At 35.7% G+C, this 144,179-nt stretch overlaps 5 protein-coding genes across 5 annotated transcripts; 4 read left to right on the top strand and 1 right to left on the bottom strand.

The window, feature by feature from the left end:
* Nucleotides 1-5,045: 5,045 nt before the first annotated feature.
* LOC130235363 (sorting nexin-16-like) lies at nt 5,046-19,904 on the bottom strand. The gene is made up of 4 exons (XM_056465940.1): nt 19,764-19,904; nt 13,486-13,555; nt 9,648-9,787; nt 5,046-5,408 (listed from the first exon to the last, which is right to left on the bottom strand). The coding sequence occupies exons 1-4, from the start codon at nt 19,898-19,900 to the stop codon at nt 5,315-5,317; spliced, it is 441 nt and encodes a 146-aa protein (XP_056321915.1). The 5' UTR covers nt 19,901-19,904; the 3' UTR covers nt 5,046-5,314.
* Nucleotides 19,905-28,608: 8,704 nt separating this feature from the next.
* Nucleotides 28,609-47,651, top strand: LOC130234518 (adhesion G protein-coupled receptor E3-like). The gene is made up of 14 exons (XM_056464743.1): nt 28,609-28,630; nt 29,311-29,349; nt 33,448-33,479; nt 33,660-33,737; nt 35,381-35,570; nt 36,703-36,819; nt 37,163-37,344; nt 40,431-40,595; nt 40,672-40,878; nt 43,943-44,175; nt 44,261-44,327; nt 44,411-44,502; nt 44,576-44,738; nt 47,568-47,651. The coding sequence occupies exons 1-14, from the start codon at nt 28,609-28,611 to the stop codon at nt 47,649-47,651; spliced, it is 1,671 nt and encodes a 556-aa protein (XP_056320718.1).
* A 7,811-nt stretch (nt 47,652-55,462) lies between these two features.
* Nucleotides 55,463-79,396, top strand: LOC130240541 (receptor-interacting serine/threonine-protein kinase 2-like). Its single transcript, XM_056472112.1, has 11 exons — nt 55,463-56,071; nt 58,758-58,911; nt 59,053-59,208; nt 62,278-62,435; nt 63,424-63,473; nt 66,202-66,363; nt 67,930-68,015; nt 70,408-70,500; nt 70,587-70,680; nt 73,403-73,618; nt 76,671-79,396. The coding sequence occupies exons 1-11, from the start codon at nt 55,869-55,871 to the stop codon at nt 77,051-77,053; spliced, it is 1,755 nt and encodes a 584-aa protein (XP_056328087.1). The 5' UTR covers nt 55,463-55,868; the 3' UTR covers nt 77,054-79,396.
* Nucleotides 79,397-86,990: 7,594 nt separating this feature from the next.
* Nucleotides 86,991-120,179, top strand: LOC130240533 (Y+L amino acid transporter 2). Its single transcript, XM_056472099.1, has 10 exons — nt 86,991-87,228; nt 89,228-89,748; nt 101,372-101,497; nt 102,308-102,452; nt 105,188-105,311; nt 105,420-105,523; nt 105,608-105,704; nt 110,176-110,325; nt 110,736-110,919; nt 119,544-120,179. The coding sequence occupies exons 2-10, from the start codon at nt 89,229-89,231 to the stop codon at nt 119,636-119,638; spliced, it is 1,545 nt and encodes a 514-aa protein (XP_056328074.1). The 5' UTR covers nt 86,991-87,228; nt 89,228; the 3' UTR covers nt 119,639-120,179.
* A 10,646-nt stretch (nt 120,180-130,825) lies between these two features.
* On the top strand, nt 130,826-140,963 carry wu:fc46h12 (uncharacterized protein LOC568958 homolog). The gene is made up of 5 exons (XM_056465929.1): nt 130,826-130,966; nt 137,436-137,544; nt 138,919-139,035; nt 140,254-140,332; nt 140,444-140,963. Exons 1-5 carry the CDS (start codon nt 130,869-130,871, stop codon nt 140,533-140,535), a joined length of 495 nt encoding a protein of 164 aa, XP_056321904.1. The 5' UTR covers nt 130,826-130,868; the 3' UTR covers nt 140,536-140,963.
* The last annotated feature ends 3,216 nt before the right edge of the window (nt 140,964-144,179 follow it).

Below are 144,179 nucleotides of genomic sequence, written 5' to 3'. Positions count from 1 at the left end.
TCCACCTGGATGACACGACGGCAGCCATATTGCACCAGACCACACACCAGCTGATTGATGAAGAGGTCAGGCTGGAAAATGACCAGCTAAAACCAGCTTGAGCAGCCTAAATTAAGCTGGACATAGCTGGTTTTGGCTGGGCTCCCAGCCTGGCTAGGCTGGTCAAGCTGGTCATCTCCCAGCCTGACCAGCTAAGACCAGGCTGGAAATGGCTGGAAACCAGCCTGAAACTGGCCAAAACCCCTCTAAAACCAGCCTGGTTGACCAGCTAAAACCAGCCAACCAGCCTAGGCTGGTTTAAGCTGTTTTTTTCAGTAGGGATACCAGATTCAAATCCTCACAAAACCAACCCAACCAATCTAAATGAATGCTTTTTTCATAAATACAGCTATCAAGCCATCTGGTGAAATTGTATTCATATCACAATATATATCGCAGCAAAACAAAATATCACAATGTCAGATGTCTTGATTACATCACAGGTGGCTGGCAAATCACACATACAAGACATTTTTCTTCACTGCTTTTCAAGCATACACAACATCATTAGTCTGCCCTCTACAGGTCATCACATCAAACCCATCTGACTATACAACAGTTTTGGTTAAACCATCAGCACAATCTTCATTCTAAGAAAGCAATAAGCAACTGGTTACAACAATGTGACATTAATCTTTCTCTTCAATCATCAGAACTTGTAAAAGTTCATGTATTTACAAGTTTATTTCAACAAATCATAAAATAAATTAGAAATACAGTTTCCATAATTTTGTGATTCACAAATGTTTTCTGTTTATTCACGGTTGGGAATTGCATTATGGGATGTTGATCTCTGCTCTGATATTGAAAATTCAACTCTACAGTTGAACAAAGTGACTTTTATTGACATTTTGAAATAATATAGAGTGAAATAAGTCTGTAAAATAACAGAAAATGTACAGGCAGTTCACTTTATAATAATTTTCCACGGTTAAAAGTTGTTGGAAGATCGATCAAGGTCTCATAATGCATTTCAAAAGCATAAATAAATGAGGGAAAACATAATAAAACGTGAATCACAAAATACAGAAGTTATTTTTTTTACAGTGAAGTAATGTTTTTATTATGTATCATTGACTAAATCAACAAAATGTCCTTTACCAGTGAGTGACAACATTTGAAAGTGCTTATTTGCCATCATTTAGACCGGTAACAAATTGTACTCTTTTAGAAACATTCCAGTGAGATCAGATGTGACTGTTGTAACTGCATATAATCAGGGAAACACGCTAGGAATGAATACAAAGTCTTTAATTTAACTCATTAAAAAAGCACTACAAGAAAAATAGAGAAACACATAAAACGAGAGCAGAGCTGAGGGGCTTCAAGTACATGAGGGAACAATCAGGGAGAAACGGAGCAGGTGTGCAAACTAATCAAATCATTAGATGGAAAGAAAACAGAACACTCACTCATTTTCCACTGAAACAGAACAAAAGAGGAAGAAAAAAACTGGGCAGACACGTGAAAACAAACATAAAGAAACGTGAGGATTTGGGACGAAAAACAAAAGATTTTTAGTGCACGCTAAGAATTATTCAAGAGTTCACACTTAGCTCACAATTTATACATAGCTTGTTTGGCGTGCTGTCCCGGGAGAGAGCCCTGGGCTCAAGGGATTCTTGGGCCCAGGGCTCCCCCCTCTCTCAGGGCTCAGGTCAATCTCAAACTCCCCCGCTGCTGAGGCTAAGGCGAACTTCCTGAGAGTAAGACATTAGAAAAAAAGATTAAGGCTTATTTTATCTATGATATAGAGCACATTTGGATGGTGGGAGGAAACTGGGGAACCCGGGAGGAAACCCACGCAGACATGGGGAGAACATGCAAACTCCGCACAGAAAGACCAGATGGTCCAGCGAGGACCCAACGCCATTGGTATTCTTTGTTTGGCGGCAACAGTGCTAGTCACTGGGCCACTGTGCTGCCCATTCTGGGTAAAGTGGAAGAAGGGGAGGAGGGTGGTTTCTTCCAGATGAAGATAGTTGTAGAAAGGAACTGAGGATATGTATATAGTGACTTGGGACCTTTTGATTGGACGATTATGATTAGCTAATGCGGGCCAGCTGGGTCAATCATGAGCACGTGCTCCTCTCGAAATTAGTTTAAAATTAAACTTCACTTCATGGACTATATTGCAAATCACACTGTAAAAAATGTAATGACAAAAAGTCAAGACAACACATATTTTTATGTCGCTTTAACTTATTTTAATAAGTTAATCAGGCTTCAACTATTTTTTGAAGGCCACCTATTTTACAAGATTTTCAAGATTTAAGAAAAGTCTTTTGTGTCTCCAGAATGTGTCCGTAAAGTTTCAGCTCAAAACACCCATCAGATTATTTATTATACCTTTCAGAAGTTTGTAACTTTCAGCTCTGAGCATCTTGTAGCTGTTTTTATTGCCTGTGCCTTTAATGCTAGTTCTCCCCACCTACTGTTCCCACGTGTCTGTCAGAGTGTGACTCAAGGGTGTCACACACCAGAAGCGCCGATCGGCGGCACGCCACGTAGTGCTATACATTTCAGAATTCTATTCCCAGAATTCCCTGACCTGGACTGTTCCTCCCTGGTCTTGCCCTTCCATCCCTCCCTTGTTCGTCTTGTTGGGTCTGGCTTGGCTCCCCTCCCTTCCCCCCTTCATGTTGTCTTGCCTGTTCACTTCCTTGTCTTGTGTTTGTTGATGTTGCCTGTTTTGTTGTCTTGTGGTGTTTCTTGTCTGTCTTGTACCTTGTTGGATGTTCCCTTTAGGGACGCCAGGTGGCGTCCCTTTTGGGGGAGGCTAGTGTCAGGGTTCTGCCACTCTGGTCTTGTAAATTCTTGTTTTGGTGGCAGAGTCCGGACACTAGCTCTGTCTTGTCCTGTCCTGTAGTGCTCGGCTCGAGTTTTCTTGGGTCGAGCACTTGTTTTGTCATTGTCAAGGTGCGCATTGTCATAGGTGCGTGCGGACGTGCGCGCTCCCGCTCTTGTACTCGAGTTTGTGTTTTGTTTCGTCAGCATCGCAGCATCGTTTCATTCTCAGTGTCTCCGTCTAGTTGGTTTCTGTTTTGGTTGGCGCTGAGATGAAACATGCGCATTGCATTTGTGTGAGCGCACGGTAAGGTGTTTTCACTTATCGTGTGCTTGTGTCTTGCGTCTGTTGTCAAAGCACGTGGCTCTGTGTTTACATTGTGGTCGCGTGCTTTTGTTGTGTGCTTCAGTGTTGTGTTTGTCTTGTCATACGAACACGCGGTTAATGAGTTCTCATATGGCTGCGTGTTCTAGTCTGGTTTTATGTGAGCACATGGCTTGTATTGTCTCTTTGTGTCATGTGCTCTCCCGTCTATCGTCTAGTCCCACCCTCCTTGTTAACCCATTATTAGTTTATTAGATTCACATGTTTAACACCTGTCTGTTCACCTGTGTGTTAATTTACTACTGCTTATATTCTCCTCATGTCTGCTGTCCTGTGCCAGTTCGTCATCGATATTTTCCAGTCCTGTGTGTTCCAGCCCTGATCCCTGCCAGCCTGCCCAGTCTTGTTTGTTTATTGATTTCATTGGTGTTTTCCCCCTCGGGGTAGTTTATTTTACTGTTTATTTTTGTTTTATTTTATTAAAACCCATTTAGTTAGATGAGTCCTCGCCCCTTTTTCCCCTTACCGAACCATGACAGGAATTTGCCAAAAGTTCGTTATTTCTAATGTAAGAATATATGCCAATATGCGTGCGCAAGCAGAGCGATGCGCCTTCCAGACCCACCAAGTTGAAAACATCTCACATCGTGGCGGTGAGAGTTGTGCGTGGCTTTCAGTGCAATGTAAACAAAAGATATGTTAGAAGAATTATTAAAATGATTATGTATGTATGAATGCAGATGATAACAACAGTTCATTTAAATACTTACCTAATATAAAGCTTAAATTTACGTTAGACATGATAACCGTGAAACCATGATTATTATTAACTAAAATCTATAATTGGTGCATCCACAATTGTTATGCAGTTCAAAACATAACATATGAATGTGTCTGAATGTAGAAGAAGCCTACTGAAGCATTGTACTGCTTTTGTTGTGCTTTGAAATACAACATTTGAATGTTTGTAAAAAAGAAAAAGACACATTGTACAATGCACTGATATTATGTAGTTACAAAATACAATACTGTATATTAACTTTTTAATGTAGAAAAATACAACGTGGGTGTCTTAAGGAGCAAAAATACAGCATATGGGCTCTTATATGCTGTTCTGTCATCACTCATATTGCAAGTCATATCTCTCCGGCTCCTCATTTGGGATGCTTTTCATGAACTGGCCAATATGACAAACTAATTGAATTGCCCTGCCATAGAGCAAAACAGACGGCAAATGGGATAATGCAAGTTTGCGCACTCCTGGTTGGAGAAAGACGAGTTTAAACAGTGGCTGAAACCTGTCGCTAAAAAACAGCCATGTAATTTATTCTTTCATTCTGTGTATTAGCAACTGTTTATTAAGTTAAAGGTTTGATACTGATTAGAACTTGAAGAGCCGATGAAATATTCTGAGAAGGTCTTTAAAAAGTTTTAAAAAGGTATTGAAATTTCCTTTAGGATTCCTGCATATATCCTGATGTAGAAATCAAGCTCAGAGAAATGAGTTTTCTGCTCCACCAAGTGGGCAACTACAGATATTTATCATAGAAGCAACTTTTATAATATTCAATCCAAAATAAATTAACAACCAATTACAATGCATGTTTATCTCCAAGCTTTATGGTGAATGGTATCCCTACCAGCCAATTATTTATTTTTTATTTTTTTGGAAACTTGAAATTTTCTACCTTATGTGGACTGGCATACCAGTGTAATCCAGAGCAGGTGTTAAAAGCTAGGTCAATTAAATTGTCATTATTAGGGTTTTAAAATCTCTGCCACAATGACTACAATCCAAAACAACGAGATTATTTATTAAGTAAATAGTTTATCGATTAACAAAGTCAACTCTTAAATGTTCAAAATAACAGTAATCCAAAACAGAAGTCAAGTTACACACTTAAAACAGAGAATGTAAACAAGAGTTTACAGAGTTGGCGTTATGTGTTTGGCTCCTATAGTGTGAGTTTGACACAGATGTTCTATAAAATCTCTAGAAAGCAAAACTGACAGGATCACAAATGCACTCACACCTTATTAAACCTTTTAAACCACATCTCTTAGTTGTACAAATCATTTCCTGGCGCAGATTAACTTTAATTTAATCCAAGACAAACAGCTTTTTTTCCGTCTTCTTTTTAAGAAAGGGTCTTTTCCCCTTTCTTATTCCATTTGATGAATTTTTTGGACTGGTCCTCCGCAACTGTGTTTTTCTGGGCTGTCAGTCGCTGATCCACACCAGCACGCTCCGTGGCCCCTTATGAACCGCAATTTAATATCAAAAAAGAAACAAGCATTTTAGTAAGACAAAATGTTCCCCCATCTTTCCAAGACACATCCTTTTTCTTAGTACATTAATGAGATGTTTACAGAAATAATAACTCTCAGCTAGAATTTATTGCAAGGGAGTAAATGGAAATAAATTAGATCTATTAAAAAGTCTCTGTTCGGCCCTCTTGGGTTCTGTACATGCCACTGTAAACTGTTAAACAGAATACAATTGAACAGATATGCTAGTCTGGTACACTGTAAAAAAGCTGTAGAAATGCTACAGTAAAAGTTTCCTTTATATATGGCAAGTAACCATAAATTTTCACTTTATTTTTTATGCTTTTTTTGTTTATTTCTTTGGTTCTTTATAGGTTTTTATCATTAGTTATGTACTGATGGAGTTTTATGTTACATGTAGTGTTGACATATGTTTATGTTAGTGTCATGTGTGTTACCATGATGGTGTTTAGTAGTTTAGTAGTATTCCTCAGCGCTTGTGGGAAAAGTTGTTTGTGATGAGCTTTGGTTCAATGTACTGTATGAGTTTTCACATGCTCATGGTTGTGTTTATATCTATAACAAAGCTATGTTATGTAAATGTTAGCACTTCAAAGCACCGGTGTATGACTATAAATGCATAAAATACGGTAAATTACTGTAAAATGTATTTTTAAATTATAAAATTTTCCTATACTGTGTTTTTAACACTAAAATTCTGGCAACCACAGCTGCTGTTTTTTACCATAAACAGGGCTCTAGACCAGTGATTCCCAAAGTGGGGGTCGAGGGACAATTAGGGGGGGATGGCGGTTGGTCGCTTGGCAATTTCCAAAAATTTAATTAATTTTATTAAACTATTAGAATGACTATATTTTATCCATAACCTACTGAAGAACAAAAAAGTTTTTATTAGTAACATTGTTAACATGTTAATGATTAAAAAAAACTAAATTAAAAAACAACATACAAATAAAAAGCCATCAGCCTTTCGATTTTTTTTTTTTTTTTTTTTTTCGACCCCTGGGTTGATTACATTATATTACAGACACAGCATTAGCGTCAGATGCAGCACATTGATTTTATAGCACCAGGTCAAACTATCCGACACCTTTATAGCACTCACATACATTAAAAATAAATACAACTGAACATGGAGGATGGTCTCCGAGTGGCGTTCTCCAAGATTAAACAATAAAAAGACTTTTGGTCGATAAAAAAGACTTTTTGGGCCTATTGGTATGTGTGCGCCGTTGTGTGCAAGGTTGTTGCACTAGTGGGCCTAACTTTTTCCTTAGGTGCACCAGCACAAAAGTTAGCTGCAACCAAATTTTCAACTACGTCGCATTTAAAACCCCTGTTGTACAAGTTAAATTTTTCTTTATCCATATGGGCAATATTGACTTGTAAATGACTACCTAAAAATCTGCTCAACATAAAGTTGTTTATTTAAAGCATAAAGGTAACTTACTACTGGCCTTCCAGCCTGATCTTAAAAGGAAACGTAACTATTTTACATTTTGTTAGTTTAGTAGTACAAATTCGAAGTCGAGTTCAGTCGTACAAAACGTGCAACTTTTTAAAAATGGGGCGTGGCACCCAACCCCACCCCTAAACCCAACTGTCATTGGGTGATAAGTAAATCGTAGTAAATTGTATGAATGAGATTGTACAAATTTATATGAATTAGCCACTAAATCAAAAAGTTGAATTGCCGTGAGATGTGAATTTATAAGAGCTAATGGGGTTTTAGGCACATCATACCTAACAACACACCATTAGCACCATGGTGCACATTATGTTTGTAAAACAGTTATTTCATATACAGTTTTGAATTATTAGCCCCCCTGTTTATTTTTTTCCCCAATTTCTGTTTAACGAAGAGAAGATTTTTTTCAACATTTCTAAACATAATAGTTTTAATAACTCATTTCTAATAACTGATTTATTTTATCTTTATTATGATGACAGTAAAAAATATTTGACAAGATATTTTTCAAGACACTTCTATACAGCTTAAAGTGACATTTAAAGGCTTAACTAGGCTAATTAGATTAACTGGGAAGGTTAGGGTAATTAGGCAAGTTATTGTATAATGATGGTTTGTTCTGTAGACTATCCGAAAAATATATAGCTTAAAGAGGCTAATAATTTTGACCTTAAAATGACTTATACAAATTAAAAACTGCATTTAATTTGGCTAAAATAAAACAAATAAGACTTTCTCCAGAAGAAAAAAGTATTATCAGACATGCTGTGAAAATTTCCTTGCTCTGTTTAACATCATTTGGGAAATATTTAAAAAAGAAAAAAAATTCAGAGGGGGGCGAATAATTCTGACTTCCACTGTATGTAGCGAGGTTTCAAAAGATGAATGTAACAGGTAACAGGTGTATGTTTGTAAATTACAACATTGTCGATCAGAAGCTTTCCATTTTAGAATGATTTATACGAATGTTATGCAGTATAAGTCATCTGTTATACTGTAAAATAAATGATTTTAATAGCTATTTTTTAAAATAAATATTAGCAACTGCATAATTCATATATTGTTTTTCCAATCTATATTGAGCTTCAGTTCAAATGTATGGCATATATGAGCCTGATGTATCAAATATGATACTAACAACTTTTTTTAAATCTCAAAGTTAAAGATAAACCTTTGGGTTGAATTGTATTTAAACTGTAACACTATTTTATACATCAGGCTTTACAGATCTTACCATTTTTAAAGGGGTGGTTCACTACATTATCATATTTCAAACATAAACAACATTGCTGAATGTTATACGCTCAAAGTTCAAGGGAAACATTGGCTTTTAACTGAGTTCACTTAGCAAACCCTATAACGAACTAAGTTTGGGGAATACAAAAAAATACATCCGGGTTAGTAAGATCACAAACGCTTCAGGTTACATCCATACACCCCGCGCAGCGAAGGCGCGGTAATGTTATAGCAAATAAAACTAAAATGCCGTACAAATGCTGCTATTTTCACAGAGCTTCTTCTGTTTCTGTATTTGGGCATCCAAACGACAAGGCACAAAGATAGAAGTGCTTACAATTTAATTTTAATTACGTTCCAGAGAATTATTTTAAAAATATATAGCTAGCATTTGACAAAGGAGAACTTCCAGAATCTCTCCCAGTTCAGTGCTGGTCCGCGAATCACAACACATTGTGTTAGTTGACCAATCAGAGCCTCTTAATGGGGGGGGTTCAGAGGAAGTAAGAAATATGATAGTCGTTTTCATATTACTACCAGTTGTTAGTTTAGTGGTACAAATTTGTAGTTGAGTTCAGTCGTACGAAAACGTGCAATTTTTAAAAGGAGGCGTGGATCCCAACCCCACCCCTAAACCCAACTGTCATTGGGGATAAGTAAATTGTATGAATGAGATTGTACAAATTTATATGAAGTAGCCACTAAATCAAAAAGTTCCATGAGATAGTGATTGGTTGCACCATGGTTTACAGTGAATTTGTAAGAGCTAATGGGGTTTTAGGAACATCATACCAAACAACACACCATTAGCTCTTATAAATTCACTGTAAACCATGGTGCAAATTATGCTTATAAAACAGTCGTTTCATATTTGTAGCAAGAAGTGTTTACAGTTTAGTTTTAATTATGTTCCAGAGAATTATAAAATAATATATAGCTACCATTTGACAAAGGAGAACTTCCAGAATCTCTCCCAGTTCAGTGCTGGTCCGCGAATCACAGCACATTATGTTAGCTGACCAATCAGAGCCTCTTAAGGGGGGGTTTCAGAGGAAGTAGGAAATCTGATAGTCGTTTTCATGTTAGCTGAGTAGCTTTATATAATCAAAGTAAGATTTATAAAAAAATAACATGATTTTTTACAAATGAAGCACACATTGCATTGCATCCCATAAACACAACCAAGCCTTAAAAATACACTGTGGACCACCCCTTTAAGATACTATTATCTTTCGAACATTTGATTATAAATATAATGCAAAGACAACAAAATGCATTAAAAATGCAAATGGCCATGAAACTTATTGTTTTGCTTAAAGCAATTAGCGTTGTCGCTATAGGCTGTGGGCTCAGAGCAATTAGTGCAGCACTTGAACCAATTAGATCGAATTTCCTTGAACATATTAACCATCATGGAATCACCGGTTTCAGCCAGAAGACAAAATCCACCTGCTTATCCCTGTTTCCTAAGCAACGCACAAATAGGTCATGTTGTTACATTACTTCTTTGTTCTCTCAGGATGGCTAATTTGGAGCTCTTTGTGCAGCAGGATGGTTCTCATGGACTCATTTCTCTCTCTCTCGTCAACCATGAAATCTCTCTGAAGGCAGCGGTCAGTCCCTTCCACTGTCTCACAGAAGGCCTTCAATAGGACAGCAGAAGAATTGGATTATAGCAGAGCTTCTTAACCATTTTTTTACTACAAGCTTCCAACTGTGTAATTAATTTACAGAAATCAAGATTTTCTATAGAATAAAATAAATAACTAAAGTTATAATTAAAGTTACATTTATTGAAATGTAGAATTAAAGAAGCACAATGGAGCTCATAAATAGACAACAACCTACATTTTTCTACATTTGAAGTCATCCTAACCAGAGTAAAAGAGCAGAATTTAAAAGGGGACCTATTATGCCCCTTTTTACAAGATGTAAAACAAGCCTCTGATGTCTCTAGAATGTGTATGTGAAGTTTCAGATCAAAATATCCCACAAATAATACTTTATAACTCTTTGAAACTGCCTCATTTAGGCTTTGATGCTAATTGTGCTGTTTTGGTGTCTGTCGCTTTAAATTCAAATGAGATTGTGCCCTTTTCAAAAGAAGGCGGAGCTACAGATGCCTATGTGTCAGCATAGTGGCAGATTAAAAAACAAGACTAATGTCCTGTGCTAATGAGGTAGAGATTGTCACTAATGGGCGGGGTTTCCCCCTCTGACGACATGTACAAAGGGAGAATGTCAATCAAACTGTTTCTGTAGACTGCTTTTATGAAGTGTAATTATAAAAAATTAAATTAAGAAATGTTTACCATTAGAAGCTGGTTATATTCACAGACTTTGGCCACACAACTGTGCTTAAACCCCTTATAAAAGTCATTTTTGCATAATAGATCCCCTTTATGCATAATTCATTATTAAAAAATAAACAAAAAATATATTTGAAAAAAACAAAACAAACAATGATCAAATGTAAAGCCTGTGTAAACCGGAAGTTGTTGAGAGTTTTCTTTCAGTATGTTGGTGTACTTTCAACTAAAATGGATTATTGAGTAGGAGGCGGGGCTTTCTTTTTGCGCATCATTCCATCGTAGCAAACTACTGGAAAAAGGGGTGTGGTTAAGCATATTGTGACTGAAGCCACCCAACCAAGAAAAACAACCACTCCAAATTTTTGTACTCCAACCACTCCAAAAAGATTAAAGATTACCAAAACAAACTTTTTTTTTTCCAGTGGATTAATTGTTCACCTAAATATTAACAAATTGAGCAATCGTGAGCTGTTCTGAAGTGACAGAAACTATCCAACAGCAGATCTCACGATAAAATTTAACTGTTTTTTGTACAGTACTGGCAAAAAATTGGCTGATTAAAAAAAAAAATGGCTGTGAATTCCAGTGGTGTAAAGTAACTAATTACAAAGTACATTTTTAGTGCAGTATCAGTACTTTTACTACACTACTTTCCCTTAAACTGCAGTCACTATTTTTGTCTTGTCTATGGGGATTAGAAAAATTAGTCCTGTCCAATCAAATCGCACATAGAAGGTACATCGCCTCATAATGAACTACCTCAAGACATGGGCGATTTATTCGCAGCAAACTGTTTGGAAGCATTAAAAATGTCCAAGAAGACGTCCAAAATCTTTAAACACATTGACCCAGAGACTGTTTAGATGCATGTCGGTGATGAGAAGATGACGTATGTTTACTGTATGATGACCAAAATGGTCTTAAACACCCAGCAGGCACAAGAGGTCAACATGATGTCAGATTGACGCTGTACCTCAATGTTGTGGGGACGTTGCATTTTGTTTGGAAATGAAAATCACGTTGACATCAGAAACCAACGTCAGGCCGACATCAATGTCCAACGTCCAACCTAAAATCAACCAAGTAGCAACATCTAATGATGTTACAGCTTGACGTTGTGTGGATGTTACCACTATGATGTCTATCAGATGTTGGATTTTGGTTGCCATACCTGATGAATAAATGTCAGTATTTGAGGTCAACATGACATTTGTTTAAGATCTTGGCTCGACATTGGATTTTGGTCATTTTTGGTCACCTGACATTACAACCTAAATGTAACCTAATATTAGGGCAATAACTAAATGCACTACAGAATGTTACGTTTACACACACATCCACAAATTAAATGTACATACATCAGCTTTTAACAGTGTAATACTCACTACTCACTACTCTAGAGTACTTTTGAAAGGGCTACTTTTTACTCATATTTTGAGTAATATTCACAACAGATACTTTTACTCTACTTGTACTACATTTTTAGGCACGTAATGGTACTTTTACTTGAGTATGATTTTTCAGTACTCTTTCCACCACTGGTGCATTCATACGATTTAAAACGCACAATTTTAAAAAGATGCATACCCTGAAACCCCACTACTAAACCCAACTGTTAATGGCAGATTTGCAATTTGTAAAGTAAGATTTACAAATGAGAATAGAAAAATTCATGTGAATTAGCTGTTAAAGGGCACCTATGATGAAAATCATCTTTTGTAAGCTGTTTGGACAGAATTGTGTGTGTAGGTATAGTGTGTCCACAGTCATATTGGAGTAATATAAACACAATAAGCCTCTTTTTTTATTTCCTGAAGTAAAAATAGGATCCAAATACCTCCCATTTTGAGGCCCACCGCAACATGATGTATGAGTGCGGTTTCCCCGCCCACCAAATTGATTGACAGCCTCGTATTAACTTGCCTCCGTTGTAATGCATATAATCATATCAACAAGACAGGACGTGCGCAAAGCAACTGGGATTAAAAGATCTGTTCAGCGCTCTGTAATCATCAATCATCATCAAATGTGATCAAGAATGAGTTTTACAAGTTTAAAATGTTTTTAAAATAGTGCATGTTTGTTATGAATTACATCATTTTTTTTACCGTCTTTATCACCATAGCCGTGTGTCAGTACAGTTATAAAAGAAGGCGCTGACTTCAATGACCAGGTGTGTGTTTGTGTGTGTGTGTGTGTGTGTGCTTGAACTTTGTAACGACATTGTGTGTGACTCATCATTGCAACTCCACAACAAATACATCAAATAATCATTGGGAAAGTTCCTACTGTAACATTTCTCACAAACATTCCATGAGATCTGTGTCCTTCTTGTCTGTCACTGTGCTGTTTATCTGATGCAGCCTAGGCAGAGATTGAGGAACACTCTGACAGGCACATGGGAACGGTGGGTGGGGAGAACCAGCGTTAAAGACATAGGCAACAAAAACAGCTACATTGTGTTCAGAGCAGAATATCCATTATTCTGAAAGCTATAATAAATAATCTGATGGGTGTTTTGAGCTGAAACTTTACAGACACATTCTGGAGACACAAAAGACTTATATTTAATCTGGAAAAAAGGGGTAAAATAGATGCCCTTTAAATCTGAATACGATTTGTCGTGAGATTGTCTTAACCAGATTAAGGACAAAAGGGTGATCCTTTCAGTCATATTAAGAGAAGACGGTCATTCCAAATCTGTGATTTCTGCAATATTGAATCTTTACAATGTCCAAAATTGCTTGAATGGTTGGTTACACCTTGTTTTGATGGTCCATTTGTTGAATTTAAATTGCATTGCAACTACATGCCAACTAATTGTCAATAGATTATAAGTAGACTGTTAGGTTGGGGTAAGGGTTAGTGTAAATGGATGTACTTGCAAAGTTTCTTATAGTCAGTTAACTGTCTGTTGAAGGAGCAGTTTCAGCAGATATTAAGCAGACAGTCTACTAATACTCAAATGGACCCTCAAACTAAAGTGTTACCGAATGGATTTGAATGCAAAATAATTAAATTGAGCTTACCTGTCTTTCTCTAAGAGCATCAAAAGCCGTTGGTGGATCATCCAGACATAAGAATTCTCTGACTGCCATGCTTCAGTAGAGAGAGAAAGCAATAATGTTACTGTTACTATGTTGTTATTAAACTACAAAACAATCTATCTTTCTATCTATCTATCTATCTATCTATCTATCTATCTATCTATCTATCTATCTATCTATCTATCTATCTATCCATCTATCTATCTCTCTGTCTGTCTGTCTGTCTGTCTACAATGTAAGACAGCCTCCCAACCCCCCCACTCCCTTGTAATTATTTTTCAATTATTTTCAAGTGGGGCCAACACGGTGGCACAGTGGTTAGCACTGTCGCTTCACAGTAAAAAGATTGCTGATTCGAGTCCCTGCTGGGTCAGTTGGCATTTCTGTGTGGAGTTTACATGTTCTCCCTGTGTTTGCGTGGGGTTGCCTCCGGGTGCTCCACTTTCCCCCAAAAGCCCAAAGTCATGTGCTATAGGTGAATAGAGTAAGCTAAATTGGCCTTATGTGTGTGGATGAGTGTGTATGGGTGTTTCACAGTACTGGGTTGCAGCCAGAAGGGCATCTACTGTGTAAAACATATGCGTGATAAGTCGGCAGTTTATTGTGCTGTGGCGACTACTGATGAATAAAGGGACTAAGCCGAAGGAAAATGAATGAATATTTTCAAGTAAAGTTTAAAAGATCAAATTTTCAGGTCAAAGGTTTTTTCTATTTTTATCATATTTATCTCATTTTTTCTTTTGCTTAAGGCCTAATTTCTTTTAATAGACTGTAATAAATAAATGTTGGAAAAAATATTAGCCCCTCCTTTTTTTGATTGACTACAGAACAATATACTGTTAATGCTTTAAATTTTGAAAAAGCCTTAAACATGCAAGAAAACTAGTCAAATATTATGTACTGTCATCATGGCAAAGACAAAAGAAACTAGTTATTAGAAATCATTTATTTAAATTATTATGTTTAAAAATGTGTTGAGAAAATCTCTGTAAAACAGCAATTGGGAAATATTCGAAAAAGTATACAAATTTCACAGAAGAGCTAATTATTTTGTCTTTGGTTGTATATAAACAATATAATAAGGGATATAAATAACCCCTGGGAGACATTATTAGAAGACATGTGATCAGCTTTCACTGCTATGCAGATGATACTCAATTGTATATTTCAACTAAACCTGATGTCTGAACTGTTTAAGCTAACTGATTGTATTAAAGATGTTAAAGACTGGATGACCAACAGTTTTCTTCTCTTAAACTCAGACAAAACAGAATTATTACTTATTGGGCCTAAATCCTATACACAGCAGATCTCACAACTCGACCTACAATTAGAGGGATACAAAGTTAGCGTTAGCTCTACTATAAAAGATCTGGGTGTCATATTAGACATCAATTTAACTGTTGAATATCATATATCCCATGTCATAAAAACTGCCTTTTTTTATTTGAGAAATATCGCTAAGTTACGAAGTATGCTATCCATCTCAGATGCAGAAAACCTAGTCCATGCTTTTATGACTTCAAGGCTGGATTACTGTAATGCTCTGTTTGCTGGCTGCCCACCATACTCTATTAATAAACTTCAGCTAGTACAAAATGCTGCTGCCAGAGTTCTTACAAGTTCTAGAAAATTTGATGACATCACCCCAATTTTATCCTTCACTGGCTACCTGTTAAGTTTCATATTGAATTTAAAATATTGCTTCTTACAAATAAAGCTTTAAATAATCTAGCTCCTGTTTATCTAACCAATCTTCTGTCTCGCTACAATCCAACTCGCTCTTTAAGATCTCAAAACTCAGGGCTTCTGGTAGTGCCTAGAACAGCAAAGTTGAGTAAAGGAGGTCAAGCCTTCTCATTTATGGCTCCGAAACTCTGGAATAGCCTTCTTGATAATGTCCGAGGCTCAGACACACTCTTGCAGTTCAAAACTAGATTAAAGACCTATCTCTTTAGTAAAGCATACACTCAGTGCATCACTTAGCGGTTTTGAATGTGCTCCACACAGGTTTCTGCATCTCGTTTATATACACTATGAACAGCAGCTGCGCTAATTATTCTCTTTATTCTCTATTTCCATCTGGGGATACTCATTCTGAGGCCCTCAGACTATGCAGCGCCGCTGATTCGATCCAAGACCAGCGACGAGATGATCCCAAGGTTTCCATATCCTAGACCAGGTCGTATCCTGAGCAGCTACTGTGGTGGTCATGGAGGAGTGGAGAGCATGAAGCTGATTCATGTGACGCTCCAGGGACAGACAAGTCTTCGCTGAGGTTCAGCCTCTGGCGCCTTGACTGCAGCTCTGCCAAGACGTTTGGCGAGTGGAGAAATGGCCATGCCCAACTGAGCCTGGTTTCTCTCGAGGTTTTTTAATTCTTCACTTTCGCCAATTGGTGAAGTTTTTCTTCGCCGCTGTCGCCACTAGCTTGCAGAGTTTGGGATCTGTAAAGCTGCGCATTGATGGATTTGCCCTTCAGTATTTGGAATCTCCGTCGTGATTATTAAACCACACTGAACTGAGCTAAACTGAACTGATCTTAAACACTGAAAACTGAACTGACACGAATTCAATTTACTATGATCTTTCATGTGAAACTGCTTTGACACAATCTACATTATAAACGCGCTATACAAATAAAGGTGAATTGAATTGAATAAATCTCAGCCAAATACAGTGGAGCCAAACCATAAAAAGCCGTGTATGCAAGCATGAGAATCTTAAAATCAACACGAAACCTGGCAGGAAGCCAGTCTAAAGACTACAAAATTGCAGTGTTCTGTGTTTTTCATTCATTTTCCTTCAGCTTAGTCTCTATTTCAGAGGTCGCCACAGCGGAATGAACCACCAAGTATTGGCATATGTTTTACGCAGCGGATGCCATTCCAGCCGCAATCCAGCACTGAGAAACACTCATACACACACACACTCATACACTTTGGCCAATTTCATTCATTTATTCATTCTCCTTCAGCTCAGTCCCTTTGTTCATCAGGGGTCACCACAGTGGAACGAACTGCCAACTTATCCAGCATATGGATATAGATTTATTAATCATTATGAACGCAAACTGTCATAGTTTATTAACGACGCAAACCCCTCACTGCACGTCAGCTGCACCTTCACCAAACCTCGTAATACTGTAGCAAGAGAACTTCTATGATCATTTATGAGCGTCAAAATATTTGACTGTGTGTCACTGCATCTCAAACGACTAAAATGTTGAACGAGTTCAAATGAACAGTCTCATCATCGATTACACAAGCGTACTCAGGTTCGGAAGGCAAAAGACAGTATGAGTGCAGGCCGTCAGCAGAGTGGGGGGGGGGGGGTGCAATTGCACTTTGGCCTAGTTCAAGGCAACTGTATCTAGTGTGAGCACGCCCTTAGTGCTGCTTAAGGAGTGACGTACAGTTGAAGTCAGAATTATTAGCCCCGCTTTGAATTTTTTTTTATTTTTTTAAAATTTCCTAAATGAACTAAGCAAAGAAATTTTTACAGTATGTCTGATAATATTTGTTCTTCTGGAGAAAGTCTTATTATTTTTATTTCGGCTAGAATAAAAGCCATTTTTAATTTTTTAAAAGCCATTTTAAGGTCTTTAAATTATAGGCCCATTTTTTTTTGATAGTCTACAGAACAAACCATCATTATACAATAACTTGCCAAACTACCCTAACCTGCCCAGTTAACCTAATTAACCTAGTTAAGCCTTTAAATGTCACTTTAAGCTGTATAGAAGTGTCTTGAAAAATATGTAGTTAAATATTATTTACTGTCATTATTCATTCATTTTCTTTTTGGCTTAGTACCTTTATTAATCCGGGATTGCCACAGTGGAATGAACCGGCAACTTATCCAGCACATGTTTTATGCAGCGGATGCCCTTCCAGCTGCAACCTATCTCTGGGAAACATCAATACACACTCATTCACACTCATACACTACGGACAATTTAGCCTACCCAATTCACCTGTATCACATGTCTTTGAACTGTGGGGGAAACCGGAGCACCCGGAGGAAATCCACACGAATGCAGGGAGAACATAACAAATTAAAAGGTGGGGGGGGGGGGGGGGGGGGGTTGGGGGGGGGGGCTAATAATTCTGACTTCAACTGTATTTTTAAAGGTGCTATATGTAAGTTTTTGACTCTTCAAAGTCATAGAAATACTATAATATGTTTGCAGATATTAAAGAAACATGCTAAGTCAATAACTCTATAACCCGCCCACTGCCAGTTTACTCACTTATATTTCAACACCCCAGGTTGCCTTGGTGGAAAACAGTGTATTACATTTAAGTCTTGAAGTTAGGATAATGTGGGCTTGATGGTTAGGCACGCTCGCTCCTGTTGTCAATTTGGCAACCAGGATTTGCGGGGAGTTGTTGGAGGAAAAGCTGGGTGAAACGTGTTTTGAATTAGGAGTGCAATACCTAGTTCAACCACTGGGTGTCAATCTTACATACTGCACCTTTAAACCTTTAAATCACAATATGAAGCTATCACATGGTTGCAGACTAAAAAGAAGCTTCGTGTGTCACTAATCGTGTGGTTATTGCAAAACAAATCAAGCATTGGTACACAACTTCACTGCGAGATGTTTTGTTTTGTTAAAAGATTTCAAAAGCTTGGCAGCCTCAGCGCAGAACGTCACATCACTGATCAATCAATCAGTTTTCGATTCTTGCTTCTAGTCTTTATTTTGCCCCAAAAAGCTGCATGTGGATCTCCAACTAAAATGTTACCAGCTTTTAAACCAATACATTTATAGAGGTACATTTGAGTATGAAAAACTATAGGTAATTGTTTTAATTTTGAGCAATGGCTTGAAAAAGAAGAGCAATGACCTGGATAAAAAAAGAGATTTACACTTTCGAAGCCGTTGCGTATTTGTTTAAGTCAGGAAGATGTCATCTTCTGATATATGAACACTGGGAAAAATATGTGAAATAAATTGCCTGTGACTTTAATGGAGCAAAAGAAACAAAACACTATTTCACAAATTCTGTTGTCAAGATGATATAAGGTAGAAAAACACAGACAAGGAAGAACCAATAAAGTAAGTGAAATGAGGCAGATCAATAGATTATTATTATTAACAAAGCCAGAAGAGAAAATCTTTATAAGAGGTACACATTTTTTGTATGTATTTAAGGCTTGGTGGTCAGAATGCCTAAATGAATATAGGAAAAACTAGATATAAAAGAACCAATAGCCTTAATGAGGTCTAACCTTTGTTGAACAAACAAAAAATTGGGATTTATCAAATGATTCATTCATTAAATTTATTTTTCTAAGCATAAGTTCTACACCCTTTCAGCCGCAAACCATCACTGGGAAACTCCCACACACTCATTCACACACACATGCACTACGGATACTTCAGCTTACCTAATTTATAAAATATATCACATTTTACTCTTGAGTATGGTTCAACACTATAATATTTACAAAACAAATTACTATAGGATTTTTTCAACATAGGCTCATTCTGAAAACGTTTCTGGAGATCGTAAATTATGTAGCCAGAAGTACGTATGGCTGCATTTCGTCTTAAAAACGAATGCTACGGGGTGGTATGATACAGTTTCTTTTCGCAGTTGCCAGCTGACCGCTTACCTCTGTATGGACGGCTTTCCCGCTGTTACCGTTTTGTCCAGTAGCTCGCCGCATATACGTCGGTGGACTTGAGACCCAGAGGAGTTGACAAAAGTAAGACAAAAACAAAAACCAAAACATTAAGTAAACAAATAAATAACAGAGTGAGAATGTGGTAAAATCTGAAAATGTGGTAAAAATCAGGCAACCGTGAGGGCTTTTCTTTTTCTGAATTGCTTTTAAAAACACTGTCAGTTGGGTTTAGGGAAGGGGTGATCAAGTCAATCTGTGTTTTTGAAAACGCTATTGGTTGGGTTTAGGAAAGGAGGAGGGTGGGTCAGTCGATCAGTCAGTTGACAGCGGCCTCTAGTGGATTTATGAAAGAACACCAGGCACAAATGGCACTCACGAGAGAAATTTGAGATCTCAAAAAGCGTACACAGTGGCCTCCGATGGATTCGCGAAAACAAAAACTGCAAAAAACATACCTCCTGTGACGTATTTGGCACTCTCCAGAAATGTATATAGTGGTACATTTTCAGAATGAGCCTGGGTTGATTTTCTTTCATGTGAGAATGATACGAGGATGGGTAATTATTATTTGATTGATTAATTGATTGATTGACTTGCTGTTTAAGCCGTAATGTTGCAAGTACCTATTTATCACATCTTTCTCATCAACCAGCTTCTGCAGAAAATCTTGTAAACCCGATTGTCGTTCTTCTAGAAATTCTGCGCTGAAGTTGTTGAACCAGCGCTTGGGTGGAAGGACGAATCCAAATGCAGGAAACATCTCCTTCAGCTGCAGACACAATATTCACACAACTTAAAGACTCACTTACAGATACAGGAAGGAAATAAAGAAAAAAAAAATCTCCAAGTCTTCATTACCGCACTGTCAGCTGACATGAGTCATCTGTGCCTGACCTTGTCATGAAGTCGAGAGAAGTCTGTGTATCGTCTAAAAATATGCCAGCTCTCGTCTGGTGCACGGCTCACTAGGATCTCGTAGACCTAAAGAGTGCAGAAAGAGAACATTGTGTCCTCTAAAAATGTCTTTGAATCATCACAGAGGGTGATTGCATTTCAGACTGTTTCCTTATAAGCAACTGTGACTCTTTGAACACCTTGTGACTCTGAAACCCAAACATTAAAATTCAGTTTTTACTCAACCGACTCAGAATTTTGCTGATCCTTAAACATGAAAATATGTAAAGAAATGTCACGTTCACTCAAAAAAATAAATAAAATAAAAAAAATTCAGGCCTAACAAATAAGATTTATGTTTTCTGATTGCAAATCAAATTTCCATCTATTTGGATTACACACTTTTAACACAACTGAACTAATAAATTTATTTGATTGATATTTGTTAAACATAAATGAAACAAACAAGATTTATGTAATATATTCTTAAATCCAATGTGTTTTAAATGCTCCTCATTAATTTAAAACACATTATATTTAATCTATTGCGTGGAGTATGAAGCTGCATCAATTTTGCCCCCGAATATTAAAGGTGCTGTATATAGATATTTAGATAAACATCTGTATTTGCAGTTATTTAAGAAACATGCTAAGTGAACATTCTTGTTTACATGAAAAACAATGCTGAAGTCAAGTGTTCTGCTTTGAAAATATCCGTTACGTGCCAGAACGTCTGTCTTTGTTATGGTCATTTAACCCACTCAATGCAAGTTTAGCCAATTATATTTCAGCACCCCAGGATGCCTAAATGTAAAACAATGTATTTAATTTATTCAGGAAGGATCTCAAAGCATGTGCCCTCGACTAAAAGTGTGACTTCTGGTGGACAATAACAGATTTTGAAATGGCGGATTCAGAGTTCCACATGAGGTGGTTAATAGTAGAAAATATAAATATTATGTAAACATTAGGTGAGCAGGTTATGTTGTCCGTGTCCTAACAACATGCTACGTAAGGAGATTTGCAGTGATAAGCAAATTGGCTGTTTGCACCAGACGAAACACGACAGAAATTAAAATACAGCCATTCAGAAGCAGAAGTGCACTCACTGCACTCCAACGAAATAGTAAGGTTTATACACAATATAATACATATTAAATCTCTTTAACATCATTAAATCTACATGCTGAATCACTGATATGTGTTGGCTTGCACTGAGTCACAGTTCTAAAGTTCAGTTTCAAACGGTTTACATTATTTTCGAGATCTGAGGTGAACTATCTGCTGCTGCTTTCAGTGGTATGGCAATAAATGTCACGTAAAATAGTATTCAAACATAATTAGCATTTAACACTGAATAAAGCACATGACCTGTACCTGAGGTGATCATTGTCAGTTTATCCTGTTGTTCAGTTGTGAGAAATAGAAACTGTTTCTAAAATAGAAATTTCAGGTGTTGGTTTGGACAATAACTCCTTTCAGTAAGAAAAATATTCCTTTAATAGTTACTTTAAGTTAGAAAACAAATCAGCCTTTAAACTTTAAATCAACCTGCGCTTGCATGAACTCGTCAGAGGAGGAGCCGAGTGAAAATGTGCAATACCTAGTTTAACCACTGGGTGTCACATTTACATACTGCACCTTTAAGTAAACCAATCACATATAATTTAACTAATTGGATCTGGCTTTTTCCATATTTATATCATATTTCTATTTTAACATACACATTTCAATATTTTTACATTTACATTATTAAATTTTGACAGATTTAGATTGATTCTAAGCAGCCTGTAGTGGATTCGTAAAAACCTCATTCCGCTGTCTCCAGAAAAGTATAGAGGGGTACATATTCATAATGAGTATGGTTTGTTTAAATAAATAATTACAGTTGTGCTGTATTTTTATATTAAAATTGTAATTATTAATATACAGTGCGCTTGTAAAGTTACAGTCCAAAATGGCTAGTAAGTTACTGTAAATTTTACAATAAATTCAAATTATTAACTGTGCGCTTGTAAATTTACCGTCTTTCATGCAACCAAAATCGCAAGTAAGTTACTCTGAATTTTACAGTACATTTTAATAGTGTTTTAACAGCATATTTTAACAGCATTTTTCTACAGCGTAGACTTTCATTGGAGAGATAATGATCAAATGATGACTTTTCATCAATTATATCTTAATTTGAGCTTTAAAATGATGAGTTTGGGTTTGTTGGGTTTGTGTGTGTAAGGCTGGGGAAGGCTTAGCCTCCCCCTGGCCAGAGTCCACTGAGATAGCAGCAAAGAAAAAAAATGCATTGAAAACATGTAACGGGTGTAAGGCGTAATATGAAGGTAATTTAATGTTGATGATTAACACAACACTTTAGCTATTGTAAGTTTGTCAATCAAATTTAAAGTCCCCCTCCTCACAAAAATGAAACTGCCCAACCCCGCACGTTGCACTCATGAGCGCTGTTTATTACTGATGTTTGCAGCTGCTCTGAAAACCAAACCAAAACTGTTGGCCAGCGGACTATTCTGATTTGCTGGTCAAGGACATAAGTAATAAAACAACAAATGAGTATTACGAGAGGGGTATAATAATATATTATTCTGGTTTAACTTGTTTTCAGCATTAAATTGGTAGTTTTATTGTAATGTAGTCTAGCCTATAGTGTAGTAATCTTGTTTAGGCAATTGACCCCAAACATTTGACCAGTAGTGTAGATCAGTTGGAGAGTTTAATAAGATAATTTAATGTGCGTGTTGAATATAATAGACGTTTGTTGATAGGCGGTGCTTTTGTTAAAACCTCTTCTTGGTCGGTCGCAAATCTTTTTTTTAAACGCATTAAGGGGCAGCACATATATTAGTCTTACCCTGGAGTTAGTTCACCCTCTGCCTGTGAACACGAAGATAAACTATTTAATGAACTACATACAGAAAGTTACTGTAAATTTTACAGTACATTTTTGTTTTACAGCGTAGACTTTCATCAAATATATCTTAATTTGAGTTTCAAAATGATGAGTTTGGGTTTGCAAGCAAGATAAATTAACAGCAAATTGACAGCAAGATAAATTAATTAATGAACTACATCTTAAATTAAGTACTTTTTTCACAAACAGCCATCTTAGCTTATGTAGAAATCTAGGTAATGCTTTAGTCTACATTTATTACCTGACTATTATTAAGATATGAACGGTTTATTATATAGCATTTAAAAAGTCTGATCTGTTTTACATTCATATTCCTACCCAATACCAAAACCCAACGATTATCTAACTAATAATAAGCAACTAATTTTAGGGGTTTATTGATCTGAAAGTCTTAGTTAATGGTTTATTAATGGTCTGATAAATGAAAATATATGCAAATGACATATATGCAGGTTTTTATTAGGATTTCACTTGCTATTTAATATTGCAAAAAATGCTCTTTATATATATTTTTTTTCAACCATTGGGATTACAAATGTGACCCTGGACTACAAAACCAGGGTTTGTAACTGAAAACAAATAGCACATGGTTCAGATTTTGACCTTTTGTTAATTAACAGAAGGAACAAAAAGTGGTTTTGAAAGGACACAAGTGTAAGAAAATGATTGCAGCACTTTCTATTTTGGGTTAAAAATATCCATTTGAACGTGTAACACAATCAAAAAAAACAACAACTGACAATCTGACACACATTGTTCACTACAAAGTAAAAAAGATAATTCATGAGTAAATTCTTACTGTGAACTTTGTCTTTTCCTCCATGACTTTATAACCAAGCAAGGTGACCTTGAGTGCTTTATCTTCATTGTTCCTACTGTAAAGTCCATTGCTGTAATACTGCACCCCGTTCCCTCTCCTTACAACATCTGGACTGCAGTTCTGGTAAAACATCTTCTTCTGGATCTGGAACAGGTTGTAAAGGATTATAAACAATCAAACAGAAAAAAACATATACAACACCTATAAATAAAACACTATTAAAAATAAAAGGAGTAGTTTACTAGATTTTCTTTCTCTTACAAAAGGAAGTAGCTTGAGAATCTCATTGGGTATCCTTACTTTTAATAGATGTGAATCAGTATGTTTGTCATAAATGAGACACATCCAAACCCCACCTCCTTCCTGCATGTTCAAATGTATTCCTATATATATATATATATATATACAGTGTGTTAAACTGGACATTATTCACTGTTATTTTGCATATGTGTTGTCAGGAGAGGTTTTTTTCACTATAAATACAAATGTCTGTATAAAATGTTAAATTTCAGTTAAATTAACCCAATTATTTTAACCTAAACACATAGTCTACTCCCTTTGCAAAATAATTGTACTAGAACATCGGTAACACTTTACAATAACATTCATTCATTCATTCATTCATTTATTCATTCACTTTCCTTCGGTTTAGTCTCAGAGGTCGCAACAGCGGAATGAACCGCCAATTATTCCAGCATATGTTTTACACAGCGGATGCCCTTCCAGCCACTTTACAACAACAGTACATGAATACAGATGTACTAATATGAAAACTTGAACTCCTTCTCCAGGTTGGAGGAGAGTCCTTACCCCAGGTGGGTTGGGGTTTTGTTCACAAGTGAGGGATGGATGGAACGTGAGATTGACAGGTGGATTGGTGCAGCGGTAGCAGTAATGCGGTCGATGTACCGGTCCGTTGTGGTCATGAGCTTCGGGTCATGACCGAAAGGACAAGATCTCAGATACAAGCGGCTGAAATGAGTTTCCCTTGCAGAGTGGCAGCTCCTCCACATTGAGAGAAGTCAGCTAAGGTGGCTTGGGTATCTGTTTCGGATGCCTTCTGGACGCCTACCTAGGGAGGTGTTCCAGGTATGTCCCACTGGAAGAGGCCTCCTGAAAGACCCAGGACACGCTGGAAGCTGGTGTATGTCTCTCGGCTGGCTTGGGAACGCCTCTGGATCTCCCAGGAGGAGCTGGAAGAAGTGTCTGAGGAGTGGCAAGTCTGGGAAGTCTGGAAAGACTGCTGCCCCCATGACCCGGCCCCGAAAAAGCGGTTGAAAATTAATGAATAAATAAATAATATGTAAACTAAACATTACTGTTTTGTTAACTAATGATGAGTTAAGGCATGTGCTAATCAAGAACCAACTGTAACTACAACACGAGTCACTTGAGTTCATGTGTGAATAATGACTTACTTGTTAGTACATGTTTGTGAATTAATGTATTTAGTTTAAATTCCAAAACAAAAAATGTAGCTCCTGGGAAATATTTGGAGCTCTCCAGAAATGTATATAGCGGTACGTTTTCAGAATGAGCCTGGCTTATATTATTCACAGATGAACTCATGTGACTCATGTAGTTAAAATTAGTTCTTGAATAGCGCCTGCCTTAACTCATTATTAGTATTGTTTAGCTTACATATTAGTACACCACATGTTATTGTATATGTATCTAAAGCACTTTGAGGTGCTACTTTTAAAGTTGCAAGTAGAAGTATAAAAAGACTGGTGTTGTATTAAGGTGATTAAAAGATAAAACTGGGTCAAAAACTCTCCAGAGCATATGAATTTACTGTTAAAATAAGGCTTGCAACATATTATCATACAGTATTCACTTTAGATTAAAAACAATTCAATCATTGACAGTTCAATTCATTTGTTGCAAGTAAATTGTAAACTTGTTTGTCCAAGCAAAATTTCCCAACACCCAAAATCGTAAAACATGTAAATAATAGATTCTTGTGAATGTCTTCAGCTCAGGAATAAATATTTGTCTTCTGTTTATGAATAGCACCTGTCGATATTGTAGCCCGTTGTTAGATGTGTGACCTTTGAAGTTTCAAATCAATGATTATCTCAGCATTGTGTATTAATTTGAATATGAATTTGAATTTGAGATCATAAAATGTGTTACCTCTGGGATATAGCCATCATTTAATCTTTAACACATTTAGATGTGGACATGTAAAGATCATTTAAAGATCATTTAAAGACCCAGAGCAGGTAAGACACTCTTCAAATACTTGAATATGAAGGTTTATGTTGTTGTTCAGCCACAACGTTGCAAAAATAGAGACTGTTTCTGAAATATACTTTGCGGATGGTTTGCGAACATTTTCTAATTGGTGCTATCTTTATAAATAAACTGCATATTTGCATATCTAAACAACTACATTCTCTCTTTAATAAAGTATAAATAATACAATATGTTGTTCAACAGCCAAAGTATTTGTCAAACTGCACTCATAAAATAAAATAAAATGACTTTTGATGCTTGTTGAAACTACTTATTTAAAATGACTTGAAATGACACAATTCTTCAGGCTTTTTTGGGATGACTTAATTGTTTTATGTTCAACCCACTTAAATTTGTAAAAATGATTAAATTAACTTCAATTTGTGCTGGGACAAAATGAATGAATTTTGAGGAACCCAGCAGTGGTGTTTACAGTGAGTTTCTAGAAATAAAATAAGCCACAGTAGAACTGTGACTCATTGTATTTCCATTGGAGTGCATTGAGTGCGCTATTCTGCGCTTGTGGCTGTATTTAAATTTCTGTGGTGTTTCGTCTGGTGCAAACTGCAAAATTGCTTATCACTGCAAATCTCGTCACATAGCATGTTGTTAGGACACAGGGTTACAATGTAACCTGCTCACCTAATGTTTACGTTCGTAATATTTATATTATTTGCTAACTAATAGCCACCTCATGTGAAACTCTGAATATGCGTCTCATTTTCAAATCTGCTACTGTCCAGCAAAGGTCTCATTTTGTTCGCGGGCACATGCTTTTAGATCCTTCCTGACTGAAAGAATGAAATACGTTGTTTTCCATTTAGGCAATCCAGGGTGCTGAAATATAATTGGCTACACTGACATTGAGCGGGTTAAATGACCAAAACAAAGACAGCCATTCTGGCACGAAACGCACATTTTCAAAGCAGAATTTCTGACTACAGCACTGTTTTTCAGATAAACATGTTCACTTAGCATCTTAAATATCTGCAAATATACCATGGTGTTTTTATGCTTTGAAAGTGTCAAAAACTTACATACAGCACTTTTAATGATCATTGCAAATTCTAAGGTTTCTACCGAATTTTTCCTTAATTTGGGTAGAAATATAAATATTGAATTTTTACTTTTCAAAAAGTTTTTGTCACTTTGATAATAATTCTTGCTTTAAAATGTAACAATTTCATATAGGTAACAAAAATAAACTTTTAGAGAGCGATGCTTCATATAATTGACTATTTGTCCACAAAATCTGACATATCGTTAATACCTGACCAAGATATAGATCAATAATTATTTAATTGTGAATATTACAACTTAATATACACTCACCGGCCACTGTATTAGGTACACCTGTCCAACCTCTCGTTAACGCAAGTTTTTAATCAGCCAGTCACATAGCAGCAACTCAAACTGACTTTGAAAGGGGCATGATTGTTTGAGCCAGACGGGCTGGTCTGAGTATTTAAGAAACTGCTGATCTACTGGGATTATCATGCACAACCATCTTTAGGGTTTACAGAGAATGGTCTGAAAAAAAGAAAATATCCAGTGAGCGGCAGTTCTGTGGGCGCAAATGCCTTGTTGATGCCTGAGATCAGAGGAAAATGGCCAGACTGGTTCCAGCTGATAGAAAGGCAACAGTAACTCAAATAACCACTGGTTACAACCGAGGCATGCAGAAGAGCCTTTCTGAACGCACAACATGTCGAATCTTGAGGCAGATGGACTACAGCAGCAGAAGACCACCACTTCTGTCAGCTAAGAACAGGAAACTGAGGCTACTATCCACACAGGTTCACACAGCTGCTGCAGATTTGTTCTCTGCACATCCATGATGCGAATCCCTCATTCCACCACATCCCAAAGGTGCTCTATTGGATTGAGCTCTGGTGAGTGTGGAGGCCATTTGAGTACAGTGAACTCATTGTCATGTTCAAGAAACCAGAGATGACTTGCGCATTATGACATGGCACGTTATCCTGCTGGAAGTAGCCATCAGGAGATGGCTACACTGTCGTCAAAAAGGGATAGACATGGTCAGCAACAATACTCAGGTAGGCTGTGGCGTTGACACAATGCTCAATTAGTACTAATGGGCCCAAAGTGTGCCAGGAAAATATCTCCCACACCATTACACCACCAGCCAGAACCGTTGATACAAGGCAGGATGGATCCATCCTTTCATGTTGTTGATGCCAAATTCTGATATTTTCTCTTTTTCTGACCATTCCCTGTAAACCCTAGAGATAGTTGTGCGTGAAAATCCCAGTAGATCATCAGTTTCTGAAATACTCAGACCAGCTCGTCTGGCACCATTTCTTCCCCATTCTCATGCTCTGTTTGAACTGCAGCAGATTGTCTTCATCATGTCTACATGTCTAAATGCATTGAGTTACTGCCATGTGATTGGCTGATTGGAAATTTGCGTTAATGAGCAAATGGACAGGTGTACCTAATACAGTGGCCGGTGAGTGTACATTTTGGACACATATGTACCACACAGCTCATTTGTTTCCCCTTCCCTCTGAACTGTAATGTCCCCTGAATCACTTTAGGTAAGGAGAAATACACTGGAATTTTAAAACCGACAATGGCTTTCTGTCTTCATGAAGGTAAGTATAAAGGTTGCTTCACATTCTGTTCAATGCATTTTAACACTAGAACCACCGGAGGTCGCTGTATACCTAAAATCGCCAGTGCTGGTAAATTTTACCCAGCACAAATTTTGTTTAGAAATTGCTAAAAACACACACACACACACACACACACACACACACACACACACATACTATTTCACTGTTTTTCGCCACTGCTAAATGTTAGGTAGGTTAAAATATCTCAATTTGAGCAATCATATTCTGATGCATAAATTATTTCTCCAGACTCTTCAACATTGATTGTATTTTGTTTTTAATAGCTCTACAAATCACCTTCTTTTAGTCGTTGTGACTTTATTAGTTTATTATAACCACTATTTCAGTGAGTGAAATTGAAAGTAAAAGTCATTGGTAAGTCATTTCAAACATAAGCAGTGCGTAAATACATGCATTTTTTTATATTGGGTAAATTTGACCCACGCTGGCACTTATGGGTATAAATGTCCCACTTTTAAAACTATTTTTATCTAAACACTTTTTAATATCTGGGAATTGTAAATATAGTCAATGACTAGGAGGCTTGAATGTTTGATTGAAGGTCTGTTATGTACATTTGAATAACAGCGATGGGTAAAATTGACCTCATGGTGGTTCTAGTGTTAGGCTGATTTAATTTTTCTTTTTATATTTCACAGGTTTTTTCAAAGTTCAGACTATCATCTCTGTTGTGCTGTGTAAGTCAATAAACTCAACAATTCACTTTGGCATTAAAGTTCACCCCAAAAATGAAATTTTACTTATTTTTTACTCACCCTCACGAGTTTCTTTCTTCTGTAGAACACTAAAGAAGCTATTTTGAAGAAAGGTATGAACCTAAAACCCCTGATTTCCATAGTAGGAAAAACAATGACTATGAAAGTCAATGGTTTTCAGGTTTCCTCAAAGTATATTCTTTTGTGTTCAACAGAAGAAAGAAACTCAAACAGGTTTGGAACAAGTAAAGGGCGATTGATTATAACTGAATTTTAACTTTTGCGTAAACTTCCCCTTTAATTTGGTTATTAGCTGAGAATTTATTTATATTCAGACAATGCATGTTTTGTATTTTGGTAATTAATCTGTATTAGTTATTTTTTTCTCAGTTGTCTTGACATCTGTAACTGTCACACAAGAGACGATCAAAGGGGGTAAGTTTTGGGCTGCAATGGCCTGTTTTTTTAAGGTGGCCCAGTAGTGCACAACACAATGACATTTCAAAAAACAAATATTAAACTCAAAAAGCACAAGGCATGTCTGAATCCACTTCTGCTATTTTAAGGACCAAAAAATACACTCTGCGCCGCGTTACATGATCTAACAGGGTTGTGCTTATTCTCTTAATGAGTTATGAGTGTGCTTTGAGCATAACTTGCAGTAAACCAATCAGAGTCTCATCTCCTATTCCCTTTAAGATTCAGTTGCATCACGCCATGGCGCATTTGCTGTTTACATGGTGGACTTTGTAAGTGAAAAAACTGCTTCACTGGTGGAAAAGAGTTAAACAGACCATCTGCAGCGCAAGGATAAAGAACGAGCCTTCTCCATTCTGCCTCTTTACTCTCTTTACTTTACTTTTACTCTTTACTCCTTTACTTTCATGGATAAGGAAACGGTGTTGTACGCACTCCACTGAAGACTATTAGCCTATATTTTTAATTTTGTTTGTTAAGCGCAAAGATTTGTTTCAAAACTATTTCTAAGTTCAGTTCTAATTTCCACCAAACAATAATAATGAAGTGTGGTCAAAAACTTAGTTATATCCAAACACACGTCCTAATCTTATGTCCCATATGGTGAGGCATATGTCTCAAAAACCCGACAGGTGGAACTTGTTTTTATTAAAACAAATATATATATATATATACACTGTAAAATATTTTACCTTAAATTTACAGCAAATTGCTGGTTAATAATTGCATTACTTTCACAGTAAGGAATTGTATGTATATTCACAGTAAATTACTGTGAGATAGTTCATAACAACAATAATTCTGTAAATATTTCTAAACATCATTAAAAATCCTGTACTAGCATAAAAGTTAATGTGTATTAATTTCTATATTGAATAAAATAGTAATAGTGTTTGAATTTCTAACTAACCTTCAAAAGATATAGCCATTTTTACAGTAATTTGCTGTAATTATGTTGCCTGCCTTAATTTCACAATAAAATTCTGAAAATGTAAAATTAAACAGTTAAATCCTGTAAAGTGACACTAAAGTAATCTACTGTGAAAAATTACTGTAACGTTGTGAAATTTATTACAGTGTATGCATATATTAAATAATACTGCTAATAATAATAACATTACACAAATGCAAATTGTCATGAATAAACTGAAAAAGCCCCCCATGGCATGGAGGCAGTGGTTTTAATGTAGAAAATATTAATTTTGTAACATTTTAATCCTTGTTTTTTTTTTATAAGATATTTGGGTATTGCCGTACATCCTGTGTGTATTAAGCAATGTGTACGCATTTGAGCGCACATAGGCGCGTAACTAACGCACTCTGTGCTGGACTTTAGGCCTGCTTTTAGATGGTCAATGGCGCAGTCTATTTCAATTTTTCAAAATAGCAACGTGCCAACAATGCACCTTAACACACCTCCTTTCTAGACCAGCACACCCATGAGTCCACAAAGTGACGCAAATGAATTTTCCATGTAAACAACATGGCCCAAAATGTAAAAATTAAAGTTGCGTTGTTCTGAAAATAGCAACAAATCGCGTTAAACACATTTTGCACATAATTGCGCCGAGTGTATGCAGGGCCCGATGTTTGCTTTCTAAAATGTCGTTGTTTTGTCAACAACTACCAATAATGTTCATTTATATTGCATCCTCAAGATTCTGCTTCCCATTTACGGTATAATGTTTTATTAATGCTGTTAAATACATAAAAAGTATGATTTAAAGTAATAATGAAGTTATGATTTTCTGAAATATTTTAAACAGTTAATCCGACTGATCCCTGCTACACATATACTGAACTAGATGATCCATGGAGAAACATCAGTGATACACAATCCTCCCAAACATGTGGCACATGGAGCGGCTGGTATCGGCTTTTGATTAATGGTCTGAGTGCTTATATCCCAGACATGTGTGTTGAGGACTTCATTTGTGGCTCAGATGTCCCATTGTGGATTCGGGGTGGACACCCAACAGTAGAGGATGGAGTTGTCGCTCGAAATGTCTGCACTCATTGGAATGATTCCTGTTGCTGTTACCGGTTTCCCATTACAGTCAAAGCCTGTCCAGGCAATTATTTTGTCTATGAGCTGAATGAACCGATTTTTTGCTCCGCCCACTGTACAGGTAATTACATTTGCATTACGCTTATTTAAGTCTTAAGTGTAGCACACACATAAATGAAGTCTAATTTAACATGCATAAAAGCAAAGCCAAATGGGTGATAATAGTGAAAGTCCCTTTATGGCAGGGATGTGAAACTTAATTCCTGGAGGGCCGCAGCCTTGCACATTTTAGTTCCAACCCTAATTAAACACAGCTGATCAAACTAATTAAGTCTTTCAGTCTTGTTTGAAACCTACAGGTAAGTGTGTTGAAGCAGGGCTGGAACTAAACTGTGCAGGTCTGCGGCCCTCCAGGAATTGAGTTTGAAATCCGTGCTTTAAGGCAAATCATTTCACTTGGTGGCCATCTTTAAAAACTCTTGCTCAGGCATTCTATCTTAATGCGTAAACATTAAATTCTCTAAAACTGTTAGCCAAGCTGGTCCGTGTATCATCCGTTCATTCGATTGTTTAACTTATTCTGGAAAACGAAACACCAGAAAAACAGGCAATATTTGGTTTTTCTGTTTAATCTGTATAGGCACACAAAAAAAGCTCATCTGTTATCCTGTTTTTAACTCAATTCAAGAGTTCACACTTAGCTTATGATTTATTCATAGCTCGTTTAGCGTGCTGTCCCGGGAGAGAGCCCTAAGTTTAAGGGATCCTCGGGGCCCAGGGCTCCCTCCCTTTCACAGGGCAAAGGGAGATTGAGCTCAAGTCGATCAAAAAAGTCCCCCGCTGCTAAGGCTAAGGTGAACTTCCTGAGAGTAAGATATTAGAGAAAAGATTTAGGCATATTTTTTATAGAGCATATTTGGATGCTGGGAGGAAACCGGGGAACCAGCTGTCAGCTGGCCCGGCAGGGACCGGCTCCATTGGTATTCTTGCTGTGAGGCAAAAGTGCTAGTCACTGGGCCACCGTACCGCCCATTCTGGATAAAGCTGGAAGAAGGGGAGCAGGGGGGTTTCTTCCAGATGAAGATAGTTGTGGAAAGGAAATGAGGATGTATAGTGACTTGGGATCCTTTGATTGGAGGACCGTGATTGGGTCTGCTGGGTCAATCATGCGCATGTGCTCCTCTCAAAATTAGTTATTATTCGCTTGATCAAAAAAACGAGCAACAAAAAAATGAGATTTCAACGTGTGGGTGTGCATGAGACGGAGACAGGGTGGGATTGGTCTGTTAGAAAATCAGTCAGTCAGGAAATCAGTCAGTCAGAAAATTAGTCAGTCGACAGCAGCCTCTGGTGGATTTACGTGAGAACAGCAGGCGCAAATGGCACTCGCGAGAGAAATTTGACGTCTCAAAAAGCGTACACAGCGGCCTCTAGTGGATTCGCGTAAACAAAAACTGCAAACACATTTCACTCCTTAGTGACGTATATATAGCAGTACGTAATCAGAATGAGCCTGGGTTGGTTGTTTTTGGCAAGTGTTTAAGTGTAATGGCTAATTTTATGATTGTCTTCATGTTGTTTTTCTTTAATTGCAGATATAAATCTTATACTGCAGGAATCATGCACCGTAAGTTGAGTTTTCGAAAGTTGCACTGGACTTGAGCACCTATAGAAGTCCAAGTATAAAAAGTGCATAAGTCTACATGTTTTAATGTCAAATATAAATGTGCTCTCCATAATGGCCTGCTTTTAAATACATAAACATGATCCAAATCGTGAAATTCTGCCTTCGCTATCGTGATTTCAGAATCAGACTCCTGAAGAATGTCTTGAAACTCTTCTTGAGCAGATAGACAAGATCACAGCTGAAGTGCTTCCTTTGAATGTAAGTCTTCAAGAGAAAAACAACATAACTATCAAATGCAATCATATACAGTAGAAGTCAGAATTATTAGCCCCCTTTGATTTGATTTTCTTCTTTTTTAAATATTTCCCAACTGATGTTTAACACAGTAAGAAAATTTTCACAGTATGTCTGAATATATTTTTTTTTTTCTGGAGAAAGTCTTATTAGTTTTATTTTCGCTAGAATAAAAGCAGTTTTTAAATTTTTTTTTACTATTTTAGGGTCAAAATTATTAGCCCCTTTAAGCTATATTTTTTGATAGTCTACAGAACAAACATCGTTATACAATAACTTACCCTAACCTGCCTAGTTAACCTAATTAACCTAGTTAAGCCTTTGAATGTCACTTTAAGCTGTATAGAAGTGACTTGAAAAATATCTTGTCAAATATTATTTACTGTCATCATGACAAAGATAAAATAAATCAGTTATTAGAAATGAGTTATTAAAACTATTATGTTTAGAAATGTGCTGAAGAAATCTTATATCCCTTAAACAGAAATTGGGGGGAAATACAGTATACAGTTGAAGTCAAAACAATTAGCCCTCCTGTGATTTTATTTATTTATTTATTTATTTATTTATTTTTTCAAATATTTCCCAAATGATGTTTACAGGGTACAGGAATCCTAAAGGAAATTTCAATACCTTTTTAAGACTTTTTAAAGACCTTTTCAGAATATTTTAAGACCTCATCGCCACTTTAGTTCGCATCCATAAACCAATGTAGTTAAATAAACCAATGGAGCACAACCATACGACAGAACTCAGATAAGCTCTGAAAAATCAAAGCTTGAAAGAATAAATTACCTGGCTGTTTTCAGCAACAGAGTACGCAAACTGAAATTTTCCCCTTTTGCCATCTGTTTCGCTCTAATGGCCCTATGGCTACACGTGGAGAGCGTCACATCACCTTCCTGCATTTGTCGCTTGTTACTTGACATCACCCGGACGGAAGAGCTTCGCCGGACGCGCCTTGGCCCAAACCAATCGCACGAATCGAGCACGACGTTGTTAAAATTAGGAAGAAAATAAATATATGTATGCTTTTTTGGAGTCAAACTCCTTGGACAACGCATGAACAAAATTTAAGACCTCATAAAAACAAGATTAAGACTTTTTAATACCTTTTAAGGGCCTTAATTTTCTCATGATTGATTTATCAACTTTTAATACTTTTTAAGACCCCGCGGATACCCTGGTTTAACAGAGCAAGGAATTTTTCACAGTATTTCCTATAATATTTTTTCTTCTGGAGAAAGTCTTATTTGTTTTAATTTGGCTAGAGTAAAAGCCGTTTTTAATAAAAAAAAAACATTTTAAGGTCAAATTATTAGCCCTTATAAGCAGTATTCTTTTGTATTGTCTTTAGCTCAAACCACCAAACCACCTCATTATGGCAAAGATAAAAGAAATCAGTTATTAGAAACGAATTCTTAAAACTATTATGTTTAGAAATTGGGGGAAAAATATACAGGGGGCTATAAATTAAGGAGGGCTATAACTCAGGAGGGCTAATAATTCAGGAGGGCTAATAATTCTGATTTCAACTGTTGATTGTTTTGTTTTATTGGCCCTGTTGATGTATATATGTAACTTTGTTTATTTGATTGATAATTTAGACAGTGACCAGCCTTTTAAACACGGTCCTCGATGCTACAAAGGAAATTCTAGAATCACCACAATCAGCCAGTCAAGCTGAATTTGCCTACTATGGAAACAGAGTTTTAAAAACCAGCGAGAAACTCATATCTACATTGGTGAAGCCGACAAAAACAAGTGCTAACGTCAGTTTTACTCTTAGTTCTCTAGGTAAGTGGAGATGCAGTTATTATACACACTCAAAAATGATTGTTCAAACTATTTATTTAAAATGAGCCACTGTAAAAAAATAAGTTAACTTAATTGGTTTGTGCTGCATGGCATGGTGGAACAGTGGGTAGCGATGGTGTCTCACAGCAGAAGGTGAATTGAATAAACTAAATTGGCCGTAGTGTATGTGTGTGAATGAGTGTGGATGGATGTTTTCCAGTACTTGGTTGCAGCTGGAATGACATCCGCTGTGTAAAATATATGCTTGGCGGTTCAATGCAGTGTAGTGACCCTTGATGAATAAAGAGACTAAGCCAAACAACAAAGGAATTGTGTGGAACCCAGCACTTTTTACAATGCATGATAAATAGGAGGTTGGTATCCTATCAGGGGCGTTGTATAGTCTAGGAAGCAGCAGTGGATCAAAGGTGGCGAACAACAACAAATCAATCTACAGCATCTATTTAATAGTCTATCATTACTGAAAACTCTCTGCATCGCCCAAATTTCCTCAAATTAGACAGGTCAAGATAGCCGGTGATGTTTTCATCCTCAAAACCATAAAAAAAATCATGACTCAGAATACATTATATTGATTATTGTTATCAATTTTTGTAAATTACACAGTATTTAACTGTAATATGCACTGTTTTTTACTGTAGGAACGTTTTGTGGTATGTTACTGTATTTTAAAGATAGTGTAACGATATACAATATTAAAAACACATATTTTCAGTAAGGTAAATGGTGCTGTAAATGTAAATACAGTATATTTGCTGTGATTTAGTTACAGTAAGTTACTGGTGAACTGCTGACAGTAAGTTACTATAGATTCTACAGGAAATTGTTAACAGTATATAATTAGATGCAGCATTTAATATCTCCTAGACAACATTTGACGCTACGGTATTAGTTACCGTATTAATTCCAATCAATTCCAATTCCATTAATTCCGTATTAGTTCCAATTATAAAATTGGAGTATTCCAGGGTTATACAACACTGTTTCAACTATTATACCAAACTTAAATCCTTAACAATAGAAAAATGAGGCATTTTATTGATTGATTGATGAGAGAATGAATACAGAAATTAGTCTAAAGTGGCCCATAACATTGTTTGTTTTTAATCAGAGGGACGAGTCTTCATGGTTGGACCACATGTCACTTTCGATGAGATCCCTCCACTAATGACATCAAATTCCTCTGTTGACATTGATCTTGTTGGCATTGCCAAGAACAACACTGAAAGTATGTGATTTAATAAGGACAAAAAGAATCACTTTTGGTAACACTTTATTTTGATGATCCATTTGAGTATTAGTAGACTGTCTGCTTAATATCTGCTGATATTGCTCCTTCAACAGACATTTAACTTACTATAAGAAACTTTGCAAGTACATCAACTTACACTAACCCTAACCTAACCAAACCTAACAGTCTACTTATAATCTAATGAGAATTAATTGGCATGTAGATGCAATGTAACTTAAATTCAACAAATGGACTATTAAAATAAAGCATGACCTCACTTTAGTTTTTTGTAGTATTGTAGTTTTCATATTGCGTTGAAGCCATTGTTTATGTCTAACAGAATCAGCTGCTGTGGGTTTTATGAGCTACGCCACAATGGAGAATCTACTGAGAGCTGACTTCTTCAACACAACAAACAACACGATTAACACCATGATGTCCACTGTGATCTCGGTTACTCTTCCCAAGACCACCAACAAGGAACTCACCAAACCAGTCAACTTCACCTTCAGACACATCAGAGTGAGAAACCGAAATGTGTTTTGTCCAACAAAAGCACAGGGGTCCGTTTTTCGTATGTGGATTACTGAATTAGCTGGATTTGGTTATTGACGATTTGACATGATCCAGGATCATTTCATTCTTCAAAACTCATACGAGAGTTGTTGTCATAGCAACAGTTCTGGTAGCTCAAACCTGCTCTGGAGCAGGCTTATTTCATAAAAACAGGATTAGATCGGGTCATTTCAAGCAAAGGTAATACTGAAAGTATGTACCGAATTCTGATATTTTCTTACAGTAGTAGATGTAAACTTGGGAAAGAGGTAAAATAGTTTTAAAAATGATGTTTATTTCATAGAAGTTTAAAATATATAAATAAAACGTATGCAATATGCACTGAATTACAAAGTACTAAGGAGTACAAAGTACAAAGAAGTACAAAGACTGTGACGGGGTGGTTCTCCCGAAGGGTTTCAAAGAAAACATTTATTAATATGGAAGTTTTAGACACAAACGCATATTATTTTAAGGTACCAGCTTTAGTACAATTTGTGTATGATAATAGACATGCACAAAATTCGACTGCTTTGTTTTTTAAGGAATAATAATGTATGCAGTCATGCACATGTTTTTACAGCTAATATGACGATGATTTGATGATTCACAAAAGTTGCAGACACCTTTACCGATATCGAAATGCTTTTTTGATGCAAAATTAATTTAAACAGCCATTTATTCCTTACACCAATTAAGAAACTTGAATAGGCCTAAGCTACTATAATGAAGAAAATCTGAAGCCTGCAGCTCATAACAAAGGTGGAAAGTTATTGCATATCATAATTAACAAACTGCTTACTACGAATTATTTGTAGTTTTGTGCACAAGGATAATTGAAAATTAATCAGATGATGTCATTACGCTACTGTGCCATCAGCCAATCGTTGCATTTGCTGATCATGATTTTGAGGATCGATAGATCTGTCCTTCCCAACACACTCAGCGATCTCATATCAGTTCATCCTGTTATTTTAATCTGATTCGCAAACTTGTTTGAAGAAACAAATTAGCCAGAGATCAGTTGTCAAGATTAAAAGATCCAGGATCTGTCAAATCATCTTAGATCACTCAAGCGAGGTATGAAGAACGGACCCCAGATAAACATCTGAAAGCGTCTAATATTTACAGCAGAGAAAATAAGTATTGAACACATCACCATTTTTCTCAGAAAACATATAGCTGAAAGTTCTGTTGACTTGAAAATTTTCACTGGATGTTGGTAACAACCAAAGAAATCCATATATGCAAAGAAAACTAAACTAATTAGTTTACAAATAAAGTCATGTGTAATAAAATGAAATGACACAGGAAAAAAGTATTGAACACATGAAGAAAGGGAGGTGTAGAAAGGCAATGAAAGCCCAGACAGCAGCTGAAATCTCTCAGAGGTTATTCAGCAACCCTCTGCCTTTCGTCATTGAATATTAGCCGCTTCAGTCCAACATTTACATTATAGATACATTAGCAGGATGATGAAGATGAAACTAGGGTGGACATTTAAGCAAGACAAAACACAAAACACAGCTAAGGAAACTCTCAAATGCTTTCAGATAAAGAAATGTATAGAATCCAATAGAAAATACTAAATAAAGATCAGAATTAATAGACGAGACCCTCAGAACCATCAAGTATGAAATACATTTCAGTAGTTCAGTACTTTTTCCGTGTCATTTCATTGTTATTACACATAACTAGGCCCACACAGAATCTGCGCATGCAGAATTCCGCAGATTTTTAGCCCATTATTGATTCTGTTTATTTACTAGTGTAAATGTGTGTAAATTCATATTTATTCAGTTTTTAAATTAATTTCAGTAATATTATGGACTAATATGAAAATATTTATATGATTTATTTACAATACAGTTTGTAAAGTAATATTTTCTGTCTTTTAGTAGATATATTATATGAGAGATTTGCTTTGTTTACCAAATAAGTGGATCTAATTGGATTTGCATTGTAAACATTAAATAAGTTAAAAGGTATTAATTTTTATTTCATATATTAAGGTTTTAGTTATGATACTTCCAAAATCATTCCGCATAAATCTGCAGATTTTTACCAAAATCCTGCGAAGAAATAGCAAAAAATGTCCGCAGATTCCGTCTGGCCCTACACATAATTCACCAAACCAGTCAGCTTCACCTTCAGACACATCAGAGTGAGATACCAAAATGTGATCACATGAGCGCTGATGAACATCTGAAAGCGTCTAACATTTACAGCGGGGAAAATAAGTAGTGAACACATCACCATTTTTCTCAGAAAAACGTAAAAGATGCTGTTGACTTGAAATTTTGGATATTGGATAACTATATGCAAAGAAAAACATAACTAATTCATTTATAAATTAAATTATGTGTGGTAAAATGATATTACGCATGGAAAAAGTACAAAACACATGAAGAAAGGGAGGTGTAGAAAGCCAGTGAAAGCCCAGACAGCAGCTGAAATCTCTCAGTAGTTATTCTGCCCTTTGTCATTGAATATTAGCTGCTTCAGTCTAACATCTACATTGCCACGATGATGAAGATGAAACCAAGGTGGACATTTCAGCAAGACAATGATCCAAAACACAGCCAAAGAAACTCTCAAATGCTTTCAGAAAAAGAAAAGCAAGCTGTAGAATGGCCCAGCCAATCACCCGATTTAAATCCAATAGAAAATACAAAATAAAGATCAGGTTTGATAGACGAGACCCACAGACTCTGTTGAAGTCTTTGAAAAAATCACACCGAGTAATGCATGTGACTTCAATCTCCATATGAGAGGCGTCTTTAAGCTGCCATCATTACAAAACCTTTGATATAAATTATTAAATACATTCCTGTAGTTCAGTATTTTCTCCTTGTGTCATTTCTCCTCGTGTCAAAAGGATTTTTTTGTGTTGTTTTATTCTTATGTTTGTTTTGTTTGGGTTTTTACCAAAATCTGGTTCAATTCCATGTCAGAAGCTCCTTTAGAAATATTATTCCCAGGAAAAAACATGACATGTTCAATATTTATATTGCCCTCTGTACTCTTATGATCATTTCTCCTTTACTTTGCAGGGGTTTGACCCAAGCGGTTCTCTGTCCTGTGTCTACTGGAATAGCACTGAGTGGATTGTAGATGGTTGTTCTGTATTGAACACCAACAGCAACTTCACTGTGTGTTCCTGTGTTCATCTGTCCACGTTCGCTCTCATCATGCAAACAAGCCGTCGTCCTCCAAAGGTACTGGAATATTTCTAGCAAGCATTGAAGATGCAGCATAGCTTTGGCATTTATGTTTTCTGACATGTTTCCTCAGAGCAACTCAATGCTGGATCTGCTGAATTTGATGTGTGTGATTGTGGGGCTGCTGTTCTTCATTTTGGCACTGTTGACCTTTGCTCTTTGTCAATGGAGTCCTGGAGTGAATAATGTGGCTCGAATCAACATCTGCATCAGTCTGCTGTTGGCTCACTTTCTGTTCCTGCTCACACAACTGTTACTGAAGCGCATTCACCCCAAGCAGGTGAGAATGACGGAGAATCCCCACTGCTCATCACACCCTTGCTGGCAATCATCATAACCCAGCAAGCATTTTTTGTTTTTAAAAGATGTCTAATAGATGTCTTATAGACATCTAAACATAGACGTCTTGGCTAAAACAAGACTAAATTTGGGCTGTCAGTGAAAATCGAATAGATTTCTAAGAATAGGCCAAAACTAGACTAGTCGTCACATAAACAGAAATGAATGACTACACATATAAAGTCTGTCTAATCTGTCTATTTGACGACTAGTCTAGTTTTGGGCTATTATTAGATGTTTATTAGATTTTCACTGACAGCCCAAGTTTAGCCCTTGTTTTAGCCAAGCTGTCTACGTTTAGATGTCTATTAGACTTCTATTAAACAAAAAATTGTTTACTGGGAAAGGTCATACTTCAAACAAAATCGAAAAACGAACTGAAATTCTATCATTTCAAGCTCAAAATTCTTTTTGAGTTCATTTTGGCAGTTCGAAACAGCTTACCAAAATAAACTTTTGGGGGAGTTCATCAGGGTTCCCATCAGGGCTTGACATTAACACCCACCAACCCGCCAAATGCAGGTAGATTTCAGGCGTGGCGGGTAAGACAGACACTCCCACTAGTCACTTTGGCAGGTTGAAAACAATTTTCCCTTATAATAATTCTTAAAAGCAGGGTTCAACATTAAAGATGGTCCAATATGCATGCAAAGGCGATCTTAGAATTGAGAAGCATCACGACTGACAAAAATAATTGCGTTCGCGCAAGCAAGGTGAGTACTGAATGAGAGGATAATCTGTTTATTCAATTCAATTCAATTCACCTTTATTTGTATAGCGCTTATACAATGTAGATTGTGTCAAAGCAGCTTCACATAAAAGGTCACAGTAAATAGGAACAGTGTAGTTCAGTTTGTAGTGTTTAAGTTCAGTTCAGTTGAGCTCAGTTCAGTGTGGTTTAATAATCACTACTGAGAGTCCAAATACTGAAGAGCAAATCCAACGATGCGCAGCTCTACAGATCCCGAACCATGCAAGCCAGTGGCGACAGCGGAGAGGGAAAAAAACTTCACTAAAGGCGGAAGTGAAGAAAAAAAACCTTGAGAGAAACCAGGCTCAGTTGGGCATGACCATTTTAATTTCTCCGCTGGCCAAACGTTTTGTGCAGAGCTGCAGTCTCAGTGGCGGAGGCTGGAAGCTGGCCTCAGCGAAGACTCGTCTGTCTCTGGAGCGTCACAGGAATCAGTCTCATGTTCTCCACTCTTCCATGACCACCACAGTAGCTGCTCAGGATTCGGCCAGGTCCAGGATATAAAAACCTTGGGATCATCTCGTCGTTGGTCTTGGATCGAATCAGTGACTCTGCATAGTCTGAGGGCCTCGGGAAGAGAATCCCCAGGTGGAAATGGAGAATAAAGAAAATAATTAGCGTAGCTGATGTTCACAGTGTATATCAACAAGATGCATAACCTGTGTGGAAGCCCCCTAAGTGGTGCACTAAGTGTATGCTTTACTGAACAGATAGGTCTTTAATCTAGTTTTGAATTGGGAGAGTGTGTCTGAGCCTCGGATGTTATCAGGAAGGCTATTCCAGAGTTTAGGAGCTATAAATGAGAAGGCTCGACCTCCTTTACTCGACTTTGCTATTCTAGGTACTACCAGAAGCCCTGAGTTTTGAGACTTTAAAGAGCGAGTTGGATTGTAGCGAGACAGAAGATTGGTTAGATAAACAGGAGCTAGATTATTTAAAGCTTTATATGTAAGAAGCAATATTTTAAATTCAATACAAAACTTAACAGGCAACCAGTGTAAGGAGGATAAAATTGGGGTGATGTGATCAAATTTTCTAGACCTGGTAAGAACTCTGGCAGCTGCATTTTGTACTAGCTGAAGTTTGTTAATAATGTTAAAATAAGTTTGTTTAAAACGCGTGCGTGCTCCTGTTTCCTTGCATGAAGCAACTGTGTCTAGAAACACAACTGATGCGATCGGTTCTCTTTCAAATAGACTAGACAAATGTGATGAACATGCACCCACAGTCTTGCTGCTTTCAAGAGTTCCAGATTTGTATTTTGTAAGCACCGATTGCTTTCGCTTTAACCATTTTTAGAACAGATTATTTATGGGTCTAACATTACCCTTGTGTGTTTCATTACCACACGGTATGTTTTTTACCTGCTTTATTTTGTGTTAATATGGTTTCATTGTCATTTTTTACAATAACATTGCTTTAATGGGAGATTAACTCCCCATTTATGTGTAGTTAACTGGTGATCTGGGACCTTTAGCCAGGACAAATTACTGTGCATATGTTTTGTTAAATAAAAAGTATAGTATACAGCTATATTTTGCTTGTTTCGACACATTTAAAATTTGTGGCAAAGAAATAATTAATTGTTTATGTTTGGTGTGGTCAGAGATAAATTTTGTAAATCCTTCATTTTGAGCTCTGAAAATTATGTGAAATAAAACCTAAATGAAATACTATGAAACCATGACCCACTTGCTCATGATTATTAAACAAGCTCATACGCAACACACAAAAAGTGAAATGAACGAGGACGCATGTGGAGATAACGCAAAATCTAAATCAAGTCATTTTAGCATGTCTCCGTTTTCTCCCATCCACACTAACACAGAGCAGGGGCGTTTTAAAATGAAAACAAGCGCAGCTCAGTCAAAATGTGGATGTATGGCGTAACCGTAGCAAAACTTAGTAGTAAGTAAACATAGTAAACATAGCCTTAGACACATGAGTTTGAGGCCTGGAAAGTACTTAAAAACAAACATAAGTCCTTGAAAGTGCTTGAATTAAATCTGAAAACAAAAATGTTTATGGTGTCATTTCAACAATTGTGCTGTGCTGCAAAATTGTAAAATCTTACGTTTAAATGTTGGACAATAAAAATGGCAAATTACCATTTAAAATGCCAATGAACACTGGTATTAATGACTTCTTGTAGCGGTTACTTCTGCACAAAAGTCACTCAAACTTCCTTTTGCCCTCAAACGAAGAATGAAAAAGAGCTTTGTTTGAAGGCACCTTAATCTCTCATGGTCTCCAGGTGTTGTGTAAGGTGATGGCCGGCCTTCTGCACTTCCTCTTTCTCTCCGGCTTTGTGTGGATGTTCATTGAAGCTGTGCTGCTCTTCATTTGTGTGAAGAACCTATCACAGATCAGCTCCAAAAAGAGGGAGGTGCTTAACAGTGGATTCCTGTGTGTGATTGGATATGTAGTTGCTCTGATTGTGGTGGGTGTGTCTGCAGCAGTGGTTCCTAACGGCTACGGCAGTGAACGGTGAGTTTACTTTTAGACTTTCAAAACTGACCACCTTCATCCATGTTTGCTCATTGATCATTTGGCTGCATCTTCCTCCAAACAGATGCTGGATTAAAACGGATGAAGGCTTCATCTGGAGTTTTCTGGGGCCTGTTTGCGTCATACTATCTGTAAGCACTTTTTTTCATGCATGAATAGCTTTAATTTATAAGGAAAACATTTTGATTAATACAGTTTTTTTTCTATTGTGCAGTTGAACGTGATTCTCTTCATCATCATCGGCTTCAGTCTGAACTCCGCTCTCATGAAACTGAACACTGAAGTTTCACAATTGAAACAAACCAGGTAACAAATATTATAATTTGATTATTAAAAATAAAAATAGGAAATTAAGATGACACTTCCAATTTCTCTGCAGGATCATGGTGTTTAAAACACTGAGTCAATTTGTGGTTCTTGGTTGCTCGTGGATTCTGGGTTTCTTCACTGAGAGCAGTGAGGTGCTGGAGATCATCTTCCTGATATTGAACTCCCAGCAGGGAACCTTCATCTTCCTAATCTACTGTTTCTTCAATAATGAGGTCAGTCATTACTCAGTACCCTTTATATATTATCTCATTTGCCGCTGTAATATCTGGAACCACACTTGCATTGCTCTCTAGTGTCGGAATCTTCAGATGAACCTAGAAATCCCAAAAATTTAATTTAAATAGCCAGAGAATTCCTTTCCCACATAAATTTCAAGAGTTCACACTTAGTTGATAATTGATTATAAGCTTGTTTGGCATGCTGTCCCGGGAGAGAGCCCTGAGCTCATAAGATCCCATTTGCAGGGCAGATCTCGGTAGATCTCGAGAACTCCTCCACTTATTTAGGGGTAAGGACCAATTATAGATTGCTATGTAGATATATACTGCTGGTTAAGAGCTCGACTAGTACCAATTTAGATTGTTCAATTCACCTATGACGCATATCTTTGGACTGTGGGAGGAAACCGGAGAACCCAGGGGAAACCCACAAGAGCCGAGGGAGAACATGTAAACTCCATACAGAAACATAGACTGGCCTGTTACGGACTTGAACCAGTGACGTTCTTGCTGTGAGGCAAAAGTGCTAACCACTGGGCCACCGTTCCACCCTATTAAAGGAAAGGAGGAGTAGTAGGGGTGGAAAAAGGGATTCTTCAAGGTGAAGATAACTGAAGTAGAAACTCTGGTTATTTACAGTGAGTTAGGAATCATGCAATTGGTGAATCATGCGTTAGCTAATGCAAGACCATCCATGATCAATCATAAGCATGTGATCTTCTCGAAAATAGTTTATAAATAAACTTCAATTTAATATTGTAGCAAAAACACACTGTCACATGCCCGGCTCGTTCCTGCTGCTCCTCTCACCATCTCGTTCCGCGGGCGGCGTCCAAACAATAGAAATAAATAAAACAAAACAATCTATTGGTCCAACATCTACCCTAACTATCCAAAAGAAAAATACAGTAGTTATTGAAAAGAAATCTTCGCGTCTATTACGCACTACCTAACCTACTCTAATAAATACGATGAGAAAACAAAAGTACAGTGGGTGTAGCACGCCCCTTACCTAGTGTGTCTAACAACAGTGATATTCCAAAACTACTTGTGCGCAATGTATGTTGCGCGACATTCTTACCTGTCCCACTTTCCAACCTCAGATGCGCATAACACTGACGGCAGACAAATGGAGAACAGACAAATAACAACGGACATATACCAAATTGTAACACACAGAAAACGGACAGCAAATTTCACTGACACACAACATAACACAGAAATTCAGGGCCTCTCTAGTAGCGTCCTGTCACCACTTTTATGCCACGGTGGCAGCGGCTGGATTGGAGACCGTGGGTGACGTCAGAGGGAATACGGCAAACAGCTGGGCAGCGGTAGCCATTCGGAGCCACTGTATGGGTGGAAGCGGGAGAGAGGAAGAGAGCGAGCGAGCACAGAGAGAGAGACTAGCGAGGAAAAATAATAATAATCACACCACACATGAATGTACAGGAACGTAACAAGCACCAATCATCGCTCCCCATCTCCTGCCACCTCTTATCCCGCCCAAGCACAATCATCTGAGTTTTAATCAGACACACCTGCACCCCTCATCAGCACTCCCTATATAACCAGTCAGTGGCTGGAATCGATGTCTGATGGTTCACCTTACCTTCTTCCTGACTCGCCTTCTTCCATGCATGATTCCCCTCTCCTATGAACGTTTAACCTGTGGCTGTTTCTCTCCAACCTGTGGATGAACAAAGCTTTTATAAATATTATTAAATTATATTTATATTATTATTAAATTTATATAATATTTAATCTATGAATCCTATAGAATGTTCAGTGATCATTAATAAATGGTTTAGCTCTTTATAAGTTATGCATTTCCTCACAATTCTCTGTGCATTATAGTTAAGCATTTAAAAAATAATATTGGTAACCTGTATTGTAAAGTGTTACAACCCATCATCCTTCAGAAAATGCCCTGACCATCATTGGTGAAGCAGTCTTGTGTATAAAATATTTAGCATATTCTTTAGCCGGCATTCTTCATCACATTTCCTGAACAAATGTCTTTATATTGCGATCATGTTCAGTGGGATATAGTCTGGTTCTTCTCACAGTCTATAGGCGAACATTTGTGTTCAAACATGTAATAAAAGTTCATTTTGCATAATAGGTACCCTGGTAATTTATGAGTAAAGCCACTTTACCAATCTAGATATAGTGTGGAAGAAAAGTAAAGCATCAGTGCTTCTGAAAATTCAACTGTGTTGTCTAAAAAGGGGACCTATTATGCCCCTTTTTACAAGATGTAAAAAAGTCTCTGATGTCCCCAGAGTGTGTGTAAGTGAGGTTTCAGCTCAAAATACCCTACAAATGTTTTATTAGGGTTTGAAATGGCCTGTTTTAGGCTTTGATCCTAATTGTGCAATTTTGGTCAAATTTGGTCAGACTGTCGCTTTAGATTCAAATGAGATTGTGCTCTTTTGAAAAAAGTGGGTGGAGCTACAAATGCCTATGTGTCAGCATAGTGGCAGATTCAAAAACAAGATTAACATCCTATGCTAATGAGGTAGAGATCATCACTTATAGGCGGGGCTTTCTCCTATGATGACACGTACAAAAGGAGAATGTCAATTAAAGTGTTTCTGCAGACTGTGTTGAATGAAGTGTGATTATAAAAAATACAAATGAAAACATTCATACCATTAGAAGCTGGTTATGATCACACACTGTTGCCACACAACTGTGCTTAAACTCATTATAAAAGTGTTTTTTGCATAACAGGTCCCCATTAAAACATATATTATAATGAACATGTTTTCGAGGTTAGGAAGTTATTGTCTAAACTCTTTCTGTCTTCTTCTTGTCCAGATCAGACAGCAGTACTGGAAGTGCTTCACATGTCTTTGCTCTGGACGCAAGGCCAATAAAGACACTAAAAATGCTAAGGACTAAAGCATTCATGTTCGAGAAATCCTGTTAAAGTATAATGTTTATTATTGTTAAGTCATTCATTCATTTTCCTTCGGCTTAGTCCCTTATTTATCAGGGGTCGCCACAGTGGAATGAACCGGCAGCTATTTCAGCATATGTTTTTTACGCAGCGGATGTCATTCTGTAAATTATCAATTAGGCTAATGCCCTGTAGGTGTTATTATATAAATGTCATTCATTTTTGATATTGTGTTTTAGTCTTTATGGAGTTTTTGTTTTACTCGTGTGTGATGTTTTACTTAGGATCCAAATATATTTGTGTGTGTAGTGGATTCTAGTATTTTCTCTTGCTTTTTGATATTATTTAGTAACCAATATGTTTTCAGCTTTTGTAAGTTTCTGATCAATTTAGGCCATATTAATTATAAACTGATTAAAAAGCAAACACCCATACTATCTTTCATCATTTTCATGCACTGATGAAATTATCCTGTAATCAAAGTTTGAATCATAAATAAATTGCATGTTAATTTAATATTTTCACATCAGTCTAATGAGAATTACTACAACAAAGTTACTACTAGTTAATAAAAATTATTCACGAGTGACGTTGAGAAAATATGTTGTGGGACTGCTATACAGGAGTTATTATTATGGATTATAGATAGCAAAATTTAGCATTTTAGTTTTTTTTTTTTTTTTTTTTACTTTACTCTAAAACACGAATGCAATCCCCACAAAGTCTGTTCCTGCTGATTATTATGTGCTCCTATTGGGCCGTGTCACACACGTGGCGGAACTCGTCATAAAGAACGAGAAAAGATTAAACATACTAGACTCTCTGCGACGGTGTCGTGAGGCATCGCAGGCATGGGATCGGTTGTCGTGAACTATGCCACATTACACGAGACGAAAAGATTGAATCTTGTGTCACCACGCCCATTTGTCGTTTACGAATCCCCGCGACACCCTACGTCAAGGAAATCGTGCCTAAATCTTGTAATCTGACCGGGGCTTTAGTCTCATCCATTGCAGGTCCCAAGCCATGGGGCACATATGCTTGGCCTATATCACTCAGGAAAAAAGACAGGCGTAGAAAACAAAATTTTTCACATACTGTAGATTTGACCCAGTAGTGAACTGAACAAGCATGTTCTTCACCCAAGCACATAACACACAAGTCATGTGTGTGTCCTAAGGTGTCAGAAACCTCTTTCTTAAAGGAGTGGTGCACTACAATATTATATTTTAAACTTTAGTTGATGTGTAATGTAGCTGTGTGAACATAAACAACATCTCTGGATGTAATATACTCAAAGTTCAATGCAAAGGGAGACATTGGATTTTATTGTGTTAGCTTAGCAATGCTACAACAAATGAAATTTGGGGAATACAAAAAATACACCCAGGCTAGTGAGATAACAAACACCTAAATTTACACGCATACGTGTAGCGCAGGGGCAAGGACAGAGGCGCTGTAATGCTATAGAAGAATGCTAAAATGCTGTCCAAACGCTGCTATTTCCACAGAGCTTCTTCTGTTTCTGTATTTGGGCTTCCAAAAGACATGACACAAAGAGAGAAGTGCTTACTGTTTAATTTTAATTATGTTCCAGAGAATTATAAAAACGATATAGCTAGCATTTGACAAGGGGCAGCTTCCAGAATCTCTCTCAGTTCAGTGCTGGATTCCTCAAAGAAGGAGCAGCTCTAACCATAATAGCAGAAGCTGTGGGTTGTGAGCCACAACCTGTACGTGTTTTTATTTGTTGAAATTGATCTATTACATGCATAGTTTCTAGTGTTAATGGTGTGTTGTAGCAAGGATGAAAACAAGGATGTAAACAACCGGAAATGCTGTCTGGCACCGTTAACAATTTAGCTACAAATTCATATTTATCCATCAAACCATTGTAAACAGCCTCAATTATCAGCAGCACTGCAGTGTCTGTCTATGCAGCCGCTTTCCCTGCATTCTACATCTCAAATGACAAACTCGCAAAAGATATGTGAACGTTTCATATTACTTACACATGTTTATTCGTGCTTGTAGAGACATCATGTTTCTTCTTGTGATGTGGAACCGATCCGCGAATCACAGCACATTATGTTAGCTGACCAATCAGAGCCTCTTGAGAGCGGGCCTTTCAGAAGAACTAGGAACTATGACAGTCATTTTCATGTTAGCTGAGTAGCTGTAATTAAAGTAAAATATATGAAAAAATAATGTGATTTTTTAATGTGAAGCATGAGCACACATTGCTTTGCATCTTATAAACACAAAAAAGCCTTAAAATTACACTCTTAAGATACTTGGTCTGGTGTTTTTCCATACTAATCACCTAACACACACTACTCCCTCTGGAGTTATGGGTACATTTCAGGCATTTTCCTTTAGCTGTCCTTAAAGTACAAAAGAAATCAACACTAACCATTTGATTTTGTTAGCTCACATTGCTACGTTTGTGGTGAACAATTAATCTGTACATGTCATTAAGAAAAAAAAAATGTTTAAAAATTCTGAATATGCACTTCCTTTTTGTTTTCAGTTAAAGGGCACCTAAGATGAAAGTCATCTTTTGTAAGCTGTTTGGACAGAACTGTGTGTAGGTATAATGTGTCCACTGTCATATTAAAGTGATATAAACACAATAAGTCTCTTTTTTTTATTTCCTGACGTTAAAATAGGATCCCAATCCCTCTCATTTTGAGGCCGACTGCAACGTCACATAGGAGTGCGGTTTCCCCACCCACCGAATTGATTGACATACGCATATTAACTTGTCTCCATAGTAATGCAGATAATCATATCAACAAGACAGGACGTGCGCAAAGCAATCAGAATTAATAGATCTGTTCAGCGCTCTGTGATCATCAGTCATCATCAAATGTGATCAAGAATGAGTTTTACAAGTTTAAAACATTTTTAAAACAGTGCATGTTTGTAGTGAGTGACAGAGATTTTACCATCTTTATCACCACAGCCACATGTCGAACAATTATAAAAGAAGATGCTTCAATCCCGGTTTGTGTATGTTAAATCAGGTTTATTTTGTACATTATATTGTTGAATGTGTGATGAATGTGTGATTCAGGCTGCAGAGACAGTCAAAAATAGGTATATAGTGTGAGTTTAAATTTTCAAGACAAAATGTCCCTAGATTTATACACTTATAAACATTAAGTAAATAACAAAGTTTTGTATCTGAAAAATACTAAGTTTTGGGCGGCGCAGTGCTGCGGTTTACCCCACAGTCCAAAGACATGCGCTATAGGTGAATTGAATAAACTAAATTGTCTGTAGTGTATGAGTGTGTGTGTGAATCAGTCTGTATGGGTGTTTCCCAGTACTGGGTTGCGACTGGAAGGACATCTGCTGCGTAAAACGCTGGATAAGTTGCTGGTTCATTCCGCTGTGGCAACCCCAGATTAATAAAGAGACTAAGCTGAAAAGAAAATTAATGATTGAATGAAGGCAAATATGAGATCTTAATATGGAGTAATTTCCCTCTACTGTATGATGACATTCTCTCGTTGCATAACGTATTGTTTCCCTAAATGATCCTGTCTTTGTTTAGCATTTTGTTGAAGGAAGTGGAAGCATTGGGGTGAAAAAATATAGACACTCTAAAGCTGCTGTGATCCATAAGAAATCCTACTGCAGGTTTACTGGTAGTCAGGAGATGGCGCCATTACGACTTTTATGACGATGCGTGTGTGTTCAAAATTTCATGTTTCCAGACGATAATCTCTCACTTTAACAACTTCCTCTACACCAGATTTACATTAATATATCTGGCTATTTTTAGCATCCGCATTACCTACAGAATGAGCAATATGTTCTGAGTGCACTTCCTCTCCCATTGTTCCAAGAGTAAAACACTTCAAGTTGCCAAGGCAGCCGTCTCCATCCTCTGGATGACAAATTATGAATCATATCACTTAAGTTTATCACTTAATCTAGAAACATTTATAATGTTAACATAAAATGGATAAATAAAATTTTATGTATTGTTTTATTCTGCTTATGAGAACGGCAGCACGATGGCGCAGTGGTTTGCACAATCGCCTCACAGCAAGAAGGTTGCTGGTTCGAGCCCCGGCTGGATCAGTTGGCATTTCTGTGAGACTGGGAGAGTTTGCATGTTCTCCCCGTGTTGGTGTGGGTTTCCTTCAGGTGCTCTGGTTTTGCCCACAGTCCAAAGAGATGCACTATAGGTTAACTGAACAAGATAAATTGTTCGTAGTGTATGGAAGTACAGAAGGGCATCCGCTGTGTAAAATATATGCTGGATAAATTGGCGGTTCATTCCGCTGTGGTGACCCTGGATTAATAAAGGGACAAAGCTGAAAAGAAAATGAATGAATGAATGAATGAATGTTAATGAGAACTTGATCTGTAAAGGAGAGCTTGGGGAACTAGGAGAACTTGATCTGTAAATTTGTTTATGTTATTAGGAACATACCATATACACAACCAAACTTTTCCCATTTTATGAATGACTTCGAATTACATGTAAATCATAGAACATGTATGTGAATTAAATGTAAATTTTTGAAAAAAAAAAACACTGAAAACACGTAGTGCTCTGAAAATTTTCATGTAAATGTCTATTTTTATTTTTTATTTTCTCAGAAACTATTTGAATATGTAATACCTCTTGTTCTTGTGGCATTGAATTAATAATGTTTGAAAAAAATTTGAAATTATAATAATATAATAGAAACATTTATACATGTACCTGAATGAGTATATATTTATATTCCACACTCTCAAAAATAATATGCGAGCTGTCACTGGGGTGGTATACAATTTCAAAAGGCTCACTTTTGTACTTAAAGGGTCCATATTGGTACCCTTAAAAGTTTATATTAGTACCTAGAAATTAAGAGGAACACTTTTGTACTTTTTAGCTTGTAATATGTACCCTTGAGCCATTAATACGGATCTTTTAGGTACAAATTTGTACCATTTCAAAAGGTACCTCCCCAGTGACAGCATGCATACCTTTATTTCTGAGAGTGCATGCTAAATATATATTTTTATAAGCATGTCTCTCATGAATGTTTGGAGAAATGCCATGTATTTTTTTAATAATTAAAGGTACAAATAAAAAATAATCAAATAATTGATGAAGGTATTATAATTAGGGATGAATTAATGTGTGAGCATTGTTATATTATTGTATTATAATTAGGGATGAATTAATGTGTGAGCATTATTATATTATTGGATTATTATTAGTGATGCAGTAATGTGTGTGCATTATTATATTATTGTATTATAATTAGGGATTAATAATGTGTGAGCATTATTATATTATTGGATTATAATTAGGGATTAATTAATGTGTGAGCATTATTATATTATTGGTTTATTAATAGTGATGCAGTAATGTGTGTGAGCATTATTATATTATTGGTTTATTATTAGTGATGTATTAATGCGTGAGTGTTATTACAATATTAGTTTATAATTAGTCATAATCATTATTATATTATTGGTTTATTTTTAGTGAAGTGATTAATTATTAGTGATTAAAGGCATTAATGTGTGAGAATAAGGCATGAGCATTATTGTAATCATGGTAGTAAATGATAATTGAAAGTGTAGTAATGTATAATAACTGTAAAAAATATTTTGCAGTAAAACTTTACAGTTTGCTTGGTTGGCTAACGTTAATCTAATCAAATAATGTTATATAGCATCTATAACAATCAAAATATCATAATCGTTTTGTAGTAGTTAACGTTAATGTAATGGTTATTCATTTTAATTAACTTGTTATAGAAATACTTACTTTGCAATCGTTGTCCAGAAATTAATCCACGACGAAATCTGTTGTTATTACAGTAAGAATCATGGATGGTATACGGGCTCTGATTGGCCATAGCGTTCATTGTACCTCGGAACACGATTGGCTGTCGTAACCAAGAATAGGGCGAATCTTGGTTCCAGCTCAGAACGTGATTGGCCTGGTGTAACCAAGAATAACACCAATCTTGGTTCTAGCCCGGAACATGATTGGCCAGGTGTAACCAAGAATAACACCAATCTTGGTTCCAGCTCGGGTAGTGATTGGCCTGGTGTAACCAAGAATAACACCAATCTTGGTTCTAGCTCGGAACGTGATTGGCCTGGTGTAACCAAGAATAACACCAATCTTGGTTCCAGCTCGGGTAGTGATTGGTAAGTGTAACCAAGAATTTAAAAAATCTTGGTTCCAAATCGTGATTCACCGGTGTAACCAAGAATAACCACGACTTACAGGTGGTGGTATGCGCCAACGTGCAGCCCTAAAATGTCATTGAATGAGGGCAATTGCAAAATAAATGAAGAGAAGTTTCAGGATTCATTAAGCAAAAAGAACAGTTGTTAATATCATCAGGGTTCATACGGTCATGGAAAACCTGGAAAAGTCATGGAATTTTGACATGGCATTTTCCAGGCCTGAAAAAGTTTTGTAAAAACAGAAAAACCCAGGGTTTTGGAATAGTCATGGATATTACATTTACATTTAGTCATTTAGCAGACGTTTTTGTCCAAAGCGACTTAAACTGCGGTCACAATAGAGCTTGTGCTTGCGAAATTCTGTCGTACGGCGCTGCGAAAATGGGCGGGGTTAAACAGTATCATTAGAAATAAATAAAAGTGAGCGATTGCTCCATATTTTAAATTTCTTATTTTCAATGATCTTCTATTGGTCTCATGCAATCACCTGATGTGATTTCGCAGGAATTCACCAAGCTTGAACTTTCGATGCATTCCCGCATTCGCATGCTTATGAATGGAAGTCTATGGAGCGAAAAGTGCAGTGCGATCGCGGCTTTACAATAGAAGTAGTTTTACCAATTATTACTAGTTTAACACACTATTAACATTATCTAAAATTAGTTTGACAAATATCTGTATACTGGAATGGAGGTTAGTTGTTTGTACTTCTTTTCTTGGCCAAAAACATGCTCTCACATTATAAGTGTGTAAGCATCATCTATTTTGCATAGATATACAAATAAATTGAAGCTAAACAGATTGTTGCATGTTTTATGATATGCTGTAATAAATTTAAACGTAAGTGTTTTTCTTATGATTTACCACGTATAGGTAGACATTACATGAAACATTAGGTCATCAAAATTGACTTGAAAGTCCTGGAAAAGTCATGGAATTTTGTAGTAAAAATCTGTATGAACCCTGTATGCTTCTTAAGCTTTATAAGATTACACTTGTCCGGACAGCCTCTATGAATCAGTCTAAAGGTAACTTCTCTTATTTTGTTTGTTATAAAAAAAATTAGAAGGAAAAAGTCCTATGACGGGAATTTCCTTTGTTACATAACAATGGGATCACCCATTCATGGGTCAAACTCAAAACACAAGTCAGACAAGCGTCTTCTTTGACAGGTTTTATTTGTTACGCGGACTCTAAGCTCTAAAGAATTATTTAGCCTATTAAACAAAGATTTTTATATTGTAAATTAAAAAAGGTGTGAGGAAATTTACATTTACCTAAACGTTAAAAATTGTAAAAACATAAATGTTGCGGTACTTAGCCTACTATTAGATATATATATTGTGTTACTACTGCAAACAAATGTTAAACGTGTTTCAAAAAAGATTCCGACACCCGGAAGCTGAAGTCATGCAATCCTGTGATTGGCGTTGTTTTCCACCCCCTTACATGTATTCCGAGAAGTTCCGCCCTCTGCTACAGGATTGGCTATCAGTGATTTATAACACCTCTGTGATTGGATAGTTTAACTGTCGTTCAAACATCCGTCAGGTCAAGGGCGGGGCTAGACGGGAGGTTCCAAAAAAATCTTAAAATTGCGGTTTAATACGGCCAACTCATTCAAACACATACACCTGAGGGGCGTTTGGCTACTACCACAAGCACTCTTTATCATCGATAAACCTCAAACCGTGACTATACTCTTGTTAATCTTCAGTTTGTGTGTTCTGGCGTGGTGTAAAATGCGTTGTTCGGACTGGGGGCGTTTCTCCAAACCCGAGCTGTAGCACTCATTTCTTTTCCATCTGTTATTCACTGACACTTTTTCCAAGGTGTCAGTGGACATGTACCCTTCTTCTCTGGGGGATCTAGACTAGTACGTAGACTTGACCGCATTCACAACATGTAAATCCAAGCGTGATTTCTCTTTCTCTCTCTCTCTGCGTAACAGTGCGCTTTCAGTTCCCCTTTTTAGTGAAGCAAAAGAGGGCCCGTGTCTTCTCATAATGTCCAGAAACATGGAGCACACCGGCTGCGTCAACATCTGCAGTCTCACCAGCACATTACCGGTGATCCCGTATCGGAAACTAACGGACCTGCACTACATCAGTAAAGGAGGCTTCGGGACGGTGTTCAGGGCGCAGCACAGTGACTGGCGCACCACAGTGGCGATTAAGTGCTTGAAACTGGATTCACCGGTTGGTGAGAGGTGAGTTCACTCGGTCCACTTCTGATCATTGAGGCAAAAGTGTGAATGAGCGAATTTAAAGCCAACTTTAGCCATTTGAACACTGTCTAAATTTGGGAGGACGCTTATTGGGCTTTTTCTGTATTCGTGTAATGGTTTCAGGCTTATCTAGGGAGGGATGTAGTTGCAGGTGTTTAAGAAAGCATACTGTGCATGCAAATCAGGTTACTTACGTTAACTATTATACTGCACTTGCGAACATACGTTAAGTATGCGGTCAGACAGCATGGTTTACTGGTTCTGCAGATGGGAACTGTACATTTTGTTCAGCTTTGAATATATTTTTGGCCTTGTGGCCCTTATAAAGAGTACTATTAGCTATGGCTACTATGAGTTACAGCTCAAATAAATGTACTTTTGTGGAATGTAGTACTACAGTATGGAAAAAAGAAAAATAATAATATGTATGTATATATATATATATATATATATATATATATATATATATATATATATATATATATATATATATATAACTATGAAGACATAATTCTGAGTTATAAAGTCAGAATGGCTGGTTATTAAGTCAGAATTGCTAGTTATTAAGTCAGAATTCCAAGTTATTAAATCAGAATTGCTAGTTATTAAGTCAGAATTCTGAGTTATAAAGTCAGAATTTCAAGTTGATTGTTTGATTGATTCATTGATTGATTTTATTTGACAATTCTAAATAATATACAAACATTCAACAAAAGTCAGAATTCCAAGTTATTAAATCAGAATTGCTAGTTATTAAGTCAGAATTCTGAGTTAAAAAGTCAGAATTGCTGTAAGTCACAATTGCTGGTAATTAAGTCAGAATAGCTGGTTATTAAGTCACAATTGCTAGTTAAGTCAGAATTTTAAGTTATTCACTCAGAATTCTGAGTTATTCACTCAGAATTCTGAGTTATAAAGTCAGAATTGCTAGTTATTAAGTCAGAATTCTGAGTTATAAAGTCAGAATTCTGAGTTATAAAGTCAGAATTCCGAGTTATAAACTCAGAATTGCTAGTTATTAAGTCAGAATTCCAAGTCATTAAATCAGAATTGCTAGTTATTAAGTCAGAATTCTGAGTTATAAAGTCAGAATTCTGAGTTATAAAGTCAGAATTCCGAGTTATAAAGTCAGAATTCCGAGTTATAAACTCAGAATTGCTAGTTATTAAGTCAGAATTCCAAGTCATTAAATCAGAATTGCTAGTTATTAAGTCAGAATTCTGAGTTATAAAGTCAGAACTGCTGGTTGTTAAGTCAGAATTCTGAGTTATAAATTCAGAATTGCGAGTTATATTCCAAGGTTTGGAAAAGTTAAGGTTTTAAAATTGTCAATTTTTTTTTTTCCTATACCGTTCCTAAGGTATGTGTACGATTTTTTTAAACTACGTTTTTTAGGACAACGGTACCTCCAGCAGAAAAGAAATGCGAAGACACCATTTTAAATTGTCAATAATTCATTAGAATTATTTAGCCTGTCATGTTTACTGTTTCAAAATATTATAAATGTTTTTAAAATAAAATATTTTGTGTTCAAAAGGGGAAAATGTGTTGTTTTTTTACCGAGACATTTAAAAAGAGCATATTTTAGAGCAGTAATCACAATAGCATGATACCGTGAAGTTTTTAACCAAGGTTATCATACGGTCAGAATCTTATATCAGCCCAAACACTGATGCGTCAAAAACTTTATAAAGAATTCATGTGAGTTTAACTTTTGGAGCTGTTTTGGGTGAATCAGTGGAGAATGTTTTTTTTTTTTTTAACCATATAAAGTTATAGTATCAAAGGTATTAAGAGTATCATATACTATATACTCCTTATTTTTCCTCGTATTTTGAGTTTCTTGTTGGTTTGGAATGACAAAATATAATGACACAAATGTGTTAATAAACGCGTAAATGAACATCAGGGTGTATGACTTTATGCTGTAACATTAAATGGATAGTTGTTCTGTTGAACACAAAAGCATATATTTTGAATTGTGTTCTAAACCGGTAATCATTGACTTCCATAGTATTTGTTTTTCCTACTATGGAAGTCGATGGTTACAAGTTTTTAGCTTTCTACAAAATATTGTCTTTAGTGTTCAACAGAAGAAAGCAACTCATAATGGAATATAACCAGGTAGAGGGTGTGTAAATAGTGAGGAGATTTTCATTTTTAGGTATACTATTCTTTTAAGATGCTTGTAGTATTTAAAAACATTAGTTCGTTTTTTTTGTAACCTTTTATTTTTCATTGAAGATTTCCAAGTTCATGGAAGAATTAAATAACTCTTTTGCACAATATTCACCTTTAATACCTCTATTGCACAATATCCTGCACAACATTGTTTAGTCTCATGTCAAATTACTTGTTTAGCCTGTCTTATGTGTATAGTTAAGTATCTTATAGTATGTTATGTAAGTAAGTTATGCATAGGTTTTTTTAAAATAGCTCTTATGTCCAGCGTTGTGTTTGTATTTATGATTAATTTATGTTGCACCATTATTCTGCAAGACACATTTCATTCCTCTGTATATCCACACATGTAGCAGAATGACGATAAAGCTCGACTTGACTTGACTTTAATGGAAGTCCAAATCAAAATACATGTGAACCTGTTAAGCAACCCCAACATCTCTTGTCTAAATTTAAAACCTTTTCCTTTTTTCTTTCTTTTTTAAAGGGAAAGGAATTGTTTACTGAAGGAAGCTGAGGTGCTTCACAAAGCTCGATTTAACCACATCATCCAGATCTTTGGGGTGTGTAATGAACCCGAGTTCTTCTGCATCATAACCGAGTACATGACCAACGGATCGCTAGATGAGCTCCTACATGAGGTATAACAAAAGCCATCCTATCGCATGGCATGCTTTCTGTTAAGTCTTGAAGTATTAGCATAGTAAACAATGTGTTTTGAGTAATGCACAGTTTCACTTTCTCATTTTGTGACATCTTTTTTTTTTCTTTTGACATTACAGAAGGATATATACCCAGTGGTGGCCTGGCCTTTGAGACTTCGTATACTTTATGAGATTGCTCTAGGAGTCAATTTCCTTCACAATATGACTCCGCCACTTTTACACCATGATCTCAAAACTCAGAACATCCTGATGGATGGGGAATACCATGTTAAGGTTTGTGCGTTTGGATTGAAGTCGTTTTCCCAAGGGAAATGTTATATCATTAGAAAAATAGTTATTGCAATACTGAACAATATGGCATATATTTCCCGTATCGTGCAGCCCTTTATGGAATGTGGGATGTTGTTGTCATGTGCTGAAATCCATATTTGTCTGAATGTTATCAGTGCTGCTATATTAAAAGTCTGCCCTTCTCTTTCATTGCTGTCCTTATCAGAAATTTTCCTGTTTCTTTTCCAAGTTTGAATCTTACTGGTCCCTTTTAAACATAAGTAAACATTTTTATTTCTGAAATAAGTCACTTAACACATAATAAGTCGAGTTACCCCTTTTTAATCATGTGTTTCTTGAAAATGCCATACTTGTGTCTCTAAAATATATTATTAAAGATACTATTTTAAAGGAAAAGCTCACCCAAAAAGGTAAATTGTCAACACTCATCCTCTACTTGTTCCGAACATCAAACACAAAGGACGATATACTGATGAATTTTGAAAATAAATATGGTAACACGTTATTTTGATGGTCCATTTGATTATTAGTAGACTGTCTGCTTAATATCTGTTGATACTGCTCCTTCAACAGACATTTAACTGACTATAGGAAACTTTGAAAGTACATGTCAACTTACATTAACCCTAACAGTCTACTTATAATCTAATGAGAATAAGTTGGCATGTAGATGCAATGTAACTTAAATTCAACAAACGGATCATCAAAATAAGGTGTAACCATAAATAAATAAAAATAAACAACAGCCATTGATTTCCATTGTTGCTACAATGGATGTCAGTTAGTGGCTGCTTTTGTGTTCAAGAGAAGAAAGAAATTCATAGTTTAGAACCACTGAGGAAATGGTGCGAGGAAAAGAGTTGGATGTAACGCGTTCCACAGTAATGCGTTACTGTAATCTAATTACATTTTTGAGGAACACAGTAATGTAACGAATTACATTTTACACTTGTGTAATTTGATTACAGTTACTAAAGTCAATGTAATTACGTTACTTGCGTTACAAATATAATATTTAGATAAAACAAATGCTTCTTTTAAATCACTCTTTCTGCTGCAATGTCAGTTAATGAGCATGATCTTTTGCATTGCTGGAGAACGCGAGCTGAAATGGCTGCTGACGAGAGTGGTTGCTTCTTCAAGTGGAAATACAGACATTTGATTTCATTGAGCGTAAAAACTAAAATATTGTGAAATTCAGTCTATGTCCAGTCTCTAAAGAACTTTTGACTGCATTTAATTAGACCAGCAAATTGTTTAAGCATTTGAACAGAAAGCCTTCTAAGACAATACTCGACACCAAGGAGGACGCCGGCACCCCAAAACTCAGCGGCCCAATTTACCCTGTTTAGGCTGAGTTGGGCAGCTGTGTTTTTGGGCACCGGTGTCCTCCATGGTGACGAATATTGTCTTAGAAGGTATTAAATGAGTATTGTCTTTAGATTTTTGTGCAGGATAAGGAGTGAAGGTATCTTGTGAAATTAAAGAGAAGCGTAGCTGCTTATGGGGCCAATCACATATTGCATCTTTTGCACACATATTGCGCACGCATTTCCCAGGCGCACCAGTTGAAAAACGCATGTAACGTGACAAGAACTGACTGAACAGTTTCATACTTTGTAAGGAATATACACTTTCAGTAGACTAATTACCTCAGACAAACACGGAACACCCAAACACTGCAGTGCTTTTTCATACATGGATGTCAATGGTTACAGGTATCCAGTTTTCTTCATGTCCTTTTTTTGTGTTAAAGGGTTTGGAACAAGTGAATGATGAGAGAATTTTAAGTTTTGGGCGAACTATCTCATAGCTCTTTTGAATATGTCAAGCTACTGTGATCAACCCATTGTAATATTTTTCAGTGAATATTAAATTATTGAATGACCTGCAGTTTATTTTGTATTTTTGTAGGTTTATTTTAAAGGTTTTAAAAGTAACTTCAAAGTAAAGTAATTAGTAATCTGATTACTTTTTACATTATGCAATTGGTAATGTAATCAATTACAATTTTCCAGTAGTAATCAGTAATTTGTAATCTATTACAACACTGGTGAGGAAGTTTCCATTTTTGGGTGAACTATCCATTTAAAGAGATAAATCATCATAAAATAAGAAAGCTGTCATAATTTACTCACTCACGTGTGATATATCAAACCTGTAAGATTTTCTTAATTGGGACGTAATTGGAGGTGACTTTGAGTAAGTTATTATTTTTATGTTCAATTACAATATAAAAAGTAATGCCAGTTATTGTTTGTTTTGCCATTTTATTAACTGCCATTTATTCTCCTGTCCCTGTGTTAAGAGAAATAGTGAATTTGTTGTGTTTAATGCATAAGCATGCATGATACTTAGTGAAGTTCTAGCTTAAATGTAAACATGTTTTTACTCACCCACATGCACAAACACCAAGTCAGTATCCTTCAGTACTCTCAAAATGAAGAAAAACTGAAATGCCAACTGAGATATTCACTGGTGTGTTTTGTTTTCATGCATCCCATTCTTTATATAATCCATAAATACTTTATGTAATCCAGTTTATATTTCTTATATTATTCTTTTTGAGATTTATGTTTCTATTAGTTTCTTTTATTTATTATGTTTATAATAAAAATCAGTTTATATTTCCCTCATCCTGAGCCTGTCACGTTTGTTTTAAATATATTATTACAAACATTATTAGCAAGCAAGGCCAGACTAACACAAAATTGTAGTATATTACTTTTAAAAGTATCTTTACCCAACATTAGTTCTTATTTTCCAAAAATCTTCCAGATTTCCAGCCTTTTAACAGTCAGATCTCCTTTCACTGTAATTGTAATTTCGAAAAGAAAAGCCAATGCAGCTTTTTAAAGTAACAAAACAATGTTAAAGAGAGACCGTTGTTTTTAAAATCAGTTTTACATCTGCAAATAAAAACCTCACACTTCTTAATAAAACTCTACCATTAAACGGCATACATTTTAAACGTATATTTAATTTTTAAGATTTGCATACTTTGTTGTAGCTTTCTTATCTAAAGTTTATCTGGTCTGTGTTTGTGAACAGATTGCAGATTTTGGCTTGTCAAAATGGCGTCAGCTCTCTATCACCAAAGGCTCCGGCTCCAAACCTGCTGAAATGGGAGGCACGGTCATCTATATGCCACCTGAGGAGTACGAACCCTCCAAAACCCGCAGAGCCGATGTCAAATATGACATGTACAGGTCAGCATTTGCACATTTGTATAAAGCTTCCAGTTTGGACAGGATAACTTCCTTCTTAAATTTCTGCTGTAGGCTTTTTAACTACTGCCCTTTTAGTTCCCAAATTTTTGGGACATCCCCTTAAAGGGATGTTTCACCCAAAATGAAAATTCTGTCATCATTAACTTGTTATTCTTCTGTTAAACGCAAAAGAAGATATTTAGAAAAACGCTGAAAATCTACAGTAAAACCATTTATTTCCATGTTTGTTTTCCCACTATGGAAGTCAATGTTTACAGGTTTTAATTTTAGTCCAAAATGTCTTACTTTAAGTGTTTAACGGGGTAAAAAAACTCATTTAGGTTTAAAACCGCTCGAGGGCGAGTAAATAATGAGTACATTTTCTTCTTTCATTTTTTTTGTTGTGTACCATGGCAGTAAGATAAGGGGCAGTGAATTATGGCTGCACTATAGCTCGTTTCAGCATCGAAATCACAACATGGCAATACACAATAGTCACATCAATGTTGTGCATGTTGTACATACACCTGTCCAACTGCTGGTTAATGCAAATTTCTCATCAGCCAATAACATGGCAGCAACTCAATGAATTTAGGCATGTAGACATGGTCTAGACAATCTGCAGTTTAAACCGAGCATCAGAATGGGGAATATATAGATATATAGATAAATAAAAATTTCCAGTATCGTGCAGTCCTAGTCCCTGTGGTGGGAATTTTACTCATATCTCACTAAAACTACTACTGAACAAGGCCTTTGTTTTATTCATCGACTGGCCTGGCCAAAAAAAAAGGGAAGTGAATTTTTAGCTAAATGTCATCATTGCCAGGTCTGAGGTTTGGTGATCTTAGTCAGCGGGGCATGTTGAAATAACTGGACCAATAGGAAAGGGGTTTTATCTACAAAGGGGGAATGCCAGATGTGGATGTAGAGACTGCAGGGCAACAGTGAAACCATTCACGCATTTGTTCTGTGCTTCCTCTTTCAGTTACGCCATCATCATGTGGGAAGTGCTTTCAAGACGAATACCATTTGAAGGTACGGTATGCGGAAGAGTACACCAGTGAAATTCAGTCAGTCTTATATTACATTCTCTCTGGGCTTCCCAAATCTGTGTTAACATCACAAATAGTGAGCAAATTATTCTTTTGATGACAGTTTTCCGATGAACGTGAGCTAGTAATGGTTTTTAATGGTTTTTAATTAGCCTCATGATTAACAGTCATATGATAATGCTTAATGAGATTAGAACATGATTTTAAAATGTGTTTATTATTCATTTAAATGATAAGGGTTAAGGTATAAACTATTATATTTTGAGTTATATCTGTGCTTTAAAGGTCCCATGAAATTTTAGGATATATTATTAAAGGAATATAATGATGAAGGTTATTGAAAAAGGGTCAAATGAAAAAGGTATTTGGGTCTATGTTACAAAATGTAAAGGGACAAATGTAATCAAACATATAATTTGTCAAAGATGCCAAAAGGATAAAAAATATCTCAAAATATGTTTAGAGACTATAAAAAAAGTTTAGAGGCTATTTCCCACCATTAGCTAACTGTTAACTATGTCTTCCCCTAGTCAACTTTTCATTTGATGCTTATTAATAATTATAGTCATTAAGAAAAAACATTGAATATTGCATATAGTACTAATAAGTGGCCAGCAGTAATATGAATTTTAATTTTCTAATAATAGGAGTTTATTTCCAAACTACTGCACAGTGCTACCTTTCCGGTTTTAAGTTTTAGTTTTCATAGCTTTTTAGTTTAGTTTACTTTTGTTTTTGTTTTTTTCTTTATTTAGTTTAGTTTTGTTTTGCTTTATATTTATTATTTTTTTGTTTTTTTATTTTTCATTTGTTTTGTTTTTCTTTTTTTTTGTTGCTTTTTCCATTTGTTTTGTTTTTGATTTTTGTTTTGTTTTTCATTTGTTTTTGTTTTTGTTTTTTTCAATTGTTTTGTTTTTGATTTTTGTTTTGTTTTTCATTTTGTTTTTGTTTTTCATTTGTTTTTGTTTTTCACTTGTTTTTGTTTTTTTCATTTGTTTTTGTTTTTCATTTGTTTTTGTTTTTTCATTTGTTTTGTTTTTGATTTTTGTTTTTCATTATTGTTTTGTTTTTCATTTGTTTTTGATTTTTTTATTTGTATTTGATTTAGTTTTAGTTTTTTTAGTTTAGTTTTTAATTTTATTTAGTTTAGTTTTGTTTTTGATTTGTTGTTTTGTTTTTCATTTGTTTTTGATTTTTGTTTCATTATTGTTTTGTATTTGATTTGATTTGTTTTGATTTTGTTCTTAATTTGATTTTATGTATATATATATATATATATATATATATATATATATATATATATATATATAGTTTAAAGTTAATCAAGGATTTGTCGATATGAGAGTTGGTTCCTTTAGCGATCGCTATATCAGGTTTAATGCCAAACCTACAGTTGAAGTCAAATCTATTAGCTTTTAAATATTTCCCAAATGGTGTTTAACAGAGCAAGGAATTTTTCCCAGTATTTCCTATAATGTTTTTTATTCCAGAGAAAGTCTAAAACACTATTGGCTGCTTTTTAAAAAGGGGAGGGGCTACACTATGTCTGACCCTCTCTTCATGTTTCAGTTGAGATTATGGCAGACATCGTATAATAATGCACATTTCAAGGCCAGCGTGTGTGCCTAAGTAGTCTAATGTTGAGTTCTAAATGTAGCTATTGGGTTTATTGTGGATGTACCATAAACACTGTTATCAATTCGAGCAGGAGCAAACAGCTGGGACACAAAACACTGCTGCTGTCTTTAATTAAGAAAATAATTCCAGTATGTATCTACAAATGGGTTTCTACGGTCTGTATTTTAAAACGATAACGCTTCATGAAGTTTTCCAAGAAACTGTGCCTCTGAGAATGTACATGTCAGTCAGACGGTGTAAAACTCGGTGTAAGACTCATTACTGATAGCCATATATATATATATATATATATATATATATATATATATATATATATATAGACACACACACACACAGTTGAAGTCAGAATTATTAGCCCTCCAGAATTATTAGGAGGGCCCCAAAAAAGATATTAAGAATAAAAAAACAATGTGATATGATGTCTTTTGACTGCTTTTTTAAAATAGCTACATTACACAATACTTTTACTTTCAGTATTTCAGTAGTAAATTTTAGAATAAACTACTTGCAGAACTTGAATACAAAAAATGTTGAATACTTTAGTACTTCCACTTAAGTATGGTGCTTAAAAAGCTCTTCAAATTCTACTCAAGTCACTTTTTTAATAGAGCACTTGTACTTTTACTTAAGTCTGGGTCTCTAATACTTTATACATCTCTGCTGGAGACACAAAATACTTATCTTAAATCTTGAAATAAGGGTTAAAATAGGTGCCCTTTAATGGATTTGTGTTGAGACAACTTTGAATAAATTGTGTGGAACCCTGCGTTTTTACAGTGTGTTGGCATTTTAAAACAACACCTCTGCAAAGAATTTATGGGGGGGGGGAATCAGATTTCAGCACTAACCCTCAAAGTGTTAACACAGACTTCTTGATACTAAAATAGCAACGACAACCAGTGAGGTCTGATTCATTGAATAGCTGGACACAATATCAAGCACGTTTCACTGTGTCATCTTTTAAAAAATCATGACAAATTTCCTTAGTCACTACCTCTTCACTTCATAAACTGCATCTGTCCTCATTCATCCATCCTCTGACACTGTCCTCTTCTTGTTTTCTGTCTGTATAGAGGCCACCAATCCCATGCAGATCATGTTCAGCGTTCTCCGAGGCACTCGACCTGACACAGGCCTGGACAGTCTGCCGGTAGACATTCCCAGTCGAGAGACACTCATTAACCTTATGACCTGCGGCTGGACCGCCAACCCAGATGAACGGCCTTCTTTTCTCCGTAAGTGTGCTCAGTCTTTGACCCTTCCTCAGTTTTCAAGTCACTGTGAAGCACTTCATTCTGTTACTGTGGTGGTTTGGTAAATATTTCAAATGTGCAACCACAATTTTGTCAGCATCATAATCAAGTAAGATCTGCGGAGTCATTATTGTTCAGTTTGATCTGGGATTGCAAAAGAGAAACCTTCAGAGGAATGAGGAAATGACAGTGCACGGAGAGAGGGAACAGCGGGGTCATCTGAGCGTCATTTATCCAAACAAACTTTTCTCCAAATATGGGTTTAATATAACCATAAAATTAAATCAAATGTGGGGAAATATTTAAATATTGATCTTTCCTTTTTCTGACATGAGACGTTTTACTTCCTAGTAACTGGCAGGCAGCTTTTAGTTCCATTGAGTTCAGTATATATTGATTTGAAAAGTGTTTTTCTTCTCAAAATGCACTAGATTCATCTTGAAATTATGGTTTGGGATATAGTTGGACCTTGGACCTGCGTTTATTGTGTGCTCTGATGTGGTTTACAATAGTATGCTGCAGTGATGATTTGTATTGTCCAACCCAGAAGTTGGCATTGGCCTGGTTTCCTGGACAGAATCCCAATAGGATTTGTCCAAAGTTTAAATTTAATCAAGGATTTGTCGATATGAGAGTTGGTTCCTTTAGCGATAGCTATATCAGGTTTAATGCCAAACCTACAGTTGAAGTCAAATCTATTAGCTTTTAAATATTTCCCAAATTATGTTTAACAGAGCAAGGAATTTTCCCAGTATTTCCTATAATGTTTTTTATTCCAGAGAAAGTCTAAAGGCTCGTACACACCGGGATGCTATTCATTTGTGTTTATCATCAGCGTTTTTACGAGACGTTCTTCCGGATTCAAATCCAAGCGATTATTTATTTATTTATTTATTTATTTATTTATTTATTTAAAAAAAATTCATTTATTTATTTATTTTATTTTATTTATTAATTTATTTATTTTTTACTGCCGTCGAGCAGAAGACTATGCAAAATCACTCCTTGACGTTAGATGGCGCTACACAACTTTAAGCTTCTAACACAGAAGAAGACAGAGTTACTAGCTGTTAAAGTTACTAGCGATTCGAGCACGCATGGATGGTTCAAGTAGCAGCTCCAGCTCAAGCGATTAAGAAATTATTATTGTTCGCCAGTGCAATAAGCAGCTCCACATTCGTATCGCCTCTGGGCATCTTCTTCAATGTGCGCTCGCATTGACAATTTTGCACTTGAGCGCCTCCAAGTGCTGTTTATGGTAACTTCAGCAGCTCCGTGCACGTGAACAAAAGTGCCGATCTAATTGGTAGAGAAGGTTTTGGTCGACACGTCAAATAAAAAAAAAACTTACTCTTTTATTCCTGGCATTTTGTGCGTTGGTGTGCACAATCACATTGGCGCCCTTTATTTAGTCACGAGGCGTTAAACGTCGTCAGAAAACTCAAGCAAAAAGCGTCCCGGTGTGCACGGGCCTTTACTTGTTTTATTTTGGCTAAAATAAAAGTGTAATAATAAATTACTATTAGCATCTTTGTCTGCATCTTACAGATTGTCTTATTGAACTGGAGCCCATGTTGAGGAGATTTGATGAGATTGATGTCTTGGAAGCAGTGTTGGAGGTCAAACGAATAAAGGTATGTTTTTAAAGGTTTAGAGCATGGGTGTGAAACTTGATTCCTGGAGGGCCGCAGCTCTGCACAGTTTTACACAAAATGAGAGTCGACTAAATAATGCCGCACCACACAAAATTGAGAAGTGTGTAAATGTGATTTAGAAGTATTTTCTTGACATTGAGATTCAATCATTCATTTTCTTTTTGACCTAGTCCCTTTATTAATCTGGAGTTGCCACAGCGGAATGAACCGCCAACTTATCCAGCATATGTTTTACGCAGCGGATGTCCTTCCAGCTGCAACCCATCACTGGGAAACACCCATACACACTCAATCATACACATACACTACGGATAATTTTAGCTTATCAAATTCACCTGCAGCGCATGTCTTTGGACTTGTGGGGGAAACCGGAGCACCCGGACGAAACCCATGCGAACATGGGGAGAACATGCAAACTCCACATAGTAATGCCAACTGACCCAGCCAAGGCTCAAACCAGCGACCTTCTTGCTGTGAGGTGATCGTGCTACCCACTGCGCCACTGCGTCGCCGACATTGAGATAAAATGTTAAATTTTACATTGTTGAAAAAGAAATGAATATTTTAAAATGTATATATTAAATGTGAAAAATATTTATTTGTTTACATATAGTCAGTGAAACACTTTTCAGTGTTTATTAAACTCATTTGGTCATCGTCTGTTTCTTTTAAAGTCTTTAAAATTAATATTAAGCCTTGAAGGGCAAATACTTTTTTTTATGGGGCATATCATTCAGTAAATATAATTCAATAATCATAAATCATATAAATATTAACATATTAATTAGATACAATTAAAAGCTGCACTGGAAAAAAATATTTAGCACAGCCTTATATGCTTAATTTGAAAAGAAAAAATATTCATCCAAAAACATGAAATAAATGTTACAGAAAGCAAAAATGTAACTTTTTCAAGCATCAACATATTGTTACAACACCAACTTATATTTTTTTATTGTATTTCTTGATAAGCAATACTTCAGTGAATGATCTGCCAGATAGAACCTTATAATTCCAAGTGGAAAATGACTTCAGAATTAGAAGGTTCTATCTGCATTTACTGTGGTTATTTTACTCCAATTTGCAAATGTAAGTGAACTTTGATAATTTACATTTAGAGAACCCTTAGGGTCTCTGTCATGTTAATGCATGAAAGAGAACTGTTACACGCATGTTGTTTGCTTTATAGAATGCAAAATCTTTGAAGCTCAATATCTCAAAATCATTTAGAACGCAGATAGAACCTTATAATTCTAAGGTGATGATATGATATTGCGTAAATTTGCATACATTTTTTATAAGCTATAAAATGAAAGCTTCAGTTTGGTGCGGAGTTATTATTATGAAAAATTCAAGGAAATCGTTGGATTTGCTTGATTTGTAGATTATGTAGGCTATTTTAAAAATTGAAATTATATAAAAACTAATAATAACTGTAATTTTCCAAATGTAAAAAAAGGTTGGTTTGTTAATTGTACACTAAATTATCAATAGCCTGTTTATTAAGTTTATGACGCGGCTCCAGGCAGCACAGAAGCGATCAGCATCAGCACTGGTTTGTGTCAACTCGTCTGTGTCAAACTGTGACCAGAAATATCCTCCTATTATTTTGCTGCTTAAAATACATCTGTAGGCACGTGTGATTGCACGTGTTACCATCCCGCAAGCTAACAAATATTTGTTGCACATCAGGGGCCGATCACGCTTTTCCATTCTAAAAATGCGAGGTGCACCGCACTGCCTTTTATATTGACAAGAAAAAAGAACCACGGTGCTCTTTTTATGTCACTATAGGAAATGACTTAATCAGCTGGTATATTGTGCGCGAGTCATGTTGCTGTCAATGTTGTTATAATTGTAATATATAATAACATTGTGATATTCATGATTTGTAAAGCAATACATCATTGGATAACTTGAAACTGCGACCACAAGTCTCTCCTCCATCATTAAAAGTTATCCGTCGTTCTGACAACACAAACACTGCAGGCACTTCAACAGAAACCCCGCTCTGCTTTCGTTTGATTGAGGAATAAAAAAGACGCGACTGACGTAAATCGCTTTTCCGCTCAGGGTTGAGTTTTATTTTAACCGCGAGCACACAGCGCGCAACAGCATAACGTGAGGCGTTAGTAAACCAATCAAAAAATGCCCTTCTCAACGCAAAAAGCGCGTTCGGTGATCAGCCCCTTATACAGCCAAACTTTAAAACTATACAAAATAATATTTTTTATTCGTATAACTGATACTATTAATCGGTTACAAACGCACCATTTCGGTTAATCGGTTATTTTGAGCATCCCTAATCTTATGACTGTGAGGTCAAAAACTATTGACTATATATTAAATTCTCTTGGCTTCCATCCTTCAGTACAGGAGGCCGTCAAGCTGCTGCTCATCGACTCAAACGAACGGGAAGAAAATTGAGGAAAAGTGTGTGAAAGAGCGAAATGTCCCATGGCCAGTGAGTTACTACACAGTTGTTGATGATACCGTAATTGACCAGAGCTCTGTCGAGTGTCTTATTTTCTGCTTCTTCTTACCTGACAGGACAACAGTTCCACATCTGGATCAGGCTCCTGCTCTTCCCAGGAAGCAGAAATATCCCAGCCGGGCTTCCTTACCATATCAACTCCCTCTCAAGGCAAGACTTAGTTCTTCCCAAAAGGAGAGATCATGCAAATTCTGCGACCGTTGTAACGCACTTCTATGAATTAATTTCTTCAATGAAATGCAAGCATTTTTAAAAATGAAGTAGCTGGATATACTTTAAACCTGAGTTATTCTAATCCCAAGTCCTAGGTTATATTTATTTTTCACTTTTCACACTGCTCACAATTACATTAACAAGATGAACAAAAGGTTAGCTATAAGTCCTGTGTTTTTATACAGCTGGGAAATTAACTATTGAACATGTCATGTTTTTTTGCTGGCAATAATATTTCTAAAGGAGCCGTTAACATGGAGTTGAACCAGATTTTGGTAAAAACCCAAACAATACAAACATAAAAAAAAAAATTAGTTAATGTTGTGTAATAACAATGAAATGACACAAGGAGAAAGTACTGAACTACTGAAATGTATTTAATAGTTCATATAGAAGGCTTTTTGGGGGATGGCAGCTTAAAGACACCTCTCATATGGAGAATAAAGTCGCATACATTGCTCATGTGCTTCAGCAGAGTGTAAAAATCTTGATAGTTCTGTGGGTCTCGTCTATCTAATGTGGTTTTATTTTGTGTTGGATTGAATTCAGGTGATTGGCTGGGCCGTTCTACAGCTTGATTTTCTTTCTCTGAAAGCATTTGAGAGTTTCCTTGGCTGTGTTTTAGATCATTGTCTTGCTGAAATGTCCACCTTGGTTTCATCTTCATCATCCTGCTAATGTAGAGGTTGGACTGAAGCACCTAATATTCAATGACGAAAGGCAGAGGGTTGCTGAATAACCTCTAAGAGATTTCAGCTGCTGTCTGGGCTTTGACTGCTGTTTTACACCTCCATTTCTTCATGTGTTCAATACTTTTTCCTGTGTCATTTCATTTTATTACACATAACTTAATTTGTAAACTAATTAGTGTAGTTTTCTTTGCATATATGGATTTCTTTGGTTGTTATCAACATAAAGCACTTTTAGCTTTATGTTTTCTGAGAAAAATGGTAATGTGTTTAATACTTATTTTCCCCATTGTACGTTGATGTATGTTAGTATTGTACAGTCTCACTCATGGTTTGTTTGCAGTAAACTGTTAACAGGTTAGAGCGTTCACATTGCACACTGTTTAGTCCGCCAGTGCGTTTCAAGTTTATACAGTTGCTTTTACAACATACAGTTAGTTTAATTCAATTAGTTTAGTTTAATTTAATAGTTAATTATTAGCCCCTTTGTTTATTTTTTTCCCCAATTTCTGTTTAACGGAGAGGTTTTTTAACACATTTCTAAACAATAGTTTTAATAACTCATTTCTAATAACTGATTTATTTTATCTTTGTCATGATGACAGTAAATAATATTTGACTAGATATTTTACAAGACACTTCTGTACAGCTTAAAGTGACATTTAAAGGCTTAACTAGGTTAATTAGGTTAACTAGGCAGGTTAGGGTAATTAGGCAAGTTATTGTATAACGAGTGTTTGTTCTGTAGACTATCAAAAATATAGATTAAAAAGGGGCTAATAATTTTGACCTTTAAAATGGTTTTTAAACAATTCAAAACTGCTTTTATTCTACCCATAATAAAACAAATAAGTCTTTCTCCAGAAGAAAAAATATTATCAGACTTACTGTGAACATTTTCTTGCCCTGTTAAACATCATTTGGGAAATATTTAAAAAAAAAAATCAAAGGGGGGCTAATAATTCTGATTCCACTCTATATATGTATATATCAAATTAGTGTAAATGTCAATGCAAGATTCTGCTACTATATTGTGTACATAAACAACTTAAGAACTGAGAAAATCTTCATAATAACAATGTTCGTATTTGAAATTAAAGTAATTTGTAAATGGAGAACTACAGCCAAGAATCCGTTGCTCACTGGAAATGTAACGTACATGAAAGCACAATGACTACTAGCTGCTTCTGCTCTGCATGTTCTGCACACATATTACTAATGAATCATGTGTTATCTTATTAATGTCATTAAAGTTGTTAAAATGATTTCAACATCATTAACCAGACAACCTCCGCATGAGAGCTGTTTATAACTGCTATAGCCTTCCTTTTACTCATATTATTTAAAGGGATAGTTCACCTTAAAGTGAAAATTCTCCGCCATTTACTCGCCCTCAAGTGGTTCACATTTTTTTTAGGAATTTCTTTCTTCTTTTGAACACAAAAGAAGATATTTTGAAGAATTTTGGAAACCGGTGACCATTGACAACCATAGTACAAAAAAATGGCTACCGATTTTCAACATTCTTTAAAATAGAAAGAAAGAAAGTAGAAAAAAGAAACTCAAACAGGTTTGGGACAAGTGATGAATGAGTAAATGATGACAGAATTTTCATTTTTGCTGAACTATGCCTGTAGTTAGCCAGCTCTACTAACAACTTTTTCCTGAACTGACTTTTTTGCACTATAAAACTGAACCCAACCAAAATCTAAAGAAAAAAAATTGCACCACCACATTGTTTCACACTGGCACTGCAATGTGGATGCTAACTCTGGGGGTTTCCTTAAGCTCTTTACTATTCTTTTACCCAGGGTTAAAACAAAAGTGTATCTGAGAACAATAATAACTTGGTGGTAAGGACAAATTAAAAGAGGAGTAAAAATTTTTGGCATCTAATCTATCTCATTTATATCTTCTCCTTAGAGATTCTGGTTGGTATAATATTGTTTGTTTCTCATCCTCGTCTTCAGGTCCTTATGCGGGTCTGCCATCATCATTAATGTCTATTCCACTGGATCCTCCAAAGCCTCTTATGGACAACTGCTCTCGGAACAACCTGAGTCCTGAATATCAGACAGAGCAGGTCTTGTCAGACCTCAACATACCATTCAAAGCTCATGCACCTCAGAGTGAAAGTGAACTGGCACTTGCCATACAACCCCTCACGCTGCATCCACATCCACAAGGTAAACAGTCTGAACAAGGCCAAACATGTCTTGAATCTTAATTTAGTGTTGGGCTGGGCGATATGACAAAAATCTCATATCATGATACAAGTCATCTCATATCCTGATAATGGTCAATTCTGTAAATTCAATCAGTTATTAATAATAATAACAAAAATATATATATAAAGATATATATGAGCAATATCACAATAGTAGCATTGCGATTATGGCTGTATATCGGCGCTGGTGGGAGGTCTATATTGCACTGCTACTAGTAATATTGCGTTTATACAACAGTTAGATGGCATAATGGTGTAAATAAAAAAGAAATTCAATCACGGAGAGTCTTAACATGTTTATATGAGGAACTACTTCAGCCATTCATTCACATCTGCAGCTGACGTCAGAACAGCTAAAACCGTTGCTAGTTCACAAACATCACTTTAGAGTTGGCATTTGAATGATTCTCTAGCGTAATGTCTAAAGTGATGACAAAACAGGTGATTTTGCTCACATTTTAAGATTAGAAGGCTGACCGGCAAGAAATGCCATCAGTCTATAGAGATATCTCCCAGTATTTCTCTGTTGCAATTGGGAGATCACAATAATTAACCCTGAAAAGCCAAAGCAAACACTAGCAGATTGCTATGGCATACATACAGCACTACAACATACAAAAAATAGAGATTAACTTAGAATGTCGCTTACCGGTTCTATAACAATTTGATCAGCTGTAGTTTGACATTTACGCTGAGTTTGTCACCCTAAGGGCTTATGCTGTCTATGTCGCCATCTTGTGGCGGAACGTCAACTGCCAATTTCTTTGCTCTGCTGATGGCCGCCAACCTGCTGAATCTCCGAAATGATAAATATTTGAAAATTGGCACTATTCTTATAAATAAACTGCATAGTTGCAATTTAAATGACGACATCCTCGCCTAAAAATAGCCTCAAAAGTACATTATGTTGTCCAACAGCTGCAATATTTGTCAATTCTGTAGTGAGTTTATTCCTCTGCTTGTCTTGATTCATGTAGGCGGAGTAATACACAAGGGTGAAGAGGCTGTACGAGTGCTTATATTGCAGAATATCGCACAGCTATTAGCCAATCAGAACCAGACAGAACTGTTGTATAAATATTTATAAGAACCAATTCTTTTTTTTTTTTACACATTTTGAAGTATATAGAAATGTATTAATTCATATGTTATCATATTTCTCACTCAAATGTAGAAAAATAAAATAATTTCAATATTAATAAAATGGAAAACACTTTATTAATATACAAAAGTAAAAAATTGCATAAAAATTTATATATAAATATATATATGCTTTCTCTTAAAGCAGTTATTCATGTATCTGTGCTTCCTCTTAATGGTGTGTAATACTGTACTTGTATAAATAAAAAAAGTATTACCAATTATAAAACGAACAATTATAAAAGTATTAGCAGTTCAAAGCTGTGTAGATCTGTCAATGTCGTTCGCATGTGAGTTCTAGACAGATCAGCTGATCTACGCAACTTTAAACCTCTCCAGTGTCCTTGTATCTGTATTTGCACTCGGTAAACAGCGGTAGCAATGTTTCCGTCCACCTAGTTTTATGCGCATTTTGGACATGCACATGAAAAAACAGTTGATGAAGACACCAAGATGTGCATAAATTTTGAAAATGTGCAAAAAAAACGTATGGGCTACACTGAGTAGGATAAACTTTTTATTCGATAAGAAAAAATGAGCATGAACTACGATGGAAACACTTTTACCAAACAAGTTCCAGTATGCGCATTAAAAAAAGGTCATGTGATTTTGTTATAAATATGTATAAATGGACAAATCAGCATCTGTGCTCCGCGTCTCAGGCCTCCAAACACCACCATGCATTCATTGCGTGTCAGCTTTGTTGTCGGAGGTGCAAATTAAATAAGAAAAAGATTGTCGCAGCTTGTCCTACCACTGTAAATTCCGTTTTTACTTCTGATATTAAGCACCAGTTAATCAGGAAGTGACGATTTAGTTTTCTTTGACTCGTTGGATGGAAACGCTGCTTTATTCGCACATCTTTTATGTGATATATTCCAGTTTTGTGCATAAATTTAATTTGCATCTTTAAATGGAAACCTAGCGAGCGATGGCTGGTGAAGCGATGACCTTCACAGCTAATCACAGTTATTTCTGTTGAGCACGTGAACACGATGACCATTCAGTGCCGTTTAAGAAAGCGCTAAAATATTAGTGTGAAATGGGCGTTTTTAAAATTTTAATACTGATTGCTACTGAACTAGGGTTGGGTCGATAGACGATGCCATCGTCCATTGCCAATGGCCAATAGACATCACGATGCTGAGCCGTCATCGCGTTCCTCAGCCCCGCCCCCGTCGCAGCAGCAACCTGCTCTCAAAAAGACACAAAGCCCCGTTTACACTAATACGTCTTAGTTGTAAAATGGCGTTTTAGAATGATAACGATCCACATCCACACTGGGGTTTGACCTTTGACCTTTCTGAAAACACTAAACCGCTGAAAACGCTAAACCGCTGAAAACGCACATCACGTGATCACACACACACACACACACACAGAGGCATGCGCTGCAGTGTATGCGTGCGTGTGAGCTCCAGCAGTCAGCGAGTGACTCTTCGGTCTTTTGAATCTGGTAACGTCTCGCATCGTTAATACATTGCTTCATTCTTTCGATTGCACAATTGTACTTAGTAATTTTAGCACAAACCTCCGACCAAGTTTGTTGACGCCATTATAACAACACGGATCACTCTGCCTATTCATGCCAGAGTCCTGTGAAAAAAAGTGATTGACGGGTGGTAATTTGTGTGTAACTTTTTATTTATTTATGATTTGGTTATGGGTAAAACAAAGACCATGCGTGTCAGGTAGTTGAAATTGTAGGCTACAAATAATTAGTTCGTTATGAATTAAATAATGCCAAATTGGTCAACATCGCCCAACCATATACTGAACTCTACTTTTGACAACACTAATTATAGTAAATTATTTTGTGTAGCCATACTTATTTATCTATTACGTAAAAATGCCTTTCTATGTCTTGACAGATTTTGTCACAGCGTTTGACGATCAAGGTCCAGCAGCCCGCTGGATCGCTGCCCGAAGGGAGGAAGTTGTGCGCCAGATGACCGAGGCATGTCTCAATCAGAGTTTAGACGCTTTACTGTCTCGTGAGCTGCTGATGCGTGAAGACTACGAGTTGGTCGTAAACCAAACCACACGTACCGCCAAAGTGCGGAAGCTCCTGGACACTTGCGAACGGCACAGCGAGGAGTTCTGCCGTGTGGTGGTGCGCAAACTCCAGGACAACAAACAGATGGGCCTGCAGCCTTACCCAGACCTCGGCACCACCAGCTCTCCACCTCCACCATACGCAGCCCCCAGCGCCCCCTTCCTCTCCAACTCCTTCAACAACACCAGAAACTTCTAAGCGTTCCCAGTCTCCAATCACTGCTCTCCAACTGGAGCTCTGTGAGTCCTCCTTACAGTTTGGTTGAGTCCTCCTTGGTTTATGCGCTTTTACATTTGTGCTTTTGCTCGGCGGGTGAACCATCAACAGTTGTTGCATCGAACAAGGCCAACTTTAATCAGATAATCACTAAGATATAATGACTTTAAGCAACTATAGTGGTTGTTGAATCATAAGAGTAATGCTTATATTCATAAGTGAAGCCAGTAGAGTGGTTTCAGCACATCATGTTTAAACCTTTATTCTAGCCATTACAAGAATCTGGATGTTTCCACATGGAGAGTTGTGAAGCTTATAAGCAATCAGTCCTGTTTTATCATTTGCACTTTCCACGGCAGCAAATTCATTAAAGCTGAAGACATGAATGAGCTGAAGTTCTAAAAAAAACGTAATAAAATGTGCTTTATGTCCACATTAGTGCAAAGTCACGCTTCCGGACTTAAAGTTTTGTATGGATCAGCATTTTCGGTCTTCCTTTTTATAAACCATCATGACTTGTTTTTTCTGCTGTATTTCCACAGTGGCACTCAAAACAGGATCTGCTGGTTGTGTTGTGTTTAATGCTATGTCAGGGTTAGTCTGCTATGTGGCAGACATTCTGAAGGTGTAGAGCATCAGTCTCAAACCTGATTCCTGGAGGTCCGCAGCTCTGCACAGTTTTGCTTCAACCCTAATCAAACACAGCTGATCCACCTAATCAAGGTGTTCAAGACTACTAGGGACTATAAAGCTGCGGTCACACTTGGGATTTTTCTTCCCATAGACTTCCATTCATAACCACGCGAATGCATCAGACCGGAAACGCAAGGTCATGCGTCAAGTTTCGCAGGTTGCTGCGGTGCAAAGTTCAAGCTTGGTGAACTCTGACCTGCGAAATCGCATCACTTGACTGCGTGAGACCAATTGAGGATTAAAACACAACCTCTCTGGACAGAAAATTAAAACATGGAGCAATCGCTCGCTTTTTTAAATGTCTAATCATCTTGTTTAATCCCGCCCCTTTTCGCTGCGCCGTACGACAGAATTTCGCACACACAAAGCCCAGTGTGACCATAGCTTAAGGCAGGTGTGAGTTGGAGGTGGTTGGAGCTGAACTATGCAGAGCTGCGACCCCAGGAATTGAGTTTGACACCATTGGTGTAGACCTTAGTAAGGGTTGACTGTTTCACAGAGCTGAAGTTTGTTGGTATAGTGTGTTCATACATGTAAGATTAGACATGATCTGTACACTAATGCCCGTACAATTTTTTTTACCCTACCGTAGTTGAGTTTGATCATGTATATTGCATACTTTATGACTTTTTCTGTTACATTTAAGAAGTCCACATTACACCAGCTGTGTAATGGTTTGGTCCTAAAAGATTAATGAACCCAAAAATGATTGTTGTTTTTTTTACTAATCATTCGTCATTATGTCATTCCAAACCCCTGAGACCTTTATTCATCTTCAGAACACAAATGAAGATATTTTAGAAGAAATCAGAGAGCTATCTCATTCTCCATAGACAGAAATGCCCAAAACAACTTATGCCTATGTTTTCCCACATCATATGAGTGTGCGTTTACTACGGGAAACACAATGTGCTGTAAAAAAAAAAAAATTATCTTGCTGCCTAAAATTCTTTAGTAAAATAGAATGAACCTTTCTAGTTATCTCAACATCAGTCAAACAGTATAAATATTAAGTTTAACTTCACATAAATAAAATATTTTAGTTAGTTTAGGTAGTTGAAACCTGATTAACTGATTAAAATGAGTTAAGGTAACATAAAGTGTTGTTAACTTTTTTGGCTGCATTTACACTACAGATCTTGATGGTCAATTCTGATTTAGTGACTGTATGTGATTTTTTTTGATGACCCACTTACATCATCTTTTAAACGTGACTTGTGTCCAATTGCTTGCATTTACACGCAATGACCAGAAAAAAAAAGAGCAGGCGCTGACTGACAGCTGAAAATTAGAGCGCTCTTTTTCTCTATTCCTATATTTCATCTGTTCGCAGGGTTTAATTTGTTATTCTTTTTGACAAGTTGCTTTACTATAGTTTATGACGGAAAAGTTCTCATTTGGCCATTTTCTTTTACTCTAGGCTTTTTTTAAACCAGTAGGCATCTTAATGTAATGTTCATGGCGTGATTTATGCACATGATGTATGCAACAGTTTTAGATTAGCCTATATTGTTTACATGGCGGATTACGTTGCGCACTCTCTCTGTCGCTCTCGTTAACATGCTTAAATACCTGTGCTATAAGACAATATAAAAGCTTTTTTGTCCTAGTATATGAGATTTAAAGCTTGCGACTCTGAAATGAAAGCGCCAGACTTGACGTCATTTGCTACAGTTTTTAATGACGCGCGACTTGTACTGACAGGGGAAAATCTGATCTACCTGCTTACACTGCAAACACGAGGACACAGATCCAATTCATATCGGATAAATTTCCACATATGAACAAGGCCTGAATCTGATTTGAGTAAATCAGAATCAATGTGATTTTTTTTTTCTGCTTACACGAACATGGGCCATATTCTATCTGTGCCACATGGAGAAAAAAAACAGGTCACTTGAACCATGCAGTGTAAATGCAGCATTTGTCATATGATATTTTTTGTGTGTGATTACATGTTACGTTGCTGACTCTAATGGAAATACATTGTACTGCTTATAATAAAAGCACATCTGACCTGACGCAGGAGAGGAGATATTCCTGTAGTCAAAAAAGTCATATTTACATATACACTGTAAAACCCAATAAGTTAAGGCAACTCAAACTGATTGAGGAAACCGATTGCAACAAACAGTTTAAGTTCAAAAACTAATCCTAATGAGTACTATGAACTTAAACCATTTGAGTAAATCAAGCAATTTAAGCACAGTAAAACCTAATAAATGAAGAGAACTCGAACCAACTGAGTACAGAAAAACCCAATGAGTTAAGGCAACTCAAACTGATTGCTACAAACCATTTGAGTAAAAAAAAAAAAAAAAGAATCTATTTGAGTACTGTGAACTTCATTTAAGTTGTAGTAATAAGGTATTTAATTTAAGTCAATACCTTCAACACTGAGTTTAAAACTCTTTTCAAATGAGGAGAATTAACTTTCAGTAAATTTTGAGTTAGCTAAACTCATTTCATTTGATAAAGTTGACTGTTGGGTTTTACAGTGTACATATAAATATTACCTATATATATTTTTTTTTTGGTGTTCAAAAGTGTTCTTGGAGCTTCGTATGATTGAAGTTGAACCACTGAAGTCTCATAGAATGTTTTTACAACTTTATACTCAAACATATTGCGACCTTTGCTGTATATGGAACGTCAGAGCTCTTGGATTTCATCTAAAATATCTCAATTATTATTATTATTAGTGTTCCAAAAGATAAATGAAGGTCTGTGGTGATTGGAATGACACCAGGGTGACTAATTCATAACCACATTTTCAGTTTTTGATGAACTAAGAGTTCGTTCACCCATCGTTTGCTCACCCACAAGGTCCTTCGAAATCTGTATGACTTTCTGATTAAATAGTGACCAACATTCATGTTCTCATAGTCAATTTGGTCCACAACAAAACCAGCTAACTACACTGAATTTCATTGTATGTGCTCTCGGATTCTTTCAATAGTATTTGTTTCCAACTTAGTCAGTCATAAAAGTCTGGAACGATAATTTTTTTTGGGAGGTATACAATTCTTTTAAAACAATTCAGAGTGCCAAGAGAAATCTGCTTTGACATGTTCACATGTCTGTGGTCTTATGAGGAATTTGTACACTTGATTTGTTCTTTCATGTAGATGCCAACGACAAACCGAACAAGCCACGCTTCTTACCAGACTGGTTTTCCATTAGCCAAGAAACATGTCATTCTTTCCTTTCGTTTTCGATTTGTATAGTGAGTACTGTAGCATTCTGTTCACAAGCAATACTTCACTGAATTTTGGATAATGGGTTTTTGAATGGGGTGGTACTCTGGAGTCTTTAATGATGGATTACATACATGGATTTTGTCTCCGTTATGTTTGGTTGTTTTCAAATATAGGATAATCAGTGGCCTACTTGACCCAACCACATGCACCAAAAAGTCATTCACGCTTAGACATAAGTAGGGCCAGACAAAATCTGCGGACATTTTTTGCTATTTCTACGAAGAATTTTGTTAAAGAAATCTGCGGATTTATGCAGAATGATTTTAGGAGTATCGAAACTAAAAACGTAATGTATGAAGTCCACAAATAATACATGTTTTTAGCTTTTATTTAATGTTTACTTTGTAAATCCAATTAGATCCACTTATTTGGTAAACAAAGCAAGTCTCTCATATAATATATCTACTAAAAGACAGAACCTATTACTTTACAAACTGTATTGTAAATAAATCATATGAACATTTTAATATGATTATTATTATTATTATTATACCACACTAATATTAGGAAAATGAATTTAAAAACTTTATAAATTTACACAAGTAAATACATAGACTCAATGATGGGCTAAAAATTTGCGTAAATCTGCGAATTTCTGCGCGTGCAAATTCCGTGTGGGCCTAGACATAAGTAAAAGTTACTTCCTAGTAGCTTTGTAGCCTAGATTGTACTGCTTATTATTGACTCCAGATGTAGCAGAAGACTTTTTAAAAATAAATAAAACATACTCAAACAGGAAGTAACTGTATTAAATATATTATCGTTTACATCACCACTAGATACATTTTGAGAAAAGATCCTGGAAAGATGCTTTCCCAAGAAACAAATCTTATCCATTTGACTACTGTTAATGCAACCATTGCCATTTTAGACCAACAGGATTCGAATCATGAAGGAAAATTTGATGAGTTGTAAATTTGAAGATATTTAAAAACTAAACCAAAAGGAAATCCAACATAGCGCTGTAAATACTGACTAAAGCAGAACACAAATTGCTGAATTCAATTTGAGGCGATACTTTGGTCATGAGTGATTGACATATGAAGCGTTTTGTTTTTATTTGTTTTTCAGTATTATCAGGCATTAGATCTCTGTGGCGTTGGGTTTTGCATGCGTCTGCACTGTAAACTTCCCTTCAATGGAAACCGACGTTGTTTTAGAGGCCTTATTGTTGTGGAAGTATTTTCCCTGATTCTTTTTTTTATTCCTTAAAATTGGTTGTTTTTTTTTCCCCTTTTCTAACTCTGTCATGCTTTGGTTTTTAACGGGATGTAAATACTTTGCTTATGAATGCTGATTAGAAATCAAGTCAAATTGCAAAACCTGTCTTGAAAAGTTGGGGTTTGATGTTATTGGCTTGTTTTCAAAGCAAGAATAAGATTTTGTAGGTAATATTTCAGTTTATATATATATATATATATATATATATATATATATATATATATATATATATATATATATATATATATATTGACTGTTCTGGGTTCGGGACCATATTAAGTCACTATGACAATATGAGGAGTACGCATGGTCTGTTTTAGTTTTGTATTTATTTATGGAGTCATCACTAATATGAAGTATATATTTTCCATGCGTCTTAAGTGGTTTGTTAATAATGGGTTGTTTCTAGTTTTGCTTTGCCAATCCAGTGATGCATCTGTTGAGATTATCCAGAGGCTGAATATTCTTTAGCACACGTCTCAGCAATATGTCAGCCAAATACTGAATTGCCTAATGGATTATTTTGAATGCTAAAAATGCGTTTGCATTCATGTCACAGTTAAAAAAGTTATTTAGAATTTAAAAAGGCTCGTACTGATATCTGTCAATCTTCATTTGTTTGCCTTGGAGCTCTTTAAATTCGTGACTTAAATGTCATCAAATATAAATGACAATAATGTATAGCGTATGTAGCAGTGTACAAGTAGCATATATCTGTGCTCTGGTACTGTGAGGAACTTCCACAAAACAATGAATTTTTGAAGTGTTATTAAAATGTGTAGAGTTTACTTAATGTGTGGGTTTTCTCGTTTTTTTTTTTTGGTCTGAAAATAACTTTTTGGGGTCCGTTCTTCATACGTGGATTACTCAATTAGCTAGATTTGATTAATGGTGATTTGAACTAATCCAGGATAGTTTTGTTCTTCAAAACTCCTCCATGAGTTATTGCTATAGCAAGAGGTTTGTAAACTCAAACCTGCTTGGGAACAGGCTTATTTCATATAAACAGGATTTGATTGTGTTATTTCAAGCTGAAAATGATACCGAACATGCACAACCTGACAAAAATCTTATCGCCTATCTAGGTTTTAGGAACAACAAATAATAACTTGACCTCTAGTTGATCATTTGGTATAAAAAGTGGCTTATATGGAAGGCAAAGGCCTCCAGATTATGCTTATTTTACCAAAATAAAATATGATCATGCCTTGATTTTTAACTATTTAATTAGGACAGTAAGGTCTGACTTTGCTTAGACAAAAGACTTGTCACTTAACAGAAATAATGTACAGTATACATATTATATAACATAATAAAAAGTCATGGTGCAGTGGGAAAAGAATGAACAACATGATCATGGACAACTGCATCCATACATCTCTGCAATGACTCAAATAACTTATATATAATAAAGTCATCTGGAACGGCAAAGAAAGCGTTCTTGCACGACTCCCAGAGTTCTTCAAGATTCTTTGGATTCATCTTCAATGCCTCCTCCTTCATCTTACCCCAGACATGCTCAATAATGTTCATTACTTGTGACTGGGCTGGCCAATCCTGGGGCACTTTACCTTGCTTTCAGGAACTTTGACCTGGAGGCTGAAGTATGAGGAGCGCTATCCTGCTGAAGAATTTGCCCTCTCCTGTGGTTTGTAATGTAATGAGCAGCACAAATGTCTTGATACCTCAGGCTGTTGATGTTGCCATCCACTCAGATCTCTCGCACACCACCATACTGATTGTAACCCCAAACCATGATTTTTCCTTCACCAAACTTGACTGATTATTATGAGAATCTTCGGTTCATGCGGGTCCCAATAGGTCTTCTACAGTATTTGTGATGATTGGCATGCAGTTCAGCAGATGATTTATCAGAAAAATCGAACTTCTGCCACTTTTCCAAATGATCAACTAGAAGTCAAGTTATTATTTCTTGCTCTTACCACTGGGATCTACGACAAGACTTTTGTCAGGTAGTGTATGTATGCAGGGATCTCAGATCAATTCATCCAGATATTTTAATCTGATTGGCTTGTTTGAAGACCCAAATTAGCCAGAGATCAGTTATCATGATTAAAAGATCCAGGATCTGCCAAATCATCTGTGTAAATGAGGTATGAAGAACGAACCCCTGAGCCTTTCCATGCCAGAACTGTTAACCCAATATGTTCATTTGGATCAGTGTTGGGTGTAATGAGCTACAAATGAATTAGTTACAGTTATTAAAGTTAAAAAGTAAATGTAAGGGATTACTGATCGTGTTTAGGTAATTACAGTTACTTATACTTGCCTTACATAATGTCAATAAATAAGCAGTTCTGTATAAATCCATTCAGAGTAATTGCATTTGTTTTCTTATAGAAATACGATAAGACATCTCAAACAATCTCACCTTTGCATTTAAAATGACATAACTGAGTGAATAACACTTAAAGGGTACCTATTATGCTCCATTTTACGAGATGTAAAATACGTCTATTATGTCCCTAGAGTGTGTGTATGAAGTTTCAGCTCTAAACACCACACAAATAATGTTTTATAGCTGTTTGAAGCTGCCCCTTTTAGGCTTTGATCCTAATTGTGGCTTTTTGATGACTGTCACTTTAAATTCAAATGAGATTGTGCTCTTTTCAAAAGAGGGCGGAGCTACAAATGCCTATGTGTCCGCATAGGGGCAGATTCAAAAACAAGACTAAAGTCCTTTTGTAATGAGGGAGAGATCGTCGCTAATGGGCGGGGCTTTCCACCACTGGTGACAGGATAGGGAAAATGTCAATCAAAGTGTTTCTGCAAGTTTTTATGAAGTGTGATTATGAAAATTTTAAATAATAAATTTTTTACCATTAGAAGCTGGTTATATTCACAGACTGTTGCCACACAACTGTGCTTAAACCCCTTATAAAAGTGGTAATAGGTCCTCTGTAACAATAACCATGCATAAAATCTCCTTGTGTCATGTGTCATGACATGATTATTATATGTCTTATGAACACCTTCTTCAAGTAAAGTGTTTTTTTTTTTCTTGCCTGACAAAAATGTTCCTAGTGAAGTTCGATCACTCAGCAAAATGCACAAGCTGAGGTGTCATTCATGTGTGTTGCATAAACTGTGCAGAACAAGTTGTGCAAAAAGTATTACATGGGGCAAAGGGTTCAAAATGAGCAGATACAATATACAATAGTCATAATGCTGCTGCTTAGCAAATACCTCTAATAATGGGGAAGGAGTGTGTCTTAAAGGAACACTCCCATTAATGTGAAAATAGGCTCATTTTACAACTCCCCTAGAGTTAAACTGATTAGTTTTACAAGTTTTGAATCCATTCAGCCAATCTCTGGGTCTGGCAGGAGCATTTTAGCTTGGCTTAGCATAGATAATTGAAATGGATTAGGCCATTAGCATCTCTGTCAAAAAATGTTTTAAATAATTTTCCTACTTAAAAAGCAATAATATTACGCAGCAGCTGAAAATAGTCCCCTGCTAAGAAACTAGGCCTAATATTGTTGCGCCTACTGCAGCCGTGGTACAGTAGCAAAGTTCCTTGATTATGACCTAGAAAATAGCAACTTTTTATTTCCAGTCAGTCTTAGTACATGATGTCAAAACAGAGGAGTCAAGCTTTAAATAGAGAAAACTCAGGAAGTAGTGTGTTTTTTTTTAAACACCACTTACTGTTGAAATAGGCTCATTTTACGACTCCCATAGAGTAAAACAGTTGAGTTTTACTAGTTTTGAATCCATTCAGCCAATCTCTGTCTGGTGGGAGCACTTTTTTTCATGTTAAGTTGTTGTAAACCATTTATTTGGGCTGAGTTTAAACAAACAAATTAGGTTGAACATCCCAAATTTAATTTGTTTAAATTCAACAATTTGTTTGCAACAATTTTGTGGAAATATCAAAAGATCAACTTTTCCTCTCCTGTCAGTCTTAGTACATGTAGCAAAAACAGAAGAGTCAAGCTTTAAATAGGAAGATTATTTTTAAAAAATTAAATAATCTATTCATCTATTCTATTTAGCTAAGCTTAGCATAAATAATTGAAATGGATTAGACCATTAGCATCTCGCTCAAAAAATGTCTTAAATGATTTTCCTAATTTAAAAAGCAATGCTATTACACAGCAGCTGAAAATAGTCCCTGCTAAGAAACTAGGCCTAATATTGTTGCGCCTACTGCAGCAGCAAAGTTCCTTGATTATTACGAAAGAATGACAGTATAGTGAATCCTAGTTATTTTGACCTAGAAAATAGCAACTTTTCATTTCCAGTCAGTCTTAATTCATGATGTCAAAACAGAGCAGTCAAGCTTTAAATAGGAAATTTAAAGTTATGAAAATTCTTATTTTTTGTGAGTGAGATGCTAATGGTCTAATCAGATTCAATGTTTTATGCTAAGCTAAGCTAAAGTGCTCCCGCCAGACCCAGAGATTGACTGAATAGATTCAAAATTGGTAAAACTAAACAGTTTAATTCTTGGGGACTTGTAAAAAGTCTATTTCCAAAATAAAGAAGTGTTTCTTTTAACTTGAATTCTAGAGCCTGAGCAGATCAGGTAACAAATACATGCTTTCCTGCAACAGGGTATTACTGAGCTACTTTTACCATCAATAGTGTAGGGCAGGCATTCTCTCTTTCTTTCTCTCTTTCTCTCTTTCTCTCTCTCTCTCTCTCTCTCTCTCTCTCTCTCTCTCTCTCTCTCTCTCTCTCTCTCTCTCTCACACTATATCTCTGAGTACAGACCTCTTAAAATAGACAGGGCAACTCAAGAAGCCATTTTGCCCGTGGTGGAAAAACAGCTCAGGGTCTCTGCGGTCCAGGATTGCGACAGCGCTCATCCTGTTGACCCATTACACCCTGACAGACTCGCTTTCTTCATTCTGACCACGATCACCATCACTCTGGAAATTAGCATCACTTATCTTGCACCACCATTTCATTTGTTTGTTTGTTTGTTTCACTGCATTGCTCCTCACATGATTAAAGGTAAAGTACTTTTATTTTGTGATTTTTTTTTTTCTTTTATTTTTTGACACTATGCTAATGTTAAACGAACCTCATAACTATTAGCCCCACAGCAGTTGATTTGAGGATATTTTTCTGTGAAACTAATATGTGAAGTTATTGATTGATTGTAATTATTGGCTCGTTTTAGCAAATAAATCAACAATGGAATTAAATTCAAACTGTTTTTTAATCATCCAAACTTATTTCTAATGCTAATAAGATGATGATGTGAAATGTAAGATGTTCTACAGTGGTACAACAAGGTTTTATTTCTTGGAATAAACTATATAAAACAACAATGACATTACCCAAAGCATTTATAATCTTTATAAGTTACTCTTAGCATTTACTGATACATTGTGTCTTATATTTGGTGGAACTGAGGCTAAGCTAACATAGACTGCTAATGAAGAACTTATTATTAGAAGCTGATGTTGCTTATTACTAAAAATCAAGTTTCTTTTTTGCATCTATGGTTGATATAATATTAAATATCCATTTTATGATAGATTTTCTACAGCAAATGGTCTTTTCATAATAATAATTCCTTTCAATTCAATAAATGTTCTTTGTAAAGTCCTGTCTGAAAGTTATTTTTTTCGATGGCACTTTGAAAACTCATTTGGATCTTTATTATTATAATAATAACAACTGTACCTTACTGTGAAGTCTCGCTGGATATATTATGTTACATGATGTACCATTTCCTTGTAATCATAAGTTTGTTACATCTTAAAACTGATCATTTAAATAGACCGAAATCTAGCCAAACTCCAAATTGGTCATTACTAAAGCTTGTTTGTTACAGAAATGTAAATGCAAGTAATGTTTAGCTCAGCTAATTGTTTATACGTGGTTACCTGAGATCTTAATACTGAAAAAAAACACCTTTATCTTTAACAAAGTCTTGTTTAGCAAGTTTTACCAGGGATTACTGCTCTTTGGATTATACGTAGCCTATACATTCCTTTTATTTCAGCCAAACTAAAAGAAATAAGACTTGATGCTGGAGAAAAATGTAAAAGAAAATACCTGTTAGCATGTCCTTCCTTGCTCTGTTAACCATCACTTGAGAAATATTTGAAAACTAATAAAAAGTTACTGAAGATGGCTAATAATTTTGTCTTGAACTGTATACACTCTAAAAAAAATCTGGGTAATTTAAACCTGATAAACAAATTGGGTAAAGTATATACTTTCCCAAAACATTGGATCCTATTTACTGAATTTTAAAAACAATAACCCAAGAGTTTGGTTAGTCCATATTACACCTAGAATTGGGTTGAAACACAATTTTTTTGTGTAATTTTGTCTTCAATTGTACTCTACAAATTAAAGGGATAGTTCACCCAAAACTGAACATTTCCTCACCTTCAGGTGGAGACAAACGTTCGTGAGTTTGTTGTTGTTGTTGTTTTTAACACAAAGACAACATTTTAAAAAATGTTAGAAACCTGTAACAATGGGGTATATGCACACAGACTTTTAATTTCAGCCAGCCTCAGTTCTTCCGATGAACTGTCTGTCTATCATAAAATTTGCCATGTTTGAGGTCTAATTTCTTCACAAATCCGTGATTTTTCCTGCCAGATAGATATACAATATAAAGTGGTTCTCAAACCAGACTGGAAGCCATGCATTGAATCTGATTTCGCCCCGCCATGTCTTTAAAGCATGACAGTTTATTTACCCCAGTATTACTAATGGAGTTTCTGCGCTCGCCTGCTGATCCTGTCTTTCATCTTGTTTTACGTCTATTTAACTAAATGTTGACAGGGGTTTTTTCCCCCAAAAATGACTTATTTTGTTTTTTACAGAAGAAAAAATGATGACAGAATGTTTTTCAGCTTTAGGCTTTGAGGGAACTACCCCATTTTGTGTTCTCCATCCATGTCAAAGCTGAATAAATCCCACCATTGTTAAGATAAGAATGAATTTAATGAGCTTTACTGGCTTTCTCACCTCTGTTTTCCCTTAGCATGAAAAAACTGATGTCTTTAGGCCAGAAACTGTGTCCGGGGTCAGAGGAAGACCTGGATCTGAAGAAACCGTCTGGAGCCTGCAATGGCCCAGAGCCGCAGGAGGAGATGATGGTCATGCGGAGGGAGATCTCGCTCACCAACGGCATCTGCTTGATCGTGGGCAACATGATTGGCTCGGGCATTTTCGTGTCGCCCAAGGGAGTGCTGATATACAGCGCTTCATACGGCCTGTCCCTGGTCATCTGGGCTCTCGGCGGCATATTCTCCGTGTTTGGCGCGCTTTGTTACGCAGAACTTGGAACTACCATTCCGAAGTCTGGCGCGAGTTACGTGTACATCCTGGAGGCCTTCGGGGGTTTCCTCGCTTTCATCCGCCTGTGGACATCCATCCTGCTGGTGGAGCCAGCCAGTCAGGCGGTCATCTCGCTCACATTCGCCAATTACCTGGTGGAGGCTCTCTATCCCACCTGTCAGCCGCCGTACGACGCTGTGAGGCTGATAGCGGCCGCTTGTCTCTGTGAGTTTTTTTTGTAATTGAGTGCAAGAAAATACAATAACAAAGGTTTAGGAAAGAGAGAGAAAAAATCTTTACATAGCCTCATTCATTAAGAAGAAGATTATCATAAGCTTTAAGAAGTTTTAGGTCCTTTTTGTTTGATTCTAGATTTTCTAGCTCCATGTTTTTAGACATTTTTTTACATACTAGGGCTGGGCGATAAATAAGTAAATAAATAAATAAAAATAAATAAACAAATAAATACTTACTAAGTAGTTTTAAAAATGTGTACTTTTACTTTCCCTTGAGTAAATTTTTAGAGCTGTATCGGTATTTTCACTCCACTACTTTCCTTCAACATACAGTCACTACTTTATTATTTCTTGTCTATGAGGATTAGAAAAATCAATCCTGTGATTCCTGTCCAATCAAATCACACATAGAAGGTAAATCGCATCATAATGAACTACCTCAAGACATAAGCGATTTATAATCGCAGCAATCTGTTTGGAAGCATTACAAGTGTGAAGCATTAAGAAGATGTCCAAAATCTTTACACACATTGACCCAGAGACTGTTTAGATGCATGTCACTGATGAGAGGATGGCTGGTGTTTACTGTATGATGACCAAAGTGGCCTTAAACGGCCAGCAGGCACGAGGTCAACATGACGTCAGATTGACGTTGTACCCTAACGTCATGGGGATGTTGCATTTTTTTGGAAATGAAAATCAGGTTGACGTCAGAACTCAACGTCAGGCCAACGTCAACGTCCAACCTAAAGCCAACCAGATATCAACATCTAATAATGTTACAGCTTAACGTTGTATGGACGATACCATTAAGACATTTATCAGACATTAGATTTTGGTTGCCATACCTGACGAATAAATGTCAGTATTTGACATCAATATGACGGTGGTTTAAGCTGTTGGCTCGACGTTGGATTTTGGTCACTTTCTAACAACCTAAAATCAACCAAATATCAACGTCATTTGATGTCATTATTGGACATCAAAATAATGTTGCCCTTAGATGCTGTTAGACATTGACTTTTGGTCACCTGACATCAAAACCTAAATCTAACCTAATATTAACCTCTTAAAACGTTGTGTGTCTGCTGGGCAATAACTATGTGCACTACAGAATGTTACGTTTACACACACATGTTCAAGTTACATGTAAACACATCAGCATTTAACAGTGTAATACTCACTACTCTTGAGTACTTTTGAAAGGGCTACTTTTTACTCATACTTGGAGTAATATTTACAACAGATACTTTTACTCTACTTGCACTACATTTTTAGGCAAGTAATGGTACTTTTACTTGAGTATGATTTTTCAGTACTCTTTCCACCACTGTATATATCACGATGTAATGTTTCATATCATTCCGTATCGATAATTATTGAATATTTTTTACAATCTACTTAGGAATATTAAGATTTTTTTATTATTCAACCACTTTATTTTAATTTACCAACATTACTAAGGCAAACTGTTTTAACTGTCAAAAAAAAAAAAAAATTAACAGAAATATCCTATCTCTTATGTCTTATAATAAAATAAACATAAGTGTTAAAGACACTCTTAAACTTGATAAATAAAATATTACAAAGTCTGTGCCATAGTAAAGTGTAAACGCTGAACAATCAAAGCAAACTTTAAGGTAGATCAGCATCTGTAAGGTGTCAATAATAATGATACTGTAAACCTCAAACTCTGTAAACAAAACAAATTATGAGCTCAAAGCTGAGCTTTCAAAAAAACTAACCATTAATCAAATACATAATGTACAATACAAATTGTAAAGTTGTCAATAATGATTAAAAAAAAGTTTGGTATGAAGGAAGCCTTGGAAGGAATGCCAAAAAGCTTAGTCTCTTTAATAATCAGGGGTCGCCACAGCAGAATGAACCGCCAACTTATCCAGCATATGTTCTAGCTGCAACCCAGTACTGGGAAACATCTATACACACTCATTCACACTCACTTCACTTCACCTATTGACCTTATTCTTTAATGCGGAAGTGCGCTCATTTTTGCGATTGTTTTAGTACTTCCGATTCAGCTGCATGTGGGAGAAATGACTAGGAATAATAAACAGCAGAAAACGGTCAATCTACTTGCTCTACAATCAAGTGTGTTCATGACTATACAGGCAAAGTAGAATAATATAATAAGAAAATATCAGTTTGCAACATCAAGCAACACAACAAGATGTTTTAACGTCTAAAAATGAATGGAAGTTAATGAGAATGGAAGTCTCGACTCGAGCCAAAAAGATTCAAATGGCTGCGCCCACTAGTATGCAGAGAATAAGGTGAATAGCGTATGTCTTTGGACTGTGGGGGAAACCGGAGCAACCATTTTTGTTTTTTTTACATCACCTCATACTTCAGTTTCTAATCAAATCTTCTGACCAATCAAATGCCTTCTAGTATCTGACATGCCCCGCCCCTTCAAGACAATTTTCATTTGCTTTTCATTTGAGCTGAACCACTCTCACTGGCAGAGCAGTGATAAAACAAAACGCTATTGGCTGTTTTTTGAAGGGGAGAAGCTACTCTTTGCCCCGCCCTGTCTTTATGTTTTAGTTGAGATTACGCCAAACATTAAAAATAAAAAATAACAATAAAAAAATGCACATTTCAAAGCACTTCACGGCCTTTAGTAATATTATTATTTTTAAATAAGTGCATTAGTGTATTTAAAATGCATTCTTCCTTTTTGTCGTAATTAACAAAGAGTCTAGCCATTTTGAAATTTTGGCGATTGTTAAAACCTCATTGGAATATGAGCACTGATGAATCACACACATTAACACAAGTTTCAAGTGATTATTTCTATATTCTGGTTCTAGTTGGCATGCACTTCCTTAAAGCATGAAGTTTCCCAAGAGATTTTCACATGACCCCTGATGAAGTTACATATTCATTCAGTTTGGACATGACAGTTACTTTCATGATTAAGCAAGAGGGACTGTATACTGTATGTGCTACAGGGAAAATGAAATTTACTCAACCTTCATTTACTTCAAACCTGTTTCATTCCTGTTTCTTTGTAAGTTTCTTTTTCTGTTGAATACAAAGCAAGATCTACCAAAATATGTCAGAAAAATTGACTTTCATAGTATTTTTGGCTCTTACTATGGATGATTTTTTGTCAACATTCTTCAGAATATCTTGTTTTGTGTTTATAAAAGTTTAGAAACGCTTGATTGTGAATAAATACTGATTATATTTTCAGTTTTTAGATGAATTATTCCTTTAAGATGGAACAAAAACCAGGCCAATTTCATGAGGAAAAAACATTCAAAAAGAAAAAGTGGTATGAGTATATAAATCATACTAAAATATACAAAAGAGATCGTAAAATCGTATAAATCAAAAAGTTACAAATTGCCGTAAGATTGTGTTGGAAAAACTCCCATTGATGTCCATGGTATTTTTGGTTCCTCTTTGGATGTCAGTGGCTTTTTTTCCAACATTCTTCAGAATATCTTGTTTTGTGTTTATAAAAGTGTGAAACCACTAGAGTGTAAATAAATACTGTGTATATTTTTACTTTTGGGATGAATTATGCCCTTAAAATGAAAGAAAAACCAGGCCGATTTCATGAGGAAAAATACTATTTTTGTAGTATAGTCAAAAAAATTGGATATTTCATACCATTTAATTTGATTCGAGTCAAGATCCCAAACATCAGCCCTAAACCCAATCATCATTGGGGAATGAGTAAATAAATCGTACTAAAATGTACAAAAGAAATCGTACAAATGAATACGAATTACGCAACTAAATCAAAAAGTTACAAACTGCCGTGAGATTGCGTTGGAAAAACTCTCATTGATGTTTATTTTTGTTTGGTTCCTCTTTGGATGTCAATGGCTGTTTATTTCCAACATTCTTCAGAATATCTTGTTTTGTGTTCATAAAAGTTGAGAACCACTCAAGTGTGAATAAATACTGAGAACATTTTCACTTTTGTGTGAACTGTCCCTGGAAAATGGATGAAAAACCAGGAATTTCACGAGGAATTGTAACTATTTTACATTTTGTCAGAAAAGTGCCAATTTATACAATTTAATTTGATTCGATTTTTTAAAATATGTTTTTTTTTAAAGGAGGCATGTCCATAACCCCACCCTAAACCCAACCGTCATTGGCGGATGACTAAATAAATCATACAAATGAATACAAATTACGCAACTAAATCAAAAAGTTACGAATTGCCTCAAGATAGTGTTGGAAACACAGAAAACCAAAGATGATCTGTATTGCATAAAATATCTGTAGGCCACTATTTATGACCTGTCTATTCAAGCACATATGTTGAGCACATATCTCAGCAAGTCCTAGTCCAGGCATCCATGTTATATATTTTTAAACTGCTGTGTGTTGCTGCTCGTTGTTGTGGCGCTTCAAGATCCAGACCAAACTATTTATGTTGTGCACAAATATTTTTTGTGACTCAGCTGGCTTGACTGTTGCAGACACTCGTATCTGGGTGAAAGATCAGCAACCTCGGTCTTACACATGACATGTACTCTCAGGGTAATACAATGGTAATGAAAATTGTTTTATATTTCAAAGAATATTATGGACATACATGTATCATTGTGTATTTTGTTGGTAGCTTCTGTTGTGTACCCCGAAAAAAAATGGGTGTAGAAATGATTTTCATTCAGAATAGTCAGCATCATTTTCAAATAATTACAAAGAATGGAAGCCAGTCCAATCTAACGAGGAAGTGTAACTATTTCACATACTTTTGTGTGCGGAAAAGTGGCCAATTCGTACAAATTCATACAATTTCATTCGGAAATAAATGTAAAATTTTTAAAAGGAGGTGTGTCAATGGACAACGTGCTTTATTCACATTAGATACACACGGTTTAGATTACTAGAATGTTAGTTCTACTCTTCTCCCAGTTAAACAAGCACTTTCTTTCATGTAGTTAGAAGACATTGATTAAGTAACGTGTTGTAAATCCAGCAGCTCTAATCTCTGCATTGCAGTGTAAACTAACATGGCATCATACATGTACAAAAACCAACACAATCTCATGGCAATTCGTTACTTTTTGATTTAGTTGCTAATTCGTACGAATTCGTACAATCTAATTCATACAATTTAGTACGATTTGCTCATCCGCCAATGACGGTTGGGTTTAGGGGTGGGGTTAGGTGCCACGCCTCCTTTTTAAAATCGTACAATTTCGTACGACCACTAAACTATACTTACGTTTTCTCGTGAGATCAGGCTGACAAAAACTATGCTACTGTATTTTGTCGGTGGCTCCTGTTGTGTACCCTGACAAAAAATGGGTGAAGAAATTTATTTCATTTAAAATAGTTAGCATCGCTCTTAAATAATTACAAAGAATGAAAGTCAGTCTGACCTAACGAGGAAACGTAACTATTTTACATACTTTTACGTACAAATATGTGGCTAATTTGTACAAATTCATAGGATTTCATTCGTAAGAAAACAAACTAACAAAGGAAACATGTCTTCAAACCCCACCCCTAACCCTAGCAAATTGAGCAAATTGTACAAAATATAATCGTTAAAAATAATATAATTTAGCTGCTGAATCAAAAAGTTATGAATTGAAGTGAGATTGTGTTGAAATAACGTAGAATTAGGGGCGGACTGGGACAAAAATTCAGCCCTGGCACTGTAGCCACACCAGCCCACATTACCACACAGACACAGCCCCATCCACGGACACCCACATTCACTACTTATATTGGTGTACAGATGATGAAATAATATAAGCTGTACCGTATGTAATAGACATTTAAACATCAGTTGAAGTCAGAATTATTAGCCCCCCTTTGAATTTTTTTTTATATTTCCCAAATGATGTTGAACAGAGCTAGGAAATTTTCACAGTATGTCTGATAATATTTTTTCTTCTGGAGAAAGTCTTATTTGTTTTATTTCAGCTAGAATAAAAGCAGATTTACATTTTTTAAAACCATTTTAAGGTCATAATTATTAGCCCCTTTAAGCTATATTTTCTTCCGATAGTCTACAAAACAAACCATCCTTATACAATAACTTGCCCAATTACCCTAACCTGCCTAGTTAACCTAATTAACCTTATTAAGCATTAAAATGTCACTTTAAGCTGTATAGAAGTGTCTTGAAATATATCTAGTAAAATATTATTTACTGTCATCATGGCAAAGATAAAATAAATCAGTTATTAGAAATGAGTTATTAAAACTATTATGTGTAGAAATGTGTTAAAAAAATCTTCTCTCCGTTAAACAGAAATTGGGAAAAAAAATAAACAGAGGGGCTAATAATTCAGACTTCAACTGTATGTGACTAGAACAAAAACAACCCGTTTGTAACAAATTTATACATACAGTAAAAACTAATTCAAAAATAGTCTAATAGATAATCTTGTAGAATGTTATATAAATAATCTTGTAGAGTCCGTGTGCTGTCTATGTTGTTTGTCTGCTATTACTGATGATAGGAGTAACCTGTGAATGTGTATCACAAACACACACACCTTTACACACAAATTGACATGCAGCACTATAGCAACACTCCAGCATACATTTATTCACAAGTACCTATATATGTCATTCTCTGCAGTGTTTTCATTCTCTGTGACCCTACCTAAGGATTAATTACATACTGTAACCTATGCATGTATTTAATATTTTACTTTAAAGAATAGCTATGTATTCAGAGTTCATTACAAATGCCTACAGTACTATGGCTATAGCTAGTTTATTTTGCATGTTAGACTATATTGCTAGTACAGTAGCATACAGCAGTCTGTGTATCCTAAATCCCATGTAATCTGCTGATAATGATGTTTTAAAATGTACGGGAGTTCTACGCTAAGCTTACTATTAAGTACAGTGTGGGTTGCTGTCATAAACTGTCCGAAGACTGTCGGAAGTAGTGTGAATGGTGTCAAAATTACTTAATATATTTTAGTATAATGACTTAGAAGTATATTTTCTGTTTTCGTCTTACCTTCTCTACCGCGCTATACTGTCCTCTGATGCAGCAGTGGAATTGAAACCTTTTGAGAATATTTCAGTTAATTCAACACAATCTCATGACAATTTGTAACTTTTTGATTTAGTGGCTAATTCGTATCAATTTGTACAATCTAATTCGTACAATTTTGTATGATTTGCTCATCCACCAATGACGATTGGGTTTAGGGGTGGTGTAGGGTGCCACGCCTCCTTTTTAAAATCTTACATTTACGTACGACAAACGAAATCATACAAATTAGCCACTAAACTGACAAAACGTAAAATACTTACGTTTTCTCGTGAGATTAGGCTGGTTAATTTTATGTATTTGGCAGTGTCTGATTTTAGCGCCCTTATATTTGCTTTCTTGGAGTTTTTCGGCACTGCCTTTCCTTTTTTAACAGTCCATCTCTGAATTTAGCTTGTGTTGCACTGACTGTTTGTTTGACATTCTTGCCAGATTTTGATTGCGCACGCATAACCTTTGATTGGATCGGCCCCCCTCTCATCATCATCATCATCATAATATTCACATCTTGCAAGAGATAAAAGCTGCCTGCATGTAAAAACAATACATATTAAGAAATAAAAATAAAATAAAAAAACTGACCAGCCCACATTTAAAAAATGGTCCGGCCCTTGTAGCATTTGCCAGAATTGCCAGATGGCCAATCCGCCCCTGCATAGAATTAAACTTTTTCTAATTGCGAAGTTGAACATTGTTGTCTTGTAAAGCATACTACAACAATGAAAAATACATATTTTTATAGAATATGTTTCCCAAATCCCTCGTTCAACCAAACCAAAAGTTTGAGCAAAATGAAACCGAAACAGGTAATTGTGGCACTTATTTTTCTGATTTGCCCAGATTTCACTGCTCTAACAGACAAGACACAGGAGACGTTTTTTTCTTTCCCTTTCCTTCTTAGCAGCTGTTGCTTTCACACAGTTTCCAGACAGAGCTAAATGTGTTCTCAGAAAGCAGGGACACAGTCTACACTGCATGAGGACAGTCTGTAAAAACACACACAAACCTAAGATTAACTCTGGCTCTTTCCAAGAATATAGTACAAACCCTTAGTACAAAAAGTGATTATTTTAATCATTACAAATATCTTTGAGACCGACCAAAACCACCAATGATATGATAAAGGACACTTGATTCATTTTGAATGACCTACTTTTAATCTTACACAGTATAATACTTTTATCTAACGCACTGTATACACCCAAAAAATGTTTGCTGTTTGTTCAAACTACTTGTTTAAAATGAGCTGAAACAACACAATTGTTTTTTCCCCAGACAACTTAATCATTTTATGTACAATCTACTTAAATTTGTGAAAACCAATAACTTAACTTAATAACTAACTTAAAGTTGCAGTATGTAAGTTTGACACCCAGTGGTCTCGCAGGTTGCTAGATTGACGACATCAACAGAACTGTGCCTTACAATCGAGCCTCGGACAGATTTAAATTGTGTTCTAAATAAAAGCAACGGCACGTGATATGAAGTTTAATATTAAACTAATTTTGAGAGGAGCGCATGCTCATGATTGAACCAGCTGGCCCACATTAGCTAATCACGATCCTCCAATCAAAGGATCCCAAGTCACTATACATCCTCATTTCCTTTCTACAACTATCTTCGTCTGGATGGAAACCCCTCTCCTCCCCTTCTTCCACCTTTATCCAGAATGGGCGGCATGGTGGCCCAGTGACTAGCACTGTTGCCTCACAGCATGAATTCCAATGGCGTCGGGTCCTCGCTGGGCCATCTGGTATTTCTTTGATAAAATACGCCTCAATCTTTTCTCTAATGTCTTACTCTCAGGAAATTCACCTTAGCCTCAGCAGCTGGGGAGTTTTGAGATCGACCTGAGCTCAATCTCCCCTCGCCCTGTGAAAGGGGGGAGCCCTGGGCCTGAGGATCCCTTGAGCTCAGGGCTCTCTCCCGGGACAGCATGCCAAACAAGCTATGTATAAATCTTGAGCTAAGTGTGAATGCTTAAAAAAATTAATATTTTCCATATTAAAATGAATTTTTGTTATAACCTGAAATTAATATTTTAGAAATGGCTTCTATTTCTTTCAGCTGAACAACAGAAACCTGACAATGTTTACCTTAGACACAGCTCATGTGCTTTATTCAGTGTTAAATGCTAATAATGTGAGTTTGAATGCCATTTTACATGACATTTATTGCCATACCACTGAAAGCAGCAGCAGATAGTTCACCTCAGATCTTGAAAATAAACCTTTTGAAATTGAACTTTAGAACTGTGACTCAGTGCAAGCCAACACATATCAGTGATTCAGCATCTACATTTAATAATGTTAAAGAGGTTTAATATGTATTAATTCGATTATAATCTTTACCATTTCTATGGAGTGCAGTGAGTGCACATATTCTGTGCTTCTGAATGGCTGTATTTAAATTTCTGTCATGTTTCAACTGGTGCAAACAGCCAAATTGCTTATCACTGCAAATCTCGTAGCATGTTGTTATGACACAGGGTTACAATGTAACCTGCTCACCTGATGTTTACTCTCCTAATATTTATATTGTTTGATAATTAATAACCTCATGTGGAACTACAGAGGTCCACTTCGGTTGCATTTCGGTTGCGATGCACACTTTGAGAGCCTTCCTGACTGAATGAATGAAATACGCGGTTTTCCACCAACGCAACCTGGGGTTGGGGCTGAAATATAGTTGACTAAGCTAGCATTCCAAAGGTTAAAAGAACCAAAACAAAGACAGACGTTCCAGCACGTAACACACATTTTCAAAGCAGAATATCTGAAACTAGAATTGTTTTTTAGATAAACATGTTCACCTAGCATGTTTCTTAAATATCTGCATATTATGGTATTTTTATGCTTTAGAAGAGTCAAAAACTTACATAAAGCACCTTTAATTCCTTCACGTTGTCCCAACACAAATCAATTGTGTCAATCAAAACGTTTTTCATTGACAAATGTTGTAAGCGCAGCATTACAAGTCGAGATCGCACAAAACTTTTTGGATGCCCTCAAATATACGCTGCTCAAGTGCAGATTTTCTTGTGCGCTCTCAAATAAATTTTTCTAAAATGTGATTTACTGCATTTATGTGATTAGTATGTCTCCAACATTTATTAGATTTGCTAGGAATATTTAGGAATGTCTCCAATAGACCTACAGAGCAGCATTGAAGCGCCCTGAAGTAAAGTGAAACCGATATAAACTCCAGCAAGATAAAGTCATTGTATGCAGAGCCATATACCTTTATCTATAATGTATAAATATAGAAACTGTGTTCATCATAACTGAAAGCTACGGCGTGTTTGCTAGCCTCACGCATCACGCACCTGTCAGTCAGTCAGCACGTCACCTTAAAGGTTAAACAAATAACACACAGCATTATTACGATTACAGAAGTTCACGCTGTTATAACTCACTTACCTTTTAATACATTTAGGTGCGACGGCTGAATTTTTAGAATGAGAAGCTGTAATGTAGCCATGGTGGGATGAATTTTGGCACCCCGCCACTGAAGAATGAATGTAGCGGAAACCATGGTGTAATTAATTCACATTTATAAAAAAACTACAATTTTTATCTTTTTATTTTTAAGAAAAGTTTAATACTGCAACACCAAATTGTATCATATATTCAGAGAAAGTGTCTGCTGAAAAAAAATACAAAAAACTCTAAAGATCTTCTGACTAAAGCGTACACAAATTTGTAAAAAATAAACAAGTTACTTAATTCATTCACGTTGTCCCAACACAAAGTGATTGTGTAGAACCCAGCATTTTTTAAAGTGTAATGTTAAATGTGTTTACCAGGGGTGTTCCTAGACATGAAGCTCTACTGGGGCACAGCTCCCCCTCAAAAAAAAAAAAAAATAAATGAATAAATAAATAACAAATTATATGTTTTAACAAAACATAAATATGTAAATAAATAACAGTATTGTTATTATACAGGTATAATTCTAAATAAATAACAGAAATTAATCCTAAATGTAACTGGAAAACAATCTAAAGACACAGCTGGAGTGATGCTAAGATAATTTAAGAAATCCTTTGCAAGAATATTAATTTCATTAGAATAAAATTCTATAAACAACTCTATAGAATACAAAAAAAAAATGTTTACGCAATTATCAGTTGCGTTGTCTTAGTCCCTCATCCCTTTTTTGCTTCATACAAAAAATCTATCAGGAGCAATGCTTAGTCTAAATAAGATTGTATCACCACCATATTATTTAGACTTTATTTTGTCGACTTGCAAAGCTCACTGTGTGCCGACACCCCGCATAAGCCAGTTTCACAACGCAAGTTTCACAAATCGTGGTTATTTTTCGATGTGCATGTTCACAACCGGGACACCGGGAGCAAAGAAGTGCGTCAGCGTCAAGCAGGAGCGGTGCGTATTCTGGAATTACCTGGAATTACCACTGGAATTACCACTCTTAATAAATACAAAGTAAATCGTATCTCAAAGCATTTACTGGGGCACTAACGATTTCTACTGGGGCACGTGCCCCAGTAAATGGGGTCTAGCGACGCCTCTGGTGTTTACACTCCCGTGGCTCATTTCAAAATGTGCTTAATGTGTTCCTCCTCTTTCCACAGGTATTCTCATCTTCATAAACTGTGCTTACGTAAAGTGGGGCACTTTGGTTCAGGATGTTTTCACATACGCCAAAATCATGTCTCTGCTCCTCGTCATCACTGTGGGCATCATTAAGATCATTAACGGTAACAAAGCAATTCAAGTGTTATGGATGAGACATTTGCACTAAAATCTTAGCATAAATTCACAGAGAAAGTATATGCTAACGTTATATTGAAACATCGGTTTATATTTTCTGAAGCAACTAACCACAGAGTTATTGGATCAGAAATATATCAATATGTACATTTTTGTTTATATTTTTAATCTAAAATGAAAATAAATTATGAAAATAAACATGCATTATGGATGTGACCAAAAAAATTGTGAGTTTACAGTATACAATATACTTTGTAGAAATTCTGTGAATTAATGTGCACAACCGAAAAGAATTTTTGCTAATCAAACGTATAAGAGTTGGCTCACTATAGACCAAAAATGATTTTATTTAATTTAACATTTGGATTTGGATGAGGAAAAATGCTTTTTTATGGAAGTGACAAATGTGAAATTGCCACTTGTGTGATTTTGGTAAATCAAATATAATAACATTTGATGTTTGAAAGCATCGACAGAGACATTTCTGAGATTTTAAGTACTGTAAAATACAAGCCTACACAAAAAAACCAAAAAGGGGTTTCATTATTTTGGTGAAAACTTACATTTTTTCATGGCAAGGTTGACATTTGCATGGAATTGCACAACACTGATCATATTCAGATGGATTTGTTACAGTAAATCACATTGAGATTGCATGAACAAGGAAGTAGTTTTTAATTATTGCTCAGGCTGCACCTAAAAAGCTTTTGACGTTTGTATAGACTAATACCGAATTGATCCCAGGGTGTACAGCTGAGTTGTGTAATTTTCTCTCTTGTTTTTCACGTGTACCACAGGAGAAACAAAAAACTTAAATAATGCATTCGAGGGTTCTTCGACTGAGGCGGGCAGCATTGCTCTGGCTCTTTATTCAGCGCTGTTCTCCTACTCAGGCTGGGACACGCTCAATTTTGTTACAGAGGAGATCAAGAATCCTGAGAGGTGCCATATCCATTTTCATGCTTTAAAGGGATTTTTCACCTAAAAATGAAAGTTCTGTCATTGTTTACTCATCCTTGATTTGTTCCAAATCAGTTCGAATAGTTTTGTTCTGTTGAACACAAAGGAAGATATTTTGAAGAAAGCTGGGAATTGTTCACTTCTGAAGTATGAAAAACAAATACTTTGGTTCGACACTCTTTAAAATATCTTTTTGTGTTCAACAAAACAGAAATACTCAAACTGGTTTAGAACAAATCAAGGGAATAAGTAAATGGTGGCAAAGGTTACATTTTTGGGTGAATTATACATTTGTACTGGATATTGTCACATTAGCATTAGTATAAAAACTGTTTTTTACAAACTTTTTTGTGTGAAATTAGGAATCATCAGTGATTTGCAATCAAATGAATCATGTTTTTAGAATCAGCTGAAACAAAAATGTGCAGTTATATATATGCGCAAATTATATATATGTAGTATTTTGTATTTATATTATACTCAAATTAATATGTTTAGGAAAAAATATTAAATTAAATTGGAATAAATTGGAAAAATCAAGAAAAACATAAAAACAATCAAGTTTAGTTGAAATTGGATAGTTTGTCATTTCTTTTTTCTTTAACTTGTTTGAATTTAATTGTATTATCTTTCTATTCCGAAAGGGTTTTCGGTGACCAGACTGTTATATTTATAGATGTAATGGTTTATTCATTCATTCATTGTCTTTTCAGCTTAGTCCCTTTCTTAATCCGAGGTCGCCACAGCGGAATGAACCACCAACTTATCCAGCACATGTTTTACTTAGATGCCCTTCAAGCCGCAACCCATCTCTGGGAAACATCCATACACACTCACTCACTCACACACACTACGGACAATTTAGCCTTCCCAATTCACCTGTACCGCATGTCTTTGGACTGTGGGGGAAACCGGAGCACCCGGAGGAAACCCACGCAAACGTAGGGAGAACATGCAAACTCTACACAGAAACGGCAACTGACCCAGCCGAGGCTCGAACCAGCGACCTTCTTGCTGTGAGGCGATAGCGCTACCTACTGCGCCACTGCGTCGCCTAATAAAATGATTTGTTTAAATGCACCAAATATTATTGCCTATATTTATTGAGAAATGGATAAAATATATATATTTTCAAAAGACGGTGTACTCATTTATGCTGAGCACTGTATAGAAAATCCAACGTGGACTAGTAGTTGTATGTACTTTCATAGCACAAACAATACAGTTCCATCTACAGTAGCAACAACACAAGTCAAATTCTTTCAGTCATCATCTACAACTACAGTATTTAAGGGTCAAAGTAGGCATTGATTAGTGAATAACACACACCACAGTCTGGCATTTTGCTAATTCATTTAAAACCTTGGTTTGTGCGTGAATTAAGACGTAAGGAATTACTGGCAACCTGCTTCAAGCTGTTTTGAATCAAATCTTTTTAAAAAGGAGTAACTCCATTTTTACTCCATATTGATCCGTGAATCTTTTCAAATCTTCTACATTCAAAATACAGCAACGTTATTATACTAAATTATTATTATTATTATTATTATTATTATTATATATGAAAATTTGGGATAGCATATTAGGGACACTTAGGCCCAATCCCAATTCTACTCCTTAGTGATCCCCTTACCCCTCGTTTTGCGCATTCACGTGAAGGGGTAGGGGTGTCCCAATTCTCTTCAGCTTGAAGGCGTAGGGCTAAGGGGAAGGGCTAGATACTGAGATTTTCGAACTGAGATTTTTCAGGATCACACTTGAAACCAAGGGGTAAGAAATTTCCCAGAATACACCAGCCACAACGGCACCATAGCTGCACCCGGAAGTAAGGAGATGCACAAATTCGCATATGTTTTAATATATTCATAACCGCGTTCGTGTTTTACCATCATGCTTTTTAGAAAAACCGCTAAAATAAAACCCGCTAAATTTCGCTATCTATAATCCATAATAATAACTCCTGTACAGCAGTCCCACAACATTCTGACACTCGATGATGCTCGAATACCCTGTCAGAAAAGTCTAGTGGCTGGGAATGAGCTTTTTACAGTGTCTGCTATAATGTTAATGTTGTTTTCGTCTGTTTACAGATGAATATCAGTACAGTTACAATATTATTGCCAGATTATATCGTTATGATAACATGATGAATGCCTTCAGTGATTGCCTGAAGAAAAATACCAAAAAAATAACACAACTGGAATAACTACAGCAGTCACGATCGTCTGATCTCATATTAAGCAAGAGCTCGGAAATGGTGTCCCATTTCTTAGGGGTAAATTTTGAAGCCCTTCCCCTTCACACTCTGTTTAAAGGGGAAGGGGTAGTGGTACAAAAATAGAATTGGGATTGGGCCTTAACATTTTAACAATAGCTAAAGCGAATTGCAAGATTTTTAAGCTTATTTCTTCCTCAGCGTTCACATATTTATCTATTTACTTAGCTGAAAGGACTTTCCAAATACTCTAGTTTTTAAAGGGATAATTCGCCAAACATATATTAAGTAGATGTTTTGAAGAATGTTGGAAACCACTAGCCATTGACTTTCATAGAATTTGTTGTTCCTACTATGGATGTCAATGGTTACATTATCAACATCCTTCAAAAATATCTTCTCTTGTGAAAACCCAAATTGACAAGTCAATGGTGAGCAAATGATGACAGAATTGTCATTTTTGGGTGAACTATTTTTAAATGTTCTCCTTGATCATTGACAGAAATCTCCCCATCGCTATAGCCGTCTCCATGCCGATCGTGACCATCATCTACCTGCTGACAAATGTTGCATACTACGCAGTTCTGGACATGCCTTCTTTCATGGGTAGTGATGCAGTGGCTGTAGTAAGAGTCTTTCAGAGTATCAAATATGCAGTGTTTATTCTGTATGAGTTTAGTGTATTGCCAGCAAAGCCATTTAATTTAACCTTCAGCTTGTTTCTCAATCTGTAGACATTTGGAAATCAAGTGCTTGGGCCTATAAATTGGATCGTCCCAATCGCCGTGGCCATGTCTTGCTATGGAGGACTCAACGCTTCCATCATTGCCGCCTCCAGGTAACGTTTTGGTTCAGTTTTATTCAATAAGGGCTTTCAAATGTTGATATTTGCATGTAGTGGAAGTTCTGTTCTGGGTGTTAGGTTGTTTTTTGTTGGGGCGAGAGAAGGCCACCTTCCCATCAGCTTAAGTCTGATCCACACTGAGCGATACACTCCTGTACCAGCACTCCTCTTCAATGTAAGTGTCTATTTTTTTCTTTTCGACAAGTTGTATTTGAATCATATTATCCATGATGATGCGTAAAGTTTATTTATAAACTAATTTCGAGAGGATCACGTGCTTATGATTGCTTGCAGACGGTCCTGCATTATTCAGTTTAGGATTCACCAATCAGACGATTCCTAAGCCACTATAAATACCCTAAGTTCCATATAACAACCATCTTCGTTTTGATGAATCCCCCTCTTCCACCCCTATTCCTCCTCCTTTCCTAGATGGGTGGCACGGTGACCCAGTGGTTAGCACTGTAGCCTCACAGCAAGAACGTCACTGGTTCTAGTCCTTACCAAGCCAGCTGACATTTCTGTGCAGAGTTTACACGTTGTGCTCATCTGGGTTTCCCCCGGGTTCCCTGGTTTCCTCCCACCGTCCAAAAACATGCAACTTAAATTAATTGACTAATCCAAATTGGCACCATAGACATGCTCCTAGTAAGTAGTTGTCTCTTAAGAGCAGTCACTGTTCATTAGCTACTACAGCAGGGGAGTTCTCAAGATCTATCTGCGCTCAATCTCCCCTCTCGCCTTGCAAACGGGAGGGAACCCCGGGCTCAAGGATCTTATGAGCTCAGGGCTCTCTCCCATGACAGCATGCCAAACAAGCTTTATAATCAATCATCAGCTAAGTGTGAACTCTTGAAAAATAGTTGGTAGAGTTAGCATGACATGGTGTTAGCAACACTGGCCACACTCTACAATGAGGCTTCATTAGTTAATGCAGTGTTTCCCAACCCTGTTCCTGGAGGCACACCAACAGTACATATTTTGGATGTCTCCGTTATTTGACCCATTAACTTCAGGTTTTGGAGTCTCTTCTGATGTTATGATCAGATGATTCAGTTGTGTTTGATTAGGGAGAGGTTGAAAATGTGGACTGTTGGTGTGCCTTCAGGAACAGGGTTGAGAAACACTGAGTTAATGTATGTACTAACATGACCTAATAATGAACAATACATGTACAGCATTTATTAATCATTTATTAAACCAAATTTATTCATTCATTCATTCATTTTCTTTTCGGCTTAGTCCCTTTATTCATCAGAGGTCACCACAGCGGAATGAACCATCAACTTATCCAGCATATGTTTTAGGCAGTGGATGCCCTTCCAGCTGCAACCCAGCATCCAAACACAATCATTTACACACTAATGCACTACAGCCAATTTAGATTATTCAATTCACCTATAGCGCATCAAGTTCAAGTTCAATTTACTTATATAGCACGTTTCCAACTGCCACAAGGCTGCACAAAGTGCTTAACAGAGAAAAAACAAGTGAACGATATGAGCATAAAAACAGTAACAGCATTAGGCACATAATAGGAAAGAACATAGAGAGTGTAACTCTAACAAGAGCAAAAAAATAGAAATAGAAATTTTACCTAATTAAAAGATGCTTCCACAGTTGACCACACTAAACAAGATTAAGAACATGACTGTTTTGATCCCCCCCCCCCCCTAAAGGGAAGGACTTATGCTTTAAAAGACCTAGAAAATAAATGAGTCTTTAACTTAGAGTTAAGAATAGGCAGTGACAAAGCCTTTTTTAGTTCTAATGGCAGCGCGTTCCAGAGGTGAGGACCTGCTATGGCAAAAGCATGTTCGCCCCTACTTTTGAGGTGGGCCTTTGGAACTTTTAATAAAAACTGATTAGCGGCACGCAAGTGTCTGGATGGAGTGTAAATACCAATCAGTTGGGATAAATATTGAGGGCCCAGACCATGTAGGGCTTTATACACAAGGAGAAGGATTTTGAATTCGATTCTTTGTGTCAACGGTAACAATGGAGAGATCTCAAAATAGGAGTGACATGTGCATATTTCTGGCTTTTTTGTTAAAAATCTAGCAATAGTCCAACCGGGAGGTTATAAGCGCGTGTATGGCAATTTCACCCACTATTAAAAAAATTTCATGTTTTGAATGAGAAGATGTTATGTAGCCATGGTGGGATGAATTTTGGCATGGTGCCCCGCCATGGATGAAGGAATGTAGCGGAAACCATGCTATCATTCAAAAACACTGTAGTATTTACTGTGCATCGACAGTATTTTTTTCATGTGGTTGCTGGTAAAATCCCCAAGTGCAACCAAAGCTCAGGCAGAGTATGAATAAGAACATATTTTACAAAACAATTGCAAAAACTCTTTTAAAAGTGTAATACAAACCATTGCACTGTATTTTTAACTAAAAACAGATAACATGTGGCAGGTTAGGCCTGTAGCTAAAGTTACCATGACGGTGAAACCCAATCAAAAACCTTGGCCTTCTAGAGCCCAAAAACGTAGTTTGCTCAAACTAAATGCGAACTTCACTCTGTAAAAACCCAAACCAGCTTAAAACCATCTTAGTAAACCCTGAACTAAAGTTGAACTAAAGATGTTTTTGACCTTATGTCAGCATTTGCTACAGGTTTTTTTATGTTAAGTTCAAACCTGTAAGGTCAGTTAATCACATACACAAACATGATCCTGCTTTGTCTGCAGTTCGTCAAGTACTTGTACATGCTTATAGACTGAACACTTAATTATACATTTAATAACACATTTAATAGTTTACACATAGATGATCCCATGTTCAAAATGTAGCATTTTCACACCCCAAAAATTACTTGTCAAAAAGTACAGCCAAAACTTAAATAACTTTTAAGAGAACATTTGTTTTGTAAAAGATTGCTGAGGGCTGAGATTTGGTTGCACTTGGTGATTTTACTAGCACCCATGAAAAAATACTGTAAATTTACAGTAAACACTACAGTGTTTTTGAATTATACTATAGTAAAGTACTTGAATTAATCTGTTTTGATATTTCTACAGATGCTGTAATATTGATATAAACAAATTACTCAATACAGTTTTCTAGAATAGAGTATATTATTCTACAATACACCAGAGTTTACAGTAAAAACTAAAGCATAAACAGTATTTATTACAGTTCACTAGTTAATACCACAGTACACAGTAGAAGTCATTAAAAAGTAAAAACTATAATAACTAATATAAAGTAAAAACTATAAACATGTAAACACTATAATATAAATCGTATAATACACTTTACTATTGGATGGTTTCAAAACACTACCGTATTTACTATTTGGTAAGTGATTATGATATTTTTTCCAGTGGCCATTTGTCACAAATATGTATTGTTGACACAGTTTCGAAAGCTGCAGTTCATGTAATTTTCTCATTTTACTTTTCCATATTCAAATCCACTTACAATTTTGTGAGAACAACATTTGTTGTCATTCCTTGTTAGTTATTATGTTGCAAATTGAAATTACTAAGTATATAAGTTATAATATTCATAAACACAATAGTTTTGTCACATAAAGTTTTACCATTTATTACACTTTGTTACAGCCTATTCTTCTATTTATTAACCTACAGGAGTTTTGAATTTAAAGTAAAGCTTTCATGTTGCAAAATAATCTTCTGTTGTCTTAAGGTGCATACAATAGTTTTTGGTTTATGTGGCTCTGATCAAAATGGCAGCTTTTTTTAACAGAATCTTCTTTACTGTCCGCTAAAATGAACATATTCTCAGAGTAAAAGTGTTCAATAATAGCGGTAATCTTGAGATATCAGTGCTCATAAAGAGACTGTACATTCAAAAAAAAAGAAATTTCTGTGATCATTTATTCATCTTCTACTTGCTCCAAACATTTTTGAGTTTCTTTTTTTTTTTGAACACAAAACAAGATATTCTGGGGAAAAAACAAGCGATTGACTTCCATAGTATTTTTGTATTCCTATATGGATGAACGTTCCTCAGAATATCCTGTTGTTCAAGAAAAAAAGAAAGAAATGTAGCCTATAAAAGTGTGAGTTCACAAGAGTGTGAGGAAATGATGAGGTAATTTATTTATGTAAAGTACTTATCTCACGTAAGTGGAAATAATTTTCTAAGTAACTGATAACATTTTTCCCAGTGATGGGTTGCAGCTGGAAGGGCATCCGCTGCGTAAAACATATGCTGGATAAGTTGGCGGTTCATTCCGCTGTGGCGACCCTAGATTAATAAAGGGACTAAGCTGAAAAGAAAATGAATGAACTGATAACATGGTTTTATTTATGGATTGTAACTTTGAATTATCAGAAAAGCTAAAATCCGTATGTTTTTTGGAAAGGACCACATTCACAAAACAAAATGTCTGCTGACTGTACCAAACTCTTTTTCATTGATCTAATTTTTTTACAGAATAATCCTAAAGCTCTTAAAGACATCTCAACAGATGAACATGATTAATATGCTTGAGTTAAATGTCTTTAATTTTTGTCGTTGATTCCCTTGTATACTGTTATATGAATAACGCTGTATTCCCGTTTAAATCAATTAAAATAAAAAGGCTACCCCTTTCGTGCATTAAATGTGCAACAGCGCCCCCCTCGGGCCGAATGATTAACGTTGGGTTTATATGTGTTTGTTCTGCAGTGCGTGATGGGTCTGGTTTTCCTGTGTGTGGAGGACGTGTTTCAACTCATCAACTACTTCAGCTTCAGTTACTGGCTGTTTGTGGGTCTCTCTGTGGCCGGACTCATTTACCTGCGCATCACACAGCCTGACAGACACAGACCTGTCAAGGTTACTCCTCCAGCCATCAGTGGACCCTTTACACATTTTCAGGTTCATCAGTAGCAGAAGTCATCATATTTGGGTAAACTTAGAGCACAGTAAATGGGAGAGTACAACAAACACTTTTAAAAATATATTATTTGCTAAAATAATAATAAAGGAAAAACCTGCCCATAGACCTGCCTCATCTAGTTAGTTTGTTGTAATTTGATGCAAAGATGATATAATACATACATAAATACATATAAATGTCCATACGTTTTATTAAATCAAAATATTAAAAACTCTCAAGGATTTAAGATGCTGATGACCTTTAAATGTGTGATAACAGTCTTGTGAAAAGGGTCCATATTTATTTTGCTTATTTGTTTGAATTCAGACCATCTGCCATTCTTACATGTTTCTTTTTCCTCCATCAGCTCAGCTTGTTTTTCCCATTCGTCTACTGCCTGTGCAGCGTGTTCCTGGTGATCGTTCCTCTGTACAGCGACACAATTAACTCTCTCATAGGAATTGGCATCGCACTGTCCGGAGTGCCTGTTTATTACCTGTGTGTCTACCTGCCCAAAGAGAAAAGACCGAAATGGATTGGGAAACTAAATGGTAAGGGTTAATCATATTACATATTCAATGGAGTGTATTGAACTTAACTTGGATAGGCTGATCAAGTTAAAGGTGCTGTATGTACGTTTTTGACTCTTCTAAATCATAGAAAATACCATAATATGTTTGCAGATTTTTAAGAAACATCCTAAGTGAACTTGTTTATCTGAAAAACAATGCTGAAGTCAGATATTCTGCTTTAAAAATGTGTGTTACGTGCCAGAACGGCTGTCTTTGTTTTGGTCATTTAACACGCCCACTGCCAGTTTAGCCAATTATATTTCAGCTCCCTGGGCTGTGAAAAACAGCGTCAGGAAGGCTCTCAAAGTGTACGTCCGTGAACGAATGTGACCTCCGGGGGACAGTAGCAGACTCAGATTCAAATGAGACACAGATTCAGAGTTCCACATGAGGTGGTTATTAATTAGAAAATAATATAAATTTTACTAATGTTATGTTAGAAGAGAAGGTTGTATATTGTAACCCCTGTGTCCTAACAACACGCTAGGTGAGATTTGAAGTGATAAGCAATTGAGCTGTTTGCAAACGAAACATGACAGAAATTTAAATACAGCCATTCAGAAGCACAGAATATGTGCACTCACTGCACTCCAACAAAACGGTAAGGTTTATAATCTAATTAATGCTTATTAAACCTCTTTACATGTACATGCTGAATCACTGATATGTGTTGGCTTGCACTGAGTCACAGTTCTGAAGTTAAATTCCTGATGGTTTATTTTATTTTCATGATCTTTCATGATCTGCTGCTGCTTTCAGTAGTATGGCAATAAATTTCATGTAAAATGGCATTCGGACTCACATTATTAGCATTTAACATTGAATAAAGCACAAGAGGTGTATCTGAGGTGATCACCTGCTGCGTTTACATGGACATCAATAATTTGATTTTAATGCGATTAAGACAATGCCATGTAAACAGCGATTTTTGATTAATTTAATCAGATTAAGGTTATAATCGAACTAAAGAGAAATCAAATTAAGACGTGTGGAGTATGCCGATTTTAGTCGCATTATTGAAGGGCAGTACAGACATGTAAACACCTTAATCGAACTATTACCGTCATGTAGGCTTTTCGCCACGTTTTGTGACAGGATAGACACACACACTCACACACACACTGCTGTTTGACTACTTTTTGCACCTACCAAGTCAGTGCAGACCCCAGACACTTGTATCGTGAAATGCGGAGGCTTTTTTCTTCCATTCAGCATGCGGTATGAACTTCCATTAAATCAACACACTTGCAGCTGTTCATAGTTCCATCCAATATCTCAATTGTCACAGGGGGCATGCCCGAATGAAAGTGAAAGTGTCAAACCGCAGTTAAAGTCGACAAATTAATAATGAAACACCCGAAATTACATGAAACTCCAGAGGAAATGCAGATAGCGTGGTGACGGAATGACGTTAATTGAATTACGTACTATAACATGTAAAACGGGATCATGAAAGAAACATTCACAAAGCAACTCATGTAAACGCCTTAATCTTATTATTGTCTTAATTAGATTAAAGCAAATAATTTGATTACTGATGTCCATGTAAACGTAGTCATTGTCAGTTTATCCTGTTGCAAGAAATAGAAGCCGTTTCTAAAATATTAATTTTAGTTTATATTTGTTGGTTAGGACAAAAACTCCTTTAAGTATGGAAATATTCTTTTTATTGCTTTTATTTAGAAAACTGTTTAAATCAGCCTTTAGGTTAGATGGTTAGGCACGCTTCTGTTGATGTCATCAATCTGGCAACCTTTGCTTGCTGTGTTTTGAACCAGGCGTGCAATACCTAGTTCAACCACTGGGTGTCAAACTTACATCCTGCACCTTTAAATTGATCTTTAATAGTGCAAAATAGGATTTTCTTACTTGGATTTTTTTGTCTTGTTTCTAGTCCAAATATCTAAAAATTCTTAAATAAAGAAGCATTTTCTAGACAAGTAAAACATATTGTCTTGTTTTAAGAAGTAATATGTCAAAATTAAGTGATTTTTTCCTTAAAGGGCACATAGTTTACCTCTTTTTTATGATTTAATATTAATATTATGGTTCTTCTGAGTGTGCCAGTTTAGGTTCAGTTTCAAACACAATTCAGATTTTTTTATTATAATGTGTTAAAAAGTGTCATGTTGGGGGCGTGTCCACAGTTTGCTGATTTAGGGGTGTGTTGCTTCACATGTAAATTAGTTTCGGCTTCCCGCCAACGCAACAAGGGGGTGGGGCCATGAGCTCACCCGCTCTGCGTTTGCAACAGAGTCTGACAGGCAGACTCAGAGGAGAAGGAGTGAGAGGATCACCATTCAGTCGTACATGTACGACTCTGACACAGACCAAGCAGAGAGTACAAAATCATTTGTGCCTTGTACAGTTTTACAGCCAACTGTGTGCTAGTTTCAAGTGCCGAGCTTGTACACAGAAACTAATAACCACGCACACGGAATTAACTTTGACTGAGGCACCGAATGAGCCGCTCGAAGCCGCGACACAGCTTACCAGACACTCTCTGTGGCGCACCAGAAGCATGAAGTGTCCCGAATCGTTACACCACGCATTTTTGAATTCTAAACATAGGTTTCTGCAGCGGCGGCGCCCAGCCGGCGACTTGAGTGTACCCTGATAGAAACCTATGTTTAGAATTCTAAAACGCATGCTAGTTAAGATCACAGGGAGCTTCTGGGATTGCAAGAAATGCAAACGGCTGAAGTATAAGGTAGACTCGATGAGAAGTACACATGTTTGCAAACCTACCTAAAGATACAACCAATAATTCCGATTAGAGCGATAATGTGGAGAATATTGATCTTGTGTTGAGCCCAATGAGCCTTGCATCTAAAAATAGAGCTAGGGTGTTCCTTTAGTGATATCGCTTTGACTCACGCTGAAAATGGCGGATGTGAATCAACAAACTGAGGATATGATGACGTGCCTGTCAATCAATATTGGTGGGCAGGGGGACCGCTCTCCTACGTCAGATAGCGGTCGATTTGAAAACAGCTCCAATTGGTCCACCGTTTTTTATGTTGTTAAATTGAAAAAAAAGCACTGGGTGTGCTTATATCACCCCAATATGACAGTCTATACACCATACATGCACATATGTCTGTCCAAACAGCTTGAAAAGTAGATTTTTTTACCACAGGTGCCCTTTAAAACAACCTAATTAAAGTGCCAATGGGGCAAGCAAAATTATTTTATGTCAAATGGAAAAATACTATTATTTTGCTTGTTTTAAGGATAAACTCACTTTATTTTGACATTACTTCCTGAAACAAGGGATAATCATGTTACATATTAAATTGAGTGGATTGAACTAAACTTGGATAGGCTGATCAAGTTAAATTGATCTTTAATAGTGCAAAAAAGCTTTTCTTACTTATATTTTTTGTCTTGTTTATAGTCCAGATATCCAAAAATTCTTAAATCAAGAAGCATTTTTTTTGTAAAAAGTAAAACATAATGTCTTGTTTTAAGATATAACATGTCAAAAACAAGTGAGTTTGTCCTTTATTTATTTGTCAAAAGGAAAAATACGACTATTTTGTTTGTTTTAAGGATAAACTCACTTCATTTTGACACACTACTTCTTAAAACAATGGATAATCATGTTACATAATAAATTGAATGGATCGAACTTAGTCAGTCCTTCACGAGGGAGGGAAGGATGGAACGTGTGATTGACAGGCGGATCGGTGAAGCAGCAGCAGTGATGTGTTGGATGTTCTGGTCCGTTGTGGTAAAGAAGGAGCTGATCCGAAAGGCAAAACTCTTGATTTACTGGTCAATTTACGTTCCTACTGTAGGTTTTCCTTAAAACAAGCTAAATAATCTGCCAATGGGTTCAGCAAAACAATCTTGCGTCAAAACGAAAACAGGATTATTTTACGTAACCCATTGACAGATTATTTTGCTTGCTTTAGGAAAAAACTCACTTCATTTTGACATATTACTTTTTAAAACAAGGGATAATCATGTTGCATATTAAATTGAGTGGATCGAACTAAACTTGGATAGGCTGATCAAGTTAATCAGTTATTTAATAGTGCAAAAAAAATTTTCTTACTTATATTTTTTGTCTTGTTTTTAGTCCACATATCTATAAACTCTTACATCAAGAAACAATTTTAGTAAAAAGTAAAACATATTGTCTTAAAGTGCCAATAGTGTAAGCTAAATTATTTTATGTCAAATAAAATACAAAGTAAAAATACAATCATTATGCTTGTTTTAAGGAAAAACTCCATTTTGACATATTACTTCCTAAAATAAGGGATAATTTTATTACATATTAAACTGCGTTATTCAAACTAAACTTGGATAGGCTGATCATGTTAAACGGATCTTTAATAGTGCAAAAAAATGCTCAATCAACTGGGTTTTTCCTTAAAACAAGCTAAATAATCTCCCAATGGGGTGAGCAAAACAATCTTGCATCAAAAGGAAAAACAAGATTATTTTGCTGACCCCACTGACAGTTTATTTTGCTTCTTTTAAGGAAAAACTCACTTCATTTTGACATATTACTTAATAAAATAAGGCATAATCATATTAGATATTGAATTGAGTGCATTGAACTAAACCTGGATAGGCTGATCAAGTTGAACAGATCTTTATTCATGCAAAAATGCTTTTTTTACTTGGAGATTTTGTCTTGTTTCTAGTCCAAATATCTTAATATTCTTAAATCAAGAAGCATTTTCAAGACAAGCAAAGCATATTGTCTTGTTTTAAGAAATAATATTCAGTTAAGAGAGTTTTTCCTTGAAACAAAATAATCCGCCTTGGGGTAAGAAAAATAATCTTATATCATAATAAAAATAAGAATATTTTGCATACCCCATTAGTGGATTATTTTGCTTGATTTTAGGAAAAACTCACTTCATTTAGACTTATTACTTCCTAAAACAAGACAATATGTTTCTAGAACATGCTTATGTTCTAGAAAATGCTTATTGATTTAAGAATTTTTATATATTTGTCCTAGAACTACACGAAAAATTTAAGAAAGCATTTGTAAATGCAATAGGCCTTCTGTTAATATTATTATTATAGATTTTTTCATTTACAAAAGGCACCCCACCCCCCAAATAAATGCTTAATTCTAAAGGTAAAAGAAAACTGTTAAATGGTCACAAAAATAATCCAAACTAAATTATTAAATAAAAATAAATGCACAAAAAATGTGTAATATAATAATAAAATGTTTATTTTCACTCACTTTCCTTCAGCTTATTCCCTACTTAATCAGTGATTTTATTTAATTTTGTTTAAATTTTATTTCACTTTGTCGTATTATTTTATGTCATTTTACATTGTTTAATTTTATAGTGGTTTTTTTGGGGGGCCTGAGGTTTATTTATAACGATTTTACGATTTTATTTGAAATGATAAAAGCTCAAATTTATTAAACTATGCTTGAGACGGTCTAACCATGGATTTGGCTATTTTAGTAGCAGCATTTTAATAGGATGTCAATGGAATATAAATATTTATTGAACCGTTTAATGCCTTTCAAATGATGACATCACTAATTATATTAATTTCTGACACATGTGAAAATGCAGTGTCATGTCTACAACCCATGTATAGTCATGTGGTCAAAGCATTATAACCATAACAGCCACTGTTTCACCACTACGAATCTGATTACCAGCAATGAAAGTTCACAGTTCTGCCTAATTTAGACTTACAGTTGAAGTCAAAATTATTAGCCCTCTTGTGAATTTTCTTTAAGAAATGTTTCCCAAATGATGTTTAACAGCAAGGAATGTTTCACAGTATGTCTGATAATATTTTTTCTTCTGGAGAAAGTCTTTTTTGTTTTATTTCGGCTAGAATAAAAGCAGTTTTTTATTTTTTAAAACCTTTTTAAGGTCGATTTTATTAGCCCCCTTTAAGCAATATTTATTTTCAATTGTCTACAGAACAAATCATCATACAATCACACAATGAATTGCTTAATTAACCTAGTTAAGCCTTTAAATGTCACTTTAAGCTGCATAGAGGTGTCATGAAAAATATCTAGTAAAATAAGATGTACTGGCATCATGGCAAAGATAAAATAAAATCGGTTATTAGAAATGAGTTATTTAAACTGTTGTGTTTATAAATGTGTTGAAAAAATCTCCTTTCCATTAAACAGAAATTGGGGGAAAAAATATACAGCGGGGGGCTAATAATTCTGACTTCAACTGTATACAAACATTTCTATGAATTAAATGGAAGCTGAGAAGACTCAGACATGTTTTATGAGATACAATGTTGTAAATGTTATTCACAACCAGATCTATGACAAGATGTTCTGGTCTGGAGGAGGGAAGAGGGCTGTGTGACTGAAATACTGTCTCATGTTTACGCTAGAGCTGCACATCTAGTCTCTTCTTACTTTAGTCCTGAACTGCTCATACCGTACAAAAAGCCAGTTAGTTTGTCAGTCAGAATGTACTGTATGTATATCTTGTGTTCCGGTAAAAATATGTAAACATGTAATTTGTTTAAAGGCATGAACAAAGTCTGTCAACATTTACTCACTCTTTATTTGTTTCCATCCTTTAAGAGTGTCTTTCTCTGCACATCGATGGACTTGCTCTTCAGTGTTCGGACTCTCAGCAGTGAAAATTACTGAACTGACCTAAACTGAAGTTCAACTCTGAAAACTGGACTGACACAGTTTCAGTTTACTAGAACTTCTATGTTAAGTTGATTTGACACAATCTACATTGTAAAAGCAACATAGAAATAAAGATGAATTGAATATATTAACTCTGTTGAACATAAAAGAAGATATTTTGAAGAAAGCTGAAAACCATCGACTTCCATAGTATTTTTTTGTCAGTCCAGTTTTCAGTCCAAACACTGAAGGGCAAATCAATCGATGCACAGCTACACAAGTCCCATATGTATACAGCAAATATTGATTTTCTTACTTAGATTTTTTTGTCTTGTTTCTAGTCCAAATATCTAGAAATTCTTTAATCAAAGAAGCATTTTCTAAACAAGCAAAAGGTGTTGTCTTGTTTTCAGACATAATATGTCAAAATTAAATGAGTTTTTCCTTAAAACAAGCAAAATAATCTCATTTCAAAAGTAAAAACAATATATTATTTGCTTGTTTTAAGGAAAAACTGACTTCATTTTGACATTATTTCTGAAAACAAGACAACACTTTTTGCTTGACTAGAAAATGCTTCTTGATTTAAGAACTTTTAGATGTTTGGACTAGAAACAAGACAAAAACTCTTAAAGGGCACCTATTTTGCCCCTTTTACAAGATGCAAGATAAGCCTTTGATGTTGTTTCTGTAAAGTTTCAGCTTAAAATACCCATCAGATTATTTATTATAGCCTCCAGAATATGCCCATTTTGGTGCCTGAGTACATTGTAGCTGTTTTGTGGCTTGTGGCTTTAAATGCAAAGGAGTTGCTTCTCCCCGCCAAACATTCCTACAGTTAAAGTCAGAATTATTAACCCCCCTGAATTATTAGCCCCCCTGTTTATTTATTTTTTTCCATAATTTCTGTTTAACGGAGAAGATTTTTTTTAACACATTTCTAAACATAATAGTTTTAATAACTCATTTCTAATAACTGATTTATTTTATCTTTGCTGTGATGACAGTAAATAATATTTGACTAGATATTTTACAAGACACTTCTGTACAGCTTAAAGTGACATTTCAAGGCTTAACTAGGTTAATTAGGTTAACTAGGGGTGTTAGGGTAATTAGGCAAGTTATTGTATAACGATGTTTGTTCTGTAGACTATTGAAAAAATATATAGCTTGAAGGGGCTAATAATATTGACCTTAAAATGGCTTTTAAAAAATTAAAAACAGCTTTTATTCTAGCCAAAATAAAACAAATAAGACTTTCTCCAGAAGAAAAAAAATATTATCAGACATACTGTGAAAATGTCCTTGCTCTGTTAAACATCATTTGGGAAATATTTTTAAAAAAAAAATCAAAGGGGGGCGAATAATTCTGCTTTCAACTGTACATGCGTGTCTGCTTCTCATCATGCGTTACGTCAGATAAACAGCAGTCAGTGACAGAGACAGACTCGGATGAAGTTTAAATACAGCTCATTAGTCAAAAATACCAAGCAGAAACATCAGGAAATTAAAAAAAAGAGACTTATTGTGTTTATATCACTCCAGTATGACAGTGGACACGCTATACCTACACACAGTTCTGTCCAAACAGCTTACAAATGATGATTTTCATCATAGGTGCCCTTTAAGTAAAGCTTTTTTTGCAGTGTTGTGAGTAAATGTTTATTTTTGTGTGAACTATCCCTTTAAATTAAAATGTAATTAGATATTTTTTATGCATAATTCACAAATAAAATGCCAATAGTGCAGGACGATATTTAATTTTATGTTCTACTTTATTATGTGTCTACTTATTTAACATTTTTATATTTACCCTTTTAATTTTTTGCTCTTCTTTTCTTTAATCTCTCTTCCTCTCTCTTCCTCTCTCTCTCTCTCTCTCTCTCTCTCTCTGTCTCTCTCTCTCTCTCTCTCTCTCTCTCTCTCTCTCTCTCTATTTCTCTCTCTCTCTCCCCTCTCTCTCTCTCCTCTCTCTCTCTCTCTCTCTCTCTGTCAGATTCTGTCACCAAATACACTCAGATCATGTGCTACTGCTGTTTAACTGACTTGGATGTGGAGTCAGAGAAGTTGGCAGAGCCGAAGACTCAATAACTGTTTACATGCCTGGAGCATGGACTCCATCTCTGCAACACAAACAAACGAAAAGAGAGAGAAAATTATCTGTCAAAAGCAAAATACCTCATGGATTTCTAAAACTTCCAGCATATATCTCATAGAGATCTCAGAGATGACTCTTTTGCTCAGTAAATAATGCGTGTGATTTATTATACTGGAGTGCTTCACGACTGATTTGCTGTTTTTGATCATTTCAAGGATCACTAATTGCACTGTGAACCAAAATGAATCATGTCCACCGTTCTGTCACGGTCTAAATAAAGAGCTCTTTGTTTGTCTCTGACCGAAGAGGATTGAGCCTAAATATACTTGGAGTCATTGGAACTGCTTTTCAGTTTGATTCCTGGAAGAAGAAATAAAAAACTTGGCCAGAGAGCTGGAATTTAACGCCAGACTGGACATCTCATCCAGCTACTCTAATGTAGACTCTTGGGATTATCTTGTTAGTTTTTTTGTAAAGCACATTTCTTTTATGTCAGAATCAATAAAAAAGAACTGAACAAACTTCATTATTGAATTGTGAAACTCAAAGAGAAGTCATTTTGATGGCGCAGGACTCATATCTCAATGCAACAGCAGTACATTTCATCTTCAGCACACACTAAAACACTCCTTAAAGGGATAGTTCACCCAAAAGTGGAAATTCTGCCATTATTTATTTATCCTCCGCTCATTCCAAACCTGTTTGAGTTTCTTTCTTCTTGAACACAAAGGAAGATAATCTGAAGAATGTTCATTCATTCATTTTCCTTCAGCTTAGTCTCTTTCAGAGGTTGCCACAGTGGAATGAACAGCCAACTCATTCATTCATTCATTTTCTTTTCGGCTTAGTCCATTTATTAATCTGGGGTCGCCACAGCGGAATGAACCGACAACTTATCAAGCATATGTTTTACGCAGTGGATACCCTTCCAGCTGCAACCCATGACTGGGAAACATCCATACACTCATTCACACACATACACTACGGACAATTTAGCCTTCTCAGTTCACCTACAGTATACCACGTCTTTGGATTTGTGGGGAAAAAAGTGGAGCACCCGGAGGAAACCCACACCAACAAGGGGAGAACATGCAAACTCCACACAGAGATGCTAATTGACCCAGCCGAGCTTTGAACCTGCGACCTTCTTGCTGTGAGGCGATCATGCCAACTATTCTAGCATGTTTTACGCAGCGGATATCTTCCCAGCTGCAACCCAGTACAGGAAAACATACACACATACACTACGGCCAATTTAGTTCATCAATTCACCTATAGTGCATGTCTTTGAATTGTGGAGAAAACCAGAGCACCCGGAGTAAAACCACGCAAACCCGGGGAAAACATGCAAACTCCACACAGAAATGCCAGCTCACCCAGTCGGGACTCAACTAGTGACATCTTGCTGTGAGGCGACATTGTTAACCACTGAGCCACTATGATGCCCCCGAAGAACGGTATTGATAGTATTATTTGTTACTACTATGAATGTCAGTGGCTGTTTTTCTGTATATTCTGCACAATAACATAGAAAAGAAAAGTTCATAATACTAAACCTGATGGATAATAAGTTGAAAGATTGACACATTTTTAATAATATGTAACTCTTTCATGTTTGGAATATATTTCTGTAGAAAATTGTTCAGTTTTGTACTGCTTAAGTACTTTAACATTTTTAAAAAGTGAACAGGTAATAGAATAAGTAAATGTACTAATTAAAAGATACTATTTTAAAGGGATCGTTCACCAAAAATGCAATCCAGGTTCATTCTAAAAACGTACCCCTAAATACATTTCTGGAGAATGCCAAATATGTACCAGGAGGTACGTTTTTTGCAGTTTTTGTTTCGTGAAGGTCGTTGTGAACGCTTTTTGAGATCTCAAATTTCTCTCGGTTGACCATTAGCGCTTGCTCTTCTCATGTAAATCCACCAGAGGCCGCTGTCGACTGACTGTTTGACTGACTGACCAACTGACTAATCTCTCCACCCTCCCCCTTCCCTAAACCCAACCAATAGTGTTTTAAAAAGCACCAATTGGTCAGCTCCCACCCCTTCCCTAAACCCAACTAACAGTGTTTTAAAAAAGCAATCTATAAAAAGAAAAGCCCTCGTATGATTTTTACCACCTTTTCAGATTTTACCACATTCTCACCCTGTTATTTACTTGTTTTTTATTACATTTTTTTGGGGGGGGGTTTTGTTTTTGTCTTCCTTGCTTTCCAGAGCCATTCTTCACCGCAAACGAACCCCGTCGTCGTAGTGAACTCCTTTCTGCGTCTCAAGTCTGCCGACGTACGCGTCGAGCAGACTGGTAACAGTGGGAAAGCCGTCCATATGGGAGGTATAACGTCAACTGCTAGCGAGAAAAGAAACGGCATCATTCTGCCCCGTAGCATTCGTTTTAAAGACGAAATTCAGCCATACGTACTTCTGGCTACATAATTCGCAATCTCCAGAAATGTTAATAGGGCTATGTTTTCAGAATGAGCCATTCTGCCATTATTTACTCATCCTCAGCTCACTCCAAACCCGTTTGAGTTTCTTTCTTCTTGAACACAAAGGAAGATATTTCGAAGAATGTTATTGATAGTATTTTTTGCTCCTACTATAATTGTTTTTCGTAATATTCTTCAGAATATCTTCCTACAGTTCCCCAGTGATGGGTTGCAGCTTGAAGGGCATCCGCTGCGTAAAACAAGTGCTGGATAAGTTGGTGGTTCATTCCGCTGTGGCGACCCCAGATTAATAAAGGAACTAAGCCGAAACGAAAATGAATGAATAGAATCTTCCTACAGAAAGAAGTTGAAAGATTAACACATTTTTGAAAATACCCATCTATCATATTTCACAAAAACCGCTACCTGCTGCTTAGAGCTATAAAATAGAAATTTATGAAAGGTATAATAAAAAATCTGATGGGTGGTTTGAGCTGAAACTTTACAGACATATTCTGGAGACACAAAAGACTTCTATTATATTAAATCTGGAAAAAGGGGGTAACCTAGGTCCCCTTTAAAGTAACTTACCCCAGTGTTTCCCAACCCTGTTCCTGAAGGCACACCAACAGTCCACATTTTCAACCTCTCCCTAATCAAACACACCTGAATCAACTCATCAGAACATTAGAAGAGGCTCCAAAACCTGAAGTTAATGGGTCAGATAAGAGAAACACCGAAAATATGTACTGTTAGTGTGCCTCCAGGAACAGGGTTGGGAAACACTGACTTACCCAACACTGTTGACCACATTGCATCTGTAATGTCTGTAAAGTCTGCCATCAAAGTGATTATATTACCTCCCAGAACTGCCTTGAGTGGTATTGTGCCTCCATTGCATTTCATCTTCATCCTCTGAGGCACAAGTCATTTAATATACAAGGAAAAAAGCCCACAGTAGCTTCTCCTACCGAAAAACAGTTTATTTTTCCATTTTGATATTTGGCACCAGTTTATCAGGAAGTGACAATTTTGACCTCTTTGACTCGTCGGATGGAAACGCTGCTTTATTTACACGTGTTTTATGCGATATTCCACTTTTGCACATGACATGACTAAGCTTGTCCTGGGTGTTCATTTAATTGACTCTTCAAGATGTTATTAAAGGCTGTATTAGACAATAGTGGCATGATTTTTGAAAGTGTTGTGTTTGTCAGGACATGACTTGGGGATTTTTCCAGATGGCTAAAGCTAAAAATAGAGAAATCTATGGCGGTCTGGGAGCTCCGGTGTCAGATGTCTGGGTGATGATTGTGAGAGACGTGTTTAGCTTTTGACTAAGTGCAGAACAGCAGACAATGCAAATGTTGTTAGGTCTCATTTCTATTTCGTCCCACATCTCTGGCCTAATCTCAGGAGCTTGGCCCACCCTGTATGGAAGGTAAATCCTGCCAATTTTAAATAAATCAAATAAACATTTGAAATGAAAATGAAAATCAGATTAACAATTTCATTTTAAAACACTGTTCGCAAAATATCTGCCAAAATTGAAATCGAAATGAAATTATTTAATTTTCATTTTCATTTTCACTTTGACAACACATCGTCCCTGTCAAATTGATAATTAAAATAAAGTTTCCAATTTAAGATTTAATTTTCACTGCATTTCCGCATCAAGACTGCCAATATTAAAATGAAAAGCCAAACTGAAAAATAAAATGCAAACACAATTTTTACAAAGCATGTTATTAATGTTCACGCTATAATAGTGACAAAATTCAAATTAAAATGTAAATTTAAGCTTTTCTTTTATTGATACTTTTTCATTTCAGTTTTCATTTACGATTTCATTTTCAACGTCAACCTGTTTGCAAAGCCTATGGTAATTAGTGGGAGGGGCGTATTTAAGTGACGTCGAGTGTTTCCACAGCTCGAGGGGAGAAGCCGCAAAGCCGGGTTTTGACAGCGAGAGTAACTAACGTTACTGTTACGTTTATTAAAAGGAATAAAATGGAAAAAAACGGTAAGCCAGCTTTTAAGTGAAGCAGCTGCTGCATAGGAACAGCAGGAGGAACGACGCTGTACAGTTTCTCTTGCCGCTGAAGAAGCCCGCGACTCTGAGGGACTGCTGTGGGACGAATATTTGACGGTTGTGTTTCCTGTGTCCGTCGTTCCTCCTGCTGTTCCTATGCAGCAGCTGCTTCACTTAAAAGCTGGCTTACCGTTTTTTTCCATTTTATTCCTTTTAATAAACGTAACAGTAACGTTAGTTACTCTCGCTGTCAAAACCCGGCTTTGCGGCTTCTCCCCTCGAGCTGTAGAAACACTCGACGTCACTTAAATACGCCCCTCCCACTAATTACCGTAGGCTTTGCAAACAGGTTGACGTTGAAAATGAAATCGTAAATGAAAACTGAAATGAAAAAGTATCAATAAAAGAAAAGCTTAAATTTACATTTTAATTTGAATTTTGTCACTATTATAGCGTGAACATTAATAACATGCTTTGTAAAAATTGTGTTTGCATTTTATTTTTCAGTTTGGCTTTTCATTTTAATATTGGCAGTCTTGACGCGGAAATGCAGTGAAAATTAAATCTTAAATTGGAAACTTTATTTTAATTATCAATTTGACAGGGACGATGTGTTGTCAAAGTGAAAATGAAAATGAAAATTAAATAATTTCATTTCGATTTCAATTTTGGCAGATATTTTGCGAACAGTGTTTTAAAATGAAATTGTTAATCTGATTTTCATTTTCATTTCAAATGTTTATTTGATTTATTTAAAATTGGCAGGATTTACCTTCCATAACCCTGGAGCCACAACAGATAATAGCAAATTTTTTGCGATGTAAATTATAACGCACCTCCCTTTTATATCTTCTCATTGAGTCGTAATGCATAAAATAGAAAGTTTTAAAGAACGCAAACAGTTCAGCAGCACTGAGTAGGACGATCGGGAGATGCTATTGGGCCAGGAGCAATACTTTAAAATTACAGCATTTTCTCACGGAAAGAGCAACTGCTCTTGTCAAACAAACAAATATATATATATATATATATATATATATATATATATACTTTTAGAGAATAAAAATGTTTGTTTATATTGTACAGTATGTCAACTTTGATATGGACAAATCAGGTAAAGTGTAGAAATAACAATAAATCAATTAATCATTAATTTTAATTATAGTATTTTAATTATTAATTTTATAATAATTATTTATTTATTTATTTATTTTTTATTAATATATTATTATATAAACAGTCCTTATATTTCAACACTTCCAACCAAAATGCCATTTCACCTGTGGATACTCAGGCACAAAACAGGGAGAGAAAAATAAGCTCTCTTAATCTCACACATGACAGTAACAGTAACAGAATCGACAGTAACAGACTGTCCAAAAAGTCCTCTTGCTAGCATAAATGCTACTAATGGCACTTATAAAATCAGGATTAAAATATTTTTAAATTGTTCAATGTGTGATCAATGAAATCTAAACAGGCTGTAGTGTATGAGTTTGTGTGAATGAGAGTGAATTAAGTGTTTCCCTGTTGTTTCCCAGCACCAGGGATTCATGGATTAGTGTACTCTCAGTGCTGGGTTGTTGCTGGAAGATCATTCTCATAGTAAAAAAATGTAACAATCTTTTTAAAAACCTGAAAAAACATTATGGCTTTGGACACCAAATGTACTTGCAACTTAGAATCACCCGTATGGTTCATGGATTTGTGGCTAAAATAAATAGTAGCATTCATAAATGCATTTCTCTCTCTTACAATACTCAAACAAGCAAATACTCAGACAGTTATAATCTGCAGAACAAATAGCAGTTGTAAAATAAGTGTTGGTGCTTTCAATATTATATTTACAGTTGAAGTCAGAATTATTACACCGCCTTTGAATTTTTCTTTCTTTTTTAAATATTTCCCAATTTATGTTTAGCAGAGCAAGGAAATGTTCACAGTATGTCTGATGATATTTTTTCTTCTGGAGAAAGTCTTATTTGTTTTATTTTGGCTAGAATAAAAGCTGTTTTTAATTTTTTTAAAGACATTTTAAGGTCAAAATTATTAGCCTCTTTAAGCTATATTTTTTTCAATAATCTACAGAACAAACCATCGTTATACAATAACTTGCCTAATTACCCTAACCTGCCTAGTTAACCTAATAACCCTAGTTAAGCCTTGAAATGTCACTTTAAGCTGTATAGAAGTGTCTTGAAAAATATCTAGTCAAATATTATTTACTGTCATCATGGAAAAGATAAAATAAATCAGTTATTAGAAACGAGTTATTAAAACTATTATGTTTAGAAATCTTGTCTCCCTTAAACAGAAATTGGGGAAAAAATAAAAGTATATATATATATATATATATATATATATGTATATATATATATATATCAACTGTGTATATATATATATAGTTACCTAAATATTTAAATTGATATTGTATCATATACACATTTTGTATCTAAATATGAATAAACATTTGCTCAAATATGTATGCCTGTGTGTATCTATATACAGAATTTATATTATATTTATAAGTCAGAATTATTAGCCCCCCCCCCCCCCCTGTTTATTTTTTCCCCAGTTTCTGTTTAACGGAGAGAAGTTTTTTTTAACACATATCTAAACCTAATAGTTTTAATAACTCATTTCTAATAACTGATTTATTTTATCTTTGTCATGATGACAGTAAATAATATTTGACTAGATATTTTTCAAGACACTTCTATACAGCTTAAAGTGACATTTAAAGGCTTAACAAGGTTAATTAGGTTAACTAGGCAGGTTAGGGTAATTAGGCAAGTTATTGTATAATGATGGTTTGTTCTGTAGACTATCGGAAGAAAATATAGCTTAAAGGGGCTAATAATTTTGACCTTAAAAACAAAATATTTAAAAAAATTAAAGTTATTATTTCTATCAGAAATAAAACAAATAAGACTTATATAATAAGAATATTATCAGAGATACTGTAAACATTTCCAAGCTCTGTTAAACATCATTTGGGAATTTTTTTTTTTTTTTAATTCAAAGGGGGCTAATAACTCTGACTTCAGCTGTATATATATATATATATATATATATATATTGAAACCTACCAACACTTTTTACTTATTTTACACCTGTTATTTGTTCTGCAGACTATAACTGTCTGAGTATTTGCTTGCTTGAGTATTTATTTATTTAATAATTTTTTGTCCCACTTAGAATGTCACTTGGCCCACCCTAGTGAAAAGCTGGAGCTGGGCCTGATCTCAATCACTTTCACTGGCAGGACTGAGATAAACACAAAACACTATTGGTAGTATTTTAAAAAGGGGAGGAGCTACTCTATGTCCCACCCTCTCTTCATTTTTCAGTTAAGATTAGGTCAAACATCAAATAAAAATGCACAGAAATGCAGATCAAACCAGACGGAAACTCCAGTGTTTTTCATTCATTCTTCCATCTTTCTCTAACTCTTTCTTTCATATGTCTCAAACAAATAGACCCCAAAAATCCAACTAGAAGCTGTATAGCCTGGTTGTATTTTAATAAAGAGAATGAGTAATATATAATGTCATTATTCCCTCATTAAAATAACAAATGTTACTGGGGGCCTAAAACTTTTGCAGAGTACTGTACACACACACAAATTAATTTATTAAGAGTTCAATAGTTTGTTCTCTATTATAGATAAGTGTTATACACATTTTTGTTCTAGATACCTTTTGACTGCGAAGTACATACTGAAGTATAAATTTGTACGTATTTAATTTGTCTGCCCATAGTGATTAGTTTGTTTGTAATGAGGTTGTGGTCTTCTGTTTGTTGTTGAAATAAAGCTTCATACATTGAAATAAAAGCTAATCTAATAACTGTAACCGATTTATAGAGCTGAACTTCTGACTTTTATCTGGAATGGAAAGTACTGTAAGTCAAACTGAGTCCCACGCATGCACACATGTATCCTCCTGCTGCCCTGTGACTTGTGCAATTTCAACATATCGAGTCATTTGGTTCAAATGAACTCCTCACCTCAGGATCCTTCCTGATTTGTTTTTTCACAGATGTGATTATAAATGAAATACACCCCTCGCAATGACACAACTAGGCAACAGACTGTAAAAAATATTAGTTTAGACTTAACTTGAAGTGAGTAAACATGTTTTATCTAAATTATTTATGTGCATATGTTAAGTTAAAGGTGCAGTAGGTGATTGTCTTTAGAAACTTTTTTTTGTTTTGCTGGTTCCAATAGTAATTATTAAAGTAAATGACCTAAATGTATTTATATGTATTTTTATATTCCGGGTTAGGCATAAGACTAAAAAATGTTCATCCTATAAATCTATATATATAAATATATATCCTATAAAAAATTGTCAGACCGATAATTCCAACACAATCTCACGGCAATTCGTAATTTTTTGATTTAGTGGCTAGTTCGTACGAATTCGTACGATCTAATTCGTGCAATTTAGTACGATTTGCTCATCCGCCAATGACGGTTGGGTTTAGGGGTGGGGTTAGGTGCCACGCCTCTTTTTAAAATCGCACAATTTCGTACAACTGAACTCGTACGAATTCGTACGAATTAGCCACTAAACTGTCAAAACGTAAAATACTTACGTTTTCTCGTGAGATCAGGCTGGATAATTCCCATAATTCGGATAAGTCCCACAAACTGTCGACAAATCGTCGCTTTGGAATTATAAGGTTCTATCTGCTGAATGATTCTGAGATATTGAGCTTAGCAAATAGCAAATAATATGTGTGGAACAGTTCACTTTCACACATTAACATGACAGAGACCCTAAATGTACTATAAATGTAAATGATCAAAATTCTCGTACATTTGCAAATTGGGGTAAATAAAACAGGGCAAATGCAGACAGAACCTTCTCATTCTAAAAAGTCATTTTCCGCTTGGAATTATAAGGTTCTGTCTGGCAGATTCAGCATAGCGTGAACTTACCTGATATAACATGAGAACTGCAGAGTCAAGCAATTTTAAATAGGTCCTCGCTCCATTCAGCTCTTCTGATGGCTGTTATCCAAAGACTTCTGCTGTTGGCATTAAAAGCAGTGTGGTGTAGAGGTTGATTAGTTGGTTGGTTAGCTACAGGTTGGTTAGTTTGTTGGTTACATGCTATTTGGTTGATTAGAGGATGGTTGGTTGGTTGGTTGGTTGGTTAGTTGGTTACAGGTTAATTGGTTGGCTACAGGTTGGTTGGTTAATTGGTTGATTACAGGTTGGTTTGTCGGTTGGTTACAGGTTGTTTGTTTGGTTGGTTGGTTGGTTGGTTCCAGGTTAGTTGGTTGGTTCCAGGTTGATTGGTTGGCTACAAGTTGGTTTGTTGGTCGGTTACAGGTTTGTTTGTTTGTTTGTTTGTTTGTTTGTTTGTTTTTTGGTTACAGATTGGTTGGTTGGTTGGTTGGTTACAAGTTGGTTAGTTACAGGTTCGTTGGTTGGTTGGTTGGTTACAGGTTGGTTGGTAAATTGGTTGAATAAAGATTGGTTGGTTGATTCCAGGTTGGTTGGTTAATTGGTTAATTACAGATTGGTTAATTGGTTGATTACAGGTTGGTTGATTGGTTACAGGTTGGTTGGTGAATTGGTTGAATAAAGATTGGTTAGTTGGTTCCAGGTTGGTTGGTTAATTGGTTGATTACAGATTGGATAGTTGGTTACAGACTAGTTGGTTAATTGGTTGAGTACAGGTTGGTTGATTGGTTACAGGTTGGTTGGTGAATTGGTTGAATAAAGATTGGTTGGTTGGTTCCAGGTTGGTTGGTTAATTGGTTGATTAGAGTTTGGTTGGTTGGTTGGTTACAGGTTGGTTGGTTAATTGGTTGATTAGAATTTGGTTGGTTGGTTGGTTGGTTGGTTGGTTCTAGGTTGGTTCGTTAATTGGTTGATTACAGATTGGTCAGTTGGTTACAGGCTAGTTGATTAATTGGTTGATTACAGGTTGGTTAGTTACAGGTTGGTTGGTTAGAAGATGGGCTTGGCCCATCTAATCTAAAGCCTACCCTGGCCCCACATCAGATGACAACCATTTTTTTGCGATGTAAACATTTTTTACTGCTGTATTTTTGCATATTTGCATTTAGACATTTGTTTATATTGCAGTTAGTTGTCTTTTTAATGTTTTTATTTATATTATTATTATTATTATTATTATATTTTTTGTGTGTTTCTATCTTAGATGTTGTTTCTGATGCTAGAATTTATAAATGCACTATGTTTGATTCAGAGAGAGGAAGGAAATGTGAACTGATTTCTGCTGAGAGAATGGAACAATTGATGTCCTTCTGATTCTTTATTTTTGATACAGTATCTCTCTGACTAATAAGGATTGATAAATAGAGTTAAACTACAGTCCAGATTTGATACAGAGTTGTCCACTCTAATCTTATGAATCTTGGTGGAGTACATCCTACTGTTTCTAACAGCTTTATTCACACACATGAAAGACTGCTTGTGTTGCACAGCATAAATAAAATGCATATCATTCCTCAGAAGTTATGCGTACTGAACAGATTTGATGAACACTCGAACAGAACCCAAATGTTAAAGAGTTACCACCAGATCAGCTGACACAGATTAACACATTTCTCCAGGCAGAAGAACACGCGTGTAAAGTCCCGGCGCTTGTGTTTCTGGAGCTCGCTAATCAATGCCGTGGCTCTACTTTTCTTCTGAATGCACATGATCAGATGCTGAGTATAAAACTGCAGCACATCTCTGTATGATCACTGACCACTGAAGACCTTCACCATGCAGACCAGAGCATTGCTGTTGACCTTCACCCTGATTCTGGGCATGGGTCTGATGGCAACCGCAGAGCCACTCCACGCTCAGTGCAGGGTCATCTGGTAAGGTCTCTTCAGGAGACACCTGTGTTTCTTTGTGTTTTTAATGTTTATTGGAAATGTTGTCAGCTCAGGAATGGGCAAACTTGGTTTTGGAGGGTCCAACGCTAATCAAACACACCTCAATATGCCAACCAGTGTCTTCAAGATCACTAGAAAGGCAAGTGTTTGATTAGGGTTGGAACTAAACTCTGCAGGACATCGGCCCTCCAGTATAAAGTTTGCCTAGTTTTGTTTTAGTTGCTGTCGGTAACCCTGCTGAAAAATCCAGCCTAAACCAGCCTAGGCTGGTTGGCTGGTTTTAGCTGGTCAACCAGCCTGGTTTTAGAGGGGTTTTGGCCATTTCCAGGCTGGTTTCCAGCCATTTCCAGCCTGGTCTTAGCTGGTAAGGCTGGAAAATGACCAGCTAAATCCAGCTAAAACCAGCTTGACCAGCCTGGTTTAAGCTGGACATAGCTGGTTTTGGCTGGGCTCCCAGCCTGGCTAGGCTGGTCAAGCTGGATTTAGCTGGTCATTTTCCAGCCTGACCAGCTAAGACCAGGCTGGAAATGGCTAGAAACCAGCCTGGAAATGGCCAAAACCCCTCTAAAACCAGGCTGGTTGACCAGAGTTTTTGGTTGACCAAGCCTAGGCTGGTTTAAGCAGTTTTTTTCCAGTAGGGAACTGAGTCTAAAACGTTGGTTGTTGACTCAACTCGTCATTGGGTTGGATTTTTGTCCATATTTTGCACAACTTTGGGTTGAAACAACATTGAACTTATTCTTCACATACAGTAAGAGCAGGCGCACTGGCGCAGCCATCGGAATCTTTTTGGCTTGAGACTTTCGTTCACTTCCATTGGTTTTTTAGACATTAAAAACATGTTTTCTTATTATATTATTCTGCTTTTTATGAATAGTCATGAACACACTTGTTTGTAGAATCTGTTTTATTATCCCCGGTCATTTCTCCCATTGGCAACTGAATCGTAAGTTCTAAAACAATCGCAAAAAAGAAACGAGCGCACTTCCGCATTGCAGAATAAGGTCAATCATAGGGTGTTAGATAGTATGTGTGCACTGATTGAAATTAAATTGAAACGTCAAATTTAAGTGGGCTATTTCTTGCTAGTTATATGGTAAACCAATGATATCACCATCAAAAACATTGAATCGATTTAATGTCGATTAACTACATTGATGTCAAATGTCATTAAATTGACATCGAATGATGGCATCTAAAATTGATTACAGGAGTCTTGTAATCGTTTCTTGATGCTGATGTTGAGTCAATTCAATGTCGTTTAACATCAAGCTAGTTTATATGCAGTATTAAGATACAAACTCCAGCGTAAGTTTGTAAACTTTTAGATTACTTATTTAAAATGAGCTGAAATAACACAATTTTTTGGGGCGCAAACTTAATTGTCTTATGTTCAATCGACTTAAATTTGTAAAAACTAATAATTCAACTTAATTCCTCACGTTGTCCCATCACAAATGGATTTTGTGGAAACCAGCATTTTGTTTACAGTGATACTTTTGTAACATAATTTTGGTGGTCAAAAGAGCATCAATGTTTGGATGTCAAACAGACGTCAAGGTTTGATGCATTTTTGACGTGTTTCTGATGTTGTTTGGACATCAAGGAAGTCTTATCCTGTACTGGCTGATTATATGTCACAAAACAAGTCATAATGGCCAATTTTAGGAAATTGAGATTCATATATAATCTGGAAGGTGAATAAATAAGCTTGTTACGATAAGACAATTTTAGGCTGACATAAATCTGTTTGGAAAACTAGAATCTTAGGGTTCAAAAAATGTAAATATTGCACCAAAAAAAATTAGGTTGTCCAAATTAGGTTCTCAGATATGATTATAACAACTCAGAAATTAAGTTTAAATATAATTATTGTGGGAATTTACTAAATGTCTTCATGGAAGATGATCTTTACTTACAGTAATATTCTTATGATTGATTTTTTTTTTTATGTAACTTGTACGATGTATTTTTGAAGTTGCACATGTATATTTGTGTGAATAGTGTTTGATTAAATTGTGGTTATAAGCAAAACTATAAGCATGAAAAAATGTAGTGTTGTCAGTCCTGTAACTGTAAGCATAATATTGTTATAATGGTTATATTGTTCATTTAACGTAAAACTAAACTGAAATGTTGCATTGACAAATAACAGAAATACACTGTAAAAAAAAATTCTGGGTTCCACACAATTCCTTCATGTTGTCCCAAAACAAATCGATTAAGTTACCTTAATAGTTTTTACAAATTTAAGTTGTCACAAAATAAATGCAAGAATTGTGTCGTTTCAGCTAATTTTAAATAAGTAGTTCGAACAAGCAACAAAATTAGTTTTTTGAGTTGAAGTACTAGTTTAGCCATCAACATTTTTTTGTTGTTGTTGTTGTTGCTAATATATTATTATTATTATTATTATTATTATTATTATTATTATTATTATTATTATTATTATTATTATTATTATTATTATTATTATTATTTGTGTCATTCATTTACACAACGATGGCATTTGGGGTGCTTGAAAATTAAACATAAAAAAAAACATTACATTTACAAACTACAAAAAACGCTGTTTTGTGAAAATTCTGATGTTTATATGTTTATATATGTTTTTCGATGTCATTGTGAATCTTTGGCAATGTTTTTAACATTTTTAAGAAAAATGTTTCATTAAAATGTAAACATACCTCAAAACTGAAACAAAGTTATAAAGACCAAAAATAGGATAAATAATAAATTAAATAAATAAATATTCAAATAAATTTAAAATAAATAATTTGAAAAATGACAAAAGGAAACAAAATTTTGCAAACAAATTCAGAAATGCATAAATCAATTATGCAATGACAGCAAAGAGGCTGTAATTGTATTAAAGTGAGGTTGATGGGCAAATATTTGATTGGTGTTCATACAGTTTATTTACTCATACATGTAGAAAAGTGGAAAAGGATAGAGTTAATTTGATTATTGCGTATTATTATTATTATTATTATTATTATTATTATTAGTATTATTATTATTATTATTATTATTATTGAATGTTACTGTCTGTTATTTATTCATAATGTGGAATGGAGAAGTGGTTAAATATAAGATTACACTGAAAAAAAATGACTCAAAGATGATTCCTTGCATGTACTAAAAACATTTTAAGTTAAGTGGTTGTAAACAATCTATTTGGGTTCAATTTAAACAAACAAATTAAGTTGAACATTTCAAAATTGTTTGCAACATTTTTTCAGTGGATGTTTCCTTTTCAGATTGTTTGGATTGTGATTTCAAGATTCTACATTCTCAAATTTAGAGAATTTTTTTCAAATCACGTTATATATCGAATATGTTGCTTCATAATTTTAATAAGTATTTGATTCTTATCTTTATCTTATCTTATATTCTTATATTTTTCTTATCTTATATTTTAATAAGTATTTGATTCTTATCTATTCTTAATCTATTGACTCTAAAACAAAAAAGTAGAGTCAAAACATTGATGTTTTTTCAGTGCTGTTTGTTCAAACTACTTATTTAAAATGAGCTGAATCAACATTATTCTTGATTTTTTTTGGCAACAACTTAATTGTATAATGTTCAATCCACTTAAATCTCTTCAACTTAATAAGTTAACTTAATTTATTCATGTTGTCCCAACACAGATCGATTTTTTAAAGTGTAATCTTCAGTTCACCCCCAAAAAATAAAAGCTCTCTCATTATTTACTCATCTTTGACTTATTCAAAACCAATTTGAGCTTCTTTCTTCTGTTGAACACAAAAGAAGATATTTTGAAGAATGGTTAAAACGGGTAACCACTGACTTCCACAGTGTTTTTTTTTCCAACAATGGAAAACAATGGTTACAGGTTTTCATCTTTCTTCAAAATATCTTCTTTTGTGTTCAACAGAAGAAAGAAACCTTTAAAAGCACACAATAATGAGTACATAGTGAGTACATCTTTAATTTTTGTGTGAACTATCCCTTTTAATGTCAATGCAGCATAAAACACAAATAGCAAAATCAATAAGTATGATGAACAAGCACACTTGTCACGCAAATCAGTTGTGGTAAAGCTTAAAATACTATTGTATTACTTCAAAGTAATGTCTGTTGTAGGGAAAGTTGGCAGTTTTGCAATTCTTCACCCTTTTATAAAAAGAAATCATCAAATCTTATGATCGGAAGGGCTGAAATACCACGACAAATTACAAACTTGTGACTCCCATCATAAGGCTTGGATTGTGAACAATCACCATGCTAATTATTCACAGTTACTGACCTTCCACATTTCCTGGGAAATGTTTATTCTTTCTGAAATATTTCCCAAGTGATGTTTAATAGAGCAAGGAAACTTTCACAGTATTTCCTATCATTTTTTTTTTTCTAGAGAAAGTCTTATTTTATTTTAGTTCGGCTGGGAAAAACATATATTATTTTCGATTATCTACTGAACTATTCCAACTTGCCCAGTTTTGACTATATATTTTTATTTAGCTTTTTCAAAAGTTAACAACACAGAACATCAAAACTAAGCAGCAACCAAACTAAAGTAAAACATCCACAGTATATAAAATAAATAAGTAAAATAAAAATAAATAAATAAATAAATAAATAAATAAATAAATAAATAAATAAATAAATAAATTTTTTAAAAAAAGGAAGGAAATACTAAACCAGTGGGAAAAAAAAACAATTTTGTCAAATCAAATCATGTGATAATGTTTTAATATAATTCAAAAATGGATTCCAAATGTTTTTAAATAATTCCACCTTTCCTCTCAAAGAATATGTGATCTTCTCTAATAGTATACAGTTGCAAACTTCTGAGATCCACAGTCCAATTGGTACATCAATGTCTGTTTTCCATTTTAAAGCAATGCATTTTTAGCTATCGTAAGCAACATGTCAGTGAGTTTAATAGCATGATTAAGCTGGAGGTTAGAATTTGTATAATTGCCCAATACACATATCTCTGGATCCACTGGAAAATCAATTCCATGAATCTGTGATTTGATATTGCAGACTTGTACCCACAACCCAACTTGCCTAGTTAATAGAATAACCTACATTGTAAAAAAATAATAATAATTAGTATTTTTGCATATTTTGTGATTTATGTTTTTTATTTTTATTTATTTTTTTGTCCCTGTATCCCTGATCTTTCTTCCAACAACTTTTAATCTTCAAAGTGATATGTTGTCTACACTGAAAAAAGTGTTGCATGCAAAACTGTGCAAACAATTTATTTGTGTTGAATTTAAACAAACAAATTAAATTGAGCAATCTTCAACTTTGTTTGTTTAAATTCAGCCCAAATAAATAGTTTACAACCACTTAACGTAAAAAAATTGAGTAAATCCAAGGAATCATCTTTGAATAATTTTTTTCAGTGTAGGTTGGTTTTGTATATTACGCTACAAAAACCTTGTAACAAACTGCCAGTATTTTGCGTTATTTTACACCCTTATTTCTTTACACATTATTTCCTATTCGTTATATTATTTCAAAATACTAAAATGTTAATAAAAGTCACTTTGTTGAACTGTAAAGTTGAATTTTCAATATTAAAAGTCGACTGAGCAACGATCAAGCTCCCATAATGCAATTCACAACCATAAACAAACAGAAAAAAACGTTTGTGAATCACAAAATACAGAAACCCATTTCACACGAGGGCCCAATACACACTCCAATTGACAAATTCACGCACTGTTAGACATTTTATTGTATTTTTGCAGTAACGTACTGGCAGCACTGTTGTCAGTATATTACTGCAACTTCCCCTTTACAGTAACTTACCTGTAAATGTGCTTTACAGTAGCAGGACCCCTACTGCAATTTCTCTTTTACAGTAAAATGCAACTTCTTTTTATGGTAAAATGTCGTTTACCACATTTAAATTTTACAGTATGACGATTTTTACAGTACTTCTACTGTAATTTATTTACATTTTACACCACTAGCAGTTCAAAACCTTTATTTTTAGTGTTTATTTTAATAAATTCCAAGCAAGTTACAATTTATTTTTAACTGTCATATTTCTGTCTTCAACTACAATGGCAGTACTTGATTACTTCGATTACAGTAGTATACCGCAAATTCCTAATATGCAGTAAGCTACTGTAAAAGTGTTAAAATGGTGTACAAGGCAGTGCATATTTCAGTAGTAAACTGTAAAGAATGTATGTGGCATATTACTGGGCGTTTTGCAGTAAATAACTGTAAAATTGTGGTGAAGTCTAACAGTGTACTCAAGTGCTTTGGTTCCAGTAGTATACCGCAAATTCCTAATTTGCAGTAAGCTACTGTAAAAGTTTTAAAATGATCCACAATGCAGTGCATATTGCAGTAATTAACTGCAAAGAATGTAAGTGGTATTTTACTGGTCGTTTTGCAGTAAATAACTGTAAAATTGTCTAACAGTGTGGCTGTAATTGTTACTTTTACTTTCTGTCAGGCTCTTTGGGATTCCCTGCGAGGAGGTTTACATGAAATTGGTGAACCAGATCAAGGCCTGGAAGGGCATGGGTGGCTGCTTGACCGTCGGACAGAGATGCTTGTATGATGTAAGTCTATCCACTATTCGCAAAAGCATGAATCAATACAAAAACACACATCCTATTATTTAAAGTCTGCCTGAAATCAAAAATGTGCAATGTTTATTTTGATAGCTCACATTGTTATTCGTAAGATGAATAATGAATCAGTGCAAATTAATCCACTGAATTTTTATGTTTGTTTCGGTAATCTTCGATCAAAATCTGACCATGTGCTTCCGCGTTTGCAATAGCAGAGATTGACGTCAACCTTACTGTTCAGTTGCTATGGTAGAATAATGCACAACAGAAAGCCCCGCCCCCTACTCAATATTCAGTTTCAGTTTGAGGTATACATCAGCATACTGAAATAAAGATTTCAGCAACTTTCTCAAAGTATCACACGGACTTTAAAATATGTATTTAAGGATATTCGACCTGTTATACTGCATAATAAACATTTTAGTTAGTTTTAATTACATTTATTTGGTCAGACTTTATTTTAAGGTACAATTCCTGCTGTTAATAAACCATTAACTAAGACTTTTAGCTCAATAAAGTACTTATTCGCTGCTTAGTAATAGTTAGTAGAGAATTAGCAGAGAAATGTATAATAAGAGCATACTTTATAAGTACTAATAAACTGTGACTATCTTAATAATAAGCAGGTTAAAAGCAGGTAATTAGCAGTGGGAATTGGTAATTAAACTAAAGTGTTACCCATTTTTTTTTTAAATGATGGTTTAGAAAATTATTAAATGGAAAGTTCCCCTTAAAGGCAAAGTTCACCCAAAAAATGAAAATCCTGTCATTATTTACTCATCCTCCATCTTGTTCCAAACCTGTTTGAGTTTCTTTCTTCTGCTGAACACAAAGGAAGATATTCTGAAGAATGTTGGGAAAAAGCAGCTACTGACTATCATAGTGTTTTTATGGATGTCAATGGCTTGTTTTTCCCCTCAACATTCTTCAGAATATCTCGTTTTGTGTTTAACAGAGGAATGAAATGAATCAACGTTTAGAACCACTTGAGTGTGGGCAAATAGAGAGGAAATTTTCTGTTTTAGGGGTAAAAAGTGGGAAAATATGTTTTGAATATTCAGAAAACACTTGCAAAACTCTTAATAGGAGTACCAGCTAAATCACAGGTGTCAAATCCAGTTCCTGGAGGGCCGCAGCTCTGCACAGCTTAGCTTTAACCCTAATTAAACACACCTGATCAAACTAATTAAGTCCTTCAGGCTTGATTGAAACCTACAGGTAAGTGTGTTGAAGCAGGTTTGGAATTAAACTGTGCAGAGCTGCGGCCTTCAAGGAACTGGATTTGACACCTGTGAGGTAAATGTTCTAACATGTCAACTCTGAGTATTATATTCAAATGTAGAGAACTATTGTGTTTTTCAGTTGGTTTCTGCCACACCGTTTCACATCGTAGCTAAACACACATCTAGACAGTGGACCAGCAAAGAAGACCTGAACTTTCACCTGGTGGCAACTGAAGAATCTATCTGCAGAGTGACGGTAAAATACTACGCTGACAATACTTTCATACTGTAATATGAGGTAGGCTATGTGTGTGGATAATGGTGAGCAGTGTTGGGTAAGTTACAGCATTACATCATTAAAACTATTTAAAGGGTACCTATTATGCCCATTTTTACAAGATGTAAAACAAGTCTCTGATGTCCCTAGAGTGTGTATGTGAAATTTCAGCTCAAAATACCACACAAATAATTTTTTATGACTCTTTGAAACCACCCCGTTTAGGCTTTGATCCAAATTGCGCCATTTTGGTGACTGTCGCTTTAAATTCAAATGAGATTGTGCTCCCAGCTCTCTTATCAAAAGGGGTGGAGCTTTAAACGCCTATGTGTCAGCAATGTGGCAGATTCAAAACTCTAATGGCAGATGGCTGCTTCTCACTCAGGGCTGTTTATGCTAATGAGGGAGATATCATCACTAATGGGTGGTGCTATTCCCCTCCGATGACATGTATAAAGGGAGAATGTCAATCAAAGTGTTTCTGTGGACTGTATTTATGACGTCTGATTATAAAAACAAACTATTAATTCATTTTTACCATTAGAGCCTGGCTATATTCACAATACTGTGTTTAAACCCCTGGTAAACGTGATTTTTGCATAGTATGCCTCCTTTAACTGACTGTAAGTAATTTAATTATTGAATAAGAAATTTTATATTTAATTACTTGACTCGATACTACTTAAAAATAGCAGAAATTAAACTCTACATAGTTTATATTTGAGACAAAACTTGGCGTTTTAGCTTCATAAACAATACTTAAGCATTTAAATAACAAAAAAAACCCAGTGCACAAAGCAAGGTTCGTAAAGATATCGATGAGCATTTGGCATGGAGAAACTTGACTGGCCTGCACAGAGTCCTGAACTCAACCCGACTGAACACCTTTGGAATGAATTAAAGTAAAGATTTTTCTTTTATCGAGTAAAAAAGTTTGTCCTACTTGGTTGTGCGCATATGTTTATGCATATTTTCAAAATGTATGTGCATCTTGGCAATTCTATTACGCATTTGAAAATATGCATAAACATATGCGTACAACCAAGTAGGACACACTTTTTTATTGGTGAATGGTAAACAGGTGGATAGAAATATAACTTCTGTCATCTTTTTCTCACCTCTATTAAAAATGTACGTATTTCTCAAGGATATTTATACTTTTTGGCTTTGTTTCCACTATTCTTCCCACTGCTACAGGGATATGCTGTTTCTAAAGCATGGGCCAAACTGGAGGATAACGGCATCACCTACTGCACCCTCTTCAACCTCATGGACGGTGAGACTTTCACACTTGAAAAAACTCTGACAATATGAGAGCTCTGATTAAACATTCTTTCCCAGTCATGCAGGGAAATGACTAAGTCATCTTTTGTGTGTGTATTTGCAGGCAGCGGACTGGTGGAAGCCGAGGGTTTTAGGCAATACACCAATGAATGGATTTGCTTGGATTACTCGACTGCCAACTGCACCATCTACTGATGAGTTTCTGATGTGATTTATAGGTCACGCTTTATTTTGATGGTCCGTTTGTTGAATTTAAGTTACATTGCATCTACATGCCAACTAATTCTCATTAGAATATAAGTAGACTGTTAGATTGGGATTACGGGGTTAGTGTAAGTTGATGCACATGCTAATTTTCTTATAATCAGATAAATGTCTGTTAAAGCAGTAGTATCAACAGATTTTAAGCAGACAGTCTACTAATACTCAAATGGACCGTCAAAATAGTGTATAAAATAACATTTATACGCTGAAAACACCATGAAATGTGTAGCTTTTTAATATTTTCTGCAGTCACTCATATACAGTTACAAAGCTATTAATCGTAACTAATGGCTGATCAGTATGTGTTGTTTAAACTTGAGTAGAGTGCATAATTGTATAAATAAACCTTAAAACATTAATGTGTTGAGTCGCGTCCTTTCTGAAGTGCTGTTTTTGTTGCCATAGGGGTCTGCGATATTTTTTGGGCTGCAATTATATTGTAACTAGAACCTAAAGTTCATTGATGAACTTTGATGTTGGCTTGAGAAAGCCAATGTGACTGCGAGCAAAACTAGGAATGGCAGTTGGTAGGAAACACTAGCCCCTTTCACACAGCCATAACGGTAAATATCAGGAATATTACCGGAACTACTTTCCCAGTAAATTCATAAAAAAGGTGTTCACATAGGCACGGACGTTCTGGAATTTTTCCGGAAAAGACCATTCACACATTCATTCCAAAATACCGGTAAATTCTGACATCAGTAACCAGAAATGAGCTCTAACCCGCCGCTTGTATTTGTAAACATTTGACTACATTACAAACTCTGTGGATGGATAAGTATTGTGAACAACTTCGATGAAAACATATGGAGGAACACTTTCGCATTTCGAGATGTTCATAATATGTGTGTGCGCTGGCGCTCACCGGCTGCTTCATGTGCTCACGCGACACATCAAACAACTGAAGGAAGCAGAGCCTGAAGGTAAACAAACAACAGCTTATTACAAGCATCTTATCGATAATTATTAACACAGTTGGCATTAAGAAGGAACATTGAAACGCTATCTGACTAACATCTAGCAGCTAAATGTGTCTGGAAAAATATTCAAAGGCTTTTATTTTTATGGACAGTGCAGATGTGAATGCGTCTGAATGTTCTGATTGGCTAAAGTAGACGTTTTACGTCAGCGAGTTCTAGACGTGAACGCGCTCTTTCTGGCAATCTTTCCTTCCTCCCTTCCAGCATTATGGCAAATTACCGGTAATGTTACAATTTCTTCTTCCGAAAAATTGCTGGAACAAATTTACCGGTATTTTAAAAAAGGGCCTGTTCACACATACAGACCTTTATGTGTGAAAGGGGCTACTGCGGTTGCTAAGTGGTTGCTAGGCAGTTGCTAAAATGCTTATAGCATTGCTAGGTTGTTGAGCAGTTGCTAATGTAAACTTGGTTACTAAATGGCAACCTTCATGTACATGTTTAATCAAATCCTAATACTTAGTATAGGCATTTCTAGCATATGTTATTGCACTTAGAAAATCATTAATAGCATGTAGCTTATCGTTATTAGCATTTGGCTAATCATTGTTACCATGCATAGTTCACAGGAAATCCAATTTTGCTAGCATGAGTCAAATGAGCCAATACCCAGGTCCCTAAGATGTTCTGATGTAGAGATATTGCAGTTTTTAAATGGTTGCTAGGTTAGCCTGTTTTGTTGCTATGGTGACAATTGACACTTTAGTGATAATACATCAAAGCTTCTTGCCAATGGCGGCCACCATTTTAAACAGCAAAATCAAGGTGGGAAGAAACCCAGAAGTATCGCCTGAGTCACACAGGAATGTTGTGTACCTGGCTGTATCTTATCAGCGAAGAGAAAATTATACAAATTTATAATTTCACCACCTTCCGAGTGACTCTAAATGAATTGTGAAAATAAAAAGGGATATTGGACCTAATTTTCAGTTAAGTTAAGGGAAATGGCACTAGTTAGCTAATGTTTTCTTTCCCAAACACACATTTTAGATGCCATTCATGAAACTCAAGTTAATGAACTGATTCTTTCACTATATTAGACATGTCACGATACTGAATTTCGGTACTGAAACTAAAAACAAAAGTTCATTCCCTGTTAACATTTAAGGCACTGTTGATGGCGTTCTTAAACAGCGCTGATTTGCCATTGTGTTCACCTGCTCAACAGAAATGACTGTGATTGGCCGTGAAGGTCATCAGTTCACCGCACTTCACCTGGTGAATACTATGGCTAATCAGCGGTGTTTGTGAGCATGCTCAGCGGCGCTTAAATGTTAGCAGGAATTGGACGTTTTTAATACTTCAGTACCGGGACAACACTATTACAGACAACACAAGGGAGTGCCACAGAGGACTGCAGGGTTTTATCACTCACCAGGTTACATAGGCTGAAGCTGGGAAGCGTCCCCATGGTGTTTACCTGCTGCCATGAACTGAAGCCTAGGAGGACACTTGGAGGTATTTCTCTGAAAGAGATTGTGATTTAGTTTGATGCCTAATATGCTTTTGTGTATTGTTTAAATTAAACTGAACTGAATGATATTAAAGTGATGTTTACACCATATCTGCATTATGAAATCGCGACAACAGCTGGAGGTTTGTAGTACACAGCATGTTGTTGCAATGTTTACAGTGCTGATCCTATACTTCCGGGTTTCTTCCCACCGCAGCCTCGCTTCTGTGTTTTAAAATGGCAGCCGCGTGAAATAAGCGTATATGAGTGATATAAATCAACCTCGATGTCTCTGTGACAGTCAAAAACTGGACTTGGACATTTTGTAACAATAGCTTGCCATATTGAAAATATAATGCTTAATATGTGTGAAAGTGATATATGCAAAAATGGCTGGCCATATCAGTAAGAAATATGGAGTTTAAGTCAAAAATTCATTGCCATATTGGAGGGGTGAAGGTAACAAGTTGGTGTCTGGTGAAGAGGGGGGTATTGAAGGTAAAGAGCCAGTAAGGCGGAGTTTGGTCCCATGTTAAGTCAATGGGATTTGAAGTCATTATTTTAAATGAAGGTCTCTTCACCATTGTAAGTCAATAAGCAGATTTGGGGCACTCTTGCACCCCAGGGGTACAGCTTCCACCCAAGTTTATTATGTAGATTTACACAGCTTGGCAGCCTCTTCAATTGTGGATTCAATAGAAGTTATGATGCGTCAAAGTTTGGTCCATTGTTAAGTCAATGGGATTTTTCCGAGTTTTCCAGGTCAGTTTCTGGAAAAGCGAAAGCTAAATCAGTTTGAAAAGATATAGCAACTCGAGTCAGACTAGTCTAAAGGTCTGGCCGAAGTTTGGTCATCATAGCATTGAAACTCTAGGAGGAGAAGGAGTTGGTAATTTTTTTTGTCTCAGAAAAAGGAATAAGGAAGTTTAAGTAGCATAACAGTATGTTAGCTTTCTCAAGCCAACATAAATATTGATTTAATGATATGCAAAGTGACATTATTGAGTATGAAGCTCAGTTTAAAACACTAATCTTAGTCCAAATGTATTCACTGTGCTTAGCATGACCCTATGATTCGAATGATTAATTCATTCATTTTCTTTTCTGAATAGTCCCTTTATTAATCTGGGGTCGCCACA

This window comes from Danio aesculapii, chromosome 2 (assembly GCF_903798145.1).
Source record: "Danio aesculapii chromosome 2, fDanAes4.1, whole genome shotgun sequence".
NCBI lineage: Eukaryota > Metazoa > Chordata > Actinopteri > Cypriniformes > Danionidae > Danio > Danio aesculapii.
This window is presented reverse-complemented; position numbering and strand designations above follow the sequence as displayed.

What these genes read in the sequence shown, in the direction of transcription:
- LOC130235363 (XM_056465940.1), bottom strand. Translation starts at nt 19,900, where the DNA reads ATGTTTCCTGCATTTGGATTCGTCCTTCCACCCAAGCGCTGGTTCAAC. An exon ending in GAGAAAGATGTGATAAATAG is followed by an intron (nt 13,556 to 19,763) that starts GTACTTGCAACA and finishes TCTCTACTGAAG; the next exon opens with CATGGCAGTCAGAGAATTCT. An exon ending in CATCCTGAGAGAACAAAGAA is followed by an intron (nt 5,409 to 9,647) that starts GTAATGTAACAA and finishes GCGGTTCATAAG; the next exon opens with GGGCCACGGAGCGTGCTGGT.
- LOC130234518 (XM_056464743.1), top strand. Translation starts at nt 28,609, where the DNA reads ATGGCTTTCTGTCTTCATGAAG. An exon ending in CTGAAGTGCTTCCTTTGAAT is followed by an intron (nt 33,738 to 35,380) that starts GTAAGTCTTCAA and finishes TTGATAATTTAG; the next exon opens with ACAGTGACCAGCCTTTTAAA. An exon ending in TCACAATTGAAACAAACCAG is followed by an intron (nt 44,503 to 44,575) that starts GTAACAAATATT and finishes ATTTCTCTGCAG; the next exon opens with GATCATGGTGTTTAAAACAC.
- LOC130240541 (XM_056472112.1), top strand. Translation starts at nt 55,869, where the DNA reads ATGTCCAGAAACATGGAGCACACCGGCTGCGTCAACATCTGCAGTCTC. An exon ending in TAGATGAGCTCCTACATGAG is followed by an intron (nt 58,912 to 59,052) that starts GTATAACAAAAG and finishes TTGACATTACAG; the next exon opens with AAGGATATATACCCAGTGGT. An exon ending in GTCAAATATGACATGTACAG is followed by an intron (nt 62,436 to 63,423) that starts GTCAGCATTTGC and finishes TTCCTCTTTCAG; the next exon opens with TTACGCCATCATCATGTGGG.
- LOC130240533 (XM_056472099.1), top strand. Translation starts at nt 89,229, where the DNA reads ATGAAAAAACTGATGTCTTTAGGCCAGAAACTGTGTCCGGGGTCAGAG. An exon ending in GTAGTGATGCAGTGGCTGTA is followed by an intron (nt 105,312 to 105,419) that starts GTAAGAGTCTTT and finishes CTCAATCTGTAG; the next exon opens with ACATTTGGAAATCAAGTGCT. An exon ending in TCCATCATTGCCGCCTCCAG is followed by an intron (nt 105,524 to 105,607) that starts GTAACGTTTTGG and finishes TCTGGGTGTTAG; the next exon opens with GTTGTTTTTTGTTGGGGCGA.
- wu:fc46h12 (XM_056465929.1), top strand. Translation starts at nt 130,869, where the DNA reads ATGCAGACCAGAGCATTGCTGTTGACCTTCACCCTGATTCTGGGCATG. An exon ending in GCTCAGTGCAGGGTCATCTG is followed by an intron (nt 130,967 to 137,435) that starts GTAAGGTCTCTT and finishes ACTTTCTGTCAG; the next exon opens with GCTCTTTGGGATTCCCTGCG. An exon ending in CCTCTTCAACCTCATGGACG is followed by an intron (nt 140,333 to 140,443) that starts GTGAGACTTTCA and finishes GTGTATTTGCAG; the next exon opens with GCAGCGGACTGGTGGAAGCC.